This window comes from Papaver somniferum, chromosome 3 (genome assembly GCF_003573695.1).
Source record: "Papaver somniferum cultivar HN1 chromosome 3, ASM357369v1, whole genome shotgun sequence".
Taxonomy (NCBI): domain Eukaryota; kingdom Viridiplantae; phylum Streptophyta; class Magnoliopsida; order Ranunculales; family Papaveraceae; genus Papaver; species Papaver somniferum.
The window spans coordinates 104,822,299-104,966,477 of record NC_039360.1 but is presented as its reverse complement, the minus strand read 5'-3'; the positions used below and the strand labels follow the sequence as shown (position 1 = coordinate 104,966,477).

General features: G+C 37.1%; 6 protein-coding genes, 1 long non-coding RNA gene, 1 other non-coding gene and 2 pseudogenes across 8 annotated transcripts; 6 read left to right on the top strand and 4 right to left on the bottom strand.

Annotated features, from left to right (window-relative positions):
• Nucleotides 1-69,354: 69,354 nt before the first annotated feature.
• On the bottom strand, nt 69,355-74,223 carry LOC113357025 (annotated as a pseudogene).
• Nucleotides 74,224-81,144: 6,921 nt separating this feature from the next.
• Nucleotides 81,145-81,783, top strand: LOC113359824. The gene is made up of 2 exons (XM_026603399.1): nt 81,145-81,471; nt 81,592-81,783. Exons 1-2 carry the CDS (start codon nt 81,145-81,147, stop codon nt 81,781-81,783), a joined length of 519 nt encoding a protein of 172 aa, XP_026459184.1.
• Nucleotides 81,784-85,506: 3,723 nt separating this feature from the next.
• Nucleotides 85,507-86,145, top strand: LOC113359823. The gene is made up of 2 exons (XM_026603398.1): nt 85,507-85,833; nt 85,954-86,145. The coding sequence occupies exons 1-2, from the start codon at nt 85,507-85,509 to the stop codon at nt 86,143-86,145; spliced, it is 519 nt and encodes a 172-aa protein (XP_026459183.1).
• A 2,507-nt stretch (nt 86,146-88,652) lies between these two features.
• LOC113357024 lies at nt 88,653-90,128 on the top strand. The gene is made up of 4 exons (XR_003363369.1): nt 88,653-88,685; nt 88,818-88,883; nt 89,016-89,094; nt 90,100-90,128. It is a non-coding gene; the product is annotated as an uncharacterized LOC113357024 (long non-coding RNA).
• Nucleotides 90,129-90,277: 149 nt separating this feature from the next.
• Nucleotides 90,278-93,780, top strand: LOC113359822. Its single transcript, XM_026603397.1, has 7 exons — nt 90,278-90,833; nt 90,929-91,066; nt 91,525-91,981; nt 92,385-92,525; nt 92,594-93,010; nt 93,266-93,387; nt 93,745-93,780. Exons 1-7 carry the CDS (start codon nt 90,315-90,317, stop codon nt 93,778-93,780), a joined length of 1,830 nt encoding a protein of 609 aa, XP_026459182.1. The 5' UTR covers nt 90,278-90,314.
• Nucleotides 93,781-110,596: 16,816 nt separating this feature from the next.
• Nucleotides 110,597-114,608, top strand: LOC113357022 (U-box domain-containing protein 44-like). The gene is made up of 4 exons (XM_026600276.1): nt 110,597-111,002; nt 111,682-112,247; nt 112,349-112,658; nt 112,791-114,608. Exons 2-4 carry the CDS (start codon nt 111,696-111,698, stop codon nt 114,365-114,367), a joined length of 2,439 nt encoding a protein of 812 aa, XP_026456061.1. The 5' UTR covers nt 110,597-111,002; nt 111,682-111,695; the 3' UTR covers nt 114,368-114,608.
• A 275-nt stretch (nt 114,609-114,883) lies between these two features.
• LOC113361533 lies at nt 114,884-117,673 on the bottom strand (annotated as a pseudogene).
• Nucleotides 117,674-117,783: 110 nt separating this feature from the next.
• On the top strand, nt 117,784-117,903 carry LOC113362321. The gene has a single exon (XR_003365696.1). It is a non-coding gene; the product is annotated as a U5 spliceosomal RNA (small nuclear RNA).
• A 240-nt stretch (nt 117,904-118,143) lies between these two features.
• LOC113357021 (F-box/kelch-repeat protein At5g42350-like) lies at nt 118,144-121,272 on the bottom strand. Its single transcript, XM_026600275.1, has 2 exons — nt 121,028-121,272; nt 118,144-120,501 (listed from the first exon to the last, which is right to left on the bottom strand). Exon 2 carries the CDS (start codon nt 120,448-120,450, stop codon nt 118,618-118,620), a length of 1,833 nt encoding a protein of 610 aa, XP_026456060.1. The 5' UTR covers nt 120,451-120,501; nt 121,028-121,272; the 3' UTR covers nt 118,144-118,617.
• A 633-nt stretch (nt 121,273-121,905) lies between these two features.
• On the bottom strand, nt 121,906-125,755 carry LOC113357020 (probable protein phosphatase 2C 27). Its single transcript, XM_026600274.1, has 4 exons — nt 124,907-125,755; nt 124,312-124,506; nt 123,308-123,513; nt 121,906-122,738 (listed from the first exon to the last, which is right to left on the bottom strand). Exons 1-4 carry the CDS (start codon nt 125,105-125,107, stop codon nt 122,180-122,182), a joined length of 1,161 nt encoding a protein of 386 aa, XP_026456059.1. The 5' UTR covers nt 125,108-125,755; the 3' UTR covers nt 121,906-122,179.
• Nucleotides 125,756-144,179: the final 18,424 nt, after the last annotated feature.

Here is a 144,179-nt window from a genome sequence, read left to right as displayed (position 1 = left end):
CAACCGTTAGATCGAAAAACCTATCTTGTCACACACATTTTGGTAAACGTTTACTGGGTTCGTGAAAACCATGCCCAAACGTGTACGTGTATGTTGGTTCAACATAGTAACCCAAAAAGGTCAACCATATGAACATTTCATATTAACCTTGTTCTTCTCCACCATAACTAGTTCAATTGACTCAAATGAACTATTTAAAGAGTTTTTCAATTGCTATGAGGTCTTATGTAACTACACAAGACACAATTGAAACAAAGATGATTCGATTCGATTGAATCGTCTCATGAACTTTATAGCCACGGTTTGCATAAAGCATTCCTTAGTAATTTAAGTTTCATGTTCAGAGCATATCTTTAAATCATAACCTCTTAAGTTCACAAAAAAGTTCGCGGACTTAAGTTAATCGGTTGAGTTTTCCAAACTCAGCAGAAATTCTCGGAAAGAGAACTTCCGCCAGTTCGCGGACTGGGTTCGCAGACTTGGCAAGCCAATTCCACAATCCTCCCGATTTCTCTTGATCAACAAAGTTCGAAAACTTTGGTTCAAGGAATACATGGTTATGTAATCTAAACTCTAATTTCAATCTTTGAGACATTCTCAGAGGACGCTATGTAGCCGTTATTCACAGACCGATTCGCGTCAGAGAAATTCTAAAAGTGATTGAAACTTTTTATGACTTTCGTCACTAGGTGAAGATAAACTTGATCAAAGCGAAACGCTTTACCAACACATGATTTCGAGGTATAAATAGGCGAGATATACTCGGCTCGAAATATCAAATGTGTATGATCTAGTCTATCTAGCATACGACTTTTGTCTCATAAGAAGTAGGAGATAGAAGAGATAGATTTTGAGTGATAGATAAGTTCAAGTCTCCACATACCTTTTTGTTGATGAAGTTCCACGTTTCCTTGTATAGATTTTCGTCGTTGTATGATGAATCGCCATGAAGTCCTTGATCTCAAATACACTTTTCTATCCTAGTCCGAGACTTAGCTATGTAGGCTAGAAATCAAGACTTATAGTTTTGATCACTAACATTGACAAACATGCTTGAGATAGCAACGCATGCGAGGTTGACCGAGCTATGCTCTAAGAATCTCCCCCTTTGTCAATTTTAGTGACAAAACTATTAATACATATGGAATACAAAAAAAGATAAAATTTAGTGGCTCCTATTCCATGGTCTAATCTTCAACGTTCCTTGAAATCTTCGTCCTTCCAAGTACTCCAATGATCCCAAAGGTTGTAAGTTTAGCACCATCGTTGTTGAAGATCCGTAGTTATAATAATGAGAGAAATCTATATTCTCGATCATTATTATACAGTGTCATAGTACTATTATGTAACATCAAAGTCCAATTGTATCACGACTTTAACAATAATACTACGGTGATATGTATCACTCCCCCTTAGTCAATACTCCATCTCGATCATGGAAACCACTCCCCCTTACACAATGATCCGAAAACCATATGTATTTGTAGTGTGAACTACAATATTTCTCCCCCTTTTTGTCAATAAAATTGGCAAAGGTACAAGAATGGGATCATAATGAAATTTCCACAAGAGACATTTCATGACCAAAAGAAAAATACATACCAACTTAATTTAGATGCAATCTAATAGCCGAAGCTAACAGCATTCATCAAGGAGTTTTAAGATACAAGATAACCCCTATAAAATTCCACAACCGCACACCCCGCAAGATATTACCATTAAGAACAAGTTCAAAAGAACTCTCCCCCATTTGATGTCATTCCCGAGAGAACAACAAGAGCGACCTTAATTTCGAAAGAAAAGAAGGATTTTTTAATTTTGGACACCAAAAACCATGAGAATGATTTTCTATATTCAAAACTCAACCAAATTAACCACAAGTAAACCCATGATTAATTTAATTAGAATACGCAACTAAATCAAACCACAAAAGTGATCAATTTAATTGAAAGTGCTCAACATAAGTAAACTCACGGAGCTACGACTAAGTCAATCACACGGAGATGACTAACTTAACCGTTCAAATACTCAACATAAGGAAAACCTTACGGAATATATGACTACATTAACCAAAGAGCATGATAGTGTAGCCTTCGTATACTCAACATAAGAACTTGTGGAATATATGAAAACTCAACTAGATTAATTACAAGAGAACCTATAATTAATCCAATTGGAATACAAGTAACCAAACTAATCACCGAAGTAATCAATCTAATTATTTTGGGCTCAACATAAGAGAACTTATGGAACCGACTAAGTTCATCATAGAATATGACAACCTTAACCATACATGTACTCAACATAAGAAAGAAAACTTATGGAGTACTAACTAAATAACCAAACTAGTTGATTAATTTAGTTCTTAATGCTCGACATATAGCATCTCATGGAACAACCAACAAAGCCAAGGTAAATCGACTTAATTGTAAGGTGCTCAACATAAGACACACAATGGAGCCTTCACGGTAAAACATAATAAAATGGATCAATGAAGATCAATACTTTGGATAACGTACAAGGATCTATTCTATTTTCCATCATAACAATATAATAGACTTTATCCTTGTCAAACAAAAGATATCATCCTATTTTCCATCAAATACATGATTGCATAGGCATAGCTTTTGTATATGTCAAAAGTCAATTCTTCCTTTCATCAATACGAATACCGATTCATAAACGACTTTACTTTTGACCGCAATATGGGACCTTCAAGTTCACGGATGCAAACAATACATATCCCATAAAAAATATTGCAATATCACAAACCATTAAAATACTGCAATAAACATCATCCACTAAATATTTTTAGAATTTAATACTAATAAACCTAAAAAATAACATAAGAAGATGAAAACAAAAATAGCTATGTGTAGTCACAATCATCGCTATTCAAAGCACTAGTTATTCTTCCAACTAATCCAAAAAGAAGACTTATTATGCATATAAGACTCAGTTTTCCTTGATGATTTCATACATCTGAAATGGTCCATCAAAGTAGGAGTCACTGATATCCTTGACCCTGTTGACCGTAGAGACACCATGTTCAAAAGTTAGAACGTTGACTTTTCGATCAATAGTGCGAGCATAATGACGAGCCTTTGCACAGTCAAGGATAACTTTCTTCTGATTTATGATCAAGATATTCTGAGTACCAAGGATTTTCACATGTCCATCAATCAGCTGGTTTATCTATAATTGAAGGTTACCCAGTTCGTTCTTAACTTCATTTTGAACAGTAATCAAAACCTTGACAGATTCACCAATCCAAGTGTTATACTCTTTTCTTTCAAGCATCAATCAGCTGGTTTATCTATAATTGAAGGTTACCCAGTTCGTTCTTAACTTCATTTTGAACACTAATCAAAACCTTGACAGATTCACCAATCCAAGTGTTATACTCTTTTCTTTCAAGCATCTTCTTCCGTATAAACTCTTGACCAGAATCACATCCTTTGAGATCATCCTCAGCCAAGGGGTTAACTTCTTCTTTGGGAACAGATTCCATGGATCTCCTTTCTGAAGAAAAAAGAAACATATATATGTTCGTGAAAGCCCTGGCTAGAAACCCTAGAGTTCTTTGAGGAGATACGGGCGTTCGTCGGCCGACCAAAAACCATTGGCCCTAAAAGTGATAGTGCACACTATGTAGCTTTCAAAAATCCTCCATCCCAGAATCATAGAGACAAGAAGACAAAGTGACTAAAAAGGGCAATATAGCAAAGACAACAGAAAAATATATCACAATACTTGAGCATCTCTCAAATCCTCATCCTTGTATCTCTCAAGTTAGACACAAGGATGGACCATTCTGCTGCTAAGTGGCAGAGGGAGACATAGTCTCACCATAGGTTCTGAGAGAGTAGCTGTAATTTCTTTCAGGATGTCTTATTACAGCATTTCTAGTCCTTTCACTGCAGCTTCCAGGAGAAAGGGTACGTCTAGCAGTTCTTCTGGGAATCACAGGCGAGAAACCTTTCTGATGACAAAGTCTAGGACCTCTAGAAATAGGTTCTAGTGGATTTTATGAAATTCATCTCCTCACACTAGACTTAGATTTATCAGATGTGTTCTTATAAGTACAGGACATACTTTCATTGGTAACACGTGGATTTACAAATGTCCTGTAATGATTTCTACGAGAGAGATCATTTTATAAGATGCCTGGTTTCATGTGAACGGGACCTTCACTGTAGTAGTTGGTCGGTGGTCAGTCGACGCAAAAATAATTTAAGTTCTTTCACTTCACAATTATAAATAATAGTATAGTAATAAGAACAGATTCGTTCCACAAGGAGATATGGGTTGTTATTCGTAATTGAAAACTTAAGTAACCTGGGGGGATTTTTGATCTTGGTCCAAAATAATTAAAATAATAATAATAGCAAATAATGAATAAAGAGAAACAATAAGTTGAGAATACTGGTTAAGGGTTCATCATCAATCATAATACATGCACTTCGACTAATAACTAGTTTTGTCACTCAATCATTCATTATCAAGAATCCTAAAGTACCCCATCGAGAACATACTCCGGTAAATTCCTTATGTCATCACATACCATAACGATGAATATATGAATACTACTTAGCGAGCAACCTAATGCAACGTGCTAATAGGTTTAATCCTCCAAGAGCCTTAAGTTCTACGAATTAGACTAATCCATGCAATAGAAATACTACGAGTAAACTATTTAACATAGGTCAAGCTTCTACTTGCAATCACACAAAGGTTTTGAATACAATTGGTAATCACAATATGCTACTTATGACAAGGTCTATCAACAATTACGTATCTCAAAACCCTAGCCTAGCTTTAGAAATGCATTCATGCTCATTTAGTAGCGCTCCTAAACAAACAATCAAACAATCATACATGGCGATAAATAGTAGAACAAGACAATAATTTTGATTGAGATAACAAAACCAATATATTAATTTAGTAACATGTTTATGATATCCGACTACATCCTTAACCAATATGAGGTGATTAGCTACTCATGGATTTCTTAAAATCTATGAAAAATATTAAAAGAGAATGAAATAGCAAACCCTAAAATCGTGATTGTCAATCGCAACACCAAGCCCTTGCTCCCGTTATTCTCTTCCCAAAAGTATATGATAAAAAGATATTCGATTCTGTTCTCTTCTGTGTCCGTCTTAAGTCCTGGCCAAAAATCTTCGAAATAAATCTCACGTCCCAGACTGGCCGTGAGTAGAAATGGTAACATACTGAATAGGTCCAGCCCAAGTATTCATAAGCCTGTCGGAGACCAAGGACTGACAGTGCACTTTTCTTAATGATTCACGGACAGTTTCTTTTCCTCCCTGACTTTGCTTACGGACTGCTTTCCCTTCCGTAACTTACCCTGAGATATTCTACGGATGGAAACCATACCGTAGGTCTCCCTGAAGTTGTATACGGTTTGAATAACTCACCGTATGTTGAACTTGCACTGTATAATCTTCCAGCTTTCCTTTTCTTTTCGAACTCCGAAGCTCTGCCAGACTCTGACGATAACAACTTCCATGTTTTAACTTGAGCGCCGTTACACTCAGCATCATATCCTGCCTCCAAGATTAATCTTCAGCTCCAACTCCTCATCTCGCAGCAAAGCATCACAAACTCATCAGTAGCATCATGTCGTCCCCATCATTTCTCGCAAACACGAACCACCATCATCAGCATCTCCATTAGTTCCGTGACATCACACCCATTTTCTGTTCATTGCTGCCAACTCCATCGTTAGTTCTGACAATGGAAGCTTTGGCAGCAACACCACTGTCGATATCTCCATCTCTGCCATTACTTCATGGCATTACGTACCCCATTCCTTGCATGAGAATCACCAGCATCAATGGCATTCTATGCTTTCAACTGAGCTCGAGAACTTCATCACTGGCACGAATCCATCTCGTCTCTATCGCACTGCGAACCTTGTTTTGCTGATACTCTTCCTAAAACTTCGTATACCGTATTCATTCTCTGTTCTCCTCCATCGATCACTGCATATTCTTGTTAACCTCAGAATCCATCCAGCTTCAGACTGCAGTTTGAGTTCCATCCTCCCTTGGTTCTGTCCATCTCAGCTACCAGTGAAGATATACATCGAATATTCTACCGCTTCCATCGAATGCCAGCGCCTTAGCTTCCATTCAACTGTCAGTTTTGTAAGACTGACAATTCAGTTCCTTTTGAAGCTTGTCTGCCGCTTAACGTATGCTGGAGTGCTAATAGTAGTTTTATGCTTCTGACACCTTTTTCGCAACTTTGGCTTGCTTCAATTGCGCTCAACTTTCTCATATGAAGTCGGAATGACTCCATTCTTTCGCCATTAGCTTTGTCTTCTCGTCCTCTTCAAGGTGATGTGAAGAAATTCCGGATTTGAACGAGTTTCACTTCTTTTTGCTTTAGATAGCCTCAAACACCTAAGAAACTCAAAAGCAAACAACATCAAAGCATAATGATACAAAAACTACCAAGAAAGCAAAGCATTTGAGTACCTAACAAGTGCAAATATTGCACCTATCAAATTTCCCCACACTTGCCTTTTGCTAGTCCTCGATCAAACTATGAAAATAAAATAAAGTACAACAACTCCCTATCGCCGAGGACACGGTTGCATTTAGCATATGCAACATGCCTTTAAACCCCTAGGTGTCCCTAGTGGACGAGTTATAGTCTCGTGAGGGCTTACAAGAGGTATACCCACAAAACCTGCTCCAACTTCAAAGCGTTCCAGCTTCCCAAGCATCCAAAGAGCTATGAGGACATAGAGTTTCTGCATGCTAGTAATAAGAAGTTAGAAATACCAGAGAACATGTCCTTTCTTAAATCTTGAGTGAGAAATAACCACACCATAATGAGAGAACACGTGTTTGAGAGCGATCAATAAGCATTTCGCCTCGACTTCTGCCCCACTTAAATGGATTTTATGATAATTGCACTCAATAAGACGGCTTTTTTATAGGTCTCACACGTGTGCAGTTAGGAATGAAGAGAGAATCCTACACACGTTGAATGGTTGGAAGGAAACCTTCCGAATAATTTTTGGAGACTCCACAAAATAGTGGAAAATAAAAGACTTTTTCTGATGATCTCTTAGAAAGGAAATCAACCACTATAGCAAGGATGAGAGTACTTACCACCTTACATCTGATCGGCAATGATGAAAGCACCACTCTCACAGCATCCAATAGAAACATAGTCTTTAATTAGCTCGTCTTCTTCATCTTCTTGGTCTTCGTCTTCGGTCTTCAACTGTTGATGATAAACTCTTGAACTTCGTAGAACTTCGACAATTTGTATCTCTTTCTCTTCAATTCCTTGTTGCTTGAAACTTCTTCATATATTTTTCTTCTTCCCATGACTCTATTAAATGAATACAAAAAGAAATACAAACCAAAATAATACAAAGAATTTCTCTTGTCTTTTCTTTTTTCAATTATTTTTTGTTTTTTGTTTTTTTTTTGTTTTTATTTTTTTTTAAAAAAACAAGAGAAATAACTACAAACTGGATATAAAATAAACAGTAAAATTGTTATAGCCATGGGAATAGTACTTTACCACTTGATTCTTCATAGCTTGTATTGTCTTCGTATCATAAACTTCAATATAATTCTCATCTTTAGCTTTTCTTCGCTCTTGTAAATAAGTCTTCAACTTGAATATAGAATTCCTCTCCTTATGTGTAAGTCTTCAACATGTGTATAAAATCTTCCCATTGTATGTTGCTTTACTTGGATATGAAATTGCGCTCTTCCTTGTATTGCTGTTTGTAAACCTCAAACGTCTTCAACTTTCCTTGTAGATTTTTATGTTGCTCCCTTGTTGATGATGGTTGTGTTTCTATGGACCTGTTGTTGGTGAGAGAGAGAGTGGTGCTAACTCCAAATCAAACTACAAGAAGGTGGTTTTCATCTATAGACGTCACCCTCATGATTGACAAAATTAGCACTCAAGAGATCAAAAATAGTGCTTCTATTGGCGGGAGGTTGGATAGCTCACCATTCTACCCGTAATTAACGTACGGTGACACACACTCAAAAGAAAGCTCTTTAGCCATTTATAAAGAAATCTGATCTGGTGCCTCTGTTGATATGAAAATGGGTAGTCTCCACTAATGATTGATCAACAACTCTAATAATGCATTTCTCTCTGCACCTCATTTGCATCACCGGCATGATTAAATCCATTATAAAACACTCCAATTCGTAAGAAATCCGAATATAGTTCCCTAACACTTCCAAATTCAGTTATGTCGGTCAGAATCTCTATGTAAACATATCTAGAAGTATGCTAGTGACTCTAAAATCTCTAAAAGTCGGAATTTGTTTTTTTTTTTATATTTTTTTTTTTTTTTGCAAATATATACAAAAGTTGGAAAAAATCAAGGAAAAAAACTAAAAACTCTATATGCAAAATACTCCCCCACACTTAAACTTCACATTGTCCTCAATATGCAAAACTGAAAATTCTGAATTCTGACGTAGCAGCAGATAAAACACGAAAACTGTACAAATTGATAAGGAATTTGGAAAAATACTATTTCACAAAAGTTGTTCGCCTATGTATTTTCTACACATTTTCAAAAGGGCACAGTGTTTCGATAAACGGTTTGACAGTTATGGTCTCTGGACTGAACTACGTGCAGTCTGAATTTTTCTGACGAAAAGGGATTCGTCAAAAACTTTTTCTAAAATAGATTCCTGACTCAATGAAATTAAACATGGGGATACAGATATGATATGAAAACAATAAAAACAAAAATTAAAAGGGTTTAAGATACAAAACCTATGGGTTGCCTCCCATTAAGCGCTTAGTTTAACGCTTTTAGCCCGACTTGGCATTCGCCTTACTACTCCTCCAGAAGGAGTGCATCGACAAGGTTGATCTCTTCCACCACTTCAGATGTGAACGACTAATAGTACGGTTTCAATCGATATCCATTCACCTTTATCTCCTTTCCCGTTTCTACACTTCGAATGTCTATTGCACCATGAGGAAAAACGTGAAGCACAATAAAAGGACTATTCAACGAGAACGTAATTTACCAGGAAATAAAGTAAGACGAGAATTAAACAACAAAACTTTCTGTCCAACACGAAAGTGTTTTCTAGAAATCATCTTATCATGAAAAGTCTTTGTTTTGTCCTTGTAAATGCGCGAACTTTCATACGCATCATTATGAATCTCTTCCAGTTCACTTAGTTGAAGTTTTCGTTGATTACCAGCCCCAACTATCTCCATGTTGCATTGTTGAATATCCCAAAAAGCCTTATGCTCGATTTCAACAGGAAGATGACAAGCTTTACCGTACATAAGTCTATAAGGACACATCCCAATGGGAGTCTTGTATGCAGTCCTATACACCCATAAAGCGTCATCGAGTCGTAAACTCCAATCATTTCGTGTAGGATTTACTGTTTTCTCCAAAATAGACTTCACTTCTCGATTAGTGACTTCTGCTTGCCCGTTTGTTTTTGGATGATATGTTGTAGCACTCTTGTGAGATATGTTGTACTTTTTCAACAAGCCTTGAAATAACTTGTTTCGAAAGTTCGATCCTCCATCACTGATTATGGCTCTTGGTGTTCCAAACCTTGCAAAAATATACTCTTTAACAAAATCTGTAACCACTTTAGAATCATTAGTAGGGGTGACCTTAGCTTCCACCCATTTTGAGACATAATCAACAGCTAAAAGGATATAATATTTACCAAAAGAATTAACAAAAGGCCCCATAAAATCAATTCCCCAAACATCAAATATTTCAACAAAGAGTATAGGAGTTTGTGGCATTTGATTTCGAGCACCTAGATTGCCTGTTCTCTGGCATCAATCACAAGTAGTGCAAAATATATATGCATCTTTAAATAAAGTTGGCCAAAAGAATCCACTCTCAAGTACCTTGAGTGCGGTTCTTTTAGACCCAAAATGTCCTCCACAAGCATATGAATGGCAAAACGACAAGATAGAATTGAATTCAGATTCGGGTACGCACCTTCGTATAACTTGGTCTGAACAATGTTTCCATAGGTATGGATCATCCCATATATATTGATATGCTAATATCTTAAGTTTGTCCCTCTCAGCACAAGACAAATTCTTTGGGATTTGTTTAGACACTAAATAATTCACAATATCAGCGTACCATGGTTCTGAAATTGCAATTCAGAATAGTTGCTCATCTGGGAAGATTTCACGCAATGGGATAGCTTCTTCGTCTACAGTAAGACGACTCAAGTGATCCGCAACAGTGTTCTAAATGCCTTTCTTGTCTTTAATTTCGAGATCAAACTCTTGTAAGAGTAATATCCATCGAATGAGCCTTGGTTTCGCCTCCTTTTTTTTCAAGTAAGTACCTAAGTGTTGCATGATCAGAAAACACAACAACTTTTGTACCAATTAAATAAGAACAAAATTTTTCCAATGCAAAAACGATTGCTAATAACTCTTTTTCTGTGGTCGTGTAATTTTGTTGAGCATCATTCAACGTTCTGGAAGCATAATAAATGGCATGGGGCAACTTCCCAGTACGCTGGCCTAATACTGCACCGACCACATAATCACTAGCATCACACATTAGCTCGAATGGCTTACTCCAATCTGGTGGTTTCATAATAGGTGTTGTTATCAAAAGTTCTTTCAAACGATTGAATGCCGCCAAACACTTCTCATCGAAGTTAAAAACCACGTCTTTTTGCAAAAGGTTGCATAATGGTGCTGCAACCTTGGAAAAGTCTTTAATAAACCTGCGATAAAATCATGCATGACCAAGAAAAGAACGAATTTCCCTCACCGTAGTGGGAGGAGTTAGAGCATGAATAAGATCAATCTTAGATTTATCAACTTCTAATCCTTTAGAAGATATAATATGGCCTAAACCAATGCCATGAGTTACCATAAAATGGCACTTCTCCCAATTTAGCACAAGATTAGTCTCAACACATCGTTTAAGAATTAGTGTATCCAAGCACAAGTCAAATGAATCATCGTACACACTGAAATCATCCATAAAAACTTCGATAATGTTTTCGACATATTCAGAAAAGATACTTACCATACACCTTTGGAAGGTAGTAGGTGCATTACACAAACCAAAATACATCCTTTTATATGCAAATGTTCCGAACGGACATGTAAAAGTAGTTTTCTCTTGATCCTCAGGTGCTATAGCAATCTGATTGTAACTTGAATAACCATCAAGAAAACAGTAATGAGAGTGTCCAGACAAACGTTCCAATATTTGATCCATAAAAGGTAAAGGAAAATGATCTTTTTTAGTGGTTGCATTCAGTTTTCTGTAATCTATACAAACCCTCCAACCGGATTGCACACGAGTTGGGACAAGTTCGTTATTATCGTTTTGCACCACTGTGACGCCCGACTTCTTTGGTACCACTTGTACCGGGCTCACCCATTTGCTATCAGAAATGGGATAGATAACTCCCACGTCTAATAACTTTAGTATCTCTTGCTTTATGACTTCCATCATTGGAGGATTCAAGCGGCGTTGTGCCTCCCTTGTAGGCTTTGCTTCATCCTCAAGTCGTATTTTATGCATGCACGTCGATGGGCTTATTCCCTTGATATCAGCGATTGTCCATCCTATAGCAGTTTGTACTCCCTCAAAACTCGAATAAGTCTTTGTTCCTGCAATTCAGTTAGTGCATTCGAAACTATTACTGGCAACTCCTCATTATCACACAAATACATGTATTTTAAGTGATCATGAAGAGGCTTTAGTTCAAGGTTCGGAGCCTACAAAATAGATGGTAATAATTTTTCATCAGAGCAGGGCAAAGAGATAAAATAAATATTTGAGTTTTGAGGTACTTCTTGTAAAGAGTTAAGAAAGCCTAAGGCTTCTTTGGTTTCTTATCCACACTCAAATCTTCCATCAATGGGTGTTGTTAATGCGGTTTTAAGCACATCCTCCCCATTCATATTGGATAACTGTTGAGTCAAGTTATCAATTACATCAACAGAGAAGCAAGAATGGACATCACTAGGATATCTCATCGTTTCATAAATGTTGAAACGTATTAATTCTCCATCAAATTTCATAGTCAACGAAACATCATGCACATCAATTTTAGTTCTAGCCGTGCTCATAAATGGTCGACCAAGAAGAAAAGGTAGAGATGTGTCATTTGATCCGTCTGTCATCTCCAACACACAGAAATCCGCTGGAAAAATTAGCTGGTTCACCTGCACAAGTACATCCTCAATAATACCTCTAGGGTATACATTAGAGCGGTCAGCCAACTGTAAAGTAATTACAGTTTCTTTCAAGGGACCTAACTTAAGAGATTCATATATAGATGCATGCATAACATTTAATGATGCTCCTAAATCAAGCATAGCCCTATTAAACTTGGTGTTACCAATAACAATAGGAATATCAAAACTACCGGGGTCTTTACACTTAAGTGGGAGTTTCTTTTGCAAGATAGCCGAAGCATTTTCCCCCACTTTCATTACCTCATTACCGGTTAACCTCTGTTTATTGGTGCACAGGTCCTTCAGAATTTGGGACTTGTTTAATAGCATCTATTAGTGGAATGTTCACATGAATCTTCCTGAAAATATCTAAAATATCCTTATCTTGTTCCACCTTTTTAGAATTAGCAAACCTGCGAGGAAAAGGTAAAGGGGGATCATAAGTAGAAACAGGAGGTTTAGAGTTCGATTTAGGTAACTTATCGGTTTGGGAAGAGTCAGTAATCTCTTTCTCCAAAACCGTCCCCTTGGGGTCTTTGCTTTTCTCAGCATCTTCTAGTTGCACAGTTCGTGTACCACTTCTCAATGTCACAGCATTAACAGAATCTCTTGGGTTAAGAGGTTGATAAGGGAGTTTCCCACTATTTTGCGTCTCCAAATGGTTCAATCTACCCGCCATGGTGCTCATTTGTGTCTACAACTCCTTGATTGCACCATCAGTCGTTTGCTGATTTTTTTGCACCATTGTGGTTAGATTCTTCATCATAGCAAGCATCTCTGATGATTCTGAGTTCTGCACTTGTTGTGGTTGTTGTTGTTGTTGTTGAAAACCACTAGGACGATTGAAAATCGGTCCTTGAGATGCAGCTTGCTTGTTTGCATAACTAAAATTGGGATGATCTCTCCACCCTGGATTATAAGTGTTGGAATAGGGATCATACCGTTGCCTTTGCTGATTCGGGAATACTGCATTGACTTGTTCATCTTCTTCCTCATAAGAAGGAATGATTATTGATGCCATTTGTTGTATCATCTTCTCCATATTACCAATCCTATGTTCTAAGTGCGGTGAAGAAGTAACCTCATTAACCTTTCGACTCATTGACATACCTCTTGTGTTGAATTGTTGCGTGTTTGCATCCATATTCTCGATCAATTCTGTCACTTCGTCAATGGTTTTGTTTGTCAAAGAACCACCACTAGCTGCATCAATAAGATTTCTCCCGGATTGGAGCAAACCATCATAAAAATACTGCACTATGAGTTGCTCAGAGATTTGATGATGTGGGCAGCTCGCTAACAACTTCTTATACCGTTCCCAGTAGTCGTAAAGAGTCTCACCAGTAATTTGTTCAATCCCACTAATTGCTTTACGAATAGTTGCTGCTTTAGAGGCGGGAAAGTACTTTTCTAAAAATGCTCTATGCATCTCGTTCCATGTTGTGATACTTCCAGGTGGAAGACCATAGAACCATTCTTCTGTAGAATCAATCAAAGAGAAAGGAAAAGTTGTCAGTAAAGCTTTACCTTGATCAGTTCCAGTTGGCTTCAAACTTGTCAACCTATGTTGAAAGAGTAGTAAATGACGATTTTGGATCGTCTCCTGGAACCCCTTTGAACTTCGGTAACCAATGAATCAACTGATATTTGAGCTCAATTGAATCTTCCAAGTTGACACACAACTTTTGTTGATCAAACGATGGGGATGTCGGATCTTTGAGTGTCCTCTTGGGAGTTGGAGGTGGTGGAGCGACGTCATTTCCCTGGTTCCCTTGGTTTCCATGGTTACCAGTGTTATTGTTGTTCGTTCCGCCAACCATCTCTTCTTGTTGTGAATTTTGAGGCTCTTGTAGTACTGTTGCTCTGCGAGTTGAAATTCCGCACCTTTGGTAATCCCAACGTTTGGGAGCCAGAAATCAAGTACCTGAAACAAGATTCTCAAAAAACAAATTAAAAACTAAAAAATAAATCAAAAACAAAATAACAATCCGCTATGCCTCCCCGGCAGCGGCGCCAAAATTTGGTCGGTGGTCAGTCGACGCAAAAATAATTTAAGTTCTTTCGTTTCACAATTATAAATAATAGTATAGTAATAAGAACATATTCGTTCCACAAGGAGAACCTGGGGGATTTTTGATCTTGGTCGAAAATAATTAAAATAATAATAATAATAGCAAGTAATGAATAAAGAGAATCAATAAGTTGAGAATACTGGTTAAGCTTTCATCATCAATCATAATACATGCACTTCAACTAATAACTAGTTTTGTCACTCAATCATTCATTATCAAGAGTCCTAAAGTACCCCATCGAGAGCATACTCCGGTAAATTCCTTATGTCATCACATACCATAACGATGAATATATGAATACTACTTAGCGAACAACCTAATGCAACGTGCTAATAGGTTTAATCCTCCAAGAGCCTTAAGTTCTATGAATTAGACTAATCCATGCAATAGAAATACTACGAGTAAACTATTTAACATAGGTCAAGCTTCTAATTGCAATCACACAAAGGTTTTGAATACAATTGGTAATCACAATATGCTACAAATGACAAGTTTTATCAACAATTACGTATCTCAAAACCCTAACCTAGCTTTAGAAATGCATTCATGCTCATTTAGTAGCGCTCCTAAACAAACAATCAAACAATCATACATGGCGATAATAAATAGTAGAACAAGACAATAATTTTGATTGAGATAACAAAACCAATATATTAATTTAGTAACATGTTTATAATATCTGACTACATCCTTAACCAATATGAGGTGATTAACTACTCATGGATTTCTTAAAACCCATGAAAAATATTAAAAGAGAATGAAATAGCAAACCCTAGAATCGTGATTGTCAATCGCAACACCAAGCCCTTGCTCCCGTTATTCTCTTCCCAAAAGTATATGATAAAAAGATATTCGATTATGTTCTCTTCTGTGTCCGTCTTAAGTCCTGGCCAAAAATCTTCGAAATAAATCTCACGTCCCAGACTGGCCGTGAGTAGAAATGGTAACATACTGAATAGGTCCAGCCCAAGTATTCATAAGCCTGTCGGAGACCAAGGACTGACAGTGCACTTTTCTTAATGATTCACGGACAGTTTCTTTTCCTCCCTGACTTTGCTTACGGACTGTTTTCCCTTCCGTAACTTACCCTGAGATATTCTACGGATGGAAACCATACTGTAGGTCTCCCTGAAGTTGTATACAGTTTGAATAACTCACAGTATGTTGAACTGATACTGTATAATCTTCCAGCTTTCCTTTTCTTTTCGAACTCTGAAGCTCTTCCAAACTCTGACAATAACAACTTCCATGTTTTAACTTGAGCTCCATTACACTCAGCAGCATATCCTGCCTCCAAGATTAATCTTCAGCTCCAACTCCTCATCTCGCAGCAAAGCATCACAGTCTCATCAGTAGCATCATGTCGTCCCCATCATTTCTCGCAAACAAGAACCACCATCATCAGCATCTCCATTAGTTTCGTGTCATCACACCCATTTTCTGTTCATTGCTGCCAACTCCATCGTTAGTTCTGACAATGGAAGCTTTAGCAGCTCCAACTCCTCATCTATGCTTTCAACTGAGCTCGAGAACTTCATCACTGGCACGAATCCATCTCGTCTCTATCGCACTGCGAACCTTGTTTTGCTGATACTCTTCCTAAAACTTCGTATACTGTATTCATTCTCTGTTCTCCTCCATCGATCACTGCATATTCTTGTTAACCTCAGAATCCATCCATCTTCAGACTGCAGTTTGAGTTCCATCCTCCCTTGGTTCTGTCCATCTCAGCTACCAATGAAGGTATACATCGAATATTCTACAGCTTCCATCGACTTCCAGCGCCTTAGCTTCTATTCAACTGTCAGTTTTGTAAGACTGGCAGTTCAGTGCCTTTTGAAGCTTGTCTGCCCCTTAACGTATGCTGGAGTGCCAATAGTAGTTCTGTGCTTCTGACACCTTTTTCGCAACTTTGGCTTGCTTCAATTGCGCTCAACTTTCTCATATGAAGTCGGAATGACTCCATTCTTTCGCCATTAGCTTTGTCTTCTCGTCCTCCTCAAGGTGATGTGAAGAAATTCCGGATTTGAACGAGTTTCACTTCTTTTTGCTTTAGATAGCCTCAAACACTTAAAAAACTCAAAAGCAAACAAAATCAAAGCATAATGATACAAAAACTACCAAGAAAGCAAAGCATTTGAGTACCTAACTAGTGAAAATATTGCACCTATCAGTAGACGTCCGACTATTTACTCCATTAATAGTAGAAAGAAGCAACTTGTGAAGTTCAGAAACACGTTTCTTTCTAGAAAAACAATGGATAGCATAGTGATTTCCTTTTCCACAGAAGGTACAAATTCGTGGAGGAGAAGCAACAACTGGTACTTGTTTAAACTTCATAGCCATCGGAGAAGATTGTAAGTTATGAAAACTTTTTTTGACACAATCTTCTTCTGGAGAAAATTTCATTCTGTACAGTAACTCATGAGAATTAGTTTGTGTAGAAGAATTTTTCTTTAAAACAGAGTTTTCCTTTTCCAAGGATTTGCACTGTCCATGGGCTAAGACAAGCGATGCTTCAAGTTTCTCCTTCTGAACACGAAGTTGTCTAGATCAGATGAATGCGTCTTGATCAAACAATTTTCTCTAATTGAACCTTCTTTGACCAGCTTTTCAAGATCACAAATCTTTTCACGCTGTATATTGTTTTCTTGAAGAAGTTTCTCAATTTCCTTAGAGAATGACCCTATAATGTTGTAGAGTACTTTCTCACGATCAATAGACTTTTCGAATTCATCCATGAGCTGTACATGATCCTTGAGATCAACAAACTCTGTAGAATTTTTTGAAATTCTTGTGAGCTCCATTTCAGCTATTGCCATTATGTCCAAAGTCTCATTGGAAGAAGAATGACCAAAACATCATTGAATAGTCTTCCTACCTCGGGATTCGTAAGAATCATCTAAGGAGTGACCCTTTGAGGTATTTCCGAGACGCTTGACAAAGTTGACAGCTTTAGGAGGCATTTTGGTAGGCGTATGAGATCATGTCAACAGACTCAGATTGCTACAAACACAGACTTATGAGGTATTTAACATGTTCGCCTGCTCTGATACCAATTGAAAAAGCGGGGGTCTAACAACACCACCCAATATTTCGTTTAGAAATCTGTATGGACTAACTCCGAAATACTTTGCTAGAGAATCAACTAGACAGTCAGACTCAATCTGGATAAAAGTATCTCAAGGAGTTAATATCTCTCTCTTGATTTGATTTTTACTCAAGATAAAAACAATAGCGAGTCTTTATCAAATATAAGGAATACTTGGACGGTACCAAAGACCAATGCCCAAGGATCAATCAATATCAATCAACAATCAAATGTTGGATTTACAATTGATGATCACGAACGCACAACCTGTATTATTTCAATTATATAAAATATAATGCGGAAAAGAAATAACACAGACACCATAAATGTTGTTAATGAGGAAACCACAAATGCAGAAAAACCCCGGGACCTAGTCCAGATTGAATACACACTATATTAAGCCGCTACAGACACTAGCCTATTGCAAACTAACTTCGGACTGGACTATAGTTGAACCTCAATCAGTCTCCTACTGATCTAAGGTACAGTTGTACTCCTATGCCTCTGATCCCAGCAGGATACTGCGAACTTGATTCCCTTAGTTGATCTCACCCACAACCAAGAGTTATTGCAACCCAAAATCGCAGACTTGATAATAAACAGATCTGTCTCACACAGAAAAGTCTATCAAAGGATAAATCTGTCTCCCACAGATAAACCCTAGGTTTTGTTCCGTCATTAGATATAAAATCAAGGTGAACAAGAACCAATTGATAATCCGATCTTATATTCCTTAAGAACAACCTAGATTAATTAATCACCTCTCTACAATCCTTTCTGACTACACAAGTGGATTGTCGAGGAATCACAAATAGTGAGACGAAGATGTTTGTGACTTCTTTATCTTTCCTATCGGAGAACTCTCACGATCTAAATTCAATCAATCGATTGTACTCGTACGATAGAAGATACAATATCAAATCACACAACTATAATAAAGTAGTATCGGTCTGGCTTCACAATCCCAATGAAGTCTTTAAGTCGTTAACCTGATTTTAGAGAAGAAAATCAAAGGTTAATGGAGATCGACTCTAGCGGGCGCATTAGTAGCACGCAGACGTGTGGGGATTAGTTTTTCACAATGCTAGATGTCTCCTTTATATAGCCTTCAAATCAGGTTTTGACTTAGTCACAAAGCAATCCTTATTCACCGTTAGATGAAAACCTGATTTAGATTCAAGCTAATATTTCTCAACCATTAGATCGAAAAACCTAGCTTGTCACACACATTTTGGTAAACGTTTACTGGGTTCGTGAAAACCATGCCCAAACGTGTACGTGTATGTTGTTCAACAAAGTAACCCAATAAGGTCAACCATATGATCATTTCATATTAACCTTGTTCTTCTCCACCATAACTAGTTCAGTTGACTCAAATGAACTAGTTAAAGAGTTGTTCAATTGCTATGAGATCTTATGTAACTACATAAGACACAATTGAAACAAAGATGATTCGATTCGATTGAATCGGCTCATGAAATTTATAGCCACGGTTTGCATAAAGCAGTCCTTAGTAATTTAAGTTTCATGTTCAGAGCACATCTTTAGATCATAACCTCTTAAGTTCACAAACAAGTTCGCGGAGTTAAGTTAATCGGCTGAGTTTTCCAAACTCATCAGAAATTCTCGGAAAGAGAACTTCCGCCAGTTCGCGGACTGAGTCTGCGGACTGGGTTCGCGGACTTGGCAAGCCAATTCAACAATCCTCCCGATTTCTCTTGATCAACAAAGTTAGAAAACTTCGGTTCAAGGAAACATGGTTATGTAATATAAACTCTAATTTCAATCATTGAGACATTCTCAGAGGACACTATGTAGCCGTTATTCACAGACCGATTCACGTCAGAGCAATTCTCAAAGTGATTGAAACTTTTCATGACTTCGTCACTAGGTGAAGATAAACTTGATTAAAGTGAAACACTTTACCAACAAATGATTTCGAGATATAGACATGCGAGATATACTCAGCTCGAAATATCAAATGTGTATGATCTAGTCTATATAGCATACGACTTTTGTCTCATAAGAAGTAGGATATAGAAGAGATGGACTTTTTGAGTGATAGATAAGTTCAAGTCTCCACATACCTTTTTGTTGATGAAGTTCCACGGTTCCTTGTATAGGTCTTCGTCGTTGTATGATGAATCGCCATGAAGTCCTTGAGCTCAACTACACTTTTATATCCTAGTTTTGATCACTAACATTGACAAACATACTTGAGATAGCAACGCATGCGAGGTTGACCGAGCTATGCTCTAACATTTATGCCTCCTCACATTCAGAATTTGGGGCAACAAGTGAGGACGCATCTTTTAACACAATCAGTGTGTGTTGAGGTGAGGATTAAACTCACCATAGCCAATAAGGACATCCTTAAGATGATTTATAAACACAATAGGTTGTGTTTCTTTATGTTCTTTATTTCTCTTGTTAATGCAAGAGTCTGCGGTTCCTTTTTGAGACCTTATGAACTCATCAGCCTTAAAAATCATTATGCCCTTGCGAAGAGCTTTGATTAATTTGTTTTGTTGGATATTTCCATGGAACACTGCAGTGTGATCTTCTTCACATAAAGAGTTTAACATATTACCAGAAGACTTACCCTCTGACTCTTTTGGTTTGTCAACCAATTCTTACTCAGATTTTACCACTTGAGTTTTATCTGACAGGGTTTTCAAAAGTTTTTCAAGTTCTAGACTTAAACTTTGATTTTTCTTGATTCCCGACTCAAGTTTTTCTAAAAAGTCCTTTAGGAGTTGATCATACTCACAAGGTATATCATTGTTAGATTTGGCAAGAAGTGCATTTTATCTAGGTATTCCTTCTAGGGTTTGTCCTCCGGAATATTATCTAGAGCAGAGATGTACGCCTTGTAACACTTCTGAGCCTTTCTGCTGGAACACTGCTTTGCCATATGTCCGGTTTTACGGCATTTGAAACATTGGATTTCTTCATTACCTTTTTTGTGACAAAAAGATAATATATCATGATTGGACTTATCTTTCAATAAAGCATCCTTAATCCGTTGTGTTAGGAGTACAATTGTTGAGTCAAGCTCATTTTCAACAAGTATTTCATCCTCTTGACAACGTTTCTCATACTTATTTGAACAAAATTCTTTCGAAGATTGACTTAAATTAGCTGAGACATTATAACCAATATTTCGTTTCTTCAGCAAAGTTTCTTTGTCAAAGATCTTTAACTTTCCTACAAGAGAGCTTCGAGAAAGTATAGAAAGATCATTGGCTTCTATTATTGCATGTTTCTTATACTCGTATCTGGATGGTAACGATCTGAGAATTTTGTATACTATTTCCTTTTCATGTATATCCCTTCCAAGAGAGAAAAGGTATTGATAATCTCAGAGTTAAACTCCTCGAAGGTATCGTTATCATCCATTTTAAGGTATTCACATTTAGAAGAAAGAGATAGAAGTCGTGCTTCTCTTTCGGAATCATTCTCTTCAAATACAGTCTCAAGAATATCCCATGCTTCCTTAGAAGTTTCACATGACAGAAAATGATGTAGAAGATCATGACTTACTGCATGTATTATGGCATTTAATCCATCAGAATTCTGCTTTGCAAGAGCTCTTTCTTCATAAGTGTAAAATGTTAAACGTTTAAACTCGTTTTAAGAGTATTCTTCTTTCGGACGTTGGTATCCATCTTCGATTAATAGCCAAGTATTAAAATCACGGGATTGAAGAAAAGTTCTCATAGCAGATTTCCAAAATGAGTAATTTGTCCCATCAAATCTTGGTGGTACATTAACTGAATCATTCAAAAGATTCATTTCATATAGGTTGGATCACACCAAACATAGATTGTTAGATCTTTTCGTGTTTGCCTGCTCTGATACCAATTGAAAAGACGAGGGTACCCAAATATACCACAATCTTAAACTTTTCCACTTATAAGTCATCTTACCGAAAGTGATTGTTTATGGACTGAGTCGAGACATTTCAACGAATCGGTATTCACACTTTGTGTGATCGTCTATGGATACGAGATCGAGACAATACAACAATGAAAGTTTGATTACTTGATAATAGGTTCGGACTTAACCAAACTCTATAGGATCACTATCAAGTAATACAGAGTTAACGTTTATGTAATTTACTTTAAATAATAATAACAACAATTATAATTTCGGAAAGCAAAAGTAAATGACACAGCAATATTTTGTTAACGAGGAAACTGTAAATGCAGAAAAACCCCGGGACCTAGTACAGAATTGAATACTCTCAGAATTAAGCCGCTATACAAAATCACACCAACTTCGTATAGTTGAGACCAAGCAACTAAACCTATAATTCACCTAGTTTCTTCAGTATCTCTGCGCTTCCGACATTTAATAAGTGCACGCGCTGGAACAATTCCTTTGGTTCGTATTCCAAACAGTAAAGGAACAACAAATATGTTCGGTAAAAACTCTATTCAATCTCAGTGATATGAGTTAGACAAAGTCTCTTCTGTTTAATCCAATAAACTCCTTTGTCGGGTTTAGATCAATATATCCAACAACTACCAAAGTAGCAGAATTATTTTTTGCAATCAATAATAGGATCTACCAAGATACTAAATACTGATGTCGATCTACGCAACTAATCAATCAAATCTATCAAAGATAAACTGATTATAGTTGGATCCCAGCCGATCAAGTTTTGTGCACACCAAATATTATGAACCCAAATAATAAATCTTCTTCGTCTTCAAATCTTCTTAAATCTTCAATAAACACCTGCACGCCACAACTTGAAACTCTTGTGATCAATTACACACAAAGCGGAGTCTGTTAACAATGGATTATCACAAGATGTCTTTAGATCTACAAACAGTTCTAAAGATCCCGTCGACACTTCAATCTAGTTTGAGTGAATCTTATATCAGAAGAGAAGATTCTCAAGAATAAACAAACTAGGTGCAATCAAAGTTCAACAACTGTTAGTCAATCAAATCAAATCGAAAACTAATAATACCGCAATTATCTGGTTTCCCACCAACGTTACTCGTAGAGCTTCTTGATCCCACAGAAGTCTTTAAACAGCGGTCGTAAGAGATTTCTCCTAATTATGGTACTTTCCTCTCCGAATAGACGGCTCTACCAGTAACAACACAACAAGGTAGTTTTGCTGGATCTTAGGCTAGTTTGATCGAAACGCAAACTTGGGTATTTATAGACCAAGGAACTTTGGACACCAAGGAATTTCCAAAACCGATATTCTCAAGATATGCAATATATTTTCGAATCGTTTTTCATGATTCCTAGAAATGCTCTGTCCAAAAATAACCGGAATCCTACTAGAAAATCTCCAATCAGTAAATGCACATTATCAATTTTTATTTTTCAGAGATATGCATTTTAATTGATGGTAATTAAAAGCATATAAAATTAACAACCTTAGCTAAAAGGTTCTCCACTTATTTCGGTCTGGGATCTCCTTTAGTTATTAAGGAATATATTTGAACAATAAAATATAAGAGTTATTGATCATGTTCAGTATGTCGACATCTTAATTCTTTTTAAATCCTTTTTCGTATTTACAATCTTGGAACCGATTATACCACACTTCCAAACAAGTTTAGAACTGGTTCATCTGATTTCCAAAAACTATGTGATTGATCAAATATGAATACACTAATCATGGGTTTACGGTTCTACTAAACACAAGGATCGGTTTTACCTTAATATGGTTACTGGGACCGGTTACATCAATTACAGGATCGGTTACATCAATTACCAGGACTGGTTACCATATTTTCATGGTATTACTAGTGATCGGTCACACCAGTTACCAGGATCGGTTACACCAATTACCAGGACCGGTTACACCAAGTACAATGATCGGTTACACACTCTTTTGTGATCGGTCACACCAATTACTAGGATCGGTTACACCAATTACAAATATCGATCATACCATCTTAGGTGATTACTTAGGATCGGTTACACTAATAAAAGTCATACCTATACATAAGTCAGGCATTATGACTAGTTTTACCAAGATACATAACAAGTTATGATCGATTCTACTAACTCAAACATATTGGTACTCCAAAGATATGCAATGAATAACAATACTAATAAGCCTAGCGATTTCCCTTTCGATTCATAAAACAAGTTCATGAATGTACTTCCTTTAAACGAATGTAAACATTGTTTCCTAGGACGAAATCTTCACCCATACCCATACACATAATCACAATAAAATTCGTATGATTATTTCGATGTCTTATATAAGAAGTTCCAAAAGATAAAGGTTATACTTTGTATTCTAATTGTTTAACACTATGTCTACTAGAGTAAAATCATTCACAGCTTCGCAGTAATGTTTTCAATATAGCACGTCTTGAAAGATACGTTGGGAATGAGACAGTTCAAGTCAAAATATTATTAACCTCAAGAGGAAGGATGATTTCGTCGATGTAGCTTGTTACTTCTTCACATTCTTCGAGTCTTCGAGTAATACTTGTATGTTTCATTATCCTAATCTTTCCATCCTAGCCTATACGAAGTTGTCTCTAGTACATAATCAAGCGACTCTTTAATTGAGTTTTGATTCACTAAAATATGACAACCAAACTTGACATACCAATGCTTGTTGGTTTCAACCGAGCTATGCTCTAACGTCTGTGATAGTTTTGGGCATGTGTTGCGACCGGAAAGACAAGGACGAAAGATGTGTACTGCCATTGAAATATGCAATAAATAGAGTGGATTAAAGAAGAGACTTCAAAATTCAGTAATAAATAAACCTTGGGTTACCTTTGGATTGAGTTTCCAGCGAAGTTTTAGAGGATTTGAACATGAGTTTAGTGTCAGTAATGCAGGAAACGAACTCCTGCCATTGAGTTGCGATGATAAATGACGAGATAAATGGGTGATTTTGATCTCTGAAATGATTTGAATGAATGGGTTTTGTATGAATTTGCAGGGAAGGAGATTGAAAGAGCTTAGGAATTAACAAAAAGCTCAAATCTGTATCATCAGCAAACTGCACATAGGCTGTTTGTAGCAAGGCCTGAACGAGTTCTTCACTTCAAGTTTAGTCTGCGATCAAGTCCTGTTTACTGCACATACTCCTGCGACATGGGTTTGATGCATGCTGATTCAAAGGGTTAGACAATGGTTTGGAAATTAATAATGACACGGCATGATAAAGGAAGAAAGCTGAGTTTGGGTTGCATTTGGACTCAACATAGCCGCCAGAAAGCGTCCAGGAAAAGAGCAGTTGTTACCCGTGGTTCAGTGGCTGAGTACATGGGTTTGTTAGACAACGACTTCGATTATAAGACTAAAGGTAGCTTGACTGGCCGACAAGACGGGAAACTCAGGGATGTTGTTGTTGTCGTTTGATTGAAGCGAGAAAGGGTGAGGATTAAAGATAGAATTTGGAAGTTTCGAAGAAATATTAGTTGGGTTTAATCCGATTCGAATTCACATGACTTGTAGATCTATAAAAGGGGTTAAACCTAAGCATATAGAGATGATCTCATACCCCCTTCGACTGCCGCAACCCTAGTTTCAGCGAGCTTTTGCTCGCTGAACAACCACCTTCTCATCCAACTGCATCTCATACATACTTGCATCTCCACCATCATACTATCGCCTGCATATACATCTCTATCCACCTTCATATCCATTTCCAACCCATTACCACCCGCATCTCACTTTGCATCCACAGAACCATCTCCACCTGCATACCACTTGCATATCACCAGCACTCCACCCTTCATTACCATATGCATAACCTCCACACAACTACAACATCTATCAGTCCATCATTCCACCAGCATGCAGGCAGCAGGGATTTCGGCGATACAGCACCAAGTAAGCAGCAGTACTATTTCACTACCACCATTCCGTTATCACCAGGCCATGCCAGTCGCCAACATCAACATTCTATATTCATCTCCACCTGCAGCTTTTTTGATTCTGTATTCCTGTTTTTATTCTTCGTTTTCCATGAACTTCAGTAGCTAAGCATCTTGATTAGGGACGATTTCAATGTCCGGAACATGAACTCAAATTGATATTTAAAAAGCCTGTTTTCTTGCAATTGTCTTATTATTGTTCATTCTCTACAGTACCAATAATGTTTATGAGTTATTTATCAATCGTTGAAGTTGCAAATTGAATGGTTGCTTGATTATTCTATTGCTAGTTTTGGTTTTCTTCGACCCGTAATTGTCTAGAAACTATAAACACAAGTAGTGATATATGGTTATTGATGATATATGGTTAAACAAAGTCAATATCTCCTAAAACTGTTAGAGGGCTATGGAAGAACCTCTGGGAAGATGATAAAAAATTTCAAATCTGCAATTTTTTTTACACCACACATCCCAAATGGTCTTGGCAGAGATATCACAAACAAACTTAAAGTGAAAAAAACCAACAAATCCGAAGTAATTTGTTTTGACAACTTGACTGATACGATAGGTGGTAGGCTTAAGGGGTGGAATAGTGAATCTATGTTACATTCGGGTAGAGGTGTCATGGACAAAACTTTTCTAGAGTCTTTGTCTGTCTAGTATGTCCACTATTATTATTCCTAAAACTACTACTAAGAGTATTGACCACATCATCAGCTATTTTTGGTGGGGGAAACTAGGACCAGAAAAAGGTATGTACATGAAAGGATGGAGAGGGATTTGCAAAAGTAAAGAAAAAGGTGGTAATGGCCTTAAGAAGATTGACCTAATGAACCTATCTCTCCTTCCTAAAAATGGTTGGAGACTCTTCCACCAACCTAATTCTACTTATACTAAAACTATGAAAGGGAAGTATTTCCCTAACACAAACCCTTTTCACGCCACCTGTAATGATGGTCTTCTTGGGCCTGGAAGGGTGTTTACAAAGGGTTAATGATTCTCAAAGACTTCAGTATCTGGTAAATAGGTAATGGTAGAATGCTGCGTATCTGGAATGATAAGTGGATTCTAGATGAGGAAGTAAAACTTATAAGTGTATGCGATTTAGGATTTGAAACCAATTTCAAATTGGTTAATGAGTTACTGGATGAGTCTGGTTGGAACGTGGAAGTTCTAACTCATCTATTTGAGTGGTACATAATAACTAAAATTCTTATGATCACTCCCAATAAAAAAAAAGATGATACCCTGAGATGGCTTGATAATCCTCAAGGAAGTTTCTCTAGTAAATCCCTGTATAACCTTCTGGATAAGAAGGAGTCTCATCCAGCTCATCTGCTTGCCAAGAAAATTTGGATCCTTCATGTTCTCCCAAGAATCAAATTCTTCATTTGGAAGATGAAGAATAACATTCTTCCTTTCAGTGGGAAATTATCTAGATATATTAGGCATATTGATCCCAAATGCAGCTTGTGTAACAGTTCCTGTGAAACTGGTGAACACTCTCTCATGCATTGCATTTTTGCAGAAACAGTGTGGTCTCACTGCTCCTTAAATCTGAAAAATGCTAGCAATGGCTTTAGAAACTTGTCCGACTGGTGCTCAAGTTGGTTCTCTGTTAGTAACTATGTAACTCAGTGGGGTTTTTGGTCTAGTCTCTCCACCACCATTTGTTGGTTTATCTGGAAGGCGAGATGAGACACTATTTTTGGGAGGAAAAAACCTTGTCCCGAGAACACAAAGGGGGATTTTGTGTTTCCCCCTCAAAATAAATAGCTAATTTGTATTTCCCCCTTTATAAATTGATAATAGGTAAAGCCCCCTTTCTATTAACTCTGTTGTTACCATCCAGTTAAATAACCACGTGTGTCTTATATAAAATATTAAATCCTAAAAATATATAAAAAAAAAGTGTAGTATATTTTTATCCTAATCTAATTCGACGGTCTAAACAAAAAAAAATCCTAGATGAACCCTAAAACACCATCGTCATCTTCTTCGTCGCCTGCTCCAAGACCAAGTTCTCCATCCCACGATTTTCCACCACCTCACTAACATCGCTACTCCAAAATACCCTACGAAAGTAATGGTTCTGTGGTTTTCCTTATGTTTATAAAACACCAAACAAGATGGCTACTGAAAAAGAACAAAGGAGATTGGGATGTTGAAAACATCAGAAGAAAGTCATGGTGGGTACCTGAATAATCCAAAAATGAAATTCTTAATTAGCTCTACTGCCTTGTTAAGCTAAACAATACTTCTGACATCCATAGACCAAGCTTCAAAAATCAAAGCAAGATTACGTAAAATTCCCAATTCAATTAGTACTTGTACAACAAAAGTAGTTCAATCTCTTGGGCTCTTCAATCCATTTGAACGAATCTATGTTGGGTTCCAACTTGGAGAATATAATTAGTGGATCGATGAAACTTCAGAAGATAGAAAACTCTATATTGTGATTGTGATGCAGTGGAGGAAATAGACAAAGATGGTGGTGGTCGTGGGGATTGAGGCAGTGGTGGTTGTTGCACCGATACGTTTATGTTGTGACACACACGTGAACTGCACATGATTATTTAACTGGATGGTAACGACAGAATTAACAGAAAAGGGGGTTTTATTTGAAAATACGAGGGTACCCAAATATACCTCAATCTAAAACTTTTCCACATATAAGTCTTTTCTCCGAAAGTGATTGTCTATGGACTGAGTCGAGACAATACAACTAATCGGTTCACACTTCGTGTGATCTTCTATGGATACGAGATCGAGACAATACGACAACAAGATAACTTGTGTGATTGACTATGGATACAAGATCGAGACACTACAACAACGAAGTATGTTTACTTGATAATAGGTTCGGACTTAACCAAACACAATAGGATTGCTATCAAGTAAATAGGGATTAATGTTTGTGTATTTTACTTCTAATTATAATAAAACAATTATAATTACGGAAATAGAAAAGTAAAAGACACAACAAGATTTTGTTAACAGGGAAACCGCAAATGCAGAAGAACCCCAGGACCTTGTCCAGAATTGAATACTCTCAGTATTAAGCCGATATACAAAATATAAACCAACTTCGTATAGTTGAGACCAAGCAATTAAACCTATAGTTCACCTAGTTCCGTCTGTATCCCTCTGCGCCTCCAACTTTTAATAAGTCACGCACTTGGAACAATTCCTTTGGTTCCTATTCCAAAAAGTAAAGGAACAACAAATTTGTTCAGTAACAACTCTTTTCAAACAAGTGATATGAGTTTGACAAAAGGCTCTTTCGTTTATCCCAATAAACTCCTTTGTCAGGTTCTTAGATCAATCTCTTCAACAACTACCAAAGTAATTGTTTAGACTATGCAATCAATACTTTGAATCACAAAGAATTGTATTGTTTCCGATCTACTCAACTAATCAATCAAGGTTATCACAAAGATAAACCGATTATAGTTGGATCCCCAGCCGATCAAGTTTTGTGCACACCAAAGATTATGAACTCAAACAAGCAATCTTCTTTGTCTTCAAATCTTCATAGATCTTCAATAAACACCTGCACACAATCAACTTAAATCTCTTGTGATCAATCACACACAGAGCGGAATCTGTTAACAATGGATTATCACAAGACGTCTTTATATCTACAAAAAGTCTAAAGATCCTCGTCGAAACTTCGATCTAGTTTGAGTGAATCTTATATCAGAAGAGAAGATTCTCAAGCATAAACAAACTATGTGCAATTAAAGTTCAACCACTGTTAGTCAATCAAATCAATCGAAAACTAATAATAAACTGCAATTATCTAGTTTCCCACCAACGGTACTCGTAGAACTTCCCAATCCCAAAGAAGTCTTTAAAACGAGCGGTCGTAAGAGATTTCGCCTAATTAGGGTACTTTCCTCTCCGAATAGACGGCTCCACCAGTAACAATACAACTAGGTAGTTTTGCTGTCTTTGAGGATTAGTTTGCTTGAAATGAAAACTTCAATATTTATAGACCAAGGAAGTTTGGACACCAAGGAATTTCCAAAACCGAAAATATTCTCAAGATATGCAATAAATTTCCAAATTTGGTTTTCATAATTCCTGGAAATGCTCTGTCCAAATATTGATCGAAATCTCAGTAGAAAATCTCCAATTAGTAAATGCACATTACCAATTTTTATTTTCTAAAGAAATGCATTTTAATTGCTGAAAATTAAAAGCATATAAAACTAAAAACCTTAATGTAGACGGGGAAAAATGATTCGCTGGTTTTTCAGGGATTTGAAGAGACGAGCGTGTTGTCGAGACTCCTCAACCGAGTAAATTGTTCAACCTCACATAGATGCACTGCAAAGGGAGTGCTTAGATTCGAGAGATCAATCTGTATGACTCCGGCCTAAACCAAGTCAATGGTCATTCCAGAGTCAATTCGGTCGCAAAGAGGGAAATGGGTTAATCTGTATGAGGGAAGCTAAGAATTGTGCGGGATCAATGATGTTCAAGGATTGTGGATGTGTTGAAGGTTTCTGCAATAATGATGAACTGATGAGTTCGAATAAGTTATGGTAGATTGATGAATTCTTGAGAGTAATTGCTCGAGAAATTCTGTGTAGACGAATGTTCGTTGTTCTAATGTTGTCTTCAATCATCGATTCATAGAATTATTTATATTGTCAGAATAGCAAACACCTTAATACCTGTAAGTGTGACGGTTTCTTGAGTGAATGAGTGGGAAAGTGGGAGATCGTGGTGAAACCAGTTCCAAGTCGTGCGGTGACTTGGTTAACCTTCCACCCACTATTCATTATACATACGCTTGATTCCAAGTTTAAACGGCACAATACCCTGCATATATTCGATCCATAAATATCGTTGTTGACATTTAAATAACAAAAGTAATACTCCCCCTAAAGGTAAGATAGGTAGATTTTCAATCCGCACATCTTTGTTATTTCCTATTTGTAGTCCAAATAACTACAATCATCATATGATATGTTTCTCCCCCTTAGTCAATGCTTTAGTCTTTCGTTAGATATAACGTTTAAGCACAATTGTCCTTTCCTTAGTGATTACAAAATCACTTGTTTACTTAATATATTTCTCCCCCTTTTTGTCACAAAATGACAAAGGTCCGAGCAAATACCAAATCCGAAAGGATCTTACAATCTAAAAGAATTGTACAACCTATAAGAGTTAAGCACGAAGGTTTCACATACCACTTTAGATAACCAATATCAAAACCGAAACTAAAAGTAATTTGGTTTTAATATGTTATCAAGGACACAATTTCCCGAAGCAATTTTCCATAATAGTTTAACAAATTGTCTAAGAAACTTAGTTCCCTTGCTAAACCGATTGCACAAATACAATAGCTTATTTCGATAAGACCAAAATAAAGATCATAATTAACTTTATTTTTCTCACCAGGCACTAATTATTCAGATAATAACTTAGACATTTCACTTTAGACAAGAAAAATACTAGGTTAGTTGACTAATATTTCTTGTCAAGGCATTCGATTAGACTTGAATAACCAAATCCTTTACTTTTGATAAGTCTAACTAAGATCAAAATTAACTTAGTTTCTCTTATCCGGAATCGAGTTGGACTAAACAAATGATCCCGTATTTTTTAAGCCATAAACAATACATACAAACCAAATAAATCGACGTGCACAATTATTTCTCTTTACCGGAAGCAATGGAAATAAAAATAGACATTAAAGCACCACAATTGCACTGAAATTTCGATAAGTCTAAAACAATTGATTCCAAACAATAAAGAGAGATATCGAACCAGTTTTTCTTAACTGGAAACAATTGAATCACACACACACATATATCCATACACACATAATGGAATCAACATCAATAGCACCGAATTTTGTTAAGCAAAAGCAAAATATATGCAATAAACTCAAGCTTTTCTTAAACAGGAAAACGATTAACTAACATCTTCGTTACCTAAAATTCCGCATCCTCTTCTTCACTTCTTCGCATCTTTCTAGGGAGAAGTATCGATAAGCGCAAGTTCAAGTTAGAACTCTCCCCCATTGTGTTGTCATCCGCTCGCAAGAACAAAAGAACAACAACAAAAGCAACCTTTACCAGAGAAAGGTTGAATAGGTTTTAACTAATGCATAGCAAAATTTCAAAACCCCGAAACACATATGATTTTATGTTAAACACAAAGATTCAACATATTGTGACTTTTTCACATATGAGTTTCAACTGGAACACCTTATGATCCTTTGATAAAGCCTACCAACATGGGCTAGAACTTAATCCCGCTAAATCAAAAAGCCACACATACCATACGGGTTCACACATCATATGAGATCGAATATTAAGGTTAGAAAACCGAAATCAAACATCCCATAACACATAGCAATAATATAAAGCATTCACGCACAGGTTATGTAATCGAAAAACTATCACAAGAAAAAATATAAAATAATAATTGTATTCATAGATAATAGATAGTTTTATTCAGCAATAGACCTTATACAGTAATTGAAAGAAATCAAAAACTGATGCATATTTTGTTTCTAATCGCGAGTCTTTTAAAGATCGATTTCAAATACTGGATTCAAATTCTTCTGAGCATTTCCCTTTCCAGCAGAAAGTTTGTTGATCTCAAACAATTGAGAATGAAGATCAGTAAATACTTCTTTCTAATCCTTTATCATCAGCTCATGATGTCTAATGAAACTTGTAATAGTGAGAATATGTTTCCTTATATAGTCTATGAGATTGCGTTGAGAGACATCATGATTTTCGGTCATAACCGATGCATAGAGTGCTAAATCATCAAGAGATGACCCTTCTTTTACCGATTTCTCAATTGAAGCAAGCTAGTCTTCTTTCAGACAAGAGGACAATATATAAGGATTGGAGAAAATCGGGGGAAGATATAATTTGGTTTATGGAAGCCGAATATATTTTTCACAAAAGTAAAAGATATCGATTAAGAATACAATTATGGAACAGATTGTACATACTTCCCAGATTTATGCTTCCTCACATTCAGAATTTTGGGCAACAAGTGAGGACGCATCTTTTAACACAATCAGTGTGCGTTGAGGTGAGGATTAAACTCACCATATCCAATAAGGAAATCCTTATGATGATTTATAAATACAATAGGTTGTGTTTCTTTATGTTCTTTATTTCTCTTGTTAATGCAAGAGTCTGCGGTTCCTTTTTGAGATCTTATAAACACATCAGCCTTAAAAATCATTATGCCCTTGCGAAGAGCTTTGATGAATTTGTTTTGTTGGATATTTCCATGGAACACTGCAGTGTGATCTTCTTCACATAAAGAGTTTAACATATTACCAGAAGACTTACCCTCTGACTCTTTTGGTTTGTCAACCAATTCTTGCTTAGATTTTACCACTTGAGTTTTATCTGACAGGGTTTTCAAAAGTTTTTCAAGTTCTAGACTTAAACTTTAATTTTCCTTGATTCCTGACTCAAGTTTTTTTAAACAGTCCTTTAGGAGTTGATCGGACTCAAAAGGTGTATCACTGTTAGATTTGACAAGAAGTGCATTATAGCTAGGTATTCCTTCATAGGTTTTGTCCTCTGGAATATTATCTAGAGCAGAGATGTACGCCTTGTAGCACTTGTGAGCCTTTCTGCTGGAACACTGCTTTGCCATATGTCCGGTTTTACGGCATTTGAAACATTGGATTTCTTCATTACCCTTTTTATGGCAAAAAGATAATATATCAGGATTGGACTTATCTTTCAATAAAGCATCCTTAATCCGTTGTGTTAGGAGTACAATTGCTGAGTCAAGCTCATTTTCAACAAGTATTTCATCCTATTGACAAAGTTTCTCAGACTTATTTAAACAAAATTCTTTCGAAGATTGACTTATATTGGCTGAGACATCATAACCAATATTTTGGTTCTTCAGCAGAGTTTCTTTGTCAAAGATCTTTAACTTTCCTACAAGAGAACTTCGAGAAACTATAGAAAGATCATTGGCTTCTATTATTGCATGTTTCTTATACTCGTATCTGGATGGTAACGATATGAGAATTTTGTATACTATTTCCTTTTCAGGTATACCCCTTCCAAGAGAGGAAAAGGTATTGATAATCTCAGAGTTAAACTCCTCGAAGGTGTCGTTATCATCCACTTTAAGGTATTACCATTCTTAAGAAAGAGATAGAAGCCGTGCTTCTCTTTCGGAATCATTCCCTTCAAATACAGTCTCAAGAATATCCCATGCTTCCTTAGAAGTTTCACATGACAGAACATGATGTAGAAGATCATGACTTACTGCATGTATTATGGTATTTAATCCATCAGAATTCTGCTTTGAAAGAGCTCTTTCTTCATAAGTGTAAAATGCTAAACGTTTAAACTCGTTTTAAGAGTATTCTTCTTTCGGACGTTGGTATCCGTCTTCGATTAATAGCGAAGTATTAAAATCACGGGATTGAAGAAAAGTTCTCATAGCAGATTTCCAAAATGAGTAATTTTTCCCATCAAATCTTGGTGGTACGTTAACTGAATCATTCAAAAGATTCATTTCATATAGGTTGGATTGCACCAAACATAGATTGTTAGATCTTTTCGTGTTTGCCTGCTCTGATACCAATTGAAAAGACGAGGGTACCCAAATATACCACAATCTTAAACTTTTACACCTATAAGTCCTCTTACCAAAAGTGATTGTCTATGGACTGAGTCGAGACAATACAACGAATCGGTATTCACACTTTGTGTGATCGTCTATGGATACGAGATCGAGACAATACAACAATCAAAGTGTGATTACTTGATAATATGTTCGAACTTAACCAAACTCTATAGGATCACTATCAAGTAATACAGGGTTAACGTTTGTGTAATTTACTTTAAACAATAATAACAACAATTATAATTTCGGAAAACAAAAGTAAATGACACAACAAGATTTTGTTAACAAGGAAACCGCAAATGCAGAAAAACCCCGGGACCTAGTACAGAATTGAATACTCTCAGAATTAAGACGCTATACAAAATCACACCAACTTCGTATAGTTGAGACCAAGCAACTAAACCTATAGTTCACCTAGTTTCTTCAGTATCCATGCGCTTCTAACATTCAATAAGTCACGCACTGGAACAATTCCTTTGGTTCTATTCCAAACAGTAAAGGAACAACAAATATGTTCGGTAACAACTCTATTCAATCTCAGTGATATGAGTTAGACAAAGTCTCTTCTGTTTAATCTAATAAACTCCTTTGTCGGGTTTAGATCAATTTATCCAACAACTACCAAAGTAGCAGAATTTATATTTTGCAATCAATAATAGGATCTACCAAGATACTAAATACTGATGCCGATCTACGCAACTAATCCATCAAATCTATTAAAGATAAACTGATTATAGTTGGATCCCAGCTGATCAAGTTTTGTGCACACCAAATATTACGAACCCAAATAAGAAATCTTCTTCGTCTTCAAATCTTCTTAAATCTTCAATAAACACCTGCACTCCACAACTTGAATCTCTTGTGATCAATCACACACAAAACGGAGTCTGTTAACAATGGATTATCACAAGATGTATTTAGATCTACAAACAGTTCTAAAGATCCCATCGACACTTCGATCTAGTTTGAGTGAATCTTATATCAGAAGAGAAGATTCTCAAGAATAAACAAACTAGGTGCAATCAAAGTTCAACAACTGTTAGTCAATCAAATCAAATTGAAAACTAATAATACTGCAATTATCTAGTTTCCCACCAACGGTACTCGTAGAGCTTCTTGATACCACAGAAGTCTTTAAACGAGCGGTCGTAAGAGATTTCGCCTAATTAGGGTACTTTCCTCTCCGAATAGACGATTCTACCAGTAACAACACAACAAGGTAGTTTTGCTGGCTCTTAGGCTAGTTTGATTGAAACGCAAACTTGGGTATTTATAGACCAAGGAAGTTTGGACACCAAGGAATTTCCAAAACCGATATTCTCAAGATATGCAATATATTTCCAAATCGGTTTTCATAATTCCTTGAAATGCTCTGTCCAAAAATAACCGAAATCCTACTAGAAAATCTCCAATCAGTAAATGCACATTATCAATTTTTATTTTCCAGAGATATGCATTTTAATTGCTGGTAATTAAAAGCATATAAAATTAACAACCTTAATTAAAAGATTCTCAACTTATTTCGGTCCAGGATCTCCTTTAATTATTAAGGAATATCTTTGAACAATAAATGATAAGAGTTACTGATCATGTTCAAAGTATGTCGACATCTTATTTCTTTGTGAATCCTTTTTCATATTTACAATCTTGGAACCGATTATACCACACTTTCAAACAAGTTTAGAACTGGTTTATCTGATTTCAAAGAACTATGTGATTGATCAAATATCAATACACTAATCATGGGTTTATGGTTCTACCAAACACAAGGATCGGTTTTACCTTAATATGGTTACTGGTACCGGTTACATCAGTTACAGGATCAGTTACATCAATTATCAGGACCGGTTACCATATTCTCATTGTATTACTTGTGATCGGTCACACCAGTTACCAGGATCGGTTACACCAATTACCAGGACCGGTTACACCAATTACAATGATCGGTTACACACTTTTTTGTGATCGGTCACACCAATTACTAGGATCGGTTACACCAATTAGAAATATCGATCATACCATCTTAGGTGATTACTTAGGATCGGTAACACTAATAAAAGTCATACCTATACATAAGTCAGGCATTATGACTAGTTTTACCAAGATACATAACAAGTTATGATCGGTTCTACTAACTCAAACATATTGGTAATCCAAAGATATGCAATGAATAACAATACTAATAAGCCTAGCGATTTCCCTTTCGATTCATAAAACAAGTTCATGAATGTACTTCCTTTAAACCAATGTAAACATTGTTTCCTAGGACGAAATCTTCACCCATACCCATATACATAATCACAATAGAATTCATATGATTATGTCGATGTCTTATATAAGAAGTTCAAAAGATAAGTGTTATACTTCGTATTCTAATTCTTTAACACTATGTCTACTAGAGTAAAATCATTCACAGCTTCGCAGTAATGTTTTCAATATAGCACGTCTTGAAAGATACGTTGGGAATGAAACAGTTCAATTCAAAATATTACTAACCTCAAGAGGAAGGATGATGTCGTCAATGTAGCTTGTTAATTCTTCACATTCTTCGACTCTTCGAGTAATACTTGTATGTCTCATTATCCTAATCTTTCTAGCCTAGCCTATACAAAGTTGTCTCTAGTACATAATCAAGCGACTCTTTAATTGAGTTTTGATTCACTAAAATATGAAAACCAAACTTGACATACCAACGCTTATTGGGTTCAACCGAGCTATGCTCTAACGTCTATGATAGTTTTGGTCATGTGTTGCGACCGGAAAGACAAGGAAGAAATATGTGTACTGCCATTGAAATAGGCAATAAATAGAGTGGATTAAAGAAGAGACTTCAAAATTCAGTAATAAATAAACCTTGGGTTACCTTAGGATTGAGTTTCCAGCGAAGTTTTAGAGGATTTGAACATGAGTTTAGTGTCAGTAATGCAGGAAAGAAACTCCTGCCATTGAGTTGTGATGATAAATGAAGAGATTAATGGGTGATTTTGATCTCTTAAATGATTTGAATGAGTGGGTTTTGTATGAATTTGTAGGGAAGGAGATTGAAAGAGCTTAGGAATCAACAAAAATCTCAAATTTGTATCATCAGCAAACTGCACACAGGTTGTTTGTAGCAAGGCCTGAACGAGTTCTTCACTTCAAGTTTAGTCAGCGACCAAGTCCTGTTTACTGCACATACTCCTGCGACATGGGTTTGATGCATGCTGATTGAAAGGGTTAGACAATGGTTTAGAAATTAAGAATGACACGGCATGATAAAGGAAAAAAGTTGAGTTTGGGTTGCATTTGGACTCAATATAGCAGCCATAAAGCATCCGTGGTTCAGTGGCTGAGTACATGGGTTTGTTAGACAGCGACTTGGATTATACGACTACAGGTAGCTTGACTGGCCGACAAGACGGGAAACTCGGGGATGTTTGATTGAAGCGAGAAAGGGTGAGGATTAAAGACAGAATTTGGAAGTTGCGAAGAAATATTAGTTGGGTTCAATCCGATTCGAACTCACATGACTTGTAGAGCTATAAAAGGGGTTAAACATAAGCATGCAGAGATGATATCATACCCCCTTCAACTGCAGCAACCCTAGTTTCAGCGAACTTTTGCTCTCTGAACAACCACCTTCTCATCCAACTGCATCTCATACATACTTGCATCTTCACCAGCATACTATCACCTGCATATACATATCTATCCACATGCATATCCATGTCCAACCCATTACCACCAGTATCTCACTTTGCATCCACAGAACCATCTCCACCTGCATACCAGTTGCATATCACCAGCACTCCACCCTTCATTACCATCTGCATAACCTTCAGTTTACAGCTACAACATCTACCAGTCCATCATTCCACCAGCATACTGGCAGCAGAGAGTTTGGCGATAAAGCACCAAGTAAGCAGCAGTACTATTTCACTACCACCATTATGTTATCACCAGGCCATGCCAGTCGCCAACATCAACAGTCTATATTCATCTCCACCTGCAGCTTTTTTGATTTTGTATTCATGTTTTTATTCTTCGTTTTCCATGAACTCCAGTAGCTAAGCATCTTGATTAGGGACGATTTCAACGTCCGGAACATGAACTCAAATTGATATTTAAAAAGCATGTTTTCTTGCAATTGTCTTATTATTGTTCATTCTCTACAGTACCAATATGGGTATTGATGCTGGGACTTTGTTAAGTACCCGTATGTATAAATTTACACTATTATGTGATTCAAGCTTTTGAGTTCATCACTAGGAGCAACCTTATCTCATAAAACTTAGAGCACTTGTTTAAATCATACCTAGTAAGCGTACCTCTAGCTAACTTGAATAAGTAGAATCCGGTAGTCGAGTGCTTCCGTATTCGGTGATCTTAGGAGATAATAACGGAATAGTTGAGCATACTAATTATTCTAGGGGTTGTTAATAAAAAGATAATGCGAAGAACATGTTATATATCGATTTGGTTTATGTTCTGTGGCCGAGAATGAATCCTTAATCAATTCCATATCATATTTGAATACAACTTTGTGATTTTCAGAATTTTTACAATAAAATCATCTTTGCTAAGAATATTTTTAAAACAACTTTTGCTCAATACCTCCCTTGGGACGAATCTACTTTCATTATATTACTTGCTAGTGTAAAGAGAAGTAGAAAATATTATTTGCGAGTTGAGTCAATCTTTCTCTAAGACCCTTTCTGATGCTGAAAGTAGAGGCTTTATCTCTGGTTTTAAAATGAATAAAGAATGTCCTTCGATTAGTCATTTATTGTTTGCTAATATTAAACAAAGTCAAAATCTCTCAAATCTGCAAATTTTTTTACACCACACATCCCAAATGGTCTTGGCAGAGATATCACAAAGAAACTTAAACTGAAAAACCAACAAATCCAAAGTAACTTGTTTTGATAACTTGACTGATATGATGGGTGGTAGGCTTAAGGGGTGGCAGAGTGAATCTATGTTACCTTCGGGTAGAGGTATCATGGACAAAACTGTTCTAGAGTGTTTGCCTGTCTAGTATGTCCACTATTATTATTCCTAAAACTACTACTAAGAGTACTGACAACATCATCAGAGATTTCTGGTGGTGGAAACTAGGACCAAAAAAAGGTATATACATGAAAGGATGGAGAGGGATTTGCAAAAGTAAAGAAAAAGGTGGTAATGTCTTTAAGAAGATTGACCTAATAAACCTATCTCTCATTCCTAAAAATGGTTGGAGACTCTTCCACCAACCTAATTCTACTTATACTAAAACTATGAAAGGGAAGTATTTCCCTAACACAAACCTTTTTCATGCCACCTGTAATGATGGTCTTCTTGGGCCTGGAAGGGTGTTTACAAAGGGTTAATGATTCTCAAAGACTTCAGTATCTGGTAAATAGGTAATGGTAGAATGTTGTGTATCTGGAATGATAAGTGGATTCTAGATGAGGAAGTAAAACCTATAAATGTAGGAGATTTAGGATTTGAAACCAACTTCAAAATGGTTAATGAGTTACTGGATGAGTCTGGTTGGAACGTGGAAGTTCTAACTCATCTATTTGAGTGGTACATAATAACTAAAATTCTTAGGATCACTGCCAATAAAGAAAAAGATGATACCCTGAGATGGCTTGATAATCCTCAAGGAAGTTTCTCTAATAAATCCCTGTATAACCTTCTGGATGAGAAGGAGTCTCAGCCAGCTCATCTGCTTGCCAAGAAAATTTGGAGCCTTAATGTTCTCCCAAGAATCAAATTCTTCATTTGGAAGATGAAGAATAACATTCTTCCTTTCAGTGGGAAATTAGCTAGATATATTAGGCATATTGATCCCAAATGCAGCTTGTGTAACAGTTCCTGTGAAACTGGTGAACACTCTCTAATGCATTGCATTTTTATAGAAACAGTGTGGTCTCACTGCTCCTTAAATCTGAAAAATGCTAGCAATGGTTTTAGAAATTTGTCTGACTGGTGCTCAATTTGGTTCTCTGTCAATAACTCTGTAACTCAGTGGGGTTTTTGGTTTAGTCTCTCCACAACCATTTGTTGGTTTATCTAAAAGGCGAGATGAGACATTATTTTTTGGAGGAAAAAACCTTGTCCCAGGCACACAATGGGGGATTTTGTGTTTCCCCCTCAAAATAAATAGATAATTTGCATTTCCCTCTTTATAAATTGATAATAGGTAAAGCCCCCTTTATATTAACTTTGTTGTTACCATCCAGTTAAATAACCGCGTATGTCTTATATAAAATATTAAATCCTAAAAATATAAAAAAGGGGTGTAGTAGATTTGTATCCTAATCTAATCCGACGGTCTAAAACACCATCGTCATCTTCTCCGTCGCCTGCTCCACGACCAAGTTCTCCATCCCACGATTTTCCACCACCTCACTAACATCGCTACTCCAAAATACCTTACGAAATTAATGGTTCTGTGGTTTTCCTTGTGTTTCTAAAACACCAAACAAGCTGGATACCGAAAAAGAACAAAGGAGATTGGGATGTTGAAAACATCAGAAGAAAGTCATGGTGGGTACCTGAATAATCCAAAAATGAAATTCTTAATTAGCTCTACTGCCTTGTTAAGCTAAACAATACTTCTGACATCCATAGACCAGGCTTCAAAAATCAAAGCAAGAACACGTAAAATTCCCAATCCAATTAGTACTTGTACAACAAAAGTAGTTCAATCTTTTGGGCTCTTCAATCCAATTGAAAGAATCTATGTTGGGTTCCAACTTGGAGAATATAATTAGTGGATCGATGAAATTTCAGAAGATAGAAAACTCTATATTGCGATTGTGATATAGTGGAGGAAATTGACAAAGATGGTGGTGCTCGTGGGGATGGAGGCAGTGGTGGTTGCCGCACTGATACGTTTATGTTGTGACACACACGTGAACTTCACATGGTTATTTAACTAGATGGTAACGGCAGAATTAACAGAAAAGGGGGTTTTACTTGAAAATACGAGGGTACCCAAATATACCTGAATCTAAAACTTTTCCACCTATAAGTCCTTTCTCCGAAAGTGATTTTCTATGGACTGAGTCGAGACGATACAACTAATCGGTTCACACTTCGTGTGATCGTCTATGGATACGAGATCGAGACAATACGACAACATGATAACTTGTGTGATTAACTATGGATACAAGATCGAGACAATACAACAACGAAGTATGTTTACTTGATAATAGGTTTGGACTAAACCAAACACCTTGATCACTGTAAGTGTGACAGTTTCTTAAGTGAAAGATTGGGAAAGTGGGAGATCGTGGTGAAACCAGTTCAATGCAGAGACTTGGTTAACCTTCCACCCACTACTTTGCTAACTCCTTCAACCGTTTGCACGACTTACTCACATTTCTCATCGTGGATGAATCCACGTGTCGTAGGCCGCCTGACCAAAACCCTAATTGATATCCCCCATGCGACGTGATTGATGTCTCACGAATCGTGGAGTCTGCAAGGCAGACGTGTATTTTGTTAGTCAGTTGTTGACTGATTAGACGATGTGTCTAGGTTTTGTTGAATCGAGCATAATTGACAAATGCTCAGCGATTCATGAATGTTAATATTGCTCGTGTGAGCAAAATATTGTAAATTCGATAGTTGTTGAATATTGAGCTACGATCAATATGCGAATATTCGAGTTGCCTGATTCGGCGAGTTACTGAATATTGATAGTCGAGCAACTGAGCAGGTATTGCTCGATTCGACGAATTTCGAGCAACTGAGAAAGTATTGCTCGATTCGAAGAATTACTGAATATAGATAGTTGGATCAATATTCGAGTAATTGAGCAAGTATTTCTCAATTCGAAGAATTACTGATAAATTACTGAATATTGATAGTTGGATCAATATTCGAGTAATTGAGCAAGTATTGCTCAATTCGCCGAATTTTTTATTGGTGACGTAACCCAATAAAATATCAATTAAAATATTGGTAGACTACCGAATATTATATAATTAATCCAGATGTTGATTACTGGAACATAAATTTATTAGTGCTTGAACTTGCTCAGAATGATGATTTTGTGAAGCGTTTGTTCAAAACCCTAATTTTTGATCAATTATTCGTCAATTGATGAATTGTTGAAATAGGTCATGAGTGAGGGAGGGACCGACCACATGGAATAATGGATGACCATGTGGTGCCCGAGTGCTCGAGTGAGCGTGCATTATGGTCCTGAGTTGACCGATTGGTGAAAGAATGATGATTAAATGTCGGTTTCATCATTTATTGAAATAGTGCTCGATTGAGCATTAGGTGATAAAACCTAATTATGGAAAAGTGAGGGACCGACCAAGAAGTCATGGGACCGGCCCCTGGTGGTCACGGGACCAATGATGATGGTTTGAACAAATTTCCAGTCGTCTGCTGGAAAGAGTTTGGGACCAATATATGTGCAATTGAGCAAATTAGGTCAAGAATTGAACATATGTGTGGGGTCGGATTTTTGCAGGCCTTAGGGACGGCTTTGGTCAGTCAATGAAGCACGTCCGGGTCACCATGATGTCCGAGTCTCAATCCTGAGAGTTTTGGTATTTTCTGATGTGCGTTTGAGCAATATTGTGGATTTTCAGAAGAGTTTGATCTTGACTGAAATTCTTGATTTTTTTGCTCGAATGAGCATGTGTGCTCATTTGATCAATATTTTGTGAATATTAAAATGAGATATTTTAATATTTGTATTATTGTGAATAGCCTAGCTGGTCGTGTGACCATTTGACTTTTTGGCCTTTTCATGGTTTGGGCAATATTTGAGAAAATATGAAGAAACCATGATTTTTGTTGAAACGGAGGAGTTGAAATTAGGGAAATAATAATAATAATAAAATAAGGGTTTGGAAAGTGTGGGACCGGCCACGGCCAAGGCATGGCCGGCCGGCTAGGAGCCCGGTCCCGTGACGTTTTCCCTAATTTTATATTAGTTTTCATGATTCGAAGGAAATTCCATGAAACCAAGGAGTTTTGTTGAAACCATGAAATTTCCATGGGATAAGGGAAATAATAATAATAAAATGAGGGTTTGGAAAGTGTGGGACCGGCCACGGCCAAGGCATGGCCGGCCGACTAGGAGCCCGGTCCCGCGACACTTTCCCTAATTTTATATTATTTTCATGATTCCGTGAAAATATGGAGAAACCATGAGTTTTGCTCAAACAAGGAAAATTGCTAGAATAAAGGAATTTTCATGAGCTCATGAAAATAATAGAATAATTAAAATAAAGGAAAAAGGGCGTGGGGGACCGGCCACAGTGGCATGACCGGTCGGCCGGTGGGCCCGGTCCCACATGCGCCACTTTATTATTTTAATAATATTTTCTCTCTCCCATTCCGTGTAGGATTCCTCATTTGTCCATATTTTTGAATGCTCGTTCATGCATTTGGGTGCTCGTTCGTGCATCATGGTTGAGTACACTTGCACAATTTCATGGGGCTTACTAAGTGATAGTCCAGATTCCCGATTATTGAGTATTTATAACTAATCTATGAAATTCAGTGGAGAGTGATTCATGAAACTGAGTAATAAAAGTGAGTAGTTTTTTTTTATTATCAATCCATAGAATCAGCCGTGGATTCGACCATGGATTCAGAATAATAAAACGAGTATTACCATTCCATGGGATCGTGGATTCGACCATAGAATTAAAGTAATTAAAGTAGTTATTACCATCCCATGAGATCAGCCGTGGATTCGATCATGAAATCGGAGTAATGAGATTATCTACTACCATTCCATGAGATCAGCCGTGGATTCGATTATGAAATCAGAGTAATGAGATAAAATAGATTATCTTCTAGGAATTCAGTGGTGAATGTCATGGTAGAATTAATCTATCACAGAAGGGATATTAGCCAGTTAAAGCGTCATACCCATTCTGAAAGGTGTATAGTCAGGAAACAACGAGTGTTGTCGAAGTCCTGAAGGCGTTATTGCTCTCAATCTTACGGAGAACCGCCTGGATCTATACACGTCTCTCTATATAGTCAGGGAACAGTGAGTGTCACCGACGTCCTGAAGGCGTTGTTGCTCTCAATCTTACGGAGAACCGCCCAATCGTTCTTCTATGTAGAGGCAGGTCTCTCTATGTAGTCAGGGAACAATGAGTATCACCGACGTCCTGAAGGCGTTAAGTTCTCAATCATACGGAGAACCGCCTAATTATGTTATTCTACATAGAGGCTCATGATGAAATATGCAGCATCGAACACTCAGCTAGCGGGAGGCCTTTCGAGAATCATATTCATCATGGTTCTGAGAGGAACTCGATTAGAGCTCGTGAAATGGTTCACATATCGTAAAACATGAATCTTCACATGCGTTCCTGAAGCCGGGTCGGAAACATGCAGTATCATGATTTTACGATTTTAACCTTTGTCGAAAATCCACCATCAACATTAAGTCCCTTGCTTAGTGAGGGACAGTCATGTTCCGCAGTAAGCATTAGATGGTGATTTTCAGTTGACGAGATCAGTGGTTGAACTTGGTCGTACAAAGGTATTTTCAGAATCCTCGATTTACTCCAATGATGTCATGTACAAGAAAATGTTCGGGTGAGGACCCTGATAGTATGATAGAGTGTCATCTCATGAGCACGGATAGATGAAGCACCGCTGATTTGGTTGGTCAAACGCTTAGTTTTGGTCGGCTTTAGCGTTTGCAGGCCAGGCCCAAAAGATAAATCCTTGTTTTATGAACAGACGTTCGTTTATTAGTTTAAGAAACAAAAAAATAGACCTGAGTCTAATGATAAAAAATTTGTCTATGAGATTTCACGAAAACCAAAAAAAAAATTTAAATATGTGAGATTTCACAAAATGGAATAAACTCTCGTTTCAAAGGTGGATGCTCGTACGAGAGCAAAAAGTTTTTTTTAATAGACGTGCGTCTATTAGTAGTCCATGAGCTTTCATGAAATTTTTTATTTTCGATATGTGAGCTTTCATAAATTTTTGAAAATATGTTATCGTTTCAAAGACGGATGTTCGCACGAGGGAGAAAAATATATATTTTCGAATTTACGTGAGTTTCACGTTAAAAATATTTTTTGTAAAATCAATGTTTTGATTTTGAGGAAATGTTGAAAGTAGACAATCATACATGGCGAAATAATGTTTGTATGTGAGTTTTCACAATTGTAGAATGGACGTCTGTCCAAATCTTGAAAAACCAGTGAATGTTCACACAGTGAAAATTTATGTGAAATCAAATTTTGATTTTCCACAATTGCTAGAAGTAAACAATTTTTGATGAAATATTGTTTGTATGGATTTGCCGACCTGATAGTGTATGCACAAAAACCAATGAGTGTTCACTCGATGGGAGTCGCTCACATGGTGAAAATTATGTGAATTGTTCACATGATGGAAGTTTCGTGAATTGTTCACATTTTTATGAAAATCACGTTATGGTTTTGAATAACGAATTGTGTTCGTCTTTGCAGGTTTGAAGGAACGAGCAAGTTTTCAAAATTCTGACGTTATAATCACTACAGCTAGTGAAATTGTAAATAGGTAAGATTTGGATGGTTACAATTTTTGTTGCATGTTTGTTATTGGTATATCCATGACTCCGTGTCTTTCCCCTCAGATAATGGTGACTTCCAGTTACAACCACCCTTCTAGTTCTTCCGGGGAACACTCCAGAAATATCAAGTCAAAGATGAAGACATTTGCATGTTCATGCTGAGGTGAATCAACCTTTCAGAGACACTAGAAAGTTGATACATTGTATGTCTCTTGATCATCTGGGATTCGTTCGCGCTAAGAAAGCAGAGACGTGATGGAATGTCACATAAGAAAAGAGCTAAAGATGAAAAGCTCATATCTCATCAGTAGAGACACCATCAACTCCATCAAATGAGTATCAGCTGAAGATGAAGTACGTCCTTGCATTGACGGTATAGCTCCTGACGTTTATGAATGAAGAATTTTGTCATAATTCGTCATCAGAAAATTCAGAACTCATCCCTTTAGCAAAAACGCCATAAAATCTTCACCCGGTGTCGGATTTTCGCGATCTACCCATGTATCCTAATGCCCAGGAAATTTCCAAGCTTTAGAAATGATGATTTTTGAGTTTTGAGCACGTTTAGGTGGTGAAATCAGCGAAACAGTAAACTTTCAGGAGATCTTCAGAACTTTTTCAGCTGTCATGTAGTCCAAAGTTTTGGCCACATCTTTTTGATCATTTCTCCAATTGATGTGAATTTTGGTTATGTTGTAGAGGACATCCATACGAAGAGAAAGGTATATTAACCATATCTAGACTCTTCACCAATTATTTCCAGCTTGCTTCTTTGTGCGGGACAGTGTAAAATCATCTCAGACGAGCTTGTTGTAAAACACTCCCGTTGTGTCTTTAGACCATTCGCTTGTGTCTTGAACAGTTGGTGAAGGATTTTAATGTCATCGATTCATTTGAGATCAGGACCCTTTGATTGATACATGAGCATGGTGCTTGCATTTCCATCTTGTTTTCGTTAGTCGTAGAAACATCACTTCTGAAACCCTGGTCATGGGACCATAACTGAGGTTACTCTCAAGAGGGGGCGATGTAATGACCATGGTTGCATGTCCCGGTGATAGAATTTATTTTACGATGAATGACTAGCACTGGAGAGCCCGGCGCCACGAGTCTTGGACTTGTGAAATTGATCATCATGATCAGCGGACCATCAGTCCCCAGTATTTTGTTAAATCTCTCCCTTTCGTTTTCCTTTTTTCTGCCAAGACCAAGATAGAGGACTAGGTAGAAAAATTGATGTAAATACCTAGGTGGTCGAATTTGGAAATACTTTGATGAAGGACTCAGTGGAAAGACCTGGTGGACACCGACCGATTGTGGAAGTTATGAATCCCGTCTGAGAATTACTGCTTGCATGTTGTATGCTCTGGAAACTGTAGTAACCTCATACGACGTCGTAATTCGATGCTTGATCCAAACTTTTGAATCTAAGAAACTGAGTTATCACATGAGCAAAGAATCACTCAATTTGGAGTTGCAGAAGTCAGCCAACGAAGCGTGCACAATTGTAATTTGTAATCCCGTACAAAATTTCAAATTTCGTAGACCTGACGGTAAAGGCCATATCTTTCAGCTCGTATGTCCGATTGATGCTCCCTTTTGGTATGTTGTAGAAGAGACGTATACGAACATCTTTTGTTGAGGAAGCATTATCACATTCCTTACCCATTGGTAAGTTTTTGTAAACCCATGGCCTGAAGTGTGTTGTATCTCATTTGTAGAGGTGATGAGAACATCTTGTAGAAGACTTTGGATTGTGCCCACCAGTTGTGCAACCTTTGGGAAGACTTTCATGTGAGCATGTTTCAGGTCTACACATATTGATATGAATCATTAGTTCTTGGAGAAGTCCGCTTCATTTGTAACACTTCAGAGAATGGTTAGTAGATGAAGCCCTGTCATGAGGATGTTGCTTCTGAGACCGTTGTTGATGTTGTGGCCATGGACAGAGTTGCTCCAGAGACCGAAAAAGATAGCACCATGATTATCGACATATCCTTTTCTCCTCCATCTAGTGAGCCTTTACATTCACGAACTAGTTGGTGGATTGAGCATCCCTAAGATGAAGGTTTACTGGGATTCAACCCAAATTCTTCTAAACAGTATGACTTTACTGTGAACTGGATTCGTCAGTGAACCGACGTTTTTGCGGCAGATAGCAGCAACGGTCTTCATTCTGGATGTGATCGATGAAGAGAGGAAGTTTCTCAGTCGTGCAGGGGCTTGTGATGTAGAGAGATCCCGTTGATGAAGTTTCATGGAATCACATTAGGTTGCAATAACTTGTTATGTGATAACATTTATTGAAATAGAATCACTTTCTCCAATAAGATCAAGTCCCCAGTGTATGTGAAGGAATTTGTTCCATCCATGGATGAATGATATTGCATCTGCTACAGAAGTCTTATCATGGGATAATGAAGACTCATTGATTGTATTTCAGTTACACTTTGATTATGCTGGTGTTGAATCATTATGTCATCGTCGAGATATTTGTGTTGAAGCTAGATGCGCCATTATCAAAGGTGTACTCTTTGATTGGGAGTAAAATTTGAAGGCTTCTTAGATGCTTGAGCGTTGAAGCGTTATATCCCTTAAGCATTGAATGTCTTAGGTTTGATCGTCTCGTCCCTGAGTATATTTTGTATATTCAGCATTCCTTTCTTTGTGGTAATGGGATTCAACACTTGTGCAGGAATCGGAGCTTTCTGATTTTGTGGCATACATGGACACTCCTGCAAGGCTATGAAGAAACACCCAAATTGTTCTTTGTCGTGCTTGGACATCATCTCAGTAATGAATGTCTCAGTGCTCGATTTGGACAAAAGTCAGATTCAACCACTTGGTAAAATACTAACATGGTGAAGCTACCATTCACAACGTCTTGCAAAATTGCTAGCATAATTGAGCCCCCATGCTAGGATAGCATGTGAGGAAATAAATGACATAGACATGGAAGGAATGAGACTTTCCTGAGTGCGTAACCTCTTGATGAATGTCTATGCATCTTTTGCAGGTTCTTGCTTCAACCTCGTCAAAGTTCGAAATTCCTCCAAGTCCCCTCATGATGGAATGTCCGCCAAATCTTCTGGATCAGAACTTTCTTTGTTGAAGAGATGTGCAACCTAAGGTGCTTTGTCGGTACCCATCTTTTTAGCATGGATCCACGCTCGTCTGAAGAACATGTTATATCCTGGATACTCCTGATTATGTAAAACTTGGTTTCTGTCCAGGTTGAACTTATGTTCACTTTGAGAGTGATGTAGCCATAAGTATTTTCGAGCGTTCCTTCAAGGTCTCTGATTGAGATGGGATCACGAGTAGCTTCTTTTCGAGTGATGCCTGCGGCTCTGAGGGTTTCAGTGGAATGATGTTGATGGATGTGTCAGCATCGATCATCGTTCTTCCGAATTCATTTCCTCTGAGATGGATTGTGGTAAGCAGTCCCCAGTCCTGCATCTTCTTGTCTGAGGATGAAGCTTCAAGGAGTATTTGCGGGATGGAACTACGTATGACACAATGTAATTCGGTGTTGTGAACATGTCTTTCCTTTGTGTCTTAGACAGGTAGAGCAATTTCAAAGATATGCTCGATCAACGATTGAACTGCTTTTTTGACTGGTCGTTCGGATAGTGTAAAGGTTCTGACTGGGAGAGGATTCTTGTGTACTCCTTCAGTCCCCAGTTGAATCTATTATGGATCAACCTTCTCTTTAAAGATGTGCTTCAAAATATTGCAGTTACTTGTTGGATGATCGATGAACCTATGAAGGCGACAGTACCCGGGATTCTCTATTTTTTCTTCAGTTGGCTCTCTCTGATGAACATCAATTTGATTGCATCATCTTGAACCCAGACTTCCAGTAACTCGATCACTTCTTCAGTGGAAAGAGGGATTGAGTCCCCGTTTGATCATTTCCCCGTTCGTTGATGCCGGGTTGAGGTTTGTGCAAGAATGGTTATCCTTTCTTTGCGCCTTCAGAGGAGCCTGGGATGTTGGAGAAGCACTTTGATACTGTGTCTCGGCTTTCCTTTCATTCCTTTCAGCAACAACGTTTTTTGAAGGCTGGAGACTGTACTGATTGTTGACTAGGCGTCGGCTGCTTCAAGGTTCCTCCACCTTGCAGACTTTTCTCTTTCCAGTAAAGCAGGTGCAGTAGTTGATGATCATTTGGCTGTTTCATGAAGTTCTGAAAAGATTTGGAATCAGAGATTTTCCAGCAAAGATCTGGATCATCCAGTTGATGCATAAGTCCACCAATTGTTGTTCGGTGACATTTGGGTCGTGACAATCCGAAGATTGGGTTCTGAACCTCTTCACATATTCATTCGGATGTTCAATGTTCTTCTGAGCCAATCTTCCTAAGTCGGAGAGAGTAATCTGCTCAGATACGAAGAAGTTTTTCCTGTAGAAAGCATTAACCATTTCTCCCAAACTAGCGATGCTCCCAGGTGCAATGTTATTATACCAGGTGTATGCTCGGCCTGTCAGAGATTTCGAGAATTCCTTCATACAAACGACATGGTTGTGTTTATGCTCTCCTAGTGCCTCCAAGAATCGAGATACATGTTCTAGAGCGTTCCCCGGTTCCATTGTACAGTGAAAACGTTAGAGAGGTGTAGCCCTTCGGGAGAGGAATTCTTTGCGCAACAGCAGGATATGGAGGTTGATGATGGTGAACAGATGGTGTTTTGTATTTTCCTCGATCCTCCATGAAGCGTTCCAGATCCTCACGAGTGATGAAGCCTGCAGGTTCCTTTGTTGGTGGGTTATCTGCAGCCTTGTGGATTTCATCATCGTCTATTAGATGGATTGGAATGACTTCAGGATCAGCAGCTGAAGATGTTTCTTTGGCTTTTCCTTTCTCTTGAGTTTTATCTGACATGTTGTCGGTGAGAGTTTTTACATAATGGCATAGCTCTTTCTGTGTTGCAACCATGCAATATGATTTTTGGAGAGAGTCACTTGCACCTTCATAAGATCAATTATGGTAGGCGGATTTTCTCTGATTTCCTCAGGAGACTGGACGGAGAGCGGATGGTTTCCAATGTTGGCTTGTGTAGGAGTGGTATCAACCGGTGTTGGAAGCAGGAGTAGTTTCTGGAGTACCACCGTTGTTGCTAGTGCTAGAGTTGTTTGTGTTAGGATTTGTAACTGAACCTGACCTAAGATCAACTATTTTGTAAAAGTTGAGATTGCAACCGAGAGATTAATCTCCCACTGTGGTCGCCAATCTGTAGATGGGGAAAAACGATTCGCTGGTTTTTCAGGGATTTGAAGAGACGAGCGTATTTTCGAGACTCCTCAACCGAGAAAATTGTTCAACCTCACACAGATGCACTGCAAAGGTAGTGCTTAGATTCGAGAGATCAATCTGTAGGACTCCGGCCTAAACCAAGTCAATGGTCATTCCAGAGTCAATTCGGTCGCAAAGAGGGAAATGGGTTGATCTGTATGAGGGAAGCTAAGAATTGTGTGGGATCAATGATGATCAAGGATTGTGGACGTGTTCAAGATTTCTGCAATAATGATGAACTGATGAGTTCGAATAAGTTATGGTAGATTGATGAATTCTTGAGAGTAATTTCTCGAGAAATTCTGTGTAGACGAATGTTCGTTGTTCGAATGTTGTCTTCAATCATGGATTCAGAGACTTATTTATATTTTCAGAATAGCAAACACCTTGATCCATGTAAGTGTGACGGTTTCTTGAGTGATGAGTGGGAAAGTGGGAGATCGTGGTGAAACCAGTTCCATGCGGAGACTTGGTTAACCATCCACCCATTACTTTGCTAAATCCTTCAACCGTTTGCACGACTTACTCACATTTCTCATCGTGGATGAATCCACGTGCCCTAGGCCGCCATACCAAAATCCTAATTGATATCCCCTCATGTGACGTGATTGATGTCTCACGAATTGTGGAGTCTGCAAGGCAGACGTGTATTTTGTTAGTCAGTTATTGACTGATTAGACGATGTGTCTACGTTTTGTTGAATCGAGCATAATTGACAAATGCTCAGCGATTTATGAATGTTAATATTGCTCGTGTGAGCAAAATATTGTAAATTCGATAGTTGTTGAATATTGAGCTACAATCAATATGCGAATATTCGAGTTGCCTGATTCGGCGAGTTACTGAATATTGATAAGTTACTGAATATTGATAGTCGAGCAACTGAGCAGGTATTGCTCGATTCGACGAATTTCGAGCAACTGAGCAAGTATTGCTCGATTCGACGAATTACTGATAAATTACTGAATATTGATAGTTGGATCAATATTCGAGTAATTGAGCAAGTATTGCTCAATTCGACAAATTACTGATAAATTACTGAATATTGATAGTTGGATCAATATTCGAGTAATTGAGCAAGTATTACTCAATTCGACGAATTTTTTATTGATGACGTAACCCAATAAAATATTAATTAAAATATTGGTAGACTATCGAATATTATATAATTAATCCAGATGTTGATTGCTGGATCAACATAAATTTATTAGTGCTTGAACTTGCTCAGAATGATGATTTTGTGAAGCGTTTGTTCAAAACCCTATTTTTTGATCAATTATTCGTCAATTGATGAATTGTTGAAAATAGGTCATGAGTGAGGGAGGGACCGACCACATGGAATAATGGAAGACCATGTGGTGCCCGAGTGCTCGAGTGAGCGTGCACCAGGGTCCTGAGTTGACCGATTGGTGAAAGAATGATGATTAAATGTCGGTTTCATCATTTATTGAAATAGTGCTCGATTGAACATTAGGTGATAAAACCTAATTATGGAAAAGTGTGGGACCGACCAAGAAGTCATGGGACCGGACCCTGGTGGTCACGGGACCAATGATGGTCATTTGAACAAATTTCCAGTCGGCTGGTGGAAAGAGTTTGGGCCCAATATATGTGCAATTGAGCAAATTAGGTCAAGAATTGAACATATGTGTGGGACCGGCTTTGTGAAAGCCTTAGGGCCGGCTTTGGTCAGTCAAGGAAGCACGCCTGGGTCACCATGATGTCTGTGTCTCAATCTTGAGAGTTTTGGTATTTTCTGATGTGTGTTTGAGCAATATTGTGGATTTTCAGAAGAGTTTGATCTTGACTGAAATTCTTGATTTTTTTGCTCGAATGAGCATGTGTGCTCATTTGATCAATATTTGGTGAATATTAAAATTAAATATTTTAATATTTGTATTATTGTGAATAGCCTAGCTGGTCGTGTGACCATTTGACTTTTTGGCCTTTTCATGGTTTGAGTAATATTTGAGAAAATATGAAGAAACCATGATTTTTGTTGAAACAGATGAGTTTCATGAAATTAGGGAAATAATAATAATAATAAAATAAGGGTTTGAAAAGTGTGGGACCAGCCACGGCCAAGGCATGGCCTTCCGGCTAGGAGCCCGGTCCCGTGACGCTTTCTTTAATTTTATATTATTTTCCATGATTCGGAGGAAATTCAATGAAACCAAGGAGTTTTGTTGAAACCATGAAATTTCCATGGGATAAGGAAAATAATAATAATAAAATGAGGGTTTGGAAAGTGTGGTACTGGCCACGGCTTTCCCTAATTTTATATTATTTTCATGATTCCATGAAAATGTGGAGAAACCATGAGTTTTGCTCAAACAAGGAAAATTGCTAGAATAAAGGAATTTTCATGAGTTCATGAAAATAATAGAATAATTAAAATAAAGGAAAAAGGGCGTGGGGGACCGGCCACAGTGGCATGACCGGTTGGCCGGTGGGCCCGGTCCCACAGGCGCCACTTTATTATTTTAATAATATTTTCTCTCTCCCATTCCGTGTGGGATTACTCATTTGTCCATATTTTTGAATGCTCGTTCATGCATTTGGGTGCTCGTTTGTGCATCATGGTTGAGTACACTTGCACAATTTCATGGGGCTTACTCAGTGATAGTCCAGATGCCCGATTATTGAGTATTTATAACTAATCTATGAAATTCAGTGGAGAGTGATTCATGAAACTGAGTAATAAAAGTGAGTAGTTTTTTTTTATTGTCAATTCATATGATCAGTCGTGGATTCGACCATGGATTCGGAATAATAAAACGAGTATTACCATTCCATGGGATCGTGGATTCGACCATAGAATCGGAGTAATGAAAGTAGTTATTACCATCCCATGAGATCAATCGTGGATTCGATCATGAAATCGGAGTAATGAGATTATCTACTACCATTCCATGAGATCAGCCGTGGATTCAATAATGAAATCAGAGTAATGAGATAAAATAGATTATCTTCTAGGAATTCAGTGGTGAATGTCATGGTAGAATTAATCTATCACAGAAGGGATATTAGCCAGTTAAAGCGTCATACCCATTCTGAAAGGTGTATAGGCAGGAAACAACGAGTGTTGACGAAGTCTTGAAGGCGTTATTGCTCTCAGTCTTACGGAGAACCGCCTGGATCTATACACGTCTCTCTACATGTCAGGGAACAGTGAGTGTTACCGACGTCCTGAAGGCGTTGTTGCTCTCAATCTTACGGAGAACCGCCCAATCGTTCTTCTATGTAGAGGCAGGTCTCTCTATGTAGTCAGGGAATAGTGAGTATCACCGATGTCCTGAAGGCGTTAAGTTCTCAATCATACGGAGAACCGCCCAATTATGTTATTCTATATAGAGGCTCATGATGAAATGCGCAGCATCGAACGCTCAGCTAGTGGGAGGCCTTTCGAGAATCATATTCATCATGGCTCTGAGAGGAACTCGATCAGATCTCGTGAAACGGTTCACGGATCGTAAAACATGAATCGCCACATGTGTTCCTGAAGCCGGGTCAGAAACATGCAGTATCATGATTTTACGATTTTGACCTTTTGTCGAAAATCCACCATCAATACTTAATTAAAAGATTCTCAATTTATTTCGATCTGGGATTCTTTCCTTTAGCTATTAAGGAATATATTTGAAAAATAAAAGATAAGAGTTACTGCACATGTTCAAAGTATGTCGACATCTTTACTTTGTAAATCCTTTTTCATATTTACAATCTTGGAACCGATTTGCCACACTTCCAAACAAGTTTAGAATTGGTTTATCTGATTTCCAAGAATGTGATTGATCAAAAACATTCAATCACCATACATGGGTTTAACGGTTCTATCAAAACAAGTTTCGGTTCTACCTCCATGTGGGTACTAGGATCGGTCACACTGGTTACCAAAAAATGGTTGACTAGGTACTAGGATCGGTTACCACATATATTTGGTATAAACTTGTATTCAGTTGCACAAGTTATAGGATCGGTCACACCAATTACTAAAACTTATTAACCTACTACAAGGATCGATTACACATCTTGTGATTAGTCCCAACCAAGTTCTAGGATCGGTCACCCAATGACTAGGAATGGTCATTCCAATTACAAATATCGATCATACCATCTCAGGTGATTACTTAGGATCGGTTTCACTAATAAAAGTCATACCAATACAAAAGTCAGGCCTTGTGAATAATTTTACCAAGATACATGAACACGTTATGAGCGGTTATACTAAACACACATATTGGTAATCCAAAGATTTGCAATGAATAACAATACCAATAAGCCTAGTGATTTCCCTTTCGATTCACAAAACAAGTTTATGAATGTACTTGCTTTAAAAGAATGTAAAACATTGTTTCTTAGGACGAAATATTCACCCATACTCATACACATAATCACAATAGGATTCATTCGATTATGTCGATGTCTTATATACGAAGTTCAAAAGATAGATGTTATACTTCGTATTGTAATTACTTAATACTATGTCTAACTAGAGTATCATCATTCACAGCTTCGCAGTTATGTTTTCAATATGCACTTCTTGAAAGATACGTTAGGAAAGAAACAGTTCAAGTCAAATATCACTAACCTCAAGTGGAAGAATGATGTCGTCGTTGTAGCTCTTTTACTTCTTCACATTCTTGAAGTCTTCATGTAATACTTGTAAGTCTCATATCCTAGTAACTTTCTAGCTAACCTATACGAATTTGACTCTAGTCAATAATAAAGCGACTCTTTAAATGAGTTTTGATTCACTAAAATATGACAACTAAACTTGACATACCAACGGTTGGTGGGTTCAACCGAGCTATGCTCTAACAATCTCCCCCTTTTTCAATTTAGTGACAAAACTCTTACATCATATGGATAAACAAATTACAAGAATTCATTACACATATGCTTGATTCCGAGTTTCAACAACATAATAAACTGTATACATTCAATCCATAAATGTCGTTCTTGACATTATAATAACAAAGCTAATACTCCCCCTAAAGGTAAGATAGGTAGATTTTCAATCCGCATGTCTTTGTTATTCACTTTGTAGTCCATATAACTACAAGTATCAATATGATATTTTACTTCCCCTTAGTTTATGCTTTTCTCTTTCGTTAGATATAACGTTTAAGCATTATTGTCCTTTCCTTAGTAATACCAAATCACTTGTTTACTCCATATATTTCTCCCCCTTTTAGTCACAAAACGACAAAGGTACGAGAAAATAAAAGACAAACCGAAAGGATCTTACAAATCTCAAAAGACTTGCAACCTATAAGAGTTAAGCACGAGGGTTCCACACACCATTTTAGATAACCAATATCAAAACCGAAACTACAAAGTAATTTTGTTTTGATATGTTACCAAGGAAAATTGCCCGAAGCAATTTTCCCTAATAGTTTAGCAAATCATAAATTGACTAAGAACCTTAGTTCTTTTGCTAAACCGATTGCACAAATACAATCGCTTGTTCGATAAGACCAAAATAAAGATCAGAATTAACTCTATTTTTCTCATCAGGCTCTAATTATTCAAATAATAACTTATACCTTTCACTTTTAAACAAGACAAGTACTAGGTTGGTTAACTAGCATTTCTTGTTAAGGCATTCGATTAGACTTGAATAACCGAAACCTCCACTTTGATAAGTCTAACTAAGATCAGAAATAACTTAATTCCTATTATCCGGAATCGAATTGAACTAAACAATTCATCCCGAAAACCCTTTTTTAAGCCATAAACAATTCATACAAACCAAATAAATCAACTTGCACAATTATTATCCTCAACCGGAAGTAATTGAAACAAACATAGACATTATAGTGCCACAATTGCACCGTAATTTTGTAAGCCTAAACAATTGATACCAAACAATAAAGCAAGATAACAGTAGTTTTTCTTAACCGGAAATAATTGAATCACACACACATCCATACACAAATAATGGAATAAACATCAATTGTACTGAAATTATGTTAAGCAAAAGCAATAAATATATGCAATAAAGTCAGGCTTTTCTTAAACAGAAAAATGATTAACTAACAAATTTGTTACCTCAAGCTCCGCATCCTCTTCTCCCCAGAAAGATATATCATTAAGCGCAAGTTCACATAGAACTCTCTCCCGTTGTGTTGTCATCCTCTCGCCAAAATAAAATAACAACAACAAGGACCAACCTTTACCAGAGAAAGGTTGAAAACCGGTTTTAACTAATGCGATGCAAAAGTTGAAACCCCGAAACACATATGCTTTTATGCTAAACCAAATTATTCAATATATTGTGACTTTTCACATATTAGTTTCAATCGGAACCCCTTATGATCCTTTGATAAAACCTACCAACATGGGCTAGAACTTAATCGTGCTAAACCAAAAAGTCACCCAAACCATAAGGGTTCACACAATATGAGATCGAATATCAAGGTTATGAAAACCGAAATCAAACATCCCATAACATACATAGCAATAATATAAAGCATTCAAGCACATGCTATGTAATCGAAAACTATCACAAGAAAAATTATAAACTAATAATTTTATTCATAAATAAGAGATAGCTCTATTCATAATAGACCTTATACAATTAATGAAAGAAATCAAAAACTGATGTCTATTCTCTTGATTAAGAATTACAGCATGTATCTTAATCTCTAGTGGTGCTCTTATTGTTTACTGAGATCTCATCAATACTCAAACTTTTGAAGCATGTCTCAAGAGACTTGTCTGCAACCACTTCCTGTTTTTCAAGTTCTTCAATTAGAACCCCGAGTTCAGCAAGAACACTTATTGTTTGATCAATTCTTTCTTTGAGCCAATCTTGATGTTGAACTGTCATAATGAGATTGGTTCTCAGTTCTTCAAAACCTTGGATATAGTGAATCATACTATCAGAACGAATCCACTTGGTTTCGGTTGGATCTTGAAGGTTGTAAGCCAACATACATGACTCATCTTGAGATCCATTCGAACTATCTGAATCATAATCAAACATGATTTTTGATATGTTTTTCTTCTTCCTTTTTGTATTGATTCCTTGACAATCCTTAACCTTTTGAGCTTCTTCCTTATTATCCTTCGGGACACTGCGAGTTATTGGAGGCATGCTCGGTTATTTAAATAGGGATTGATCGGGGTTTCAGAATACAAGCAAGAGATAGTTTCTCTTTAAGAAGAGACAACTCTTGGACCGAAAATATCAAGAGATTCCGAAAATACTAAAAGAATATATTCAGTTTCCTTTGTCCGAACTTCTCATGCTGGAAGGTTTATTAAAATTCGAAAATTCTAAATAAAACCTATTTTTGGAAGATTATGTTAAACATGAACAATTTTTAGACAGACATGGATTCGCAGCCATCCATAAAATGTCACAAATTTTCTGATAAACAAACACAGCGAAAAATGTGCTCTCGTTTTATTGTGCTTTTCTCATCCATAATTAAGAGCACGAAAGAGGATGAGAGTGCACAATTTCGATACAACTAAGTTGTATCTGAGTAAGATTTTTCTAGCTTACAACGGGTATCAGAAACATAGTTCATGTTTCTCTTTGGGAATTTCTGCCCTGAATATTTTCTCCCATGATAATGATCTTTTCTTACTCTAGAGATATGATCATGTGGAGAAGATGTACTGAGGTGAGAATTTTCAGAGATAGATAAATCTCTCTTAATTCTATCAACGAGATTTTCATAAGATTTTCTCATTCTAACGATTTCCTTATGATGCACATCAGCATGATTTTCTGGAACAATTATCGGAAATTCATGATTGTTTCCATTGGCAGAGATTCTCTCGTTTCCTTTCTTCTGGAGTCGTTCTTCATCAAAACAAGAATTGTTTCGATATGGGTGAGGAGGAACCTTTTTCCAGAAGCGATTATCAACTCTTACTTCTGATTCTTTTGAGTTGACTTTATCGAGATGAGGTATAATCCGTCTTTCTACTGAGGAATAATCGTTTAGTTTTTTAAGACAAGAAACTTCCTTCAATATTTTTACCACCGTATTTTGAAAAAGTATAAGTTTCCTATCAAGTGACCGAAATTTGTATTCCTTAAGATCATTAACATGGAATCGGTTCAAAGCTTCCTTTGGAAAAGATTTCGTCTGATTATCAGTAGATATAGAAGCTGGTTTCTCATCCTCTTATGATTTGATGTAGTTCGGAAAACTACCATCATCATGATCTGTTTCGGATGTGATCAAACAAGTTTTTCTATCACAATCTTTCAAAGTCGAGCAAGGACCTTTGGTTTCTTCATCATAAGAAATTACAACAAAATCATTAGTCAGAGTCATAGGATGTGTCTCTTTATCTTGAGTAAGAGATTTGAGAGCTTCTAATTTGACAGTGAGATCCATATTCTATTTGGATAGAATATTCAGTTGAATGTCTTTATCTCTGATCTCATTCTTAAGAAGATTTGACTCTTTCTTTAATATTAGCACTTTTGAAGACAGAGATTTTATAGGCTTTAGAAGTTTTACTAACTCTTTATCAGCATCTTCTTTTCCATCAGAGAACGACTCAGATGTACACTTGATCTTCGTAACTCCTGGATCATGGGTCAACGAATTGGTAACATCTTCAAATTTTGAGTATTCATACTCTTGCATAATGTTAACTGAATCAGACATAGATTCAATTCTTATAGGTTGGATCGCACCAAAACAGATTGTTAGATCTTTTCGTGTTTGCCTGCTCTGATACCAATTGAAAAGACGAGGGTACCCAAATGTACCTCAATCTAAAACTTTTCCACCTATAAGTCCTTTCTCCGAAAGTGATTCTTTATGGACTGAGTCGAGACAATACAACTAATCGGTTCACACTTCATGTGATCGTCTATGGATACGAGATCGAGACAATACAACAACAAGATAACTTGTGTGATTGACTATAGATACAAGATCGAGACAATACAACAATGAAGTATGTTTACTTGAAATAGGTTCGGACTTAACCAAACACAATAGGATTTCTATCAAGTAAATAGGAATCAACGTTTGTGTATTTTACTTCTAATTATAATGAAATAATTATAATTGTGGAAATAGAAAAGTAAAAGACATAGCAAGATTTCGTTAACGAGGAAACCGCAAATGCAGAAAAACCCCGGGACCTTGTCCAGAAATGAATATTCTCAGGATTAAGACGCTATACAAAATCTAAACCAACTTCGTATAGTTGAGACCAAGCAACTAAACATATGTTCACCTAGTTCCGTCTGTATCCCTGCGCCTCCAACTTGTAGTAAGTCACACACTTGGAACAATTCCTTTGGTTCGTATTACAAACAGTAAAGGAACAACAAATTTTTTCAGTAACAACAAATCTGTTCAGTAACAACTCTTTTCAAACAAGTGATATGAGTTTGAAAAAAGGCTCTTCTGTTTATCCCAATAAACTTCTTTGTCAGGTTCTTAGATCAATCTCTTTAACAACTACCAAAGTAATTGTTTAGACTATGCAATCAATACTTTGAATCATAAAGAATTGTGTTGATGCAGATCTACTCAACTAATCGATCAAGGTTATCACAACCGATTATAGTTGGATCCCCAACCTATCAAGTTTTGTACACACTAAAGATTATGAACTCAAACAAGCACTCTTCTTTGTCTTCAAATCTTCTTAGATCTTCAATAAACACCTGCACACAATCAACTTGAATCTATTGTGATCAATCACACACAGAACGGAGTCTGTTAAAAATGGATTATCACAAGATGTCTTTAGATCTACTAACAGTCTAAAGATCCCCGGCGAAACTTCGATCTAGTTTGAGTGAATCTTATATCAGAAGAGAAGATTCTCAAGCATAAACAAACTAGTTGCAATCAAATTTCAACCACCGTTAGTCAATCAAATCAATCGAAAACTAATAATAAACTGCAACTATCTAGTTTCCCACCAACGGTACTCGTAGAGATTCCCAATCCCAAAGAAGTCTTTAAAACGAGCGGTCGTAAGAGATTTCGCCTAATTAGGGTACTTTCCTCTCCGAATAGACGGCTCCACCAGTAAGAACACAACTAGGTAGTTTTGGTGGCTCTGAGGATTAGTTTGCTTGAAATGAAAACTTCAATATTTATAGACCAAGGAAGTTTGGACACCAAGGAATTTCCAAAACCGAAAATATTCTCAAGATATGCAATAAATTTCCAAATTCGGTTTTCATAATTCCTGGAAATGCTCTGTCCAAATATTGACCAAAATCTCAGTAGAAAATCTCCAATTAGTAAATGCACATTACCAATTTTTATTTTCTAAAGATATGCATTTTAATTGCTGGAAATTAAAAGCATATAAAACTAAAAACCTTAATTAAAAGATTCTCAGTTTATTTCAATCCGGGATTCTTTCCTTTAGCTATTAAGGAATATCTTTGAACAATAAAAGATAAGAGTTACTGCACATGTTCAAAGTATGTCGAAATCTTTACTTTGTAAATCCTTTTTCATATTTACAATCTTGGAACCAATTTTCCACACTTCCAAACAAGTTTAGAATTGGTTTATCTGATTTCCAAGAGCTATGTGATTGATCAAAAACATTCAATCACCATTCATGGGTTTAACGGTTCTACCAAAACAAGTTTCGGTTCTACCTCCATGTGGGTACTAGGATCGGTCACACTAGTTACCAAAAGATGGTTGACTAGGTACTAGGATATGTTGCCACATATGTATGGTATAAACTTGTATTCGGTTGCACAAGTTATAGGATCGGTCACACCAATTTCTAAAACTTGTTAACCTACTACAAGGATCGAGTCCCAACCAAGTTCTAGGATAGGTCACCCAATGACTAGGAATGGTTATACCAATTACAAATATCGATCATACCATCTCAGGTGATTACTTAGGATCGGTTTCACTAATAAAAGTCGTACCAATACAAAAGTCAGGCCTTGTGAATAGTTTTACCAAGATACATAAACACGTTATGAGCGGTTATACTAAACACACATATTGGTAGTCCAAAGATTTGCAATAAATAATAATACCAATAAGCCTAGCGATTTCCCTTTCAATTCACAAAACAAGTTTATGAATATAAATGTAAAACATTGTTTCCTAGGACGAAATCTTCACCCATACCCATACACATAATCACAATAGCATTCATACGATTATGTCGATGTCTTATATACGAAGTTCAAAAGATAGACGTTATACTTCTTATTGTAATTCCTTAATACTATGTCTAACTAGAGTATAATCATTCACAGCTTCGCAGTTATGTTTTCAATATGCACGACTTGAAAGATACATTAGGAATGAAACAGTTCAAGTCAAATATTACTAACCTCAAGTGGAAGGATGATGTCGTCGTTGTAGCTCTTTTACTTCTTCACATTCTTGAAGTCTTCATGTAATACTTGTAAGTCTCATATCCTAGTAACTTTCTATCTAACCTATACGAAGTTGACTCTAGTAAATAATCAAGCGACTCTTTAAATGAGTTTTGATTCACTAAAATATGACAACCAAACTTGACATACCAACGCTTGGTGGGTTCAACCGAGCTATGCTCTAACATTACCTATTATCAATTTATAAAGGGGGAAACACAAATTAACTATTTATTTTGAGGGGGAAACACAAAATCCCCCATAAACCAAATATTATACACTTGAATTCTACTATGATGCATCAGACTATTACTGCAAGCATACCTATTGCAAAAATGATAGAAGCTCCAGAACAGTTACCTATGTGCATGTAACCTTTGCTTTCATGTTATCTTGTGATGATATTACTAGACTAACAGGAATTGGTGTCTGCATAATAGGTCCCTCTGGAGAAACTTCTGGAAGGAGAACAAGGTGCATTAGAGCTCATGGGAGGGAGGAGCGAAAATGCTTAGTTGCCCAAGAAGCGTGCTGGATTGGGCCTCTCAACTACACTGCAGAATTTTCAACTTTTAAGGAGGTAATCAAAACATAACAAAGAATCTGCAAGGCAGAATTAGGAAAACTAGTTGGAGGACAAATACTAGGATTGGTCAACTTATTTTGATTTTAAACACTTTTGAAAGGTCTACTGTAAAACGATTAAAAGTAACAACTTTTCTGACCTCCAAAGGCTAGCTATAGCCGGAGGCAAAACTCAAAGTCCTCAATTGTGGGAGGCACCTTTGCTTAATGCCCTTTGCATGTAATTGCTTTTTTTTATCTTTGAAAAAAAAGATGGTGTGGATGGGAAATGCGGTACTCAGTGGATGGGAGCTGGCTCACCAAGTGCCAACTGCCAAGTAGAATAACTCCACTGCACCATCTACTTTATTGTGGAGAGACCCCCAGGAAAATTTATAGGGTGGAATATCAGGAGTATTTGGTAAAATTCTACCAAGAACACTACTTCCAGGGACGGGCCTATGAAGGGGTTAACCCAGGCTATAGTTCGTCCCTAAATTTGGCCACTGAAACTTTTAATACAGATTGGAGTGAATCTTTTTCTCATCCCACCTAACAAATTTAGAAGCCCATTTAATTTTATAGAGCAAGCCCACTATCACTACCAGCCCCGTAATCTTGAATTCATTGACCAATTGTGTTACCACTATCAAGTGTTATGCTATTCATTGAAAATTTAATTTCACTTGTGGTCTTGAAAAAAAAATTAAAACAAAATAAAATTCAAGCAACATAGTTATAAATAGTTTTACCTAGTTCACATCCCCGCTTTCCCTATTTTCCTTCCAAACCACACAAATCATTTTTTATTTAACTCCTTCTAGATAGGATAAACAAAACTAACCTCATTAGATTTTTCGGGTAACTTTTATTTTCATCTACCACCATCTTCCTTCTTCCCCTCTCTCCCTAATCTAATCCTAAAACTAGTAATCCACGGCTGTTAATGTTTGTTAACTCATACGAGCGCAATCATGACACCTTTTATATTATCATCATTACCACTCCATGTTGTATATTGTTCATAGACGTATGATTTATGGATTTTGTAATAATTTTGTACCAAAATGAGGAGAATAAAGACGTATCAGCTGCAAAATCGGTAATTCACTTTTTATTTTTATATTGGACTTTCGTGTTGATACGACGGTAACACTGTAAATGAGTCAAAATTTAGAACAAAAGAGAACATATAGCTTTCTTAGAGCAGTTCCTATGGAAATGGTCAAAATCAAACATTTGTTGAGCCACATGGATGGTCAAACTGGGTTTTCCACTATGGTAAAGCGTAGGGCGTTGGACTATCAGACGCGCGACCGGAAGACAGACTCTGGCGTTGGAAGACAAAACTCGGGCGTTGGAAGCCCCGACGCGGGCGTTCGGTGTTCTGACGCGGAGTTCGGTGTTCTGACTCTGGCGTTAGACACAAAGTCTCTAACGTTCGACTCTCTAACGCCTATATTTCCAACGGTCGAATTTCAACACTATAAATCCGTTCTATTCATTTCATTTTCAGTCATACCACTTCAATTTCCTTCTTCTAAAACTCTTCTAAATCAAATATTTCTAATACAATATGAACATAGCGAGAAGAGCGATGAATAGTATAAAGAAGAAAAGAGATCGAAAAATGAATCGGCACCGTTGCCTCACACGGGTGTAGATTTTTCTCAAAATCGAGAAGAAGAGTTTGCTAACTCAAATATAGTTGATGCTCCATCATTAGTCATAGGTCATGTGTCGGGGCATCGTGAACGATCTGAGGATTTTTATGTCACGAGATGTGGATTTTCAAAATTAAATGTTGTTTATGTTGGTCTACCGGCTGCAGTCCGATCAAGGGTTGACAGATATCCTTGGCGTGCGATTTATAGAATAAAGCCTAGAAAACATAACAAAAAAAATCCGAAAACAGTGGTAGAAAGGTGGTGGATGACGACGCACACATTCCATTTTATGGATTTCGAAATTGGTAAGTTTTTTTAACTTAACTTAAATTAATTTTTTTTAAAAATTATTAAATAATCAAAATAATTAATCATAGTTGATATCATACTTGTAATAGGAATTACTCCCCTTGATTTGTATTTCATTGATGGGATTCCAAGTGGAATGAGAGACCCGCCACCATTCAACCAAGACGAATGGATGTCGAATAGTAAATGGGAGACGCTTTGTTCCTCGTTTGTGGAATCAGATATGCGTCGAGATTATAAAGAGTTGAAAGAAGGTGGGATTAGATGTGCGGCCTTGAAGATTTTCCTAACCAAACCCAGAAACCCAGAACATGTAGATGACTATCCTGAACTCGAAAGGATGTTTATCTTATGGGTACTGGTTCAGGCATTCTTTCCAAACTCAACTTCTGTTGCTCATGTTGGTTGGATTGAAGCGTTAGAAGATCTCGACAAAGCACCAGATTATGACTGGGATCTGCAATTTTAGCAGAATTGTACTGTGCGCTGGATAGAACGTCCTTGGGCGACGAAAACTTCACTGGTTTCTGGGGCATCATAGAGGTAAATATCAAAATTATTATTTTTAAATAATTTTTATGACCAAATGTAGATTATTTAGTCAAAATACTAAAATTATGGAGTAATTTTTCCAATTCCAACTGCAAATGATGATGGGCGGTAGTCACATTCTTCCAATTCCACCAGGAGCAACTTTAAGTCCAACTGCAAATGATGATGGGCGACAGTCACATTCTTCCAGTTCCACCAGGAGCAACAGATCATTGCACGAAAGTGAAGAAAACGACAGATCATGGCAAGAAAGTGAAGAAACAATGGTGCGCGAAACACAGCACAATGCTACTTCACCACAAATTGTGCCTGTATCTCAACCTCATACATATCGGCTTGAACCTAGGCGCATTTCATCATCATTCTCGCCCTACAACCCAAATGTGCCCTACAACCCAAATGAATGCTACACACCAACACCACCACAACAACAAACCTCTTATATGCTTGGAGGACCGAGTACACAGAGTGCATCGCCTAATTTTGTTCATCCAGGTCAATCGCCTTATTTTGTTCAGCCAGGTCTATCAGGTGTATCCCCAGGTCTATCAACATTTGGAAATTTACATACTATGTTGGCTTTGGTTGATTTCCCAGGTCTATCCCCAGGACTTTATGAATTATTGGCTCCAGAAAATAACAATGAGGGAGCTAGAGATGAGCGACGTTAAAGAAATTAATGTAATTTTTAATTCTGCTAACATTTGTAGTTTTAGTTTTAAAAGTACGACAGTCTTAATTAAATAAAATTACATATGTTTAAAAGTAAGCGTCTTACATTGGCTTCACTAAATTACGACGGATTACATTACATTAGCTTCACTAATGAGAAGAAGTACTAGGTGGAACAACAACTACAAAGAAGGGGTTGAAACTGTTCAACCCCTTAAGGATTTCAAAACATTTTTCGAAAGGAAAAGCCATATTTTTCCATCTTCGCCATTCAACCAAAGATCTTGTTACCATCTCAGCATCAGTTTCACCTCTCAGTCGATATCGATTTACTTGTATGGTTAAAGCTACAAACTCACTTACTTCTTTCTTAATTGTATCAAAACGATTGATAAGCACGTAAGTGCTACATTTTACACCCATATTTATATTAGGTAGGACTCGATATTTTGGCTAATACCACTATTTTAGTGCTTTTATAAAAAGTACGAGTGAATCTGATCATTAGTGGATAAACGACTTAATCAGAAGCGCTTGCGATGAAATTGACAAATGTGGCTGGCCTGGTATTTCCTATATATCAGCACCACTAAAGTTCTACGGACATCAGAGAGACATCCTAGATAACTACGGGCTTTCAACCTAACCGTTCCTTTGTTCCTAGCACCTCTCACTGATGGAATACACTGAGTCAGAGTTTTCTTTGCTCGACTGGTTACGTGTAGTCGATTAAGGTTGACGTGGCTATTCTCCACATGTCGTAGTGGTACAATGAAAGCATCTTTTGTCACCACAAATTATCAAGCAGACTTTATGGAGAGATGCGGATGGAGGACCAGTTGGATGTAGTACTCATTATGGTGGTGGTAACAAGAATTAACTCTAAAGGTATAGTAGAAGAAGTTTGAGCATCAACATTCAGTAGACGGTGTGTATTGTTCAAAGAAGCTGCAACCGTTTTTATGGCCAGAGATGGAGAAACCGAAATGGAGAGAATGAAGACGTTGTTTAACTACAACAAAGTGTTTCCTGTCGTTGTTGTTATCTCTCCTCGGATGGAGTTCGAAGCTCTTCCCCAAAATTCATAAGCATTAGGTCTTGAAGAAACATCAATGGGATCTGGTTCCAACAATGAGTTCGATGGGTTTTGTCTGCCGTCATAATGAAGACGTTCATGGGTTTGTAATCTCAGACGAGTTGGATGATGGTGTTGTTTGTCTTCGATAGTTGGAGCAGCTGTTGGTGTTGCCATGGCAGAGAGACAAGGAGCTGCAAGCAAGCAGAGTCCGTATAAACTGAAGTTGTGAGAGAAGTTGGGAAGACTCAATGGGTGTCAACTGATTTCAGTCGCTGAAATGCATATCAAGGGTGGAAACAATTGCCGGTGATGGGATTTCGTATAGGTGCCGAGATTCAGATGGTCAGAGAAGTCCGACTGATGGTTACACAGGGAGAAACTCGAGTCTGAATTAGGAAGGAAGGTGTTGTTTATGCCAAAGACAAAGAAAAAGGAGGCCGGTATTAGAATTCTGTTTTGGAGAGGGGAGGACCGGCTGGATTTTTATCTTGGGAGGGAGGTTGCGGATACGGAGCCGAGAACCAGAAATGAGGTGGAAGACAAGGGTTTTCGATTTTTATGTTTTCATTTCCATCTTGATTTGCTAGTGATTCTCCTTCATATGTTTATGGCTTTTGAGAAAGCCATGTCTAGCTAAATGTTTGTGATTAGGGTTTTTATGGTTTGAAACTACATGGGTATTAGGCTATTTTGATTTGATTTATATTGAGCAAATACCTCTATGATTTGAATAGATTACTTCCATGATTTCATTTATTGATTTAACGATGATATGAGTTGTTGCTTCACCGGTTACAATAACTTTTGTGCCTAATTGTTAGGTTCATAATATATTTTTGTCTCACTATTTGATAATTCATGCTTGGGTTAATATTTTTGATGGGGTATGCTTAGAAGAGTCATATAATAATTGTGAATCAATATTTAGTTTCGTATAACTTTCTCGCTAATGCAATTTGATGGTGCATGCTTCGGTTTAATCTTTTGATGTGCCATGCTTAGGGCGTCCCAGTGATATTTGCGACTCTAACACATATAATAGGTGATGTCGATAGAACGAACGATAAATAATTCATGGATTATGTTTCATTTCAGGAATTAAATAGAGATAGTAGTGGATACCATGAAACCCTGGTTAACGACTTTTCCTTTATATTCATTTTATTAGTTTACTTTAATTTTATTATTCATTTTCAATTATAAAAATCCAAAAATATTGTTTCGTGTTAGTTTTATTAGAAATATTGATTACGGTATTTCCACCGCTCCATGTGGGTTCGACCCGTACTTGCCTCTGTCTACTAGTTAGACACCATGCGATTGCGGTTATCACATATAGGTATCTTCGGATTCTATCAACGATGTTCTATGTCGCGTATAGAACGACGACTCGGATTACGAGTGTCACTGCAGAACCCATCGTGAATAACCGCCCAGAAATTCACCCATGGATAATTTTCCGAAGCAAGATGAGTAGATAAAAAAAGATAGTTTCTGCAAATAGATTCATCTTCTTCTTTAGCATACGGAACTCGCCGAACTAACCGGGGCCGAGACATGTTCAATCAAGAATTGAGAGTGAAGAGAAGAATGTGTGAATTTAGAGGAATTTAGAGTTGAATGTGTGAATTTAGAATGTGTATTTATAGATTTCAAAAAATGTAGTCGTTGGATCACAAGTTTTTGCAGCCGTTCAGATTGAGCCGTTGGCGCCATTGGGACAGACGCTGGCGCTTTTAGTACTGACGCGAGCACTTTAAGTGAAAACGCGTGTTGGAGGTACAAACGCTGACGTTTTTTCTTCGGACGCCAGCGTTGGTAGCAATGCCGCCCGTCTTTACCGCAAACGCGCGCTGGATTTTCCGACTCAATGTTCAAAGCAACAAAATTTGTTGATTTGAACATCCATTTTTCATGTTTGTTCATTTCATGGTGGGAACAAAATGAACAAATTATGAGTTTGTTCATTCCATAGGAACTGCTATTAGGTATTTGCTACTTCAGTTAAGTTTTCATATTGGTGATTTGACAATTAATCTCCAACCGAATCAAATTTGGTGTTTCATATTGGTGATTTGACAATTAATCTCCAACCGAATCAAATTTGGTGACGGTGATGGTGAGACTTCGGATTAGCTATTGAAAATATAAGTGCCCGAGTTCTGTTTACCCAATTTAAAAAGTCGTGTGGTTATGATGGGAACTAGGAAAAATGGACCTGGGAAATAGGTAAAAGACCTACTAAAAGGTAAAGATCTTGATATCATTTTGTTACCGATCTAAAAGTTCTGGCGGCCTTCGGCCTCCTAATCCTCAAAATATAGAAAATACCCCTACCCTAGCTAAGATTCTGGGTCCGTCCCTGAGTACTATGAAAGATGTAATGAAACAAGAAAGTTAAGGAAATTGACATTAGCACCTCTGAAATCAAGTGGAGAAGTTACAAATAGTGAAATAGAGAAAAAGTACACTGAAGTTCAAAGAACAGCTAGGAACTAATTACATCTATCTGCAACAACAAAAAAGTCCCGACTAGTTACCAAAACTACATTCAAGCGTCATTGTTGGAATTTGGAGGACTCCAAACTTACCGGTATTACAGTTAGCAGATATTACACCTTCTGAAAATTACCTTTGGACGAAGCTTCTTCACCTAATATCTGTGAGAGACAATTACAACCAAATTTTCACTAAAAAAGCGAATTCCTCCTGTGCCTTGTTGAGGAAGAACAAAATGACTTTGTTTCCAAGGGATGCACCGAAGTCGGACTACGAGAACTCCCAGATGTATCAGAGCCCCTATTTTCTCCTCTCCCCTTGTTACCACCAATCCAAAACCTGTCAAAAAACCTCCTTGATCGAGATGGTAGCAATAATGCACCACCACCAGAAATCTTGTTGGTATTCTTCTTTTTCTTCTCCCTTCTCCGTCGCTCATCATCAGTGACCTTCATGCTCCTCATTTGTCTATCAATTGACCTCAAGTCTTCAGGAAGTGACCTCCCCCAATCTTCTGTTTGTCTTGTTGAGCGTGAACTTTCACGTGAGAAACTTGGTGGCATATTCGTGTTACCATTAGCCCCTCTAATCTGTTCACAGTAAAGAACTTGAACAACAACACGGAGTGGGAGTCTCTCATTTTGTGCGGCATGCATGCTCGCATTCACCGTCAACTTCTCGACATCCATTACCCCGCATATTTTCTTTCTCTCACTTTTTGTCAAGGACGGATGCTCCTGTGCAAACACAGAAACACCTAAGCACTTCATAAAATCAATTTTGTATAGTAGGGAACCACAACCAACACCTGCGGCTCACATGCATACAGAGATGCAATAAAGATTCTCCATTACATATCCTTCATTAGGTGGTCCACGGAGATGGGGACATCTCAGAGTCCTCCTATCACAGTGTAGCGGTTCACTAAAAAATAACACTAAATAATACGAAACTAATACAACATTAAAGGAAACATGTAGTCTTAGGTTGGAGACTAGTAGCATGTAACTGATGGTTGTATGATCTTTCATTATCTCAGAATCCCACAACAGAAGAAAAAAGAAAAAAGAAAAAAAGAGCAAGATATATAGGGTTATGAAGTTCTTTTTGTTTCAAAAGGAAAAATAAACTTCATAGATATATTACTAATTTGATTAGGAAAACATAGACAGAAAAATGAACTAAGAAGAGAGCTGTAGGAAAAAGTTGAGAAACCAAATCTTTTATTTCCACTACAAACAACCCAGGACAATGAGTTGTAAACAATGGCTGGGAAGGAGAATAAAGAGCAACTGAAAAGAGTTTGATGTAAAAATTTGAAGTCTTTCTGTAAGAAAATCCATACCTTTGTCGACCCACTAAGAGAACACACCAAAACATTTTTCATGTTTCCACACAAATTTCTGATATTCCTTTAACATTATGATTCTTTTTGCATAGGACTCGACTCGATTTAATTGCAATCTTTATAAAAATTCAACTGTCTAGTGTTCCCTATTCTTCTTTGTTTAACTGTTGCTGAAGGTAAAGTGTCATGTCCTAGAGGTCAATTTGTTTATTTTCTTTCATTACTTCTCCAAGCTTTTTGTCAAATGAAAAACGAGAAGTTAGGTAACTGAAAATATCTCCAGCATTAAACTGACCTTTAAGTAGATATCAATGGCCCTATACAGACTGTCTTGAACTGGCCGTGCCACCGTGGGAATCGACTGAGAAAACTCAGCGAAGCTTGAGAGTGAAACGTTGGGATCAGAAGCAATTTGAGCAAGATAACCATCAATCAACTTACCAACATCCATCCATACACCACGACACAATACTAGATCATCTTTGCTTCTCTCATTTTCTTCAGCATAATCCAATTCTTGCGAATGTTTTTTGGCAAACCCATTGACAAGGCTCTGCACAAGTGCAACATCGTAAACAGTAATTTCAGGCCATCTTGCTGGAATCAGAAGATCTTGAACTGAAGCTTTATCTAACTGCGAGCTGATCCTCTTGACAAGTTCCGCCCTGGGTATATCACCAACTTCAACCAAAGTAGCAAATTTCAACAACTTTAGTAGGAAACTACAAGAACAACCAGCATCCATATAAGATGGCAATAGTGAGATGATTGTTTCAATTATAGACTTGTTTTTCAGGGTATGGCCATCGGCTATCAAACCCTCCATAGATCCTGGTAGCCGACAGCATAAGCCTCGAGTGCTTCTCCAATCTAATTACCCAGCATTCTCCCCTTCGACTTAATAGCTACCATAACTCTCTTATAAAGGTCAATTTCAAGGTCACATATATCTTCAACCCACCAATCCTTGGGAACTACTGGGATTTTTGGTTGGAAAGGTAAACCATTTCCAGGTTCTGATACAGCTAATCTCCGACTATAGGTGTAGGCCCAATTGATATTTGCAGGGTCCACAGAAGTCTTCAAAGCAATGGAATCTATACATCTCCAGGCCACTTTCAGATCTTCAGACCAAGGCAGAAGAGATTTGGTTGCCTGGAGAACAATGATGCAATCTTTCCAACTACGGAACACACTGGAGTTTAAGAAAATCTCAATTTTAAAAATGAGGTTCCCACTTTCAATGTCATCGGTCATCTTTAAGTACTCTGCTCCACATCGAGCAGCAACGACATTGTATGCATTCAATGTGACAGTCATACCATAACAAAACTTAGCGCAGATCTCAAAAGCATTTGGTCCACCTGGGAAACCATGCAGGTTAACTTCGGTCTTTTCATCCTTGGCTTTTGAAACAAGCTTTTGCAAGTAATTGCTCTTCGCTAAGAGAGGGAACTGAAATTAGAGATCATGTTTCAACAGTTAGAGATGTAAACTTTGAGATGACAACAAGTTGACAGCTCAAGAAACTTTCCACAACAATCGTACCTTATGTAGATGGAATTTAACGTCTCCAACATTGATGACAATATCAGATGCTAGTTCAGTAGTAACATACCTGCACAAATTATGCCAAGCATTAACTAATAAGAACTTAGAAATGCTAGAACCAAAACCACAGGTCCTTGGCAGAAAAGAGAGGGAATATTGTACATTTCCATTTTAATCAATCTCTACTTGTGAGGAAACAAGGAGTTATCTAGAAATACGATTTCCGATTTACAATGGGAAGAAACTTCTACAGAAGTTTCTAAATGCAGACACAACGACCAAATCAAAACATCCGAGTTTTGGACTTTACCACAACCTTGTAAGCCAAATACATCAGGTCAATAAAAGAAAACGAACTTTTACAAACAAATGTTGATCGTAATTGGTAGTCCAACGACTGTGAATGAAACTAAACCTAATGTTGCATTCGTAATAATGTATTCTATATAGTTCAGGAATCATGGAGTTGGAGAACCATATCAACTAGCGAAGACATTAACCATGTTTTATTACCATTTGACAAACAAATGGTTGTAAGATGCAGGCATGCTTCGCAGGTCGAAACGAAGGTAAATGATTGTCTAACATGTTTTTACTTGTAATTTTTGTCTATTGAGATGAAGTTGTAATAACAGAAAACCTATTAGTAAATAAAAATATATCTCAGGCATTACACCACATCCATCCACGGTATCTCTTATATGGAACCAGGATACATAGATAGTAATTAATTAGAACGGGCTGGGTAAACCTTTTTACCTCTGATTGTAATAAAGAACTTATCAATATTGTTTATGCCAAGAATCCCAAACTCGGCCTGCGCAGAGGTTATACTATTATTTAGAAAGTTTGTTAGGGTCAGTTCCGACTAAAGGAAACAGTTTGAGGACACTGTTACGGAGACTTATTGTAGCCTATGGGAAGAACCAAAAGCTTCTGTTTCATAAGTTTGGCCTGAGCAGAGGTTACACTATTACTAAGAAAGTTAGAGTCAGTTACTACAAACAAACACACATCATATCATGAGTTTGTTTATCAATAAAAGAGTACCCGCCTACAAATGGGATCATTGAATCACTAAGTCTTCGTAGCTCAGCTTGGCACAGCTGTGTTCTAGGATCTTTTCTAAGCGTTTGTTTACGACTTTACTCTCCAAATCAACTACTGATAATAGATTCTAAGATTGCTAAAGTTAAGAATTACATGAGCCATATTATCAGTTCTAAGATTGCCCACCTTCAAACTTTGCCTAGTCTGCTGAATTCATGAGGAACACTGAAGCACAACCTAATATTATTACTAAAAAACTGAAACTCGGTAATCTACTGTATGTCACAAGTGACAAAACGTGTTACGCTGAGTATCCATTTAGAATTTATTGTAGAAATTACTGCTGTTGTAAACTGGATCAGTTCACAACTAAAGCTGCAATCTCAAACTAATAAATCTCTCCAGTAAAACAACAACAAAAGCAGGCCCTTTAGAAAAAGAACAATCTAACAGTATCAGTAAACATTCTGTACAAGGAAGAAATAATAGTTCCAACAGAAAAAATTTGTATTGAAATAAAAAATAGACTAAATACTTGTCCTATTGGGTAAAAATGAGTAATTAACAGGAAACATAACAACGAGATACATCCTTTTCTTATTTAGCATTTTAAACTATTTTTCACAAAAATAACAGCTATGTAGATGAATAAAAGAGAGATGCAAGGAAATAAATAAATAAACACGGATGGAAGGAGGAAAAAAAGAATAAATTAAAAGAAGCACACTCGTGGAAAGAAAGAAAGAACGAAAAACAGAGGTAATATGCAAGTAATCCTAACCTGATCCTACTGCCTTCAGCTTGAAATGCATCAGGCTTTGATCCCAGCTTCATAAACTTCATCTCCAAAAAAAAAAACCACAAAGGTAACACTCACCAAAACCATTGAGAATTAAAAAAACACTGTGAACACCTCCAGAAAAAACCGTATAATTCTAACACTATTACCAGCAAACCACCTTAATATTCTTCAACGGAATGAACACCAAAATTGTTGGGACCATTTAAGTCTATCTTTACAAGCCATTAGATTCAGAATCCATTACTAAAATCGTAAAGACAATTACACTGTTTCTATCTTGACATCATTCTCTTTTAATTTTACTGATCCAGGAACATATCTTTGAAGCAAATGTCGCTATCTTTATGCGTCTGTTTGTTCAATATCTCAAATGTGTACAAGTTTTTCTTTCTCAGAGCTGCAGAGTTTTCATTGATCAGAAAGAAAAGAACTGTTGAGGAGAGAGAGAGAGAAAGAAAGAGCGTGCGGATTAGTGTATATAATGTTTAGGCAGTAGGGAGCTGAACAGAGAGGGTGGCAGTCTTTTAAAAACTTTTATGACGCCACAAAACGCCAAGGCGTTTACAATTACTAACATAGCCTTGTCGGAGGCCATCTATATGATGAAAAAACAGGCTTCTGTCCGTCACAAAGTTTTTCCAGAGAATTCAAAATCAGAATTTCCATTTTCACAATCTCATCAAACTGAGATACAACTTTACATAATTAAAAAATTGATTACAAATTTCCTTCCTATTTGATCCAACAACCAACTTTAAAGAGTATCCATTTCAATAATTTAGTCCCTTGTTGATTCGATTTCGATAAACTCACAGATGAAATTGAAATTGCCTGCCTTCAAAAACAGAGTACAAATACAGTCAATTCGGATATTTTTTTGGTTTCGAAGACAACAGGTATGGGTCTGGTTATCCGACCCTGTATTTACACCCGAACCAAACCATCTAATTTCTTTTTTCTGTTTCACTTTTAATCGATCAAATCTTCTAACCAATCTTGCAGTATGGATAATCACTCCAAATTATTTTTTCCTGCCATCAATGGTTGATATTGAGACCGAAAGATGACAAGAAAAATCGTGAAAAAGTTGAGCAAAATCGATCGCATTTACCATCAAATTAAAAAATCGATATTATCAGATCAAAGCAATGGGTATAAAAAAAATTTCCAAAATACAATAGTAAGACTAAGAAGTACCTGATTCTTCAAACTCAAGATCCTTCATAGTACACAACTCGTTAAGAATTAGGAAATTCTTGTTTCTTAATTCAATATCCATGAACATAAGAATTCCAACAAATACCATGACTTCCAACACTATTATTATAACACCTTACTATTTGATTTATGGACATGACTCAGTTAACGATGCAATATGAAATCAGTGATCGGGCATCAAGGCTATAAGGAGAAAAGAGTTTAGGTTTAGTTTTTTCAGTATACGGAATTGTGATTAGCTGTAGCATACCGGCTTATTAACATTATTACACCGTGTCTCATGCAGCTGTACCTTGCAACACGTGGAAAGAAAGTGCATCACATTTGAGTTAGTAAGGCCAAGCCCTATGGTGCAAGGCATCCCTTCCCTATCCTCATTTGTAGGGAAGGAAAATCATACGGAAGACAGCCTCACTATCGTGCCCTTTTATCCCTTTCCTGCGTGATACGGAAACTCATATTTCGTATGAATAGTGTTATACGGCTACTGAGTTTCCGTATAAGTTAACTCGCTGGCTTGACCAATACGGCTACTGAGTTTCCATTCTATAGGTATAAGTTTACAGCAACCACTCGGATATCCCATTTCTTCTTCTTCTCTATTTTTTCCTCCTCTCAAACCCTTTCAAACCCCTTTTATCCCCGTTTGATTTTCATATTGATTCATTGTGATTCGTTGGCTTAAATTAAAAGGATTTGATCGTTACTCCAAGGTGAAATAAATCCATTATTCAATTTCGAATTTCATCAACAAAATCATCAAAGGTGAGATTCTAATTATAGGGTTTAAAATTATTTTGATGAAATTGTTAATATTAGGTTGGTTAGGTATGTAGCATGCAATTCAATTCAGTAATATAATTAAAACATAGATTTAGTGAAAAATCCATGATTATTACTTGTTGTGTGTCTTGATTTATGTTAAATGAAATGTTTGTAAACTACTATTTTATCGATGTATAACATTGATTGATTTGTATGTATGTATGGTATAGACAAATTGATATTATGTTTGTTGTTTGCAAAGATACATAATGAGACTAATGCGTGCCTATGTGAGAATTAATATGGAATCTATTTGGATACTTCTAGTGACGAAGAAGAGAAAGCTTTGCTAATGTTTACACAACTTTGTTTGGATGAACATTGCGTATTATTCGTCAACCGGTACCTAGGGAGGTACAGACACATAGTGTAATAACTCGTGATCGAGTGTGGCTTGATGCGAAAATGATGAATGATTATTTTACACCTGGAACTGGTTATACCTCAAGACAATTCAAACAACGTCTAGGCATGAGGGAAGAATTATTCGAGAAATTGTTAAGAAAATTGCTTGAAGTGGATCCAGAATGACAACAACCCCGAATGCAACCGGTACTATGGGGCATTCTCCGCATATGAAATTAGTTGTCGTGATGAAATGTTTATGCAAAAGTACGGCAGCTGATAGTGCCGATGATTACACTCGTATGGGTGCCACTACAATATACTATTATCTAAAAAGATTTTGTCACACCATTTACATGACTTTTGGAGAAAGATATTTGCGTAAACCTACTCCTGAAGGTGTCCAGAGGTTGCTAGATGAGAATGCGAAACAAGGTTTTCCTGGAATGCTTGGTAGTGTTGATTGTATGCAATGGCCATGGAAGAATTGTCTGATAGCTTGGATAGGAACTTACCGTAAAGAGAAACATAGTAGTCTGGTATTATAGGCGGTGGCATCATGCGATTTGTGGTTTTGGCATGCTTTTTTTGGAATGCCTGAATCAAACAACGATTTGAATGTGTTGGCACACTCAGCCCTTTTTGATAACATGCTAAAGGGTGTAGCACCTCCATGCAATTATGTCATCAATGGTCACCAATACAATATGGGTTATTTCTTAGTTGATGGTATCTATCCAAAGTTGACTACAATTGTACAAGCTTTCAGTCAGACATTGGACATTCCCGAGTATGTGAGATTCAACAAGTATCAAATGGCTAAAAGAAAGAATGACGAGCGTGTTTTTGAGTGCTCCAAGGTAAATTCAGAAATATCGGATCACCGTATAAGTACGGGCAACAATATGACTTGAACCTAATTATGAAATGTTGTCTTATTTTACACAACATGATTATTGAGCATGACGTCGGGATACAAATTGGGGTAGAGTTGTTCATGTTCCGATTCCGGAACCTACCAATAATGGTCGTGTATTTATGTCAACTCTGAAAAACCTAGAAATGCACCTACAACTAAGAACGGGTCTTGTCAAGCACATTGCTGCATGTCAACTACTGATAATAGATTCTAAGATTATCAATAAAAGAGTACCCGCCTACAAATGGGATCATTGAATCACTAAGTCTTCGTAGCTCAGCTTGGCACAGCTGTGTTCTAGGATCTTTTCTAAGCGTTTGTTTACGACTTTACTCTCCAAATCAACAACTACTGATAATAGATTCTAAGATTGCTAAAGTTAAGAATTACATGAGCCATATTATCAGTTCTAAGATTGCCCACCTTCAAACTTTGCCTAGTCTGCTGAATTCATGAGGAACACTGAAGCACAACCTAATATTATTACTAAAAAACTGAAACTCGGTAATCTACTGTATGTCACAAGTGACAAAACGTGTTACGCTGAGTATCCATTTAGAATTTTTATAGAAATTACTGCTGTTGTAAACTGGATCAGTTCACAACTAAAGCTGCAATCTCAAACTAATAAATCTCTCCAGTAAAACAACAACAAAAGCAGGCCCTTTAGAAAAAGAACAATCTAACAGTATCAGTAAACATTCTGTACAAGGAAGAAATAATAGTTCCAACAGAAAAAATTTGTATTGAAATAAAAAATAGACTAAATACTTGTCCTATTGGGTAAAAATGAGTAATTAACAGGAAACATAACAACGAGATACATCCTTTTCTTATTTAGCATTTTAAACTATTTTTCACAAAAATAACAGCTATGTAGATGAATAAAAGAGAGATGCAAGGAAATAAATAAATAAACACGGATGGAAGGAGGAAAAAAAGAATAAATTAAAAGAAGCACACTCGTGGAAAGAAAGAAAGAACGAAAAACATAGGAGGTAATATGCAAGTAATCCTAACCTGATCCTACTGCCTTCAGCTTGAAATGCATCAGGCTTTGATCCCAGCTTCATAAACTTCATCTCCAAAAAAAAAAACCACAAAGGTAACACTCACCAAAACCATTGAGAATTAAAAAAACACTGTGAACACCTCCAGAAAAAACCGTATAATTCTAACACTATTACCAGCAAACCACCTTAATATTCTTCAACGGAATGAACACCAAAATTGTTGGGACCATTTAAGTCTATCTTTACAAGCCATTAGATTCAGAATCCATTACTAAAATCGTAAAGACAATTACACTGTTTCTATCTTGACATCATTCTCTTTTAATTTTACTGATCCAGGAACATATCTTTGAAGCAAATGTCGCTATCTTTATGCGTCTGTTTGTTCAATATCTCAAATGTGTACAAGTTTTTCTTTCTCAGAGCTGCAGAGTTTTCATTGATCAGAAAGAAAAGAACTGTTGAGGAGAGAGAGAGAGAAAGAAGAGCGTGCGGATTAGTGTATATAATGTTTAGGCAGTAGGGAGCTGAACAGAGAGGGTGGCAGTCTTTTAAAAACTTTTATGACGCCACAAAACGCCAAGGCGTTTACAATTACTAACATAGCCTTGTCGGAGGCCATCTATATGATGAAAAAACAGGCTTCTGTCCGTCACAAAGTTTTTCCAGAGAATTCAAAATCAGAATTTCCATTTTCACAATCTCATCAAACTGAGATACAACTTTACATAATTAAAAAAATTGATTACAAATTTCCTTCCTATTTGATCCAACAACCAACTTTAAAGAGTATCCATTTCAATAATTTAGTCCCCTTGTTGATTCGATTTCGATAAACTCACAGATGAAATTGAAATTGCCTGCCTTCAAAAACAGAGTACAAATACAGTCAATTCGGATATTTTTTTGGTTTCGAAGACAACAGGTATGGGTCTGGTTATCCGACCCTGTATTTACACCCGAACCAAACCATCTAATTTCTTTTTTCTGTTTCACTTTTAATCGATCAAATCTTCTAACCAATCTTGCAGTATGGATAATCACTCCAAATTATTTTTTCCTGCCATCAATGGTTGATATTGAGACCGAAAGATGACAAGAAAAATCGTGAAAAAGTTGAGCAAAATCGATCGCATTTACCATCAAATTAAAAAATCGATATTATCAGATCAAAGCAATGGGTATAAAAAAAATTTCCAAAATACAATAGTAAGACTAAGAAGTACCTGATTCTTCAAACTCAAGATCCTTCATAGTACACAACTCGTTAAGAATTAGGAAATTCTTGTTTCTTAATTCAATATCCATGAACATAAGAATTCCAACAAATACCATGACTTCCAACACTATTATTATAACACCTTACTATTTGATTTATGGACATGACTCAGTTAACGATGCAATATGAAATCAGTGATCGGGCATCAAGGCTATAAGGAGAAAAGAGTTTAGGTTTAGTTTTTTCAGTATACGGAATTGTGATTAGCTGTAGCATACCGGCTTATTAACATTATTACACCGTGTCTCATGCAGCTGTACCTTGCAACACGTGGAAAGAAAGTGCATCACATTTGAGTTAGTAAGGCCAAGCCCTATGGTGCAAGGCATCCCTTCCCTATCCTCATTTGTAGGGAAGGAAAATCATACGGAAGACAGCCTCACTATCGTGCCCTTTTATCCCTTTCCTGCGTGATACGGAAACTCAGATTTCGTATGAATAGTGTTATACGGCTACTGAGTTTCCGTATAAGTTAACTCGCTGGCTTGACCAATACGGCTACTGAGTTTCCGTTTTATAGGTATAAGTTTACAGCAACCACTCGGATATCCCATTTCTTCTTCTTCTCTATTTTTTCCTCCTCTCAAACCCTTTCAAACCCCTTTTATCCCCGTTTGATTTTCATATTGATTCATTGTGATTCGTTGGCTTAAATTAAAAGGATTTGATCGTTACTCCAAGGTGAAACAAATCCATTATTCAATTTCGAATTTCATCAACAAAATCATCAAAGGTGAGATTCTAATTATAGGGTTTAAAATTATTTTGATTTTGATTTTGATGAAATTGTTAATATTAGGTTGGTTAGGTATGTAGCATGCAATTCAATTCAGTAATATAATTAAAACATAGATTTAGTGAAAAATCCATGATTATTACTTGTTGTGTGTCTTGATTTATGTTAAATGAAATGTTTGTAAACTACTATTTTATCGATGTATAACATTGATTGATTTGTATGTATGTATGGTATAGACAAATTGATATTATGTTTGTTGTTTGCAAAGATACATAATGAGACTAATGCGTGCCTATGTGAGAATTAATATGGAATCTATTTGGATACTTCTAGTGACGAAGAAGAGAAAGCTTTGCTAATGTTTACACAACTTTGTTTGGATGAACATTTGCGTATTATTCGTCAACCGGTACCTAGGGAGGTACAGACACATAGTGTAATAACTCGTGATCGAGTGTGGCTTGATGCGAAAATGATGAATGATTATTTTACACCTGGAACTGGTTATACCTCAAGACAATTCAAACAACGTCTAGGCATGAGGGAAGAATTATTCGAGAAATTGTTAAGAAAATTGCTTGAAGTGGATCCAGAATGACAACAACCCCGAATGCAACCGGTACTATGGGGCATTCTCCGCATATGAAATTAGTTGTCGTGATGAAATGTTTATGCAAAAGTACGGCATCTGATAGTGCCGATGATTACACTCGTATGGGTGCCACTACAATATACTATTATCTAAAAAGATTTTGTCACACCATTTACATGACTTTTGGAGAAAGATATTTGCGTAAACCTACTCCTGAAGGTGTCCAGAGGTTGCTAGATGAGAATGCGAAACAAGGTTTTCCTGGAATGCTTGGTAGTGTTGATTGTATGCAATGGCCATGGAAGAATTGTCTGATAGCTTGGATAGGAACTTACCGTAAAGAGAAACATAGTAGTCTGGTATTATAGGCGGTGGCATCATGCGATTTGTGGTTTTGGCATGCTTTTTTTGGAATGCCTGAATCAAACAACGATTTGAATGTGTTGGCACACTCAGCCCTTTTTGATAACATGCTAAAGGGTGTAGCACCTCCATGCAATTATGTCATCAATGGTCACCAATACAATATGGGTTATTTCTTAGTTGATGGTATCTATCCAAAGTTGACTACAATTGTACAAGCTTTCAGTCAGACATTGGACATTCCCGAGTATGTGAGATTCAACAAGTATCAAATGGCTAAAAGAAAGAATGACGAGCGTGTTTTTTGAGTGCTCCAAGGTAAATTCAGAAATATCGGATCACCGTATAAGTACGGGCAACAATATGACTTGAACCTAATTATGAAATGTTGTCTTATTTTACACAACATGATTATTGAGCATGACGTCGGGATACAAATTGGGGTAGAGTTGTTCATGTTCCGATTCCGGAACCTACCAATAATGGTCGTGTATTTATGTCAACTCTGAAAAACCTAGAAATGCACCTACAACTAAGAACGGGTCTTGTCAAGCACATTGCTGCATGTCAACTACTGATAATAGATTCTAAGATTATCAATAAAAGAGTACCCGCCTACAAATGGGATCATTGAATCACTAAGTCTTCGTAGCTCAGCTTGGCACAGCTGTGTTCTAGGATCTTTTCTAAGCGTTTGTTTACGACTTTACTCTCCAAATCAACTACTGATAATAGATTCTAAGATTGCTAAAGTTAAGAATTACATGAGCCATATTATCAGTTCTAAGATTGCCCACCTTCAAACTTTGCCTAGTCTGCTGAATTCATGAGGAACACTGAAGCACAACCTAATATTATTACTAAAAAACTGAAACTCGGTAATCTACTGTATGTCACAAGTGACAAAACGTGTTACGCTGAGTATCCATTTAGAATTTATTATAGAAATTACTGCTGTTGTAAACTGGATCAGTTCACAACTAAAGCTGCAATCTCAAACTAATAAATCTCTCCAGTAAAACAACAACAAAAGCAGGCCCTTTAGAAAAAGAACAATCTAACAGTATCAGTAAACATTCTGTACAAGGAAGAAATAATAGTTCCAACAGAAAAAATTTGTATTGAAATAAAAAATAGACTAAATACTTGTCCTATTGGGTAAAAATGAGTAATTAACAGGAAACATAACAACGAGATACATCCTTTTCTTATTTAGCATTTTAAACTATTTTTCACAAAAATAACAGCTATGTAGATGAATAAAAGAGAGATGCAAGGAAATAAATAAATAAACACGGATGGAAGGAGGAAAAAAAGAATAAATTAAAAGAAGCACACTCGTGGAAAGAAAGAAAGAACGAAAAACATAGGAGGTAATATGCAAGTAATCCTAACCTGATCCTACTGCCTTCAGCTTGAAATGCATCAGGCTTTGATCCCAGCTTCATAAACTTCATCTCCAAAAAAAAAACCACAAAGGTAACACTCACCAAAACCATTGAGAATTAAAAAAACACTGTGAACACCTCCAGAAAAAACCGTATAATTCTAACACTATTACCAGCAAACCACCTTAATATTCTTCAACGGAATGAACACCAAAATTGTTGGGACCATTTAAGTCTATCTTTACAAGCCATTAGATTCAGAATCCATTACTAAAATCGTAAAGACAATTACACTGTTTCTATCTTGACATCATTCTCTTTTAATTTTACTGATCCAGGAACATATCTTTGAAGCAAATGTCGCTATCTTTATGCGTCTGTTTGTTCAATATCTCAAATGTGTACAAGTTTTTCTTTCTCAGAGCTGCAGAGTTTTCATTGATCAGAAAGAAAAGAACTGTTGAGGAGAGAGAGAGAGAAAGAAAGAGCGTGCGGATTAGTGTATATAATGTTTAGGCAGTAGGGAGCTGAACAGAGAGGGTGGCAGTCTTTTAAAAACTTTTATGACGCCACAAAACGCCAAGGCGTTTACAATTACTAACATAGCCTTGTCGGAGGCCATCTATATGATGAAAAAACAGGCTTCTGTCCGTCACAAAGTTTTTCCAGAGAATTCAAAATCAGAATTTCCATTTTCACAATCTCATCAAACTGAGATACAACTTTACATAATTAAAAAAATTGATTACAAATTTCCTTCCTATTTGATCCAACAACCAACTTTAAAGAGTATCCATTTCAATAATTTAGTCCCCTTGTTGATTCGATTTCGATAAACTCACAGATGAAATTGAAATTGCCTGCCTTCAAAAACAGAGTACAAATACAGTCAATTCGGATATTTTTTTGGTTTCGAAGACAACAGGTATGGGTCTGGTTATCCGACCCTGTATTTACACCCGAACCAAACCATCTAATTTCTTTTTTTCTGTTTCACTTTTAATCGATCAAATCTTCTAACCAATCTTGCAGTATGGATAATCACTCCAAATTATTTTTTCCTGCCATCAATGGTTGATATTGAGACCGAAAGATGACAAGAAAAATCGTGAAAAAGTTGAGCAAAATCGATCGCATTTACCATCAAATTAAAAAATCGATATTATCAGATCAAAGCAATGGGTATAAAAAAAATTTCCAAAATACAATAGTAAGACTAAGAAGTACCTGATTCTTCAAACTCAAGATCCTTCATAGTACACAACTCGTTAAGAATTAGGAAATTCTTGTTTCTTAATTCAATATCCATGAACATAAGAATTCCAACAAATACCATGACTTCCAACACTATTATTATAACACCTTACTATTTGATTTATGGACATGACTCAGTTAACGATGCAATATGAAATCAGTGATCGGGCATCAAGGCTATAAGGAGAAAAGAGTTTAGGTTTAGTTTTTTCAGTATACGGAATTGTGATTAGCTGTAGCATACCGGCTTATTAACATTATTACACCGTGTCTCATGCAGCTGTACCTTGCAACACGTGGAAAGAAAGTGCATCACATTTGAGTTAGTAAGGCCAAGCCCTATGGTGCAAGGCATCCCTTCCCTATCCTCATTTGTAGGGAAGGAAAATCATACGGAAGACAGCCTCACTATCGTGCCCTTTTATCCCTTTCCTGCGTGATACGGAAACTCAGATTTCGTATGAATAGTGTTATACGGCTACTGAGTTTCCGTATAAGTTAACTCGCTGGCTTGACCAATACGGCTACTGAGTTTCCGTTTTATAGGTATAAGTTTACAGCAACCACTCGGATATCCCATTTCTTCTTCTTCTCTATTTTTTCCTCCTCTCAAACCCTTTCAAACCCCTTTTATCCCCGTTTGATTTTCATATTGATTCATTGTGATTCGTTGGCTTAAATTAAAAGGATTTGATCGTTACTCCAAGGTGAAACAAATCCATTATTCAATTTCGAATTTCATCAACAAAATCATCAAAGGTGAGATTCTAATTATAGGGTTTAAAATTATTTTGATTTTGATTTTGATGAAATTGTTAATATTAGGTTGGTTAGGTATGTAGCATGCAATTCAATTCAGTAATATAATTAAAACATAGATTTAGTGAAAAATCCATGATTATTACTTGTTGTGTGTCTTGATTTATGTTAAATGAAATGTTTGTAAACTACTATTTTATCGATGTATAACATTGATTGATTTGTATGTATGTATGGTATAGACAAATTGATATTATGTTTGTTGTTTGCAAAGATACATAATGAGACTAATGCGTGCCTATGTGAGAATTAATATGGAATCTATTTGGATACTTCTAGTGACGAAGAAGAGAAAGCTTTGCTAATGTTTACACAACTTTGTTTGGATGAACAGTTGCGTATTATTCGTCAACCGGTACCTAGGGAGGTACAGACACATAGTGTAATAACTCGTGATCGAGTGTGGCTTGATGCGAAAATGATGAATGATTATTTTACACCTGGAACTGGTTATACCTCAAGACAATTCAAACAACGTCTAGGCATGAGGGAAGAATTATTCGAGAAATTGTTAAGAAAATTGCTTGAAGTGGATCCAGAATGACAACAACCCCGAATGCAACCGGTACTATGGGGCATTCTCCGCATATGAAATTAGTTGTCGTGATGAAATGTTTATGCAAAAGTACGGCAGCTGATAGTGCCGATGATTACACTCGTATGGGTGCCACTACAATATACTATTATCTAAAAAGATTTTGTCACACCATTTACATGACTTTTGGAGAAAGATATTTGCGTAAACCTACTCCTGAAGGTGTCCAGAGGTTGCTAGATGAGAATGCGAAACAAGGTTTTCCTGGAATGCTTGGTAGTGTTGATTGTATGCAATGGCCATGGAAGAATTGTCTGATAGCTTGGATAGGAACTTACCGTAAAGAGAAACATAGTAGTCTGGTATTATAGGCGGTGGCATCATGCGATTTGTGGTTTTGGCATGCTTTTTTTGGAATGCCTGAATCAAACAACGATTTGAATGTGTTGGCACACTCAGCCCTTTTTGATAACATGCTAAAGGGTGTAGCACCTCCATGCAATTATGTCATCAATGGTCACCAATACAATATGGGTTATTTCTTAGTTGATGGTATCTATCCAAAGTTGACTACAATTGTACAAGCTTTCAGTCAGACATTGGACATTCCCGAGTATGTGAGATTCAACAAGTATCAAATGGCTAAAAGAAAGAATGACGAGCGTGTTTTTTGAGTGCTCCAAGGTAAATTCAGAAATATCGGATCACCGTATAAGTACGGGCAACAATATGACTTGAACCTAATTATGAAATGTTGTCTTATTTTACACAACATGATTATTGAGCATGACATCGGGATACAAATTGGGGTAGAGTTGTTCATGTTCCGATTCCGGAACCTACCAATAATGGTCGTGTATTTATGTCAACTCTGAAAAACCTAGAAATGCACCTACAACTAAGAACGGGTCTTGTCAAGCACATTGCTGCATGTCAACTACTGATAATAGATTCTAAGATTATCAATAAAAGAGTACCCGCCTACAAATGGGATCATTGAATCACTAAGTCTTCGTAGCTCAGCTTGGCACAGCTGTGTTCTAGGATCTTTTCTAAGCGTTTGTTTACGACTTTACTCTCCAAATCAACTACTGATAATAGATTCTAAGATTGCTAAAGTTAAGAATTACATGAGCCATATTATCAGTTCTAAGATTGCCCACCTTCAAACTTTGCCTAGTCTGCTGAATTCATGAGGAACACTGAAGCACAACCTAATATTATTACTAAAAAACTGAAACTCGGTAATCTACTGTATGTCACAAGTGACAAAACGTGTTACGCTGAGTATCCATTTAGAATTTATTATAGAAATTACTGCTGTTGTAAACTGGATCAGTTCACAACTAAAGCTGCAATCTCAAACTAATAAATCTCTCCAGTAAAACAACAACAAAAGCAGGCCCTTTAGAAAAAGAACAATCTAACAGTATCAGTAAACATTCTGTACAAGGAAGAAATAATAGTTCCAACAGAAAAAATTTGTATTGAAATAAAAAATAGACTAAATACTTGTCCTATTGGGTAAAAATGAGTAATTAACAGGAAACATAACAACGAGATACATCCTTTTCTTATTTAGCATTTTAAACTATTTTTCACAAAAATAACAGCTATGTAGATGAATAAAAGAGAGATGCAAGGAAATAAATAAATAAACACAGATGGAAGGAGGAAAAAAAGAATAAATTAAAAGAAGCACACTCGTGGAAAGAAAGAAAGAAAGAACGAAAAACAGAGGAGGTAATATGCAAGTAATCCTAACCTGATCCTACTGCCTTCAGCTTGAAATGCATCAGGCTTTGATCCCAGCTTCATAAACTTCATCTCCAAAAAAAAAACCACAAAGGTAACACTCACCAAAACCATTGAGAATTAAAAAAACACTGTGAACACCTCCAGAAAAAACCGTATAATTCTAACACTATTACCAGCAAACCACCTTAATATTCTTCAACGGAATGAACACCAAAATTGTTGGGACCATTTAAGTCTATCTTTACAAGCCATTAGATTCAGAATCCATTACTAAAATCGTAAAGACAATTACACTGTTTCTATCTTGACATCATTCTCTTTTAATTTTACTGATCCAGGAACATATCTTTGAAGCAAATGTCGCTATCTTTATGCGTCTGTTTGTTCAATATCTCAAATGTGTACAAGTTTTTCTTTCTCAGAGCTGCAGAGTTTTCATTGATCAGAAAGAAAAGAACTGTTGAGGAGAGAGAGAGAGAAAGAAAGAGCGTGCGGATTAGTGTATATAATGTTTAGGCAGTAGGGAGCTGAACAGAGAGGGTGGCAGTCTTTTAAAAACTTTTATGACGCCACAAAACGCCAAGGCGTTTACAATTACTAACATAGCCTTGTCGGAGGCCATCTATATGATGAAAAAACAGGCTTCTGTCCGTCACAAAGTTTTTCCAGAGAATTCAAAATCAGAATTTCCATTTTCACAATCTCATCAAACTGAGATACAACTTTACATAATTAAAAAAATTGATTACAAATTTCCTTCCTATTTGATCCAACAACCAACTTTAAAGAGTATCCATTTCAATAATTTAGTCCCCTTGTTGATTCGATTTCGATAAACTCACAGATGAAATTGAAATTGCCTGCCTTCAAAAACAGAGTACAAATACAGTCAATTCGGATATTTTTTTGGTTTCGAAGACAACAGGTATGGGTCTGGTTATCCGACCCTGTATTTACACCCGAACCAAACCATCTAATTTATTTTGGGGAAATTAGGCTCATGCCCAACCCATGGATAACCCATAATATGAGGCCCCTAGATAAAAGAGTTTTATTAGTAGGCCCTGAATTAAAAAATAAATTTAATAAAAGCGAAAAGACTAAATTAGCCTCAAGTATATAAGAGGCGTCACCTACCTTTCTCTCGTTCAGACGCCATTATTTCATTTCCAAGGAGAGAGAAAACAAATCTCACTCACCTGAAACAGAAAGAAATCTAGAAAAAAACCCAAAAAATCAAGAAATCTTCCTGAAATCTGTTCCAAACAAAGATCGAGATCAAAAACTATTCATCATTTGCTAACCCCTAAATCAGAGAAACAGATCGAAAAAGTTTCAGATTCATAAACCAAAAAAAATCAAAAGAAACAGTTTCAGATTCAGTTTCAGATTCAAAACCTAAATCGCCGTTGTTACTGATTCATGTTGATGAAATACTCCGACGATTAATCACTAGGTAAGTTTTGATTTGAAGCTGTTAGTTTTGATTCCTGTTGTTACTGATTCGTGGGTCGAAAATTTCTGAACTAGGGTTTGTAATGAGATTACAACAAACATAACTCATTCTGACTGATAATTCCTTTTACAGATCGGAGAAGGAGAACAATCGTTTGTGCATAAAATCCATGAAATAACTGATTAAATAGAAACAAAGGTAAGTCATGGATGTGATATAACTGATTGATTTAGTGGATTTCATTTCTGAGATGTTACTGTTTGAAAACCCTAGAAACTCTAAGTTGAATTGCAATCAACTAACTTGATTTTATTACTACATCAACTGCAGATTCAGAATCAAATTTCTTTTGGAATAAAAATGGTGAAAGGAAAAATGAATCCCCCTAGAAAAGATGATACAATTACAGGTACTAAGTTGTGAAAACTATTGTTGTCATGGTCTCATGTTTATTTCTCATATAATGCTTGTGAATATGTAATTACACAGACAAGGACATGTGTAACTATAAGTTACACACTCAAAATGTAACCACTGACTGTGTTGTGGTTTGTATATTGATTGTGTAACTTATAGTTACACATACCAAGTGAGCCTGTCACCACTGACTTGCCTAGGGATGTGTAACTAGTAGTTGCACATAAAAAATTGGTTGTGTTTAGGATGTGTAACTTGTAGTTACACATAGAAAATTGGTTGTGTAAATTAAAGTTACTCATTAATATGCATGTGTAAGTTAAAGTTACACCTTGTAGAATGTCTAGGATTGAGTGTGTAACTTGTAGTTAAAATCTACTAACTGAAGAAATTTAAAAGTTTCTAATGTAAGTGATGCTTTTGAATGTATAACTACGCAAACAAGGGCCTGTGTAACTTTAAGTTACACATTCAAAATCTCACCACTATGTTGTGGTTTGTATATTGAGTGTGTAACTTGTAGTTACACCAAATGAGCCTTGCAGAAGTGGCTGTGTAACTTGTAGTTACACATCTTAACTGTGAGTTACACATTCAAGATGTTACCAATGACTTGCAAAGTGGCTGTGTAACTATAAGATACACATTGAAAATCTAATCACTGACTTGCCAATTGACTGTGTAACTACAAGTTACACATGCATAATAACATAACTGATTTGGCAATTGCCTAGATAACTAAAAGTTACACATGCAAAAAATAACCTATGACTGTATTGTGTTTGTAAATTATAGTTGGACATAAAAAAATGACCCCTTTAAACCTTCATATGCATGTAAGTTAAGGTTACACAACACAGAATAGAATGATTCAGTTTGTGTACTTGGCAAATACACATAGTTTGTAACATGATTTTCATTTTGTAGTTAAAAACGAGTGTATTTGATAAGTACACAACATACTGACTCATGCTATTTTTGTGTGTGATGTGTACAGGAAACCTAAGGCAGTCGTTGAATGCAGTAAAGGATTTAGTAAAGGTGATAAAGCCTATAGGACTGACTGATAGGGCTCATAGATATCTTAGGAGAGCTGCTTACGGAGAACTCGTAATGATGTATTACGATGACTATGATACAACTGTACCAACTACAACAAGACAGATAACTACCAACAAACACGGCGTCTTGAAGCTCTTGAACTGCTTTGACATGGATTGTGAGACACCATGTTCATTCAAGTTTGCTGATGATAAGATTATAGAGTCTACACCGGCAAAGCTGGCTGGTATATTTTGCATGCAGAGGATTGGAAGCAGAAAGGGTCAGAAGCTGTTAAAGTACTATTGTCCTAGTGATTTGACTGACAATGTTTTATACAGCAAATACTTCACCGATATCAAATCTACAAAGCATCAGACGACGGTGACTAAGACAAACATTTTAGAGAAGATAAAACAACTTATGGCAAAAAGGAGAAAAAGTGGGAAAAGAAAGAAAGTTGATGAAAAGGATCTAGTTTGCCTGATAGGTCTTTATCTTTGCTGTGTATTGTTTTTTGGCGACAAAAATGCCAATGGAGTGAACGCGAAATATCTTAGTATCGTTGAAACTTATGATACGGTGCTCAAGGTGTCGTGGCCTGATTTAATACACGAGCACTTGTTTGAAGAGATTCATACTAATCTTAGTTGTTTGTCAAATGTGAAGGCTTGTGTGCAATACCTACTGGTAAAAAGCTTGTGTGTAATTTCTATTCCAGCAGTTTTAGTGTTACGTGATGGATATTTTTGTTCAATCGACTAATTAAAATTTATATGTTGCAGTTATTGTTTGCTGAACACACGCCAGCAGGATTAATCCCGAAAGTTGAGAACCACGAGGAAGATATCCCGAGGGTTGGGAGATGGGATATATACCAGATTTCTGATTACATTTGGAAAACAGACATGACACAGTTTTCGGTAAGTGTTATATGTCAGTTGGTTTAGGTTTTGTAAATTTATGGTAATGTAATTTAGATAAAACTTTGATGTAATCAAAATTGTCATGTGTAGCTATAAGTTACACATTTAAATGTGCTTGTGTAATTTATAGTTACACATGCAAAAGATAACACAAGTGAATGCAACTATAGGTTATGTAACATATATATCCTGTTTGTATATATATCCTGTGCTTATGTAACTATAGGTTACACATTTTATATGTATATCCACTTTACATTAGATATATGTGTAACCTTTAGTTACACATATCCACTTTACATTAGATATATCTAATGTGCTTATGTAACTATAGGTTACACATATAAAATGTGCTTATGTAACTTTAAGTTACACATACAACCGAAAAATGTATATTTAGAATGTTCAACTGTTTTTTGCAATCTCTTTTTAACCTCTCCATCTGTTAATTGCAGCCAACTCCTAGCTTTGTGGCTGAGTTTTCACAGCTTGAGAAGCAGCTGGGTATATCAACCGTGGTACCCAGCAAGGACGACCTGCAAAGTTGGCTGAAAGCGCAAACTATTGAGAATAGCCATCTGAAAGAGCAACTGCAAGAAAAGCAAGCAATGCTTAAAGCAGTGTATGCAATTGCAAGAGAAGGGATATCAGAAGGGGACCTTTCAGGAACAGCGGAATTCAAGGTTCACAAATTTAGTTGCCAAATTATGCAAGCAATGGGTATTGATCCTTACAAAGTGACCCAGGAAGAGTTTATGCAACATGAAGATGATGTACATGGAGGTACTGAGCATGGAGCTACTGAGCATGAAGAAGAAGAGTTACAATTAGTTGAGACAGAGCAACAAGGAGATGGAAGTACTGAGCAAGAGAAAGAGAAAGATGACGCGGAAACTTCCTTCCATGAAGAATGTAAGTAGTTGTTCATTTTTAATATGCTTCTTTAACTTGATAGAGGTACCCAATTAGTTGACACTAAGGTCTTTGAACCTTTTTAATTTCATATTTTACTTGTTCATTTTTAACTTGCTTGTTTAACTTGATTAGACTTAATAAATGTTGAGTAAACTGATCATATGGATGTGTAATCCCTAGTTACACATGCCACATGCATGTGTAACTTCTGGTTACACTAGTTAGATGCATGTGTAACTCCATGTTACACTAGGTATCCATGCCATATTCATGTGTAACATGAAGTTACACATATTAGTTATCCAAGCCAGTCGATTACACATGATATATTCTTCTTGAAATTTTATTAAAAAAATTTAACATCATCATCATCCTAATTCTCGTTTCAATACTTGTGCAGTTCCATGTATGAGCCTTGCAGCTGGAAATACGCCAACAATTCTGCAAGCTCAAACTGCTGCAGAGGGGCACAAAAGACCACTCAGGACATATAGTTCGAGTATGAAGAGTGTGACAACTTGCAAGACTCACCAAAGAAAAGGCCTGTCGCAAAGCAAAAGCCCACTCCTACAAATAATGTTGATGAGGAGCAGAAGAAAGATGTTGAAGAGACACCTGTTACGGATGAGGCACAGAAGAAAGCTGCAGATGGTGGAGTTGTGGATGGGGCAGGTGATGATGTAGCTGCAAAAGCCGTAGGTGATGATGTTACTGCAAAAGTCAATGAGGATACACCTGCAACTGTTGGTGACGGTTTGGTTATGACTGCTCCAACTCAGCCAACTCCTGGAACTTTTGATGACAGTTCTGCTTCAACACAGTTTGAGGACTCCATGGTGATAACTGCTACAACACCGCAAACACAGCCTGACAATGCTCAGACCTACAGGTTGGTGCAACTAGGAGCTAACCCCGATGATATGACGAATGTTGAAGTGAGTGAAATGATAGATGAGATCGTCAGCAACATTAACAAAACTGAACATGGACCCGCAGTGACGGAGAATGCAGAACCTACCTCAACTGGTAACCACTCTTCCGTTCTATGTTTTGTTTGTAATGGAAGTGTAACTTCAAGTTACACATTGTAAAAGGCATGTGTAGCTTGAGGTTACATACAGTGTGTTTTTTTGTAATGGAAGTGTAACTTCAAGTTACACATTGTAAAAGGCATGTGTAGCTTGAGGTTACATACAGTACATTATTATTTTGGCTTGTGTAACTTTAAGTTACATACATGTGCTAATTTTACTGAGATTCTGCCTATATTTGTTTGCGCAGCTACAACGCAGGAAAACGTTTTTAGCCTTGGATTAGAAAAAACTCCAAAACCTGCAGGAGAGTTACTGAAGGAAGCTGCAAATGCAATAAGAGAAAGGCAACCATCATTCATACAACAACGTGTGCTGAGGAATAGAAAAATCCCAACACAAGATCTGAAACAATATCAAAGAAATTCAAAGAGGATTAAGAAGACAGCTAATGAAGAAGAAATGGCCGCAGTTCCAGAAGTAGAAGAAGATAGAATGGCTGAGGTTGCTGAAGAAGATGATGGAACAATGAGAAACGATGTGAAAGGTTCAGAAGTTATCGAAAGGCTGGAAGGCGAGAAAAAGAATAAAGTGCTTGAATATTTCAATACTCATACGAAAACGTAAGTAGCTTGACTCCAAGTAGGCTTGATTCTGTTATTGATTGTTGTATTTTACTACTTGATTCTGTTATCTTGATTGATAATAGTTTACTTCTTTGTAATGCAGAGACATTACTTGGATGGAACGCAAAGAAGATGGTAGCAAGCTGTTTGATATATCTGGAGAACTAATGATACAGCTTACAAAGAAAGAATCCTTCTTGGAGTCAGAATTCATCGACTTCTACATTAGCAGATTGAGGACGAAGATGAACTCTAACAGCAAGTATGACAAGGCGATATTCCTGTCGCCAAAAGCATACGTAAGTACTTCGATATATTTAAAATCTTATTGCATTTATAATGTCTCTGCATTACAAAGAAGTGTAAAACCCAAGGCCCTATGTGTAACTTCTGTTTACATAATCACTTGTTCATTTGTAACTTTTGATTAAAAATGTGAGTTTGACATTCCAAATGGTTTTTGCAGATCTCTTACTTGAAGGATTACGAAGAATTCAAGAAATTTTGGATTCCGAAGCTTGCGAAGGAGTATGTCAAGTACAAGAACGATGCAGTCAGACTTTTCGCCCCAATGTGCAACAACAACACACACTACAAACTGCTGGAGTATGACTTGAGGAGCTCTAATCCTTGGTCCTACATGAACTCGTCAAACGTTAAGGAACTCAAGGGTGAACACCTTCTTCAAGCCAAGAAATATGCATTTGCAATTACTACAGAACTGAGACTCCGCTGTCCTTTTGCTCTTGGGATGAATGAAAATGCCAAGAATCTCAATGCGCCCCCACAAGGTACAATTCCTGACTGTCTTCCATGTGTATGCAATTACATGAAGATCAGGATGAAGAATAAACCACTTGACAAAAAATTAACCTCAACTATGATGCTATGGTGGACTGACAAGCTGAACCGCATGAGAGGAAGCATGCTATACAAGATTCTTTCGGATCCATCTAGAGATGTGTAAAGCAGTCATTAGGATTAGAAAAAATTCTATACTCGCAAATATGTTGTTAGCCACAAACAGATGTTAGACTTGGAAAATATGTTGTTAGAAACTTTTAAATTTCGTCAGTTAGTAGATTTTAGCAGTTCTTAGTTTTGCAAAATATTTTTGGGTTGAAATTCTTTGAATTAAAAACTTTTATCTTGTTAGAACTACTACTGCTGTGTGTACAGGTTTCAGAAAGTATGCAACAGGTTAAGTAACTACACATCTTAATTTGATGCAGAAAGTGTAACCTGAGTTTACATATACATTTATCATGTGTAAGCTAATGTTACACATCCATATATTTGAGTGTAAACTGAAGTTACACAAGCATTTATCATGTGTAAGCTAATGTTACACATGCATTCACAGCAGTGTAACTTCCGGTTACACATCCATATTTGAGTGTAAACAAAAGTTACAGAAAGCATTTGACCACTGATCAGACGTATACAATAAATCAAAAATAGAATAAAATGCATTTCAACTGTGAACTGACAAAATATAAAATCTGAATGAATCATCCTTACACATAATCAACGTTGAAGAAAAATAAAAACGTTTGGTCCATGAAAACCAACATGAAGAAAACTAAAAAAACAAATAATCAAAGATAAATAACAATCAAATCATTAGTTGCAGAAATGAATTTTGTTAGGCTCAAGCTAGTGGGGTGTGAACTTCCGAGGATTCCTGCAACCTGCCTTGTTGTGACCTGTTTCCTTGCAGTTGCTGCAATGAACTTTCCTCTTCACCTTCTTCTCGTGTTTACTTATAATCCTTTTCCCTGGTGGTCTACCTGGTTGCTTCTTCACGGTAGGTGGGTTGACGGTGTCGTCTGGATGATATTCAACAGGCCTGTTGTAGTTGGGAATCGGCTGGATGGCATGCATATAAGTCTTCCTAAAATAGTCGCTTGTAAAATACGGTGAAATGAAATCAATAGCCTCACGTTTAATCTTGCGTATGGCTGCAAGAGCATGAGCACAAGGAAAACCATATACGCGCCACCTGGAAGAAAAAAAAAAACAAATCAAAAATCAGTTAGTTGCACATACAAATCATAAAACACTCAAAATTAGCTAGCTACAGGTGCATGTACAGGATGTGTATCTTTAAGTTACACTTGCAAAATAAATTTGTAACTATTATTAACACATGCATATATCTAATGTAAAGTGGATATACACATTCTTAAAAAAAAGAACATACAAAGAGAAGAAAAAAGCATAAGAAACCAAACCTTTGACAGGTGCAAGTCTCGTGTTCGAGGTCCACCATGTGAGACCTTTCACTAATAACTTCAAACACGGTAGGACTAGCAACCAATACTTCCCAAGCCAAACCTTCATCTTGAAGAGCCACAAGCTTTTCTTCATACTCAGGGGTTAATGGAGTCATCATATTAGCACCAATTTCACGACGCTCCGCCATCAAACACATTATTTTCCTCCTAATCTGAAAAGGAGAAAAAAACTCATCAATGCATAAAGTGACAAAACATGAAATAAAAAGACAACAAAACAACAAAACAGACACACACACTCAATTAACCTGATCAAGAAGAGCAGATGCAGGCATCTTCTTGTGAACCAGAACCCAGCTATTGACTGATTCTGCTAGAGTACTAGATGTTCGTCCATACCGACAACCTTTGAAATAGGCATTCGCATATGCTTCAGGTGGGATTGTCTCGATGTAATCAGCCACCCAATCGCAGTTCAAATCTCTAATCTTCTGTATGGCTTTCGCATGGTTTTCAGGTGAGAGTGCGTATGTCGCCTCTCGGAAATGGTCCATCACAAGTGAGTACCTAGGATCTGTTGCAGTGATGGGTATATTCTTCGTCAAATGATAGTAGCAGAAGCTGTGGAACCCATCTGGATAAAAAGTGGAACACCTTGCAAGAGTCCTTCATGGCGATCCGAAAGGAAGGTGATTGGCCTCCCATCACCAACAACTTCTTTCAAATTCCTTAAAAACCACTCCCAGTTGTCGATCGTCTCAGAATCGACTAGTGCAAAAGCAAGGGGGAAAAATCCTACAAAAAAAATTGTGCAGAATCGAAAGAATAATAAGTTTCACACATGCTAAAACAAATATGTAACTTAAGGTTACACATGCTAAAACAAATATGTAACTTAAGGTTACAGATGTGTTTTCTTAGTTACACACTGAGTAAAGTAATGTGTAACTGAGAGTTACACATGTGTAACTGTTAGTTATTTGTCAACTGAAGTTGTTCATAAAAAAAAAACACATAGAAAAAACATACCTTTACCACCATTGATCCCAGTAGCTGCCATCAAGCAACCTTTGAATGTACCAGTAAGGAAAGTAGTATCCAAGTATACCATTGGACGACAAAACCGGTACCCTTTGATGCATGCAGCAAATGCGATGAAAATCCGCTGGAACTGTTTATTTTCACGTTCAAACTTTATCACACTACCAGGGTTGGTTTCCCTTATAGCATCAATATACCATACCAAGTGCGAGTAGGACTTGACATCGTCGCCATAAATCGTATCATAAACCTTTTCCCTAGCATTATATGCCTGGTAGTACTCCATGTTGATCCCATAGTTGGTCTGGAAATCAGCAGCAATTTGCTTGGGCTTCTTGTGAGGATTTTTGCGAACTTCTTCCTCAATCAAACTAGACGAGAAGCTGGTGGAGTAAGTTTGGTTCAAGTTGCGTCCACCAGCACCACAAATGTGCTCAGGGTTATAAGACCTGACCTGAAGAGATTCATACAAAATATAAACAATTCAACCAAAACACAATATGGTGCCAAAAACATCATGTGTAAACCAAAGTTACACATACTGTAACAAAACATAACATATGCTAAGCATTAGATGACAGAACACGGAAAACCTACCTGAAACATTTCGTTCCTTTCATCGATAGAAGCTGCATGGAATTTCCAGCCGCATTTTTCATCTGCACACTTAGCCGTGAACCTAGAACGCTCATTGTGAGTTACAATCATTTGGAAACCAGTGCGAAGACGATACTTGGTAAAAGCAACCCTGACTTGCTTAACTCCTTCAACAAACACATGGCCAATATCACCAAGAACCTTGGGCCAACCATCCGATAACAAAGGTTTCGCTGGCTTACTTTTATCTTCCAAATACATTGCAACAGTAAGATTGTTTGTGGACGAAGACGTACTACTAGACCCATTAGAAATAGAAGAATCTGCCCTAGAGCTAGAGGAAGAGGCCACACGAGGAACATTTTGCAAGAAAATATCAACACTGGTCTTCTGTTTACTATTTGTGATAGATATAAGAGCTTGCAAAGAAAAATCACAGTCAAGCGGAAAATCTTTCCCACTTTCTCGAAAGAAGAAAGTAATACCAAGTGGAGTATACTGCTTCCATTCCTTGCAAACTTGTTCCTTAAACTCATCAAGTTTGATATCAGTATTAACACGCAGGGTAATGAAATCAGAAAAGTAGCGAACAACAGCAATGCAACTAACAGCAGCGCAACTAACAACAGCCATGACAACCTGAAAATATCAAATACACAATAAGAATATCAAAATTTGAAAACGAACGCAATTCACTCGGGGGCGTTGCCCCCTCGTGAGAAGTATATTCTATGCGGCAAGCTAAATATAAGTAAAAGATACAGATGATACAATTGTTTACAAATAAACATGTTACAGGACATATATATGTAACTTCAACTTACACATTCTTAAAATACAACAGGATTATATGTGTAAACTAAAATTACACATGTTGTAACTAAAAAAACATCTGCATCTTCCTCACACATGCTTAAAAATACAAAGAGGATATATATGTGTAAAATAAATTTACACATGCTGCAACTAAAAAACATCTGCATCTTCTTTAAGCATGCTTAAAATACAACATGATATATATGTGTAACCTCAAGTTACACATACTGTAACAAAAAAAACAGCATGTATACAAATCAATTTGAAGTTGTTTTTTTGAAACAAAATTGTTTCTTCATACTTCTCTCAGTATCAACAAAAAGTAAAACAACAAATTAACAGATCGCACATGAAAGAACAACAAAATAATTCAAAAAAAAAATTGAAAACAGATCTGAAATCAAAAACAACATAAAATTCTTACCTAGATTTGTTGTTTTCTTTCTTCTGAAACAATGTTTATTTTGTTCCTCTTCTCAGTATCAAACAAACATGTGTAAGCATCAACAAAAACATGTGTAAGTATCAAAAGTGACAAAAATAGATCGAAACGGTAAAATCAAAATCAATTGAATTTGAAAACTAAATCGAAATCACAATTCATACCTATTTTGATTTATGTATTCCCAACTGTCTTCTTCCTCTTCTCAGACTCAACAAATTCGAAACAGAACAAAAATCGTAATCAGTAGAAGATCGAGATTCAAAAAATCGATGAGAAAACTAGTGAATCAAGCAACAGAAAAGCTAAAAACGAACAAACCTATTTGTTGTTCATCAATGCAGCTTCACTATCTCGTCATATCTGAAAAACAGACGAATACACCTCAACGAATTGAGAGAAAATTCGTTTTCTTCTTCTTCTCGTTTATGTTGTTCTTCTTCTCGTTTTCTTCCTATCAAATTAACGAAAATCAGTATGAAACTATCAAAATTCACGAATTCGTCTGAAGAAAAATCTCCAATTCTGTTTCTGAACGAGAGCGGAGAGAAGAAAGAGCTGAATCTGATTTGGTTTTCAGTTTCTGGTAGGTATAAAACGTCTATAAATAGGGAAGGTTAATTTCGGTATTTTTACTTTTATTAAAAATCCTGATGACGTCAGCAATCCGGGAAAATTGAAAACCAGGCCCAAAAAAAAAAATTCTGGGCCTAGAAATATCAAAAACGGAAAGTGTGGAGTTGAGGGTGTAAGATCCATTTTGTGGGGCTTGTATATGGTTGAACCCATATAGTAGGGGGTTCTAGTATTTTTCACTTTTTTTCTGTTTCACTTTTAATCGATCAAATCTTCTAACCAATCTTGCAGTATGGATAATCACTCAAAATTATTTTTTCCTGCCATCAATGGTTGATATTGAGACCGAAAGATGACAAGAAAAATCGTGAAAAAGTTGAGCAAAATCGATCGCATTTACCATCAAATTAAAAAATCGATATTATCAGATCAAAGCAATGGGTATAAAAAAAATTTCCAAAATACAATAGTAAGACTAAGAAGTACCTGATTCTTCAAACTCAAGATCCTTCATAGTACACAACTCGTTAAGAATTAGGAAATTCTTGTTTCTTAATTCAATATCCATGAACATAAGAATTCCAACAAATACCATGACTTCCAACACTATTATTATAACACCTTACTATTTGATTTATGGACATGACTCAGTTAACGATGCAATATGAAATCAGTGATCGGGCATCAAGGCTATAAGGAGAAAAGAGTTTAGGTTTAGTTTTTTCAGTATACGGAATTGTGATTAGCTGTAGCATACCGGCTTATTAACATTATTACACCGTGTCTCATGCAGCTGTACCTTGCAACACGTGGAAAGAAAGTGCATCACATTTGAGTTAGTAAGGCCAAGCCCTATGGTGCAGGGCATCCCTTCCCTATCCTCATTTGTAGGGAAGGAAAATCATACGGAAGACAGCCTCACTATCGTGCCCTTTTATCCCTTTCCTGCGTGATACGGAAACTCAGATTTTGTATGAATAGTGTTATACGGCTACTGAGTTTCCGTATAAGTTAACTCGCTGGCTTGACCAATACGGCTACTGAGTTTCCGTTTTATAGGTATAAGTTTACAGCAACCACTCGGATATCCCATTTCTTCTTCTTCTCTATTTTTTCCTCCTCTCAAACCCTTTCAAACCCCTTTTATCCCCGTTTGATTTTCATATTGATTCATTGCGATTCGTTGGCTTAAATTAAAAGGGTTTGACCGTTACTCCAAGGTGAAACAAATCCATTATTCAATTTCGAATTTCATCAACAAAATCATCAAAGGTGAGATTCTAATTATAGGGTTTAAAATTATTTTGATTTTGATTTTGATGAAATTGTTAATATTAGGTTGGTTAGGTATGTAGCATGCAATTCAATTCAGTAATATAATTAAAACATAGATTTAGTGAAAAATCCATGATTATTACTTGTTGTGTGTCTTGATTTATGTTAAATGAAATGTTTGTAAACTACTATTTTATCGATGTATAACATTGATTGATTTGTATGTATGTATGGTATAGATAAATTGATACTATGTTTGTTGTTTGCAAAGATACATAATGAGACTAATGCGTGCCTATGTGAGAATTAATATGGAATCTATTTGGATACTTCTAGTGACGAAGAAGAGAAAGCTTTGCTAATGTTTACACAACTTTGTTTGGATGAACAGTTGCGTATTATTCGTCAACCGGTACCTAGGGAGGTACAGACACATAGTGTAATAACTCGTGATCGAGTGTGGCTTGATGCGAAAATGATGAATGATTATTTTACACCTGGAACTGGTTATACCTCAAGACAATTCAAACAACGTCTAGGCATGAGGGAAGAATTATTCGAGAAATTTTTAAGAAAATTGCTTGAAGTGGATCCAGAATGACAGCAACCCCGAATGCAACCGGTACTATGGGGCATTCTCCGCATATGAAATTAGTTGTCGTGATGAAATGTTTATGCAAAAGTACGGCAGCTGATAGTGCCGATGATTACACTCGTATGGGTGCCACTACAATATACTATTATCTAAAAAGATTTTGTCACACCATTTACATGACTTTTAGAGAAAGATATTTGCGTAAACCTACTCCTGAAGGTGTCCAGAGGTTGCTAGATGAGAATGCGAAACAAGGTTTTCCTGGAATGCTTGGTAGTGTTGATTGTATGCAATGGCCATGGAAGAATTGTCTGATAGCTTGGATAGGAACTTACCGTAAAGAGAAACATAGTAGTCTGGTATTATAGGCGGTGGCATCATGCGATTTGTGGTTTTGGCATGCTTTTTTTGGAATGCCTGAATCAAACAACGATTTGAATGTGTTGGCACACTCAGCCCTTTTTGATAACATGCTAAAGGGTGTAGCACCTCCATGCAATTATGTAATCAATGGTCACCAATACAATATGGGTTATTTCTTAGTTGATGGTATCTATCCAAAGTTGACTACAATTGTACAAGCTTTCAGTCAGACATTGGACATTCCCGAGTATGTGAGATTCAACAAGTATCAAATGGCTAAAAGAAAGAATGACGAGCGTGTTTTTGGAGTGCTCCAAGGTAAATTCAGAAATATCGGATCACCGTATAAGTACGGGCAACAATATGACTTGAACCTAATTATGAAATGTTGTCTTATTTTACACAACATGATTATTGAGCATGACGTCGGGATACAAATTGGGGTAGAGTTGTTCATGTTCCGATTCCGGAACCTACCAATAATGGTCGTGTATTTATGTCAACTCTGAAAAACCTAGAAATGCACCTACAACTAAGAACGGGTCTTGTCAAGCACATTGCTGCATGTCCTGGTAGAGGAGGCCATGCAGTGGACTTGTCTAGTTTGGAGGGTACAAATATGGAATACGTGGTACTTCCATCATCAGATGGAGATTATGATGATACAGATTTAGAAGAAGAAGTTGTTCCTGGTCAAAACGAGGATGGTGCATTTGATTATTATGGAGATTACAATGAGAAAATCCTAGATGACTTTGAACATGCAGTTGAACATGTTTATGGAGACAGACATGTAGAAGACGAATATGAACTTGATGGAGATGACGATGAGGATGATGACGATGATGAGGACGAGGATGATGACGATGTTGAGGATGATGACGAGGAGGCTGCATACGATGGTGAGGGTTTGTATGATGATGATGATGTTGAGTCATAGGATGTATGATAACCCTTTCACTGTTGTGTTTAAAAGTTCGAATGATGCATGCATATGTAAGAGGGACTTTAAACTATTTTTGCACTTCAATTATGTATGCCAATGAATACGTTTTTATTTGATGGCCATGTGGTTTACAATTATGATTACAAGTGAAATCATTTAAATCTCTTTGTACAGTATATGGATATGTATAATTATCCGTGAAATCTCTTTGTACAGTATATGGATATGTATACTTATCAGTAAAATCTCTTTGTACATCATATGGATTCCTTCACATCCTCAGGTGATTTTCTGAATTAGCCTCCGATGTAGCTATTATTAAGCTGACTGTTTCTCGTGTTGACATAGTTATGGATACTCAAGAAGAAAGTGTCAATGTTGTTCCTAATGGAAAAGGAAAAGAGATCGTTGTAGAACATAGTTCTAAAAAATAAGAAGAAGAAAATTTAATGAAAATGTTCAATATGGGTCATTTTGTCAATAAATCCAAAACCTCAAAGACCTATGACATAGGATATGTCACGTCTCATCCTCCTAATTTGGTGGAGAATGAAATGCCAGTTATTCACAAGCAAGTGTCAAACCAATGATATTTCTGAAACCGATTATATTCTTTCTATTCAAGATGATGTTGGATCGGTGTCTAAAGGGCCGATCCAAACGTTGAACTCAACCAGACGATTCAAGAGTTCTGTTGTTCTAACTCAGCCACCTGCTATCTCTAGATAAGAAGTTATTTCTCTTGCAGCTGAGCATGATGCTCTCTCAAATCTCAAATGCAAACTTAATCCAAGAGCTGAGCTGAAAAAAAGTAGAACAACTAAACCAACTCTTGCTAGCATGGTGGTCATCCCACCAGAAAACTCTTATCCTAATGAACTAGATTACAACACTTTGTGTCCTCTTATCATTAATTTGGGAATCCTTCCACCCAGTAATAAGATTAATTGTGCTTTCAACACCAATAACCTGGTCAATCCCTATGGGACTTTTAATGAACCTCTGGTAATTCTCCGGCTAACAATGATATTCGTAATAATTCTTTTCATGAGGCTGTCAATCTGGATCTGAATGGTGCCTAAGGTTCTCAACTAGGTGGGGATAAAGCTAATACTCATCCTAATATAGGTTCTACTTCCTCCAGTCACGTAAATCCCTCTTCCCCGTCTCCCTTCATTGTGCCTGATAACTTCTCCTTCCATTTATCTTGTTAATAATGTCAACATGCTATGCTGTAATGTTCGTGGTCTAGAAAAAAATCCGCCAATAAAGAGCTTTTTCTTATGTTCAAAAACATCAACCCTGACATTTTTTTCCTTTGTGAGACTAAAATGAAGTGCTATAAAACTACGAAATATGGGTTTTCCGAACACTTTTAATGTGTCTTGTATTGGTAGAAGTGGTGGGATGGTTTTGGCACGGAAACAAGGAATTTCTCTAAACATTTTATCCTCTGATCTTAGAGGCATCTATGTCACGTCTACTGATATTATACATTCTAAGCTATGTCATATCCACTTTACTTATGGAGAACCAAATAGTAGCCTTAGACAAGCCTTTTAGGATAGTCAATGTAGTCTCCCACCTGCTGCCTCTAATGAACCAGTTTTCTTTATAGGAGATTTTAATGCTCTATAAGGAACCGAGGATAAGAATGGTGGCTTAGAGGTTGATGACACCAATTTTAATAACCTTGGGAATCTGTGCAATACTTTTAATCTTCATAATCCTAGTTTTTCTACCCCTAGGTTTACTTGGTCTAGTATGCAACATTTCCAAAATCAGATTCTATAAAGACTAGATAGGCGTCTTATAAACCAGCCAACTGAATCTTTATTTCCCAATTTGTTCCTAGAGATTCTTCCGATCATTGTCCTATACATATTGGTTTTAACTTTGAAGATTGTTGCGTGCCCAAACCTGTCACTTTATGGCGAAATGGATTAAGGATCCTACTTGTAGAGATATTATAGCTAACTCTTGGTCTGTTAGTGTTGTTGGCTCTCCAGCTTTTAAACTCAGAGCTAAATTTATGAGTACTGAAAAAGGCCTTAGGGACTGGAATAAATCTTCTTTTGGTGATATTCAAACCAATATATCTATCACTAGGGATGAATTAGCTGAAATTCAATCTTTTGATCCTACTGACTCTATCTCTAGACTGAAAGCTCGAAGAGTAATATATTGGAATGACAAATCTAGAGAAGTGTGGCTTATGTAAGGAGATAGAAATACTCCTTATCTCCATAAAGTCACTATTTTTAGGAGAAATAGGAATGCCATCAGTTGGATAAAGGACTTTACCGGTACTATTCTAACTGATAGAGACAGTATTGGTAAAAAGAATTGACTATTAAAAAAACCTTCTACCCTTCTCACACCCAAAATTTTCAAGATGAAATTCTGCAGGAGCTTCATGTGAAGTTTTCTATAGAAGATAACAATCATCTTAATGCCCAGTTGATTGCTGAGAAAATAAAAAATAATGTCTTTCAGATGAGGGGAAAGAAAGCTCTAGGACCTGATGGTTTCACTGTCTCTTTTATCAAAAGTATTGAAGTTGTGGTTGATATAACACAAACTTGCTTCAGAACATGTCACATTGCGAAAGTTTTTAATCATACTAATATTGCTTTGATTTATAAAGTTCCCTTGCCTGAACTTGTGGCCCAATATAGACTCATAGGATTATGTAATATCGCTTATAAAATCCTATCTAAAACTTTGGCCAACAGACCAAAACCTTTCATGGATAATTTGATCCCCAAAACCAGAGTGTCTTTGTCCCTAAAAGAAGTATATCTGATAATATCCTTCTTGCTAATGAGGTAATTTATACAGTTAACATCATAAGGGAAAGAGGGATTAGCTACTATTAAACTTGATATATCCAAAGCTTATGACAAGCTGAAATAGCCTTTTTTTTAGAGAAAGTCCTTTTGAAAATAGGTTTGTCCACCTATTTGATTAAGTTGATTAACCAATGTCTTTCTACTGTGTCTTATTTTATTTTATTAAATATCGTTCCAATTGGGTTATTAACCTAGAGAGAGGCCTAAGACAGGGTGACCCTCTATTACTCTATCTATATATTGTCTGTTCAGAGGCTCTATCTTCTTATATATAGATTCTTTGACTATAAAAGGTCTGGTCGAGGGCATTAGTGTTAGTAAAAACTCTTCTAATATCACTCACTTATTGTTTGTCGACGATTCCCTTTTATTTTCTAAAGCTATTGTGAAATACTTTCGAATTATAAAATATTATTTGCACAAGTATTGCCTTAGCTTCTGGTCAAGAAATAAATTTGATAAGTCTGACATTTTGTTCAATAAAAAAATTGCCAGGTCAGTTAATGAACTAATTGTCTGGCATTTTTAACATTCATACCCGTGACCTAGGAGAGAAGTATCTCGGCAATCCTATTGCCTTCCAATCGTCAAAAATTCGAACTCATATGGATATCTCCAATCTGTGGATGCTAGAATATCTACTTAGTTTCATAGACTTGTTTCCCAGACTGCTAGAACTACTCTGGTTAAACACATTGGGCAAGCTATTCTCTTATATCCGATGGGGGATTTTCTTATCCCAAAGTATCCATGTAGATAAATGGATTCCCATCTTTATAAGTTTTGGTGGGGGAAAACTTTAGATCCTAAGCATGGAAACTTACATTTACTCGGCTGGAATATCTTGTGTTCCCCTAAGTCTGGAGGGGTTTTAGGTCTAAGGAAAGCTGAATTGAATAAATTGGCCGTGTTATTAGCCAGAAATGCTTGGAAAATTATTGATAATCCCGAGTGTTTTCTTGGTAAATACTTCCCTAAAACTGATTTTTTTGAATGCTAAATACGCTAGTAATTTTTCTTGGACCTGGAGGTGTCTGCACACTGTAAAAGAGCTTATCAAACCCTTTATCTCTTGGATTATTGGAGATTGTCAATTAATTGTCCCCTGGTGTGATAAGTGTATAACAATTTTGGGGTCTTCCACCCCTAACCCTCTAGTTTCTCCAGACCCTAGTGTGAAAGTTGCCCATTTCATTAACCATGATGATAAAACTTGGAATATTAGTAGACTGAATGCCCATTTTGATAATGCTTTTGTTAAGAAGATTATCGTCATTCCCTTAAGCTAGTTGTGCACTCCTATAGGAGAGCTTGAGAGCTCTCAATGAATTGCGGGTTTTCTTTAAAATATGCCTACTTGGGACTAAGAGGGTCTCAACCCTCCCCTTGTACAATCTTTGGAAGTGCATTTGAAAACTTAGATCCCACACTTTATTCAGATGTTTTTTTGGAAAGCTGTTAGGGATGCCATACCTGAAAGAACCGTTCTTAACATAAAAATGCCTATAGATACTGTGGATTGTCCTAGGTGTTCTGACCCTCATGAATCTATTATGCATTCTCTTGTGCTTTGTCCTTTTGCTAATCATGTTTGGTTTATGAGTTCTCTATGTGTGAATACTTCTGCTTTTCTGGATCAGTCTTTTATTGGTTGTCTCTTGTTTTGGTTGGTGGATCCCAATTCTAGACTTCCTGATAAATGTAAGTGGTTATTCGTTACTATACTTTGGTCTATCTGGAGTAGTAGGAACAACCTAGTTTTCAATGACAAGAAGTGTGACAGAACGGAAAATTATGCATAGCGCGTCAGGGAGCGCATGCCATAACTCCCGATGCGCCAGTCTGATGCTACTAACCGGGCCTTAAAACTCATCTCCACGCCAGGAAAATACACGTTCATTTTCCCTTGCAAGCATGATCGACAAGCATGATGCAACTAACTTAGCTTCCACACCGTTCTAACTTGCGCATAGGTCATCAGAGGCATAATTCCATCTTCCCTACTTAGCTTCGACATTGATAAAAGCATGTACTGATCTTGCTTCTACCAAGGGTGCATTAATCAAGCTAATGTCATAATTTTCTTAAGCTTATGAAAGCTCCGCTAGTTGCATACCGATATAACTTACTTTTCTTGCCATGTTCAATGCACCATTGGTTCCTGCCTACGTCAAACGTATTGATAGTAAGTATGAGCATCCAAGAAATGGAATGCAACTTACCTCATCAAGTTTGTCCATAATAATCTCTTGCATCGCAATGCCGATCCAGATGATATGAGAGGCCAATATGCCGCAATTATCTCGCAATTAGATGATATGAGCTACAACGTGCTGGACCGGAAATGTTGTAACTCATTGCGTCTGCCTACGTACCCTTCCCCACTCTAAAGGGATCAAACACTGATCGTTGTTCATCTACGAAGTGACTAGAAACTTAAGCCAACTCGTATTGCTAGACCGTAACCAAGCCATGGGCCTAGTCCGTATAGGCTATTCCAACGGAATGCATCAAGGTGATGTGTATTTAGTCCGCAACATGGAATAGAGATGTCTTCGCATCATATGCTCTATTGGCACGGCTATGAAGCTATAAATGAGTCTTAAGCATCATTTATGCTCTTCCGGCTAAGCTATGAAGCTTACTTGTGCATAGTCCGCATATACATCTTCAACTAACTACCCCTCCCTATATATGTCTTATTGACATTTCTACACACTCACCAAGTCCACTTGTGAGGTGCTTGCTTCACCATTCATGGTCGTTGCCAAAGTCAAATGCTATGAAGCGCCATGATGTCTGTATTTCTAACTTTGCCCCATATGAGGACTCTAATGTCTATCCATGATGGCTGCACATTACCTCGGTCGGCCTGCTCTGGACTGATGCATCATCGAGATGCGATATTGTCCATAAGCTAACGACATGCGTAATGCGCTATGTTAGCGCTACTTTCCTCAAGGCCATCCTCCCAACGGGCCTGATGCACCATTTTTTGCGAGATTGGCGCTTGGCCAATATGTCCAACATAATACACCATTTTGGCACGAGATTGGCCTTTGGCCACTGTGCCTTAGCAACGTGTCATATGTAGCGCTATATTGTCCCTATACCAACGTTCCTCTTAACATGCAACAGAAACTTGAGATGAAGCTCCATCTCAGGCCATGACGCATCTTTGAGCACGCGCCATGCTAAAAAAACGGGGTGTTACAAGAATGAACACCATATTGCTGCTATTAATAGAGACAAAGCTATGATATTGACTAGGCAACCTAAGTTTCAGATATATAATAATATCATTATCAGTTGTTGTGATAAATGGATGCCTTCCTCCTTTGGTTGGATAAAATATAACACTAATGATGCTTTTGACTATCTATCTATTGACAATGGTGCATGGTATGTGATGAGGGACTAATCAAATAAAGCCTCCTTTTGTGCCATAACGGTATCTGATGTATACTCTTTTGTTGAAGCTGAAGTTAGGACCATATGTGCAGTCCTCAAAAATGTTGTGAAACAAAAGCTCATTCATATCATTATTGAGAGTGATGCAAAAGATTTGATCGACCAATTTTCTGCTGACATGTTCAATGGTGATCAAAGAGCGTATGTTATTTTTAAAGACAATTATCCTTTCTATTATTAGTTAATTGCTTGTATTTTATTTTTCAACTTCGGTCGTGTAATTTTGTAGCTCATGCTTTAGCTCATTAGGCTAAAGTAGTCTGTACTCCAATCTGACTTAGAACAATTGTTGAGAAAGATCATTAGCCTTTTTGAAGGCCGTCCTTTATTCCGAAGGGAAGAAAAAAGAACCCTGATTTTGGGCATACCTAAATCTTTCTAGGCATACAAAACAATAGTCCCATCTTGGGTAAAACCTTATAAGGGGTACCCTATGGGTAGTTCAATTACCTATATACCCTTAATACAAAAATCTAAAATCAGTTTTCTAAAAAATCAAAATCAGTTTCCCTTAACATCTCTTCTTCCTCCTCTAGCCGAACTCTTCCCCCTCCTGCGAAAAAAAAGTTCATCATCGTGATTAATTGTCGATTCGTAAAAATTTGATCGTAGGTTAAACTGAACCACATAATGACTCGTACAAAGAAAAGTAGGGACTAGGCAAACCAAATCGTCTTCTAATCCATCAATTGAAGAAGAAGAACCAATTGAAGATGAAGGTGTAGAAACTGAAAATCAACCACCAATTGAACCAGAAATTAAACCAACTGCATCTCCAACTCCGGAAATGAGGATAAGAAAGTAAGTTTTACAAACTCAATCTCATATTTGCTGTTTTTCATCGATTAAATGACGGTTACATGTTGGGTTCGGTTCAAAATTGAGTTGCGTTTTTAGCCGAACTGTTCTTCACAAAAGCTTCCTGTAAGTGTATATGAAAAATTCGGCATGAAATTTCAAGCCGAACCTAGTCACAGATAGAGATGCATAGGGGTTCGGCGTATTCGATAATCATAATATCTGCCGAACCTAGCCCATTTACGAGGTTCGGCTATTACGATATTCTCAATATGTGCCGAACCAATAACAATATTTTAACCCAAAAATTAACAAATTGATGTTCGGCTCATACGATTTTAGAAATATAAGCCGAACCAGTAATTAATTTTTTTCCGCGCTATTCAGGATGTTGTTCGGCTTACTATGAAACTTTCATATAAGCCGAACTAGTGTCTAGCAAAAGGGTTGGAATTGAAAATTATAGGTTCGGCGCATGCAGTAAACAGATTCAGTGAGCCGAACCGTTCATCAATTGGTAGATTCGGCTCATAGATGTGAGTCGAACCTCAACCTGTTTCGCTGAACCATGATCCAAAAAATCATCTAAACAACCTTTATAATTCTGAAAATTATCTTAATCACCAAACAAAATATTTAATCACTAATCAATATTACTAACACTAATACGTAAAGGACAGATTTGCCATTAAAAAAAATTGGGTTAATAGGTTATCTTATTTTGCTATTTCACAACCTTTTTTGTCTTTATTCAATATGCCTAGAAAGTTTTTGGTATCCCAAAATCAGGGTTCAAAAAAAAAAATTGGACTTAGAAAAAAGAAAAAAACTCTAACAAGATGACTTGTATGGGTAGGACCCATAGATAAATACCAGTCCACACGATTGTGTGATCTTTTAAAGTTTTAAACACCCAAGTGGTAGCTGGTTTGACAATTGACTGAGGACCATCGTCTTCATCACAGGAGAAGAAGACGAGAAAAGATGGAGAAGTCAACATTTTCTCACTTTCTCTCTCATTTCCTTCTTCTTCCTTATCATCAATCATCAATATTTTTGTTGGTTTCGTTTTACAATTATTTTTTTGATTTGCTGTATTCAGTTTCATTTTATTTCTCTACACCTATTTCTCTTCAACCTCTTTTCATTCTTTATTATTCTCAACCAAACCAAAGAAACCCTAATTCTCAATATGTGAGCTATTCATGGAAAAGCAACAACTGGTTAATTTGTTCTTCTCATCCTGTTAGAGTGCCACAAAAAGAGGCTTTGATCAGGGGAAGACTTGTGTTGATTTTCCAAAACATAAATATAAAATTTGTAATTTCAATCGTCTTTTAACTCAGAATAAGGTATGTTTCTCATTTTAGATTGTGCTTTTTTGGGTTTCTAATTGTATTCAATTCAAGTTGGATTGATGTGAAATGTAAGGGTTTATTAGTTACTCTCCCATACCTTAAAGAAATGATTTTTGTTTTCTATTTCTGTTTTGATAGTTGCGGTACTCTGTATATGGAAAATTGATGTTGATTTGCAATTTATAGATAATTTGGATAGGCTTGTTATTATTAGAATGGTTATATAATTAGGATGTGTTTTTGTTTTTGGTGCCAACAATAGGAAAAACAACCAGATTTACTTATTATAGCTGTGGACCTGAATTCCTTTTTGATGCCCATCCTTGTGCATTGGGGGCTTAGATAGATAAACTAGATAAGGAAGTTCACCTATATCTCAATGGTGTTACATTGAGGGCTTCAACATTAATATGCTGAATTATAAATAAATGCTATGTATTTATTCTCCGTAGCTGCCCTCAAATTATAAGGATACACTGCTTGTATTTATATATTCCCTTAGCACTTCTCTCTGTTACGTTATGGTTATTAAGCAGTATAAACAGTTTTTTGATTAGAAGTGTTGCACCTTTACCACTAGCCGGGGATGTTTTCGCTACTTTTAATAAGTCTCACATAGTTGCTAGTTTTTTCCCATTCTCAGAGTTACAGCATTTTACTTTGTTTGATGTAGGTGTGCTGGAAGACATGACAGAGAGCTGGGAAAGTTTCGACTCCGGTAGCCAGTCGGAACAGAGCTTTCACCTTGAAAGAACACACATTGAGCCTATTTATGATTCATTTTTATGTCCACTAACAAAACAAGTGATGAGAGATCCTGTTTCCATAGAAAATGGTAGAACCTTTGAACGAGAAGCTATTGAGAAGTGGTTCAGGGAACTGAGAGAGAGTGGAAGGAGGTTGGTTTGTCCATTGACTCAGAAAGAATTGAAAAGTGCTGATCTAAACCCTAGCATAGCTTTGCGCAACACAATTGAAGAATGGATGGCTAGGAATGAAGCTGCACAGCGTGAAGTTGCTCATAGATGTTTGTCTTTAGATTGTTCAGAGCATGAAATTTTGCAGGCTTTGAATTACATTCAGAACATCTGCTTGCAAAGCAGATCAAATAAGCATGCTATTCGCAATGCAGAGTTAATACCTAAGGTTGTTGATATGTTAAAGAGTAGCAGCAGGAGAGTTCGGAGTACTACCCTAGAAACACTCCAAATTGTTGCAGAGGAGGATGAAGATAATAAGGTTGTCTGCAGGTTTTGCTTGTTTTCTGTTTTTGATTGGTGTCAATGTTCACTTTGGAGTAGTTGGGGTCTATTTCTAAATTACTTTTTCTTCTTCTACAGGAAATAATTGGTGAAGGAGATACTGTTCGCACAATTGTTAAATTCTTAAACCATGAGCATTCCAAGGAGAGGGAGGAGGCTGTATCAGTGTTATATGAGCTCTCAAAGTCTGAAGCTCTATGTGAAAAGATCGGGATGGTCTCTGGTGCAATTCTTATATTGCTTGGAATGTCAAGTAGTGATTTAGAGAATGTTTTGGCAGTCGAGAGAGCTGACAAGACATTAGACAACTTAGGGAAATGTGAAAAGAATGTGTTGCAAATGGCTGAAAATGGTAGACTACAACCTCTTCTTACGTTGCTACTTGAAGGTGATTTTTCTCTCTGTTTTTTGAAGTAAAATACACATCACTCTTATCATTAAGTCAAAGTGTTCTGTGTCCAATCAGGATTATTCGTAATTAGGGTGTTACCTAATACATTACCATTTTCATTGGGTGCAGGTTCCCCTGACACTAAACTGGAAATGGCTGCATTCCTCGGTAATCTGGTTCTTAGCAATGATGCGAAAGTTTTTGTTGCCAGAACAGTGGGTTCAGCACTAGTCAACGTCATGAGAAGTGGAAACATAAAACTAAGAGAAGCCGCTCTGAAGGCACTGAATCAGATATCATCTTCTTGTGAGATTAGTGCCAGGGTGTTAATAGAAGAAGCTGGGATACTTCCCCCACTAGTCAAGGACCTTTTCACTGTTGGCAGCAATCAACTTCCGATGAGGCTAAAAGAAATCTCTGCAACAGTTCTCTCCAACATTGTAAACTCCGGTTATGATTTTGATTCTGTGCCACTTGGGCCTGATCACCATGAAACCCTCGTCTCTGAAAGCATAATCCATAGCCTACTTCATCTCATCAGCAATACGGGTCCTGCAATTGAGTGCAAGCTTCTCCAGATACTTGTAGGTCTCACTGGTTCACCTACTACTGTTTTAGATGTTGTTGCAGCGGTTAAAAGCTCGGGAGCTATCGTCAGCTTGATTCAGTTCATTGAAGCTATACAACCGGATCTTCGTTTCGCTTCAATAAAACTATTGCAGAACCTCTCTCCGCATATGGGTCCAGAGCTAGCCGATGCTCTGTGTGGGACTGCTGGCCAGTTAGGCAGTCTGATAAAAATCATATCAGAAGCAGGTGGAATCATGGAAGAGCAGGCTGCAGCTGTTAGTATGTTGGCCGATCTTCCAGAGAGGGATAAAGGCCTCACTCGGCAAATGCTAGATGAAGGTGCCTTCGAGGTAATAATCTCCAGTTTGGCTCGGGTCCGGCAGGGGGAAACCAAGGGAAGCCGGTTCACAACTCCATATCTAGAAGGACTTGTTAGAGTTCTAGCAAGGCTCACATTTGTATTGGAGGATCAGCCAGAAGTTGTTTCTCTTGTGCGTGAGCACAACATTGCAGCATTGTTCGCCGATCTGCTTCAGGTGAATGGCCTAGATAATGTGCAGATGGTGGCTGCCATGGCTTTAGAGAATCTCTCGCTAGAATCTAAACATCTAACGCAAACTCCGGAGATGCCAAAACCCGGGTCTTGTTTTTCAATCTTTTGCGCCAGCAAGCCAAAGGGAATTACTGGACTGTGCCGACTCCACCTTGGAATCTGTTCGTTCAGGAACACCTTTTGTCTTTTAGAAGGAAAAGCAGTTGGGAAATTGGTGACCTGTTTAGATCACACAAATGAGAAGGTGGTTGAAGCTGCATTAGCAGCAATTTGCACTTTGCTGGATGATGAGGTTGATGTTGAGCAAGGTGTGATGGTGTTAGATGAAGTGGATGCGATTAAGCTGATACTTGATATTTTGGTTGAGAATCGTTCGGAAATCTTAAGGCGAAGGTCAGTTTATGCTGTTGAGAGGCTTTTGCGGACTCAAGATATTGCCGTAGAAGTTTCTGGTCATCCCAATGTGAATACTGCACTTGTTGATGCCTTCAGGCATGGTGATTTCCGGACTCGACAGATTGCTGAGCGCGCCCTGAAGCATGTTGATAAGATACCTAACTTCTCTGGCATCTTTCCAAAATAATAGTCCATGTACTAGTGGATGAAGTCATTGTTCTTCTTTTCTTGTGAGTTTTCCTGTTGTTCAAAGTTGATATTTGAGGCCTGATTTTCGATCATTAAGCTTCCCCTATATCCTGTACACGCCATCATCGTCTACTTTCTGTTGTAGTCTCTTGCTCCTTTCAGTGTGTTTAAAGCGTAGAAATGTATGTATTATAACCTTTAATTGTCATAATTATAAGTTTTTTTTTGCTAAGATAAAAGATTTCATTTCAGAAAAGAGATTACAGATCTAGGAGAAAGTCAGGTTTTTCACATGTCCATTCGCCCATTACATTATTTCTCCTACAATGTTTTGCTGCTTTATCAGCTATAGAGATAAAAATCTATTAACGTAATCAACTCTTGAGAAAGGAAAATTATTTAAAAGAAACCGCAAATCATCTAAAATAGTTTGATTAAACCAACATAGTAGATGGTTATTATTCTTCAGATAAGTGATCGCACTCTTTGCATCACTGCGAACACAGGATGTGGTTATGCCTTTGTTCTCCATCCATTTGATTCCTTCTAGTATGGCAATGCATTCTGCTTCTTCTGCTGATCTAGCTACTCATTTGTAAAAGGGTTCACAGGGAAAAAAGTTGTGGAAGGTGTTCCTTAGTTCTACAGTTAAATATTCTGCTACACCATATTTACTTCATTAGCTTCATTTTTGGATTCTTCTTGTACACCAGATCATCTCCAGAAACTGAAAATGGTAAAAAATACATAGCACTTTAAAAAAAGAAGAAGTGTGTTCTGGCGTATCACGCACAATCATTTAACAGTGCCACCAATTTGCTTCATCCAACCGTGACCACTATAATACAATATGGACTAAAAATATCCTCCCCTACAGGGCTAGAATCCTAAATTCTGAAAGCACCACTCAGGCATCCACTGCCACTGATCATCTACTTCGCAGATAAGTGAAGGCCGTCTCTTCAGTTCGAATAACTTCATGTTGAATCTTTTTACTTGTTGGATGTACTCCGGAAGAAAAACTCTAAAGTGAATTGAATGGCGAAACAAGAATCAATGACTGAGCTTATGGAAATATATCTCTTGCAACCTGGTTGTCCTTTCTTCTGCAAGGAACGGGGAAACAGATACTAATTTCACATTCTACACAGGTACGAGCACAGCACATTTCATTTATGGTCAAAACTCAGTCATACTGATGCTTCATATCCGGCGTCATCTTAAAGCAGGAATATTAAGTACAGTAATTGTTGTCTCCTGTCTCCATATTCTGACCAAAGAATGCAAACTTGTCCGTACATCATAAGAAGAAAACCAAGGGTTCCTGTGCAAACCATCTTTCAGCCAGAAACAATCCTGTCAAAACACTTGACAATACTTGATCATAACAGGTTACTTGTACACAAAAAATTCCTGCTTTCTCCATTTTATTTGTTGACTTAGAAAAAAAAGCAAGGAGGTCCACGTGTAGTAATTGGGAGTAATACCCTTTTCTACCATTTGAAGCTACAGTTTTAAAGCTCTGTGAAAATCACCTTCCTTGCAAAAAGTATCTATCAACGGATTATAGCTTCCTACGTCAGGTAAGCAACCCCTATGAAGGAGCTTCGAAGCACTCTCCACTTTGCCCTGCTTACAAAATTCGCTAATCAGAACATTAAATGTTGAAGAAATCGGGAAATAACCATGATCAACCATTTCATTCATTAGCTCAAAAGCTTCTCTAATATCTCCGACTTGGCACAAACCATGAATTAAATCATTGTATACAACAGCACTAGGTAATCCTCCTTCTGCAATCATTTGATCATAAACCTGCTTTGCTTCGCCAATGCAGCTATCCTTGCAAAACCCAAATATCCTCTTACTCATATCAACAGCTCTAGGGAAGAAACTTCCCATTTTAGTAAGAAATTCAAGTGCTTCGACCACTCGGTTTTCCTTGTAAAAGCCGTAAATTATACTATTGTAAGGACTAATCTGACCCCCAGATCCTCTTCTTTCTTCCTCCATTTGATCTAAAATCTTCAAGCCATCTCCAATCCTTCTTCCCGAGCACAAACCTCTAATCAACGTATCATACGTAACAAAATTCGGGCTTATCCCATCTCTTGTCATATCGCTGAACTGTTCAAGTGCTAAATCATATTCTTCGGACTCACAAAGACCAGCTATCAATTCATTATATGTGTGAACATTAGGAAGGCAACCTTTCCTTTCCATCTCCTTCAAAAACCGGAATCCTAAATTTGTTTTCCCTATTCTACAAAAGCCTCTAATCAAAGCATTATAAGCCACAACATCAACAGAACCACCCCTCTCCTCTACTCTTTCCAAAATTTCAACAGCTTCCATTGCACGTCCTTCGGCACATAGAAGTTGGACAATTTTGGTAACCGGAATGACATCAGGTACAAAGCCTAAACTAAAACTCTTCTCTAAGAAGACCAAGGATTGAATCAAATCCCCTTCTTTACAATATGCAGATATCAGAATATTAAAAGTTACTTCATTTGGTTCAGCCATCTCACTCATCAAACTTCTACCTCGTCCAATTCCAAGTTTTCCAGTCTTACAAAGACCATGAATCAATGTATTATACACCACAGTATTCGGAGTGATTCCTCGAGATTTCATCAACTGTAAAAGCTTAAAACCATCACTAATCCTACTGGTTAAACACAAACCTTTCATCAAAATTCCAAAAGTATAATCATCTCCTTGAATTCCAGATTTCATCATTTTATCCCTATAAAATGCTCTAGCTAAATTAATATCTTCTTTCACTAAAACATCAAGAATAGAATTGCAAACTTTCAAAGACGGGTCTTTCTGAAATTTAGAAACCAAGTCAAGTACCTTAATTGCTTCTTTCACCATTTTTGCTCGATAGGAAGAAAGATGGATTCATCAGGAGGAGACCCAATTGAAGTTGGCATTTCGTCGAGCAGCTCCTTGACTAAATCGAACTGACGAAAAGTGCATAGTTTGTGTATCAAAGCTCTGTATGTTGATTGAGAATGAGTAAAATTTGGAAGCTTTGAAGCCCATCTAAATGTCTGAAGAGCTTGGGAATATGATATCTGTTCTGTAATAAGATGAGCAATTTGTTGATGGGAAGGAATTGATGATGATGAGGTAGAAGAGGAAGAAGAAGAAATGGGTTTTGCTTGAAATCTAATAAGATATCTTGAATGAGTTACAGTTAAATTGAAAAACTTCCCAGGATTGTAGAATTTGGACATGGATTCAGTGAGGTTTCAAATATTCTTGTTTTTGGGTTCAAAATGACAAAACCACTATATCTAAATGGGAAGTGAAAATGAAAACCCATTAGTCCCACCTCGAGTAGCAAGCAACTACTTCACTCAAAATGCTCCTATACAAACGACCCTTCATCCGTTTAAACTCACGCAGCCATGCGGTAACCACGAAGCGAACTATATTTCGCCTTTTACTAAAGAATACCGTAAGCTTGCCGCTTATAAGTGGCATACGCCTAAATTTGGAGGGTTTTCTCTTTTATTAGAGAAACCCAACAATATTTAAACCAAATTTTTGTGAAGCTACTGCAAGTTTGACGCTAACCACCAATTGTGAAGCACTTTCTTTTGACTTACATTTCAGTGGTACTGCATACGCATATCACTGACTAGTGTGACGCGATGCTTTCTCATCTACATTTATGGGACTTCAGTACTCTGATAAGTAAAAATGCAAGACAACTAACATAAGATTAAATCAGGACATTCTTTATTTACGGAAAATTAGATACAGGAGAAAGCAAAATGCAAGCGACTTCATTTTTTTCTTTTTTTTTTTCAAGAAAAGGGCCAAGATAGATTAAAAGCTGAGTTAGCACACAGAGGTGCCAGAGAGTGGTACAAAGCAGCTACAAAGAGCTAAACAAAAACAGAGAAAAATCCAAGAACAAGCTAAGCTACACTACACAATGTCAATCATTGTTTCCCAGGCGTTTGACATCATCAATGAGCAGCTTCGACTGTTTGGATTTGCGTTGGAAGAGTCTCCTATCATGCTCAAGCCAAACAGTCCACCAAATTGCAATGGAGGCATACTCCATTAGCTTCCTTTTTCATTGGTCATTAAGATCTCAAAATAAAATCTTGAAATTGTCATTAGTTTGGAGAAACAGAAATAATAGATTTGAAGATATGCTACAACATGAAAAATCCATACGTCGTCATCTTAACAGCACCGGATTCTCATGGGAGTTATTTTTGAAGATCACAGGTGCAATACTGCTAATGACTTGGTCACGCAAGAAGAAGCATCGAGTTCTTGAGCTACATGTTTTCTTGAAATATGTTTCCACTTAAGATCCGAACTCGACATATCACATACAGTAAAGAAGTCCAGTACGTGACCAAATATCTTGAACATCTCAATCCCGAATATCCGACCCCTATCAGCCACAAATGAAGCGTTCCAGTCCATAGGTGCATCCGGATGTCTAGAGATTTCAGTCCATGTACGCGGCACGAGATCTAGCTCCCATAACTTCCTTACAGCCTTTTCTCTTCTGTCAGTCTGAAAATCTTGCCCGCACCATGAAACAGAGAGCATGAACAACCGATCATTGGCAGACACGAGTTTTGGGTAATATTCATGAAGACGTGGAGGAGATTGAGTGATCTGAATCCCTACCCAGATACCCTTTTCCAAATCATATGCTGCAAGTTTGTCGGTCTCAGAATAAACATAAAACGTCTCACCACAAACAACACCAGAACAAAGGACTCCGAAATCTACCGGCAATTTCATGGTTTCTATCCATCTATTCGACACTGGGTCGAAAATTTCCCCTGAATCCAAAGGTTCATCCCAAGATCCTAAACCACCTACAGCAATCAGAACATACCTAGTAAATCCTTTTGGATTTGAGAAGTTCCTTTCATGTTTGACAAAAGATTTACTCCTGGACACTAATAAAGAATCAGTTTCGTCAAAAGCATTCCCAAATTGACGTCTTACTGAAAGCCTATGAGGATCCTCGTAAACATCCGAAACACCGCCAATTCTTGACCTCGGAAACCGCCGATCTTTTCTGTCTTTCTGACTTCGAAAAATAGAAGAGTGAGAACTGACCTTAAAAACTCCAAGAATAGCTGATGATCTAGCTGACTTCATCGAAGCTACTTTCCGCCAAGACTTGGTTAAGGGACTAAATACTAGAACCCCTTTGTGGGTTTTAAAGGAGCTCTTATCAACTGTTCCAAAGCTGGTCAAGCTAGAACAACCTCCAACAACGTACACATCATCTCCAATAGTGGCAACAGAGAACAAGAACTTTCCCTTGATGATTTTAGCGTCAATCTTGTGCCACTGATCAAGTGATACATCCAATGCATGTACATGGCCAGCACAATAACCATTCTTCACAACTCCAAATAGGAACAACCATGGCGTCTGATACAAACCATCACACCTCATTTGTAAAAAACGAGGTGTGCTTGTTAGATATCTCCATTTTTTGCAGACAAGCCGAGAAGCCATGAGAGCAGTCAGAGGAAGTCTCTTGAAACACATTTCTAGAACATCATCTGGAAGCAAAAGGTCCATCCTATCACGCGAGGGTGGTTCTCCAAATTGAAATTCTCTCTCCTTTCTATTACCTCTCTTCCAAAATTTCTCTGCAACAGCATTCGGAAAACAATCAACCATAGCTTCATCATCGCCACAAACAGGCTGGTACCCCTTCATTTCATCCCCAACAATTGACTTCCTTCGATTGCTGCCCTCACCAAAATCATCACATGTGTCTACACCCACTTTACAACCGCCACCTTTTCCATACAAACCAAGGCATCCAGAAGAAACTCTCCGCTCTTCACCCTCTTCCTCCCCACCATTTTTATGACTCTTCTTTCTCAACTTCTGGCTAACACTTTTCACTAGGCGTTTTGACACACTCAAATCTTCGAATTCTCGTTGAAGAGACGATTCACCAACCACCCTCTCAACTAGAATCCTGTTCTCCGCTCCTTCTAGAGAATCATCACAAATAAAAGATATTTTCTTACCGTTAACATAGCTCTTAGAGCTACCAAAGTTAGCCATTTCAAGACCTCTCAATACTCTAACTCCATAGTTTCATCCCCAACATGTACCCTGGATATAAAGCAAATATTCCAACATTACTTGCAAACTCAGCAAACATTATTAAATCTTCAAACAAAAGAAACTACAGCAAAAATTCAGCTGCTGCACATTTAAAGTACTCTTTATTAACCTAATCTACATGCTCCTAACCATTAAAAACCTTGCATTAAAAACGCCACCAAAAAAAAAAAAACTCTCTTTTGCTTAATTAATAGATTATAACCAACAGATCCAACCCATAAAAGCCTTACCCCATCCAAAAATATCAATTTAACGTTCCAAATCAGATAAAAACACTACTCAAACACAAAATAAATCCCCCAAATTACACAACATTAACAAAATTTAACATCCAAGATACAACTAATATAATCAACATTTCCAAGCAGATCTAAACTCTCAGAATCATTACTCAACAGTTCCACTTCAATTTTCAGAAAAAAAAAAAAAAAAAAAAAAAAAAAAAAAAAAAAAAACAAACAAACTTATTTATCAGCAAAAGCAAAATTATAACCATAAATCAGAAAAAGCTTACTTGAAGTTTTGAGGCTAATCATCTTTACAGATCAAGGTTACACCTGCAAACCTAGAAACAAATTCAGTGATTGAAAATCATACTACTTAATTTCATTTCTACAAACATTTAATTGAGAGATTAAATGTTAGGTTTTTTTTGTAATGGAGAAGGAAGATGAATGAAGTTCTGGTTTTTGTTGTTGGAGTAGGGACATGAAGAAATGAGTAAAGATGCATTGAAAGCGAAAGGTGAGAAAAGTTTCTTCTTTCTCCTTTTTCTTTTTCTCTCTTTATATATTCTGTGTTTTCTCCTTTGTTTCTTCCCGTTTTATTACTGTTTTTTTAACTAGATTTCTTTCGGTACCATTTCTGTTTCTTTCGCTGTATTTGGAAATTGTTGGCAGTGAGAATTAAATAGAAATTACCTGCTAAGATTTTCTACCAGAGGTGGGACCGGTACTGTTAGATTGAGAGTTACATGTGATCTTGGCGGTTGGATGGGTGTAAGTGTAACTTGACTTTGTTAAAACGTTAAACAACACAGTCTCGAACAGCAAGAAATGAATGGTGAAGTCCTCGAGATTTGTGTTGGGATGTGATGAAGGGTTAATAACATTTTGTCGTCAAACCATGGAATTGAGATGTGTGTATAAAGTTTTGTCAAGATTTGATGTGTTTTGTGGTGATTAATACATCTCGAGTTCCACACAGGGACCACGGACCGTTGTTTTTACAGTAAAATGTTGCAGTCGGATGGTTTTTCTCGCAATGCATTTAAAGTCTAAACTGGTTATCAGCATCTTGCTACTTTGATACTCTACGGCGCTTTTGATTCTGATTCAAGTGCCAAAAAGAAGAAAACAATTGAACAGTTCACCAGGTCTAAAAAGAAAAAGATGAAGCCGCATAAATGAAACGATTCTCATCAAAATTAATACAATACAATTGATTAAATATTAGATCTACAGACAAAGACTTGTTTTCAAGTGAAAAATCAAATCCTACAAATTGTCTTTTATTCCCTGACCTTTGAATGTGGCTGTGAATGTCAGCCATGGCCAAGCAGCAGCAGCAACAACAGCTAAGGATAAATAACCTAAACCCAGTGGTAATATATATCCAAATTTCTTTTGTACAGAAGACACTGTTAATACCACCCATTTCATTGTTATCATTCGTTACTGTCCAAAACTCCTTTAAGAAAATTCAGTCCCTCTAAAGATATACTTCTTCGGACTCGAGTTTTCGGAATCTCAATTTTTGGAGGTGGGTCAGAAGAGAAGCAGACAACAACAACAGTCAGATTATCACAAGTGTTTCGCTTAAGTGCTTCTTTTACCAATTCTTTTGAGCATTTCTCAGGATCGTTGTGAAGCATTAATTCTTTTCTTGTGATTGTAACTGCACACTGACTACTCATAACATCCCATAATCCATCACAACCCATAATCAAGAACTCATCTTCTTCGGTTAATAGACTCTCGTGGAGTTCTGGTTCTGCACTCAAAGGGCCGGTGGATCCTTTTGGACCCTTCATGTGCCAATCACCTATGGCTCGTGCTACTGATAGCTGCCCATTAAGATACCCATCAAATACAATTCCACCCAGTTTCTCAATCCTCAATCTTTCAGAGGTGCAGTTTGGTTTGTGGTCTTTGGACAGCTCGACCGCCCTACCTCGTTTCCCTAATACAGCTCTGCAGTCCCCGACATTGGCAATTAGCATTGTCCTACACATAGAAGATACATATGAGAACCAAACCTAAAACCATCAACAGAACGTCATTTGTACAAGGGTGAAAATAAGAAAGCAGTATTATTCATGTATGGTCACTCAGTCTCCACATTACTAAGTTTATGACCGTTGACCGTACTACTGCAATTATGAATGTTATAGATAACGATAAACAAAACTGAAGTAAGTTCATATAAATAAAGCTGGTACACACAAAACAAACAGCAGAATACAGATAATACAGTTAGCACCAGAGAGCTTGATTATTACTGTGTTTTCCAAATTCCAATTTTTGACTAGAGTTTGTCATTATTCTACTAGAATATAACTATATTATCAGAGACAGAGTACACCGAGTCTAACACTTATTGTTTTGCTACAGAGTTGAAACATTGGGTGCTAATAAAAGAGGAGACGACTCTTTAAATTTCTGCATCCGCCATAAAGTAGGATATGGATTAGGAAGTCAACCTTCCATAAAAGAGAGACAGATTCCTTATTATCCAATTCTAGTGAAGAACTAAAAAATCTTTATTAACAAAATGTGATTGAAAATATACTCACCTTCCGAACATAAGTGCAGTCAGTGCTGTTGTGCCAGAGGAGCTGTCAAGAGAACAAGCATCAGCAAATGCATGATCAGCTCTCAGGAAAGCACTCTTAACAGCCTCCGATGCACAACTGGGAAAATGAGCATCCTCTGTGATATATTTAAGAATGTGCTTTTTAATAAAAGTTGCTGCATCTGATCCACCATGACCATCAAACACCTTTAAGCAAAACAACGGAATCTCAGCTAACGAAATTATCAATTAATTAGTGATATCAAGTGCTTGGAAATACTGTTAAGTATTCAAGGATAATCATGCCAATGTCAAAGAATGAGAATTCACAAATTACTTTGCATGCAAAAACTACGGCATGTCCTCATGGGCGCAAAATAGATTTTTTTATAGCAACTAAAACCAAATCATTCGCTTAACCTTGATCACTAAACTAGTATGATGCATCTGGTTATCTTTCTATGAAATTGCTATCATTACTATCTAAGTGTTCATCAACTGATAAAAAAGTAAGTTGAATTCCCTTATTGTGGAATTTGCATAACTCCAATAGTGTTTGGAAGACTATGATTTCTACTTCTCCACTCTCGTGCAGAGCTTCTTATAGAGGTATAATTTCCATTAATGCTGAAGAACGTGCACCTTTTTACAAAAATTTTATCTGCAGTGATTCAGCTTTCCAAAACAAAGCAAGATAGCCCAAAAAGACAAAACAGTAATTTCAGACATGGAGTAGAAACAAGTTGCACAAAATTGCCTTGACGCAAAGGATTTGGCTTCTGAAGCTCCCAATGACTAATTAGTAAGCTATATTCTGCCACAGATATGTTATATAGAAGGCCATTCTAAGAGAAGGTCCTGGTGACCACTATATCAGCTTAAAGGAAATGCCAAACATATGAAAAACAATCACATTCAAAAATAATATGCGTGATAAAAGATCAGAAAAATGATCAATCATCGAACCAGTTCTCAATGTGCAGTAGCGGAAATCAAATTACACACCCCGTAGAAAGCTCCTGGAGCAGGAATGCTGGCAGATTCACCAAGATATTCAACAAGATTATCTACACATAGGTGTTCATCCTCCATGTATTGCTTAGGTCCTATCTCAGAACAGCTCCCTGAACGAAAGACAGGTAAAAACCCTGATTTGACATCCGAAGGTGATTTTAAACAAACACTCCCAATATCTAATTCCTGCACCAAATTGTGAAATGAAAAGTTAACTAAAACTTGAGTTCATAAAATTAGATTGCAAAACAGATACGATATTTGAAGTTAGTTTTCAGATTCCAGATAGGACCGTCCAAATCCAATAGCTGAGGTCCAAAACACATGGAACAGGGTGCTAGTGCCCCGTCGCCCCCTCACTCTAAGGTTAGCAGTCGTGTTTGCGGTGTTTATGGAGCCCAGGAATCTTTTTTAAGCTTGATAATACACACTAACGGTGCATGAGATACAACAATAACAAGCATATTTAGCTATAGATAGCCATGCGTGCACAATGAGGAAAGGAGTTGGAAGTACTAGGCATATATAAACACTAGGAAGTTTAAATTGGGATAATCCAAAGGCATGAATAGAATAAGAAACTCACCAATTCTGAAAGTGCAGACAACTTGGCAGAACTTGTACAATGCCTCATGACTGAGAGGTGTCTTGGAGGTTTCGCAGCATTCAATTGTTTCAAGCTATCCTGAATCTCAGAATTGTCATCTTCCACTGAATTTTTACTTTCCTTGCTGTATCCGCTTTCTAATCCATTTAATTGAGGCGACATATGTGTTCCAGCTGCCATATTTTGCTTTTCTGTCACTTCAAACTAAACTTGATCCCGAAAAAAGTCAAACTTAAGCTGGTAATCTAATTCAATCCAACTTCAAACCCAGTAATAATACCAACAAATTAACAAAATTATGACCTCAAACTCCTCGGATCACCAATATCCTTCGAAACCTAATAATCGTAAATGTAGGTGACACAGCTTAAACATTTGCGTGCAAATTACCTAAATTCAACAGATAATCCTCAAAATCCCGTTATATTTGACTCAAGATCCCAATCAATCTCCAAAATTTCTATGATTTTCCTCCAACAGAAACAATAACCTCTTAATTATCAACAACAAATGTTCATACCTAGAGATTTCCTAACCACATCCATGATCATTCTCATTCTAGATCAAGATCACCCACAATAATTGACCAAATTCAATTAATCCAACAAATAAATAATAAATAAAGTGAGAAATGTAATAAAGGATCTCATTTTATAGAATCTTCCATAATGATTACAAAACGAGAAATCATTAATAAGATCAGCATTTTCAGATCAACTGTAAATTTAGAACTAATACTTGCCTTTAATTTGGTTGTCAGTATATGAATGATGGAACCGTAACGAAAAGAGAGATGTTTTGCGAAAAAATGAAACGAAACCGGAGATTTCAGGGTGCTATGGGGGTATTCCTAGTAGTAGTGTTTTGGAGGTAAAATACGTGCGGACACGTGTCGATTTTTGAGAGTAAGGATTTTTCTTGTTTGACCGGAATGCCCTATAGATCCAACTTCCTTTTCCAACCGTCGAAACTACTCTACTCGATCCCTTTTCTCTCTCTGGTCTTCTTAACTGAGGGTTGGGGTGTAAATTCGGGCAGGCCGGGCCGCCCGACCCAAAAACTAAGATAGGCCGGGCGGGCCAGGATTAATATTTGTGAGCCCGTAAACAAATTCAGGCCGGACAGGCCGGGTACAAGTAGATAATTTGCTACCCAAAGACCGCCCAAAGCCCGCTTTTTATACGGGCAGGCCGGATCGGGCCGGACAGGCCACTATTTTGAATTTTTTTTTTAAGTTTAAATTTTCAAATGAACAGTATTAAATACAATATCCTTTCCTTTCCAACATCACATATCGTAAGTGATAGTATTATTTTATATTTAAATTACACTGACAAATTTTTAATTTTAGCATATGATAAATAATTAATTAGAGTACAATAAACTTTCTAATAAGAAAATATATTACCATTAATGTTTTGAAAAGGTTAATTATAAGTAAAAACAATTATATATTTTATTTTTCTTGACACAAAATTGACAATTATAAAACTGTAACTTTTAAGTCTTTTTAAGAGGATATTAAATGATTAATGGCACATAGAAGGCTTTCAGGCCGGGCATCATAATTAATCGCAAAGCCCGAGACCGCCCAATAAATTAATCCAGGCCAGGCCGGGTAGCCCGCAACGGGCCATAACAGGCTTTGGGCAATTTCAGGTACAGGCGGGCTTGGGCGGGTACGGGCAGACTGAGTTTTTTCGGGTAATATTTACACCCCTAACTGAGGGTGTGTGGTCTTACCCTAGTTAGCAATTCGGCGTATAATTCGCGAATTATTCCGAACAGATTCGATTTCCGTTTTATTCACGTCTGGATCAAACTCCGAACCTAGTACGCGTATAATACCAGTCTCCCGTATAATTCGCGTACTTTTCGAATTGGCGAATCATTCTTCTCCTAGGTGAAAAAAGATGATTCCAAGGTGGGATTCGAACCAGTCTAATCTAATTCCACCAGAGGTACATAGAACCAACTGTTCTACGCATTTGTTTTAATTGTTTTTGTACATGTTTTGAATATAACACATTTACAGCTTATTTTTCACCTTGGAACCAATGTAAATATAAAAAAATTAGTATATTATGATAACAAATATTAATCAATTTATTATATATATGGGACGAATTTTGTGCGACGAATTCATATCTCTAAAACGAATGATACACGTACGTATGCCGTTCCGTATTACTGCCGAATCACGAGTCGTTGACCGGATTTTTAACCGATCTCAACTTTTATAAATCCGAATAATATCCGTACGTATGCCGTTCCGTACGTTTGCCGAATGACGAATTGCTAACTAGGGGTCTTACCAGGAAAGTGATGAGAAAAGTCCGTTAAAAGGGTAGTAGTTACAAATCTAAATGACAAGGTGACAACGGATCGGTCTACCCGTTGACACTGATCCAAGATTTTAATTAATTTGTATTTTAGCTTTTTTTTTTTTTTTGGTCTCTAGTATGAAATACAGTGGTAATCAAAATCTTTAAATTTGACCAAAATTTAAATTTTTTTTCTGCAAATGCATGAAGATTGGAGACCGTTAGATTTTAAAGCATTGGATTTGAAAAAGGTTTTTCTCGATTTTGAGAATACAAATTCATTTTACGCACAAGGCGACACGATTATCTTGTTGTTGTTGTTTTGCTTAGACGAGGGAGAACAAAAAAATAAAAATGATAGCATACCTATATGCCAAGAGAGGAGCAGAAAGGTAAGGGGAGGAAGAAGCAGACCACGAATCTGTAACAGAATTGTGGGACGTATGCCAAATAATGCGTAACCCAGTTGGTAAATTTGTAAGTATAACAAAACTTGACTGATGTAAACTTGGACTTCAGGGCCACAATATATATCTGCAATGTAGGCTCATGCTTTCCTCAAAGTGTTGTTATTCTGGACCTAGTTCAGCTGATTAACCATTTGAAGACAGTCTCCCTCAGTTGTTCTTATAATATTCTTTTACATTGGTAGTTATTTTTTCAAAATCAATTTCATTTTTTCTCCTTCATGTAGTCCATGACATGCAAATTCCCAGACCAAAGTCGAGATCTTTATTGTTATCATTCAACCATCCTTCTATGACATCCTTGACCGTGATATCTTTTATATCAGTGTGAACTACAAGAGGTGTTCCTAAAAGCACCGTTCTTGATCATTGTATCCAATGAATAAGATATGGCCTAATGACTTTTGGTGAAGTTGGCACTTTTGACACATCATGCACACACTTGGTATGACTTTTCCAGCCTTGCAGAGTATGGGAGGCCATCATGAAGAGCTCTCCAAGCAAACATTACAAGTTTTTGAGTGTTTGACTCCAAGAGAATTTGTCTTGACGGAGACTGAAAGTTGTCCCTGTTGAGTTGGCAGAAAAAAAATGGAACGATGTGGAGGAGAATTCCCTATTAGGAGTGTGCACCACAAGGTTGTCTTCCATCTCTTTACTAAGCAAGATAACTTTCAAAACGGAGTCCACTTTCATGGGTGATAAAACATCATTTACAAGTAGCATAATATTACATTATTTATTGTTAACAATGAGGAAATCTTTGACCTTGAAGATGTTTTACCTTTTCATTTGATCATTTGGGAATAACTTAAAACCAGGTAGGAGGGAATCCATGGATCCTCGCAGACTTTAATGATTTCGCCATTGCCCACGACCATCGACACCTTTTAGCTAGGTTATCATTTGTTGTCTGAATATGCATATACCCTTCCAAACCGGATAAGCATCATTTATAATTTTTGTTGGGGACAAGAAGTTCTTATCGCTTTGGTATTTGGTCTTGAGCACTTGCACTCATAGGGTATCTTCTTTAGTGAGTAATTTTCAAGCTAATTTTGGTACCCGTTGATGGTGGGTTTTTGACAAAGGCTGAAATCGTAAAATCATAACCTTGCATATTTCTGATACAGTAATCAGACGAGTATGGAGACTCATGTCTCTCGTTTAAGCATGAAAGCTCATGCCATGATGATCTCTGACCGAGTGTATTGCCTCTCAGATCATCCATAAGAACCTCTGACTGAGTGTATTATTACCTCTGAGAGCATACATGAATATGCAGTCTCTAAATTGAGACCGCGACATAATTCATCAATACTGAACAATTTCAGTAATCACTTTTATATAGAATCGAAAACGATTGGACGGCTCCTAGACAACTTGCCTGCTAGTATAGAGCGATAACGTCTTCAAGATGTTACAATGTTTTCCCTGACTATATAAAAGACATATGTATAGAATCTTAATGATTGGACGGCTCCTAGACAGCTTGTCTGCTAGTATAGAGCGATAACGTCTTCAGGATGTAACAATGTTTTCCCTGATTATACATAATAAATATGACGCTTCAATTAGCTATCGCTTAATTCTCAAATAATCATAATGCTCCTAGACAGCTTGCCTGCTAGTATAGAGCCATCAATTAATCAATTAAATACTTCTAGTCGCAAGATTCATCAATTGAAATCCTAGAAAGAATTCTACGTTAATCATGATATTTCGTTACTTCAATTCATGGCTTTTTCCAGTAGAATTCCATGGGTCAGTAATAAATATTCAACGTAGGGCATCTGGGCCATTATCGAGTAAGCCCCGAGAAAATGGTGCGAGTGTACTTAATAATAATGCACAAACGAGCGCCCAAATGCACGAACGAGCATTCAAAAATATGGACGAGCGAGGAAACCTATGCAAAATCGGGAAGAAAAATAATAAAAAAATAATAATAAAGAGGCGCCTAAGGGGACCAGGCCCACTGGACGGCCGGTCATGCCGTCGTGGCCGGTCCCACGCCTCTCCCTTTTATTTTCTCTTACTTTATTATTTTTCCTAATCTCATGAAAACTTCTTCATTCGAGCAAACTCCCTCGTTCGAGCAAAACTTCTCCATATATTCTCACACGATGAAAAATAATATAAAATAAGGAAAAGTATCATGGGACTGAGCCTACTAGCCGGCCGGCCGGTCCCACACTTCTCTAATCCCTTATTTTATTATTATTCCTTCTCCCATCTCAGGAAACTCCTTCGTTTAAGCAAAAAACATAATGTTTTCAATATTTCACCAATATTGCTCAAACTAGCAAAAGCCAGAAAGTCAAATGGTCACATGACCGACTAGGCTTCTCACGCAAATATTAAAATATTATTATTTTAATATATTATTAAAATATCGACTGCACGAGCAATGCCCTACTTGCTCATTCGAGCAAAATTGAGAGTTTCAGTCAAGATCAAACTCTTCTAAAAATTCAAGATATTGCTGGAACGCGCGTCAGAAAATATCAAAATTCTCAGAATTGAGACACGAGCAACATGGTGACACGGGCATGCCACCTTGATCGACCAAGGTCGGCCCTTTGGCTTGCAAGCAGCCGGCCTCACATATTTTCATAATTTGACTTAGTTTGTTTATATTAGGTTCAAACTCTTTCCAAGCATCTTGGAATTTGATCAAATGACCGTCAGTCAGTCCCATGTCACCAAGGGACGGTTCCATTCCCTCTTGGTCGGACCCCCATCTCCCCATAATTAGGTTTTATTACCTAATGCTCAGACGAGCACTATTTTAGTAACTGATTAAACCATCATTTAATCATTCTTTCCCAACTGGTCCGCAAAGGACTTTGGTGCTTGCTCATTCGAGCATCTGAGTGCTACATGGTCGACCCATCATCCCATGTAGTCGGTCCCTCTCTCACTCATTGGTTGATTTTCAATAAATCATCGATGGATCAGCAATCCATCAAAATTAGGGTTTCAAACCAAATGCTCTGCAAAGCATAATTTTGAACAGGTTCAAACACCACTATTTTCATGTTTGATCAAGTAATCAACATTTTATGATATAATATTCGGTCCAGCTACCAATATTTTAAATTAATATTTTATTTGGTCGCGTTGCCAATAATCATCAAACGAGCAATATTTGCTCAGACGAGCAATATTTGCTCAGTTTATCAATATTTAATAATTCCTCAAACGAGCAATATTTTCTCAGACGAGCAATATTTGCTCAGCTTGTAATATTCGTCATGTTGATTCAACTATTAACATTCATTCGAGAACTGTACATCTGTCCCAGTAGACATGCTCAATTCATGAGTCTTAGAGCATTCGTCCATCATGCTTGACTCAACAATACTAAGACTCGTCGCACGGAAGCTGATCAAGCAGAGACTGACTTCCCTTTTCTCATTGAAGAGGTGATCAAACTGCTAAAGGTCTGGATTCAAGATGGTGCAATTAAATAATAATATGTCAGGAAATAACCAACTGAAGAGGACATGGAGAATCCTCGTTATAGGTTCGCCAATCATCCACAAGTTACTGCAGGATTTTGAAGCGCATATTCAAAGAAAAGGTTGAATCAGGAGAGCTTAACCTGGGGACTGAAGGAGTACACATAGACCCTCTCCCAGTCAGGACTTTCACTCTCTCTGAACCACCTATCAAGGAAGCAGTTCAATCCTTAATCGAGCATGTTTGTAAATTGATGTACTTATCAAAGGCTCAAAGGAAAGACATGTTTTCTGCATTAAATCACATCGTGTCAGGGAAACGTCTATCAATTCAGGAAACAATTCCCTGAACCTCCAGCCACAGATAAGGAAATGTACGACCGGGGACTTCTCACCACGGTCCATCTCAAAGGAAATGAATCAAGCGAGCGTTGATCGATGTCGGCACCGCTGTCAATGTCATCCCATTGAAAACTCTCAGAGCTGCTGGTATCACTCGACATGAAGCTACTCATGCTCACATCTCCATCACGGGTCATGAAGGAACGCCCATGGATGCTTATGGCTACATTACTCTTAAGATGAAAGCAAGATCGACCTGGACAAAAACCAAATTTTATATAATCCGGGAAGATCCAGGGTATGACAAGGTTCTCGGAAGAGCATGGGTTCACGCTGAAAAGATGATTACTGATGAGGCGCCTACACCTCTCTCAGACGAGGAAAGCTCTGACTCGGAAGATTCAACAGATGTTCCATCAACAAAGCATTTGGAGCAATTCCAAACTCTGATGGAGTTGGAAAAAGGAGCCCGAAGAAGATGCATTAACATTTCTCAAGAGGTTCCGCGCTCAGAAAAGTCTTATACCTCCTCATACGTCCATGTCATTTGTTTTCAAATATGCTCTCCTAGTACGGGGACTCAAACCGTCTGGAAACTCTACTGTTGTGAAACGCTATGAATGGGTAGCTTCACCACAACAATATTTTACGAAGTGGTTGAATATTGAGCCTCTCCAAATCTACCATCTGACCAACACATTCGTTGATGAAATGATGTTTAAATGCAAAGAACATCTTGAATATTCTCCTATGAACGAGTATCCACATGTGCCGCAGAATTGGAAAACTTCGATGTCTGCACAAACGTGGAATCCTACTGTAAAAGGAATTCCGAACCAACAGAAGATATGCAGAGCACGAATGATCAAGCCTAACAAGTTTCATCAAGATATTCAAAGCAACTAAGCGCAATTTTCATTCTGCAAGGAACTCCAACTGGGAAGGAACTTTCATGATATCTAAGTTTGTTGCTGGAGGATATTACAAATTAGTCAACATGGATGGCAAGGCGAACGTGCCAGTAATACATGAGAATTAGATCAAGGTTTTTGACGCTTGAGAATACTCGACGTTTGAGGTATTAGGTGTTTGAGACATGAACACTCATGAAGTTTTGGATTTAGAATTTAGGATTTTCTTTCACTGCATTTTCAATTCCTCCAAAACATATGCAATACTTGCATTCAGTACTTGAATTCGGTAATTAATCAAAGTTCATTTACTTAAAGAAAATCTCTATCAAACCCAAAAGAAAATCCACACAGCCATTCATTTATCCAAAATCAATCAAAATTAAAACCAAAATAAAACCTCTCTTTTCTCAGAAGTCCAAGGTTCAAGGAATCATGAAAAGGAAACTAAAGGAAATCAGCAAAGAAAGATTTTTGCTCCTATGCAATCTTCAGGTCTCGTAAGGCTGCTTTCTCCAACTCCAATTCTTCAATCAACTGGGCGATCTTAGCCTCCTTATCCATCACATCATCATTTGTCAAGGGTACATTCTTCTCGACTGCTTCTTTAATGGCTCAATTCTCTCACGAAGCCATCCCACATTGAAACCCAGTTTCTCAGAATGGTCCAAGTTGTACTCCCAATCAAAGAGTACATCTTTGGTCACAGTATTTCTAGATCTGGTTCGAATATCATCTATAACACGCAAGATGGCTACTACCTGCATTATCAAGAAATAAATACGATCGGGATCTTTGGTGACAATGATGTGACCATACCGTTCCCATATTTTCTGATATAAACTAGCATATCCAATGGGGACGCTGAATCCACCAACTAGTTCATGATACAAGAGTGGCTCGAATGGAGGAACGAGGTTAACCCCTGCATTAGGGTATTTTTGCACCACTATACGAGTCTCAATCGTGGGAACAATTTCTGCTATCTCTGGAACAGTCTCTCCTATCTCTGAAGCGATGGTGACTTGAATTTTGGTCTGTTCAATAGCTTTAGTAGTAACATTCTCACGCTCTTGAGGTGCAGAGATGGTTGCATCATCACTTTGATCCACAACGTTGCTTGTATCATCAATATCAGCTCTGTTATCCTCAACATCATTGTTTCGCACCTAATGGGGCAAATATATGAGTCAGAGTGCTTCAACCATGGGATTAAAATGGCAATCGTAAAATCCAGCATGTAAGTGAAATAACACTATCTAAGTTCTTTATTATGCGTCCAATACACAAGAAAGTGGTACAAAGATACAAGAAAGACGTTTTACAGCAAGTCCGTCTGAGACGGCTTTACACTGCCCTGCACAAAGCAACGAACTGGGAGCAATTGGTAAGGAATATAAGGTTAAATCATATACCATTCTCTTCTTATGGATGTCCTATATAACATATCAAAATTTTATACCAATTGGATAAACGAGCAAAAATATGTGGCTGAAACATTGAACTACATGACAGATGAAAAATTTCTATAAGTTTACTGTTTCATAAATTTCGGACCCTAAACATGCTCAAAACTCAAAAGGCTTCTTTAAAAAAGATAGGAAATTTTCTGGGCATAATAAAACTGGGGTAGATCGCGAAAATCTGATGTCGGATGAAGATTCTACAACGTTTTTACCAAAAGGCTGAATTCTGAGTTTTCTGGTGACGTATTTCGGCAAAAAAAATTCATTTATTCACGTGGATTTGCTTTCAATCATTCAAAAATAAGCAATTTTATATTTTTATGAAGAAAGTACAAGATGGACACTTACTTGAGTGGTCTCTAAATTGTTCGAGGGGTCAATATTGACGGCGTCACCATTAGAAGCATTATTATCTTCATTCGGTATCACCTCTTGAGAATTTTCTTCATCACCATCTTCCGAAGAAGAATGGGCATCATCAGCGCTTTTATTTTCCATGGTAATCTCCTCCTGCGTATATCAACAACGATCATTACTTCCTCATCCGAGAAATACCATAATTGATCGAACAAGGAAAATACTTACATCAATTTATTCCTCATCGGTGGTACTGGAGTCATGAGTTGCTTGTCCAAGAACGATTCGAAGACCGTCAATGCTTGATGGAGCAAAACTCTGAAACAAATTAACAAATATTTGTTTTGATCCTGATTAAACGGACAAGAAAAAGTCATGGTGGAAGAAGCGCTAACAACTCACCAAAGAGAAAGATGGGGACTTTACAGTATTCAGTATCATCATATAATCCTTACTTCTGGATTCTCCACCTCTAAGGCTTACTGCTATTTCCGAGAAATCCACATCAATCCGAGGTCTCACAGCACGACCATCATGTGGTAAAGTTAAGACTTAATTATTATGTCTTTGCAAAATCATAAGAGGAGTACTTACTGGTGAACATCCTGGAAGTGTTTTTCGTTTATCGCAGCCAAAAGGATATTTCAACCTCAGCCGAGCAGAGATTAGCTCAATAATAGGAGGTTCTTGTGACGGGGTCTGAGCATCCATCACAAAGTCATGGATGCTCTCAAGTTGTCGGGTCCTGAAGCCTATATAGTTCAATATGTGGCTCGGTCAGAGCAAGGAAACAGATACTCATGTCCATTCAAGTATGTGCAATCCAAATGAGTCTTAAGTTGCTCAACTGATGGTTTATTCTTTCGAATGTTCGGAACACACTGGTCAAGACCCATTTGGCGTACTGCTCTGTTAATATTATATTCTTCTACAAGGAACTCTCCATGTATTACCGATACTAAATAACCAGGAGTGCAACTCAGCATGAAAGATCTCTCACCAATACTCAGGTCTGTATAAGACACCAAAGTAGTATTTTCTCCAGCAACATTGGAAGTAATTAACTGAGAAACATGAGGAGGTACTGCTATCCACGGACGAAAATTAAACTCAGACTTGTTATCTAACATATCAATGAGGCGTGTCTTGAGCCGAGGCTGTTTTGTGGACCAACGCATAATCCTGGCATTATCCTTCTCAGAGAGAGCATGACGGGTATCAACATTCGGTCCTTGCAAGACGCTACGAGGAATCGGTGCATAATTATTGAAGTGTTCCCACATTAAGGCTTGGAGAAACATTGAATTGACATAAGATTCAATTATCATAAAACCATTAGAGATGATGGAGTCTGCGACTAAGGAGTCTAAATTGGAGTATAGCGAACCCAAGATGAGAATTCTCTCACCTTGAGCCATCTTAATAGAAAAAGGAATCACAAATGTCTTCAACAAGTTTTCATTATCTTCAAGTACATCTCTGTACAACCACAAACACAAGAAAAGCCGCAATGGTTAATGTACCATCGACGGGCCAGTCAGGAATTCTATCTCTCAGACACCAATACCTTAACCATTGAGCATAACAAAATTTGTTGGATAATTGATTAAGGCAGTCCATCTTAGCTGCCAAGATGTTAGACATTGCAGTCTTCTCTGCTGAAAGTTCTTCAGGAAGATTATACGTAATTGGAAGGTTCAACAAAGCAACCACATACTCCAAAGTGATGGTAAACTCTCCCCATCTTCATATAAAAGTGTGAGTAGGAATGCACCAGCGAGCGAGCAAGGATACCATACCTCTCATATCGTGATAATTAAACAAGTCTCCAGCTGCTTGGATAACCCTTATCACTTGTGCCTGATCCAACATATGTTTCGCCCATCCAGAAAATTCTGCTAAAGATCTTCGAGAAAGCTTAAACTCTATAAGTGAAGCAGAATAGTGTCCTCCTTGCAGACATAATCGAATTATGGTTCGAGAAGATACTAATTTCTTCTGAGTAATGTCCCTGGGATTGACAAAAAGATGAAATGAAGAGCCTGGAAGACGTTTTTCGTGTCTATATTGAACAACAAAAAATTCGTCATTCACGTTTAGAGTATTCTTGATCACCGATTCTTCTTCTTCATCGATTGAAGCAGCGACATCTGTGTATGGAGTGCTCTTAGTCACCGCTTCTTCCTCTTCGTCGTCAAAGGAGTCTCGTAACCATCGTTCGACATCTCTGCAAAGTAGCTGTGACATCCATACAACAATTTCTACTTCAGTATGCCATTCGTAAGCGCAAATTTCATCAAAGCAGTGGAAATAAAGCACAACGAAATAATAAGGTGTTCACGTCAGCGTCTTCAAAAATGGTAACTTTCCAACTCTTACCTGTTTACAATTCCACTAACAGTAGTGATTGTGATACAAGAGTTAATACTTCAAAACTTGCTCGTTTCTTCAAACCTGCAAACACGAGCAAAAAACACGTTATTCAAAAATCAAAACTTGATTTTCATAAAACCGTGAACATAGTTTTCATTGTGTGAATATCCACTATTGAATTGTGAAAGCTGACACTGAGACAATACTTTATCATAAATAAGTGTCTACTTTCGATGATTATTCAAAATCGATTTTGATTTTCAAAAAAAATAAAATAATAAAACGTGAATTATTCACGTAATTTAAAAAAAAAATTATTTCTTTTGACGTGAGAAAACTCGCGTAAATAAGAGAAAATTTCGTGAATATGTCACGTATTTTTGACAAAAAAAAACAAAAACTTTTGTCTCATACGAGCATTCGCCTTTGAAACGAGAGTTTATTCAAATTTCGTGAAAGTTCACACTTTAAAAAAAATTAAATTTTGGTTTTCATGAAAGCTCATAAAAAAAATTTTATCATTAGACACATGTCTATTTCAAAAAAAAAAAAAAAATCTCTCCTAAGTTAAGGATTTTTGTTCGTTTCTTAAACTAACTAATGAACGAACGTCTGTTCCTAAAACAAAGGTTTTTGTAAATAACTCACGTCCACGTATATGTGTACACATATATATTTTTTTTTTAACGTGAATAAAGCATGAGCAACTCATGAAACAGCAAAAAAAAATAATAAAAAAAAAAATAACGTACCTGGTCGGTGCCGGCCGGTGGCAGCGACGGCTGGTCAGCGGCTCCGGCGAAATTTTTTGCCCCTCTTCTCTATTGCTCGGACGTGAAGGGAGGTGAAGGAAGCAGGTGGTCGGTCGTCGGAGAAACAATTAAAAAAAAGGTGTTTCTTCCCTTTTATAATAATTTTATTTCCTAAAACCTAATTCCACAAGGATTTCCTCTCTTGGGTCGGGCCCTTATGCTAAGCCGACCAAGATTGAACGTTCCAACACCCAAATCAGTGGTGCCACACCAATTTATGCTCGCCAGTCGATGCTCCATGTGGGACCTTCATTCAAGCAGTGGCTTGCTCGTATGCGACATCATTGGAGCGAACCGAAAATCCGGTAACATTCTTTTTACGACTAAGTTAAACTACTTATTTCATCCATGGCTAAAAATCACCATACAGTGCTGACTGAGGAACATATTGTCCCTCACTAAGCAGGGGACTTTATGTTGATGGTGGATTTTTGACAAAGGCTAAAATCGTAAAATCATAACCTTGCATATTCCCGATCCAGTAATCAGACGAGTATGGAGACTCATGTCTCTCGTTTAAGCATGAAAGATTATGCCACGATGATCTCTAACCGAGTGTGTTGCCTCTCAGATCATCCATAAGAACCTCTGACTGAGTGTATTGCCTCTCAGAGCATACATGAATATGCAGTCTCTCAATTGAGACAGCGACATATTTTATCAATACTGAACAATTTCAGTAAACGTCTTCAGGATGTAACAATGTTTTCCCTGACTATATAAAAGACATATGTATAGAATCTTAATGATTAGATGGCTCCTAGACAGCTTGTCTGCTAGTATAGAGCGATAACGTCTTCAAGATGTAACAATGTTTTCCCTGACTATACAGAATAAATATGACGCTTCAATTAGCTATCGCTTAATTCTCAAATAATCATAATGCTCCTAGACAGCTTGACTGCTAGTATAGAGCCATCAATTAATCAATTAAATATTTCTAGTCGCAAGATTCATCAATTGAAATCCTAGAAAGAATTCTACGTTAATCGTGATATTTCGTTACTTCAATTCATGGCTTTTCCCAGTAGAATTCCATGGGTCAGTAATAAATATTCAACGTACGGGCATCTGGGCCACTATAGAGTAAGCCCCGAGAAAATGGTGCTAGTGTACTTAATAATAATGCACAAACGAGCGCCCGAATGCACGAACGAGCATTCAAAAATATGGACGAGCGAGGAAACCTATGCAAAATCGGGAAGAAAAATAATAATAAAAAAATCATAAAGAGGCGCCTAAGAGGACCAGGCCCACCGGCCGGACGGTCATGCCGTCGTGGCCGGTCCCACACCTCTCCTTTTTATTTTCTCTTATTTTATTGTTTTTCCAAATCTCATGAAAACTTCTTCATTCGAGAAAACTCCATCGTTCGAGCAAAACTTCTCCATATATCCTCACACGATGAAAAATAATATAAAATAAGAAAAAGTGTCATGGGACTGGGCCTACTAGCAGGCCGGCCGGTCCCACACTTCTTTAATCCCTTATTTTGTTATTTTCCTTCTATCATTTCAGAAAACTCCTTCGTTTGAGCAAAAAACCTAATTTTTTCAATATTTCACCAATATTGCTCAAACTAGCAAAAGCACGGGACGTCAAATGGTCACATGACCGAATAGGCTTCTCACGTAAATATTAAAATATTATTATTTTAATATATTATTAAAATATCGACTGCACGAGCAATGCCCTACTTTCTCATTCGAGCAAAATTGAGAGTTTCAGTCAAGATCAAACTCTTCCAAAAATTCAAGATATTGCTCGAACGCGCGTCAGAAAATATCAAAATTCTCAGAATTGAGACACGAGCAACATGGTGACACGGGGATGCCACCTTGATCGACCAAGGTCGGCCCTTTGTCTTGCAAGGAGCTGGCCCCACATATTTTCATAATTTCACTTAATTTGTTCATATTAGGTTCAAACTCTTTCCAAGCATCTTGGAATTTGATCAAACGACCGTCAGTCGGTCCCATGTCACCAAGGGCCGGTTCCATTCCATCTTGGTCGGACCCTCATCTCTCCATAATTAGGTTTTATTACCTAATGCTCAGACGAGCACTATTTTAATAACTGATTAAACCATCATTTAATCATTCTTTCCCAACTGGTCCGCAAAGGACTTTGGTGCTTGCTCATTCGAGCATCTGGACGCTACATGGTCGACCCATCATCCCATGTAGCCGGTCCCTCTCTCACTCATTGGTTGATTTTCAATAAATCATCGATGGATCAACAATCCATCAAAATTAGGGTTTCAAACCAAATGCTTTGCAAAGCATAATTTTGAACAGGTTCAAACACCACTATTTTCATGTTTGATCAAGCAGTCAACATTTTATGATATAATATTCGGTCCAGCTTCCAATATTTTAAATTAATTTTTTATTTGGTCGCGTTACCAATAATCATCAAACGAGCAATATTTGCTCAGTTTATCAATATTGATTCAACTATCAATATTTAATAATTCCTCAAACGAGCAATATTTTCTCAGACGAGCAATATTTGCTCAGCCTGTAATATTCGTCATGTTGATTCAACTATTAACATTCATTCGAGAACTATACATCTGTCCCAGTAGACATGCTCAATTCATGAGTCTTAGAGCATTCGTCCATCATGCTTGACTCAACAATACTAAGACTCATCGCACGGAAGATGATCAAGCAGAGCCTGACTTCCCTTTTCCCATTGAAGAGGTGATCAAACTGCTAGAGGTCTGGATCCAAGATGGTGCAATTAAATTACCATATGTCAGGAAAGAACCAACTGAAGAGGACATGGAGAATCTTCGTTATAGGTTTGTCAATCATCCACAAGTAACTGAAGGATTTTGAAGCGCATATTCAAAGAAAAGGTTGAATCAGGAGAGCTTAATCTGGGTACTGAAGGAGTACACATAGACCCTCTCCCAGTCAGGACTTTCACTCTCTCTGAACCACCTATCAAGGAAGCAATTCAATCCTAGACAGCTTGCCTGCTAGTATAGAGCCATTATTAATCAATTAATTATTTCTAGTCGCAAGATTCATCAATTGAAATCCTAGAAATAATTCTACGTTAATCATGATATTTCGTTACTTCAATTCATGGCTTTTCCCAGTAGAATTCCTTGAGTCAGTAATAAATATTCAACGTACGAGCATCTGGGCCATTACCGAGTAAGTCCTGAGAAAATGGTGCGAGTGTACTTAATAATAATGCACAAACGAGCACCCAAATGCACGAACGAGCATTCAAAAATATGGACGAACGAGGAAACCTATGCAAAATCGGGGAAAAAATTATAATAATAAAATAATAAAGAGGCGCCTAAGGGGACCGGGACCACCGGCCGGCCGGTCATGCCATCGTGGACGGTCCCACGCCTCTTCCTTTTATTTTCACTTATTTTTTATTTTTCCTAATCTTATGAAAACTTCGTCATTCGAGCAAACTCCCTCGTTCTAGCGAAACTTCTCCATATTTCCTCACACGATGAAAAATAATACAATATAAGGAAAAGTGTCACAGGACCGGGCCTATTAGCCGGCCGGATATGCCCTATCCATGGCCGGTCCCACACTTCTCTAATACCTTATTTTATTATTATTCCTTCTCTCATCTCAGGAAACTCCTTCGTTTGAGGAAAAAACCTATTTTTTTCAATATTCCACCAACATTGCTCAAACTAGCGAAGGCCAGAAAGTCAAATGGTCACATGACCGACTAGGCTTCTGACATAAGTATTAAAATATTATTATTTTTATTAAAATATCGACCGCACAAGCAATGCCCTACTTGCTCATTCGAGCAAAATTGAGAGTTTCAGTCAAGATCAAACTCTAATGAAAATCCAAGATATTGCTCGAACGCGCGTTAGAAAATATGAAAATTCTCAGAATTGAGACACAAGCAACATGGTGACACGAGCATGCCACCTTGATCGACCAAGGTCGGCCCTTTGGCTTGCAAGGAGCCGGTCCCACACATTTTCATAATTTGACTTAATTTGTTCATATTGGGTTCAAACTCTTTCCGAGCATCTTGGAATTTGATCAAACGACCGTCAGTCGGTCCCATGTCACCAAGGGACGGTTCCATGCCCTCTTGGTCGGTCCATCGTCTCTCCATAATTAGGTTTTATTACCTAATGCTCAGACAAGCACTACTCTAATAAATTATTAAACCAACATTTAATCATTATTTCCCAACTGGTCCGCAAAGGACTTTTGTGCTTGCTCATTCGAGCATCTGGGCGCTACATGGTCGGATCATCATCTTATGTAGCCGGTCCTTCTCTCACCCATTGGTTGACTTTCAGTAAATCATCGATGGATCAGCAATCGAGCAAAATTAGGGTTTCAAACTGAATGCTCTGCAAAGCATAATTTTGAACAGGTTCAAACACCACTATTTTCATGATTGATCAAGCAGTCAACATTTTATGATATAATATTCAGTCCAGCTACCAATATTTTAAATTAATATTTTATTTTGTCGCGTTGCCAATAATCATCAAACGAGCAATATTTGCAGTTTATCAATATTGATTCAACTATCAATATTTAACAATTCCTCAAATGAGCAATATTTGCTCAGTTTATCAATATTGATTCAACTATCAATATTTAATAATTCCTCAAACGAGCAATATTTGCTCAGACGAGCAATATTTTCTCAAACTAATAATATTGATTCAACTATCAATATTCACCAGTTCGTCAGACAAGCAATATTTGCTTAGCCTGTAATATTCGTCATGTTGATTCAACTATTAACATTCATTCGAGAACTATACATTTGTCCCAGCAGACATGCTCAATTCATGAGTCTTAGAGCATTCGTCCATCATGCTCGACTCAACAATACTAAGACTCACCGTCTAGTCAAGTCAAGTCAACAACTGACTAAATACACGTTTTCTTTGCAGACTCCTCATTCATGAGACATCAATGACGTCACATGTGGGGATATTAACTAGGGATTTAGTTTGGCGGCTTACGACACGTGTGTTCACCCATGATGAGAATGTGATTAAGTCGTGCAAGCGGTTAGAGGAGTTAGAAAAGTAGTGGGTGGACAATCAACCAAGTCTCCGCACGATGAGTAACTGGTTTTGATACGATTTCCCACTTTCCCGCTCTTTTACTCCAGCAACCATCACACTTACTGGGATCAATGTGTCTCCTATTCTTGCAATATAAATAAGTCTCTGAATCCATGATTGAAAAAATAAGAATGCTTGTCTAAAGAAAAAACTCTCATCTGCACAAGAATTCTCGTCTGAGCAATCACTCTCAGTAGAGCGAATTCAATCAATCAGAACTTATCTTATTTCTTCACGCAGAATACACAACACATCCGCCAATCCTTGATCATTATTGATCTCACACACTTCTCAGCTTCCCTCCTACAGATCGACCCATCTTCTCTTGTGACCAAATTGACTCTGGAACGACCATTGTCTTGGTTTAGGCCAGAGTCCTACAGATTGATCTCTCGGACTCAAAGCACTCCCGTGCAATGCATCTATTTGCAACAGGTTAAAATAATTTGCTCGGTCGAGGAGTCTCCTCCGCACGTTCGTCTCTTCACTTTCCTATAAAACTGGCAAATCGTTTTCTCCCATCAACAGTACCATATCATGATTCGGGAAAGATAATTTTCTTATGCCAAGGCCACCAGTTTTTTTTATTTCTTTGAAATTTCTCCCAGCTGATAAAATACATCTTTTTGTCAATTTGATTGTGACGTCATCAAAAGTTTCCCATGATTCTTTATTTTAGATTGATTGATGATACTTCTGAAGAGAATGTTTGCGGCCATCGAGAAAACACCGGAAACAGTAGTTTATATGAGAACAAACTTTCCTGCATGCAAAATGATTAAGATTTTTCCTCTTCCATCTCGCCAGTTTTGTGTAGTTGCTTATAAGGTGAAAAAATATGATGAACATTTGGTGGTGTTTGCAGGTGAAAACGGTTTATTAGTTTTTGGGTAAAAATGGTGGAGTAGGCAAGTGCTGGATGAAGTGTTAGAGCGTTGCTCAGTCGAACTTACAAGTTGTCAAAACTATATCTTGATTTCTAGTCTACAATTAGTTAAGTCCCGGATTAGGATAAAAGATGTAGTTGAGAAACGGAAATCACAGTAATCATCATTGCGTTCTACCGTTTGAACGTGAAGATCAACCGAATCTTTTGGAGAACTTCTTCAACAAAATGTAAGTGAATACTAAACCACATATATTTCAAGTTATATTCATCTTTCTATCTATGAGACATTGTCGCATAACTAACTAGACTATCGTAAGCATATCAAGAATTTCGAGTCCAGTTTATCTTGTAATTAGTCATCGAAATATATGACTAACATTGATGAACATTTGCTCATACTTGATGAATTTCGGTTAAGGACAATTTATTGTAATCTAAATCGTTATTCAAGATTATCATTCGAAAATAGCCTGGAACAGTGATATGTGTCATTGATGTTAGGGAATGTTTTGAATTGATTTAGAGAAAAATATAAAACTACTGTAAATTAGGATATACGACAATATACATATTTGTCTTATAAACTAGGAAAATTTTATAGGTTCGGAAACGTAATACATGTACCCAGTACACGTATCGGAGTAGCTATATGTCGACAAGAACATTTTGGTACACATACCAATATGCACACCTTAAAAAGTATGTGAACTCGTGAACCCCGATCAGTACGCATACCCGTATGCATACTAGAA

Excerpts from the sequence above, each read along its gene's own strand:
- LOC113359824 (XM_026603399.1), top strand. The coding sequence starts at position 81,145 with ATGGGGCATTCTCCGCATATGAAATTAGTTGTCGTGATGAAATGTTTA. Across the intron at positions 81,472-81,591 it reads AAGAGAAACATAGTAGTCTG|GGTGTAGCACCTCCATGCAA; the intron begins GTATTATAGGCG and ends AACATGCTAAAG.
- LOC113359823 (XM_026603398.1), top strand. The coding sequence starts at position 85,507 with ATGGGGCATTCTCCGCATATGAAATTAGTTGTCGTGATGAAATGTTTA. Across the intron at positions 85,834-85,953 it reads AAGAGAAACATAGTAGTCTG|GGTGTAGCACCTCCATGCAA; the intron begins GTATTATAGGCG and ends AACATGCTAAAG.
- LOC113359822 (XM_026603397.1), top strand. The coding sequence starts at position 90,315 with ATGGATTGTGAGACACCATGTTCATTCAAGTTTGCTGATGATAAGATT. Across the intron at positions 93,011-93,265 it reads TGCAGAACCTACCTCAACTG|CTACAACGCAGGAAAACGTT; the intron begins GTAACCACTCTT and ends TTGTTTGCGCAG. Across the intron at positions 93,388-93,744 it reads CATCATTCATACAACAACGT|AGACATTACTTGGATGGAAC; the intron begins GTGCTGAGGAAT and ends TTTGTAATGCAG.
- LOC113357022 (XM_026600276.1), top strand. The coding sequence starts at position 111,696 with ATGACAGAGAGCTGGGAAAGTTTCGACTCCGGTAGCCAGTCGGAACAG. Across the intron at positions 112,248-112,348 it reads AGGAGGATGAAGATAATAAG|GAAATAATTGGTGAAGGAGA; the intron begins GTTGTCTGCAGG and ends CTTCTTCTACAG. Across the intron at positions 112,659-112,790 it reads TCTTACGTTGCTACTTGAAG|GTTCCCCTGACACTAAACTG; the intron begins GTGATTTTTCTC and ends CATTGGGTGCAG.
- LOC113357021 (XM_026600275.1), bottom strand. The coding sequence starts at position 120,450 with ATGGCTAACTTTGGTAGCTCTAAGAGCTATGTTAACGGTAAGAAAATA.
- LOC113357020 (XM_026600274.1), bottom strand. The coding sequence starts at position 125,107 with ATGGCAGCTGGAACACATATGTCGCCTCAATTAAATGGATTAGAAAGC. Across the intron at positions 124,507-124,906 it reads TGTCTGCACTTTCAGAATTG|GAATTAGATATTGGGAGTGT; the intron begins GTGAGTTTCTTA and ends AATTTGGTGCAG. Across the intron at positions 123,514-124,311 it reads CTCCAGGAGCTTTCTACGGG|GTGTTTGATGGTCATGGTGG; the intron begins GTGTGTAATTTG and ends TTTTGCTTAAAG.